Source organism: Mesoplodon densirostris, chromosome 15 (assembly GCF_025265405.1).
Source record: "Mesoplodon densirostris isolate mMesDen1 chromosome 15, mMesDen1 primary haplotype, whole genome shotgun sequence".
Lineage (NCBI taxonomy): Eukaryota > Metazoa > Chordata > Mammalia > Artiodactyla > Ziphiidae > Mesoplodon > Mesoplodon densirostris.
In genome coordinates this window covers 38,193,191-38,298,012 of record NC_082675.1, presented here as the reverse complement: position 1 = coordinate 38,298,012, position 104,822 = coordinate 38,193,191, and the positions used below count along the sequence as shown (strand labels likewise).

The window sequence follows — 104,822 nt, the reverse complement described above, 5'->3', positions numbered from 1 at the left end:
CCAAGTGTTTATAATTTAGTAGAGGGGAAAAGATAGAGGAATATTAAAATTATAGATGCTATAAGAAAGTGTACTGCATATTTGCTGGTTTTCTTCTTGGGGTGGGGGAAGCTTGTGGTAGACAGTGTAATGCTCCCCCAAAGATGTCTGTGTCCTAATTTCCTAAACCTGTGAATATGTTACTATATATGCCAAAAGGGACTTTGCAGATATGATTACTCTAGGGATGTTAAATGAAATTATCCTGGGTTAGCCAGGTGAGGCCAATGTAACCACAAGGGTCTTTATAAAGAGGGAGGCAGAGGGTCCAAGTCAGAAGAGTTGCTGGGAGGATGGAAGCTGAGGTCGGAGTGATGCCTTTGCTGGAGCGGGGCCATGAGACAAGGAATGCAGGCAGCCTCTAGAATCTGGGAAAGGTAAGGAATGGATTCTTCCCTAGAGCCTCCAGAAAGAGTGCAGTCTTGCCAATAGCATAAGGTTAGGACCGTTCTTGGTCTTCTTCTGTCTGCCAGAACTGTTAAGATGATAAATCTGTGTTCTGGGGTTTTCTTGGTTTTTTTGTTTGTTTTTGGTTTTTTGTTGTTTTGTTTGTTTTGTTTTAAGCAACTAAATATGTGGTAATTTGTTACAGCAGCAATAGGAAATAAATACATAGCTCTTTGGTTTTGGGCAGCCCATGCCCCACACCCTGATGTGTCTGGGAGGTGGAGCCAGGCATTCTTTTCCTCATCCTTGGTCAATTATACGTTCTTGCTCAGGACATGGAATTTTGAGAGAGTGAGGTAGACTTGGAATTAGAAATTAGTTATGGAGGTGGTGGTAGCAGTGGCCAGACTGTTTCTGTGACATGACCTGGCCTATGTTTCCCACTGCCCATGTCACTGGGTTCCTATCCATTATCTAGACCTGTTTCACAGGTTTTCCTATTGATTGTGTCAGTTTACCCTGTCTTACCAATTAACTCCTTCTCTCAGGTTTCTATTGTTTACAGCCAAGAGCTCTGATGAATTCAGAGAAGCATATAGTTAATGTGTGCATATTTCAATATTCCTAGTAGATTCTCAGTCTTAGGAGGGGAGAGCCTTTGTTTCATTCATCTTTGTACCCACGGCTTCTACAGTGAGTGTCTTGCACCCAATACATACTTGTTGAATAAAAGGAGCAAACAACTACGATGCTGCTACTTGAAAGAAAGGGATAATTATAGAGGTAGGCTTGAAGTTTATATGAAGGAGTTAGCATTAAATAGAGACTTGAAAGATGCATAGGATTTCTGTTGGCCAGATAAGGAGGGGGCATTCTAAGCAATAAACCATAGGTGGTTCACCAGCTAAAAACCTTTCTGGTATTTGGCCACCTTTTGGAGACCTTGTTTATTTATTTATAAACATGCAGGTTAAGATATTACCAATATATTCATTATTTAAAGAAGTCAATCTTAAGCAGAAGATTCTCTCCATTAGACACCTGTAGACCAGGGCTTAGCAATGTATGAGACATGGGGCAAGGTTGCTGCTATCTACAACTCTTGCTGACATCCAGGGAGACCAGCCATGCAAATTTCCTTTTATGCTTCCTTTCAGTGCTAGCTAGCCCTGTTCCACATCCTCACTGTGCCCCATTTGTCTTAAATTCAAATTCCCAGATCCCCCAATGAGGCAAGAAGTTAGTTGTACCAAAAGTTGGGGGTGTGTGTGTTGAAAACAAAGTTAGTGTAGAAGACTCCCTGGTCAAGTATATAATGAGTAAGCTCAAAATAGTTTTCTCTCACATTCCAGTTCTCACAGCATCAAATAATTCCAGAGTACCTGCCAGATAGCCACAATTCCTGTTTATAGTTTGGTCGGGGGAATACAGACGTTAAAGAAATAGGCATATGATGAAAGTTACTAGAGGGAAAGCACAGGGTGCAATGAGAGACAGTATATGATAAGCACTGGCATCCTTCCATCTTTAGGCCTCCCTTACTGTCAACTTCACAGGGCAGCAAAGAGTTTCCCACTGAGGACCTATCCAGTATATTTTTAAAGATATATTTTATAGAACTACATTACTGAACATTTGGAAAATAGAGAACAAAGCTACCCATAGTCCTCTACTCGAGCCACACCCTACAAAATCCCTCTCAAGTTTTTATTGTGTAATCTGTAATAGCTACCATTTATTGTACACTATGTGCAATGCACTGTGCTAAGTATCTTCTATACAGGATCTTATTTCATCCTCGCAACAATCCTATAATGTAGACATTTTATCTCCATTTTATAGATCAGGAAACTGAGGCTCAGAGGTTACACAGCTAGTAATAATGAGATTCAAAACAAGTCTGAATCGCAAACCAAATCCAACAACACATGGAAAGGATCATACCCCCAATCAAGCTGGATTCATCCCAGGGTCACAGGGATGGTTCAGTATACACAAATCAATCAATGAGTTACGGCACATCAACAAAAGAAAATACAAAAACCACATGATCATCTCAATAGATGCAGAAAAAACATTTGATAAAAATTCAACATCCATTCATGATTAAAAACTCACCAAATTTGGTATAGAGGGAACAAATCTCAGCATAATAAAAGCTATTTATGACAAACTCACAGCCAACAAAATACTCAACGGTGAAAAGCTGAAAGCCCTCCTGCTAAATTCTGGGACAAGACAAGGATGCCTACTCTCACCACTTCTATTCAACATAGTATTGGAAATCCTAGCCACAGCAAACTGAAGAAAAAGAAACAAAAGGCATCCAATAGAAAGAGAGAGGTAAAAATGGCTTCCCTGGTGGCGCAGTGGTTGAGTCCACCTGCCGATGCAGGGAACACTGGTTCGTGCCCCGGTCCGGGAGGATCCCACATGCTGCGGAGCGGCTGGGCCTGTGAGCCATGGCTGCTGAGCCTGCGCGTCCAGAGCCTGTGCTCCCCAACGGGAGAGGCCACAACAGTGAGAGGCCCGCGTACCGCAAAAACAAAACAAAACTGTAGTATTGCACAAAAACAGACAGATGGATCAATGGAACAGAACAGAGAGCCCAGAAATAAACCCACACACCTACGGTCAGTTAACCTTTGACAGAGGAGGCAAGAATATACAATGGAGAAAAGATATCCTCTTCAAGAAGTGGTGCTCGGAAAGCTGGATAGCTACATGTAAAAGAATAAAATTAGAACATTCTCTAGCACCATACACAAAAATAAACTTAAAATGGGGCTTCACTGCCGGCGCAGTGGTTAAGAATCCGCCTGCCGATGCTGGGGACACAGGTTTGAGCCCTGGTCCGGGAAGATCCCACATGCCGTGGAGCAACAAAGCCTGTGCACCACAACTACTGAGCCTGCGTTCTAGAGCCTGCGAGCCACAACTGCTGGAGCCTGCACACCTAAAGCCCGTGCTCTGCAACAAGAGAAGCCACCTCAGTAAGAAGCCTGCGTACCACAACGAAGAGTAGCCCCCACTCGCCACAACTAAAGAAAGCCCGCGTGCAGCAACGAAGACCCAACGCAGCCAAAAATAAATATAAATAAATAAATAAATAAACTTAAAATGGATTAAAGACCTAAATGTAAGACCAGATACTATAAAACTCCTAAAGGAAAGCATAGGCAGAATGCTCTTTGACATAAATCGCAGCAATAGTTTTTTAGATCTGTCTCCTAGAGTAATGGAAATAAATGAGACCTAATTAAACGTAAAAGTTTTTGCACAGCCAAGGAAACCACAAACAAACCACAAAGAAAACCTACAGAATGGGAGAAAATATTTGCAAATGATGTTACCGACAAGGGATTAATTTCCAAAATACACAAAGAGCTCATACAGCTCAATATCAAAAATACAACTCAATCAAAAAATGGGCAAAAGACCTAAATAGACATTTCTCCAAAGAAGACATGCAGATGGCCAACAGGCACATGAAAAGATGCTCAACATCACTAATTATTAGAGAAATGCAAATCAAAACTACAATGAGGTATTCCCTCATGATGGTCAGAATGACCATCATCAAAAATTCTACAAATAATAAATGCTAAAGAGGGTGTAAAGAAAAGAGAACCCTCCTGCACTGTTTGTGGGAGTGTAAATTGGTGCAGTCTATGGAGAACAGTATGGAGGTTCCTTAAAAAGCTAAAAATAGACTTACTGTATGATCATGCAATCCCACTTCTGGGCATATATCTGGAGAAAAAAGATAATACATGCACCATGTTCATAGCAGCACTATTTACAATAGCCAAGATATGGTAGCAACCTATATATCCATCAACGGATGAGTGGATAAAGAAGATGTGGCATACATATACAATGGAATACTACTCAGCCATAACATAGAATGAAATAATGCCTTTTGCAGCAACATGGATGAACCTAGAGATTATTATACTAAGTGAAGTAAGAGAAAGACAAATATCATATGATATCACTTATAAGTGGAATCTTTAAAAATGACACAAGTGAACATATTTACAAAACAGAAATAGACTCAGACATAGAAAACAAAGATATGGTTACCAAAGGGGAAAGTAGGGGGAGGGAAAAATTAGGAGTTTGAGATCAACAGATACTACTATTCATAAAATAAACAACAAGGCCTCAATGTATAGTACAGAGAAGTATATTCAATACCTTGTAATCTACACTGGAAAAGAATCTGAAAAAGTATATATATATATATTCTGAATATATATATATAATATAGAATACTTATAGAATCACTTTTCTGTACACCTGAAACTAACACAACTTTTATTTTTTAATATTATTTATTTTTGGCTGCATTGGGTCTTCGCTGCTGCACGTGGTCTTTCTCTAGTTGCGGCGAGCGGGGGCTACTCTTTGTTGCAGTGCCCAGGCTTCTCACTGCAGTGGCTTCTCTTTGTTGCAGAGCACAGGCTCTAGGCATGTGGGCTCAGTAGTTGTGGCACGCAGGCTCTAGAGCGCAGACTCAGTAGTTGTGGCACACTGGCTTAGTTGCTCTGCGGCATGTGGGATCTTCCCAGAACAGGGATCGAACCCATGTTCCCTGCATTGTCAGGCAGATTCTTAACCACTGCGCCACCAGGGAAGTCCCTAACACAATTTTTAAATCAACTATACTTCAATAAAAAAAGTCTGGGGTGGGATACGGAGGGTGGGAGGGAGGGAGATGCAAGAGGGAAGAGGTATGGGGACGTGTATATGTATAACTGATTCACTTTGTTATAAAGTAGAAACTGACACACCATTGTAAAGCAATTATACTCTAATAAAGATGTTAAAAAAGTTTTTTAAAAAGTCTGAATCTATGAACAATGGTTTTATGTACTGCATAAATCCGATATACTCAATAAATCCGATATACTTTTTCCACTTAATATTACACATATTACTTTAACCTTCTGTGTATCTTTGTGTTACTTTGGTCACATTTTGGATCATATTTTTATGATAGGCCTTGAATAATGAAGTAGTGAAGGGTGAGTAAGACTCCTGATGTAGACTGATAAAACTCACTCTCCTATGGGCTGTACTGTTTTAAAATATGGACAATTTAATTTTGAAATACGGACAGTTTCAACTCCTCTTTTGCAGTATAGGTGATCATTATAAAACCTCTATATTAGGCAAGAAAGCACCTCAATTTTAATTTCCACGTTTTCGGAATTCCTTCGTTTATTTACAGGTTCTATTTCCTTTCTAACTCATCTAGAAAGTTTTAAACTGATCTCAGCCGTGACAATTTAGAGTTTGAAAAAGGCCTCAGAAACCTTCCAGTCTAGCTTCCTCATTTACCAGGCTGAGGAAACAGGTCCAAAACAATTAAGTGGAGGGCTGCACGTAACTTCCACGGGGCAGTCAAGGGCGCTGTATCTACTCCTTTACTAGAGCCAACCTAGGGTCCGAACAGGTGTTAGAAACAGCAGTAATACAACCAAGACAGACCTATCTCTGAAATATTCAGATCATTTTGATGTTTATTTTTGTTGCAAAATCCTGAATGGGAGGGCTAGACATTTTCATTAATAAGTAGACCAAGTTGAGGGGCGGAGCAAGGCTTTTCTCCAGCCTACATTAACAGAGAGAATAAAGCTGCCCCACTGTTTGGAAACAGTGGTGAACGACCTCCTAAAAGGATGCCGCTGGGACACTAGGTTCCCACTATGTCTGCAGCCGGGCGGGGCGGGGCGGGGCGGGGCGGGGCGGGGCGGGGCTGGGAGCCGGTGGGCGCAGACGGGGTGCAGTGCGCAGGCGCGCACCTGTGAGGCGCAGGGGCCCCGGGCGCCCCGCCTCTCCCGGCCGCTCCCACCTCCCTTGTCTCTCCACCCGCAGGCCCCGCCTCGCCTCCTCCCCACAGTCGCCCCGTGGCTCGGGCGGACGGCGTGTTGCTGCGTCATCGCCAGTGGCCGGTTTGAATGAGGCTCTCGTCGCACCGTGTCTGCCGCCAGCACCGCGCCTCCGCCTCGGCCGCCGCCACAGCTTCTTCACGGCCCTTTCCTTTCGCCGCCCTTGCCAGGCCCAGCCTTCCTGCGCCGCCGCAGCCTCCTAGCGCGCCCTGCCATGCCGCTCTACTCTGGTGAGCGCCCTCCTCGTCCCGTGCTCCACAGTCCCGCCCGGGGCTAGGCCTCTGTGTAGGCCTGGCCTGCAGGGCGGGCGCCCTACTGAGCATGGGGCGGGGATTCCGCGGCGTGGAGGGGACCCTGGCCCCTTTCTCTCTCCCTGCGAGTTCCGGGCCCTGCTACGCGAGGGAGCCGTGCCCTTCCTGGGCCGCCGGGTGGGTGGGGTGGGAGCCGGAGGGGAGGTGGGGAAGCAGCGAGCGTCCGCCCCTCCGAGTGATGACTTTGCAGAATAGTTCTGTCTCTGTCCTTGGGTGCGGGGTAGGGTGAGGTTGTGTCCTGGGGCAGCAGGGACCAGGCTGGAGGTGCAGTGGCATTTCCTGGGCCTCTTCAGTGGTAGCCGTAGCCGTGGAAGGGAGCGGCCAGGAGGGAATCCTCGGTAACGGAGTGATGGAGGGACCAGGGATGTGAGGTTAAGCCTTCCTTCCTTCGTCGTTCTGGGGGTTTCCCTCCATAGTCTCCCTTCGCTTACCCCTTGGTGCCACCACCCCGTTTGTACCAGTTTCAGTTTTATCCCGAGGCAGATTGCGAGCTTTTTGCTTCATTTTCATTTCATCAAACACTGTTTTGTGTTTCTGTGTCCGAAGCACAGTGGTAGCTTTGAGAGGTAAAGGAATACAAATGTCCGCGGGTATCATTTCCTTTTGATTGGCGTTTGACAGGGTTTTTTTTTTGCGTGATGGCATTCCAAGGTGTTGGCCAGGGATCATGTTTTTACTGAGTTAATGGACCTTGCTGTCTCCTAGTGTAATTCAAAATGGCCCCTAAAGTGTATGTGGTGGCTCCAGTTGGCTATGGATGTGTGATTCATTGGCCATCCTTGACACTCTATCATAATTCCTTTATTGAAGATTCAGCGTTTTCAAAGAATGACATCAAACAAAAGAATAATGTTTAAACTTGACATGGATTCTTGATGTTCTAGAATCTTGAATGCTTTAATAATGATTTTTTGTTTGTTTTTTGGTGAAGTATAAAAGAATAGCTTTATTGCTTTGCCAGGCCACAGCAGGCTAATGCCCTCAAAACTGTGTGTCCCCAAATGCTTTAATAATGATTGCTCAACCTCTTTTTCTAAGGCCACAACAATGGAACAGTAGAATAGTACTTGAAATCTTATGTTTATGCAATATAGAATTTAAGTGGCATTAATTAAGTAATGGCGGTAAATACCTGTGTATGCGAATACTTAACCACACACAGGTAGTTTGTTCCCCTCAAAAAATGCCTGTACTCACCAAACTTTCTATCTTAGAAATTGAGTTCCATCTTAAATATTTAATCAGATCTTTTCCTCATTTCCAAAATGAGGGAATTGAAGTAGATTTCGAAGGTTTCTTCCTTTGACATCTCCATATTGAGAATCTGTATTTTCAGATTCTGTAAAAAGCCCTATATTAAAACAAGGACATCTTAAGTACTGTCATAAGTTTTGATAGAAAATTAAACGTCCAGACACTTATGTGTTTAAGCGCTGTAAAAATTAGCGAACACTTTTTTGTCTGGTACAAAGCTAATGTTTTTTATACATGTTGCTTTGTTTTAATTTTCAGCATAGTCCCGTGGTACTAGTATAATTCTCTTTTATGGCAGCGGTCCTCAACCTTTTTGGCACCAGAGACCAGTCGTGGAAGACAGTTTTTCCACAGTCCCGGGGTGGGGGGTTGAGGGGAATGGTTTCGGGATGATTCAAGCACATTACATTTATTGTGCACTTTATTTCTATTATTACTACATTGTAATATATAATGAAATAATTATACAACTCACCATAATGCACAATCATTGGGAGCCCTGAGCATGTTTTCACTTCCCACTCACTGATAGGGTTTTGATATGAGTCTGCAAGCAATTGATTTATTATGGTCTCTGTGCAGTCAGATCTGTCTGCTAATGATAATCTGTATTTGCAGCCGCTCCCCAGCGCTAGCATCACTGCCTCAGCTCCACCTCAGATCATCAGGCATTAGATTCTCATAAGGAGCAAGCAACCTAGATCCCTGCTTGCGCAGTTCACGCAGTTCACTGTAGGGTTCGTGCTCCAATGAGAATCTAATGCTGCTGATGATCTAACAGGAGGCGGAGCTCAGGCGGTAACGCAAGACATGGGGAGCGGCTGTAAATACAGATGAAGCTTCTTTCCCTCACCTGCTGCTCACCTCCTGCTGTGCGGCCCAGTTCCTAACAGGCCATGGTCTGGTATGGTCCGTGGCCCCGGGGTTGGGAACTCCTGGTTTATGGGTAAGCAAAAAGTTTAACTTGCCCATGGTGACACAGCTAAATAAATTTCAGATAGATGCGTCTTCATTATTTCTAATACTGTTTTGATTTAGTTCTCTCTCTTTTGTTTGTACTATTGTTATATGTTTCTGGTTTGTCTCAATGATTGTAGTCGTTCCCCCTTCAAACCAATATTTTCTCTGCTGCTGCTAGAGTGTTCTAATGTTCAAACCAGACCAAAGTGGCCTTTATGAAAACCTTTCAGGGGCTGCACATATTGTACAACCTGAAACCTGTATGTTTTTTTTTTTTTTGTGTGTGTGTGGTATGCTGGCCTCTCACTGCTGTGGCCTCCCCCATCGCGGAGCACAGGCTCCGGACGCACAGGCTCAGCGGCCACGGCTCACGGGCCCAGCCACCCCGCGGCACATGGGATCCTCCCAGACCGGGGCACGAACCCGCATCCCCTGCATCGGCAGGCGGACTCCCAACCACTTGCGCCACCAGGGAGGCCCAGAAACCTGTATGTTTTAACGTGACTTATGTTATCTTCCCTGACTTGATCTTTGGTCAGTTTCTTCTTTTTCAGCTGCTTCCCCTTCACCCTGGGAATTACTTGTATCTCAGAGGACACCATGCTGCTTTATGCTTTTGAGTGTCTTTTCCAGGAATGCTTTTATTCTTATTCTCTGGCTAACACCTGATTTTTTTCTTTGAGACTCAAAGTTGATAGTGGTAACTCACAGTTAACACTTTCTCCAGAGAATCCTTCCTCCCTCATGAAGCATTCCACTGTGCTCCTCTAGCATTTGTAATATTTATATTGTATTGTTAATTATTTTAACCTTTTTCCTCTCTCCTTTATTAAACTGTGAGTTCGCAGAGAATCTCCCTAATCCTTGTTACTGGGCTTATCATTGAATGAACGCTAACACATTAATTGAACTAGTGAAAGAATAGGGATTTGGAGTCAGGGTCACTTTTTTATATTCTGATTTTAGTAATCAGAGAAATTAGACAACTATTAATTATGGGATTCTCATTTTGCGTAGGTATGAATTTTTCAGTGGAAAATACTATGTACATCCTTGAATGAGTGAGTTTGTTTGTTTATTTATTTATTTTTGGCTGTGCTGTATGGCTTGTGGGATCTTAGTTCCCTGACCAGGGATTGAAACCAGGCCCTGGGCAGTGAAAGCATGGAGTCCTAACCACTGGACCGCCAGGGAATTCCCTAGTTTATTTATGTTAACAGATTGAAATTTTTTATTGTGGTAAAATATATGTAACATAAAGTGTAGTTTTAAACATTTTAAGTGCACAGTTTTTAACATTGAGTACATTCACATCGTTGTGCAGCCGTCATCACCACCCACCTCTGGAAATTCTTCCCGTTCCTAAACTGAAACTCTGTACCCCTGTTTGCATTTCCCCCAGCCTCCTGGCAACCCCCATTCTTCTTTCTGTCTCTAGGAATTTGACCACTCACATAAGTAGAATCATACAGTATTTGTCCTTTTGTGACTGGCTTATGTCACTTAGCATAATGTCTCCAGGGTTCATCCATGTGGTAGAATGTCAGAATTTCATTATTTTTTTAAGGCTGATTAATATCCATTGCGTGTGTATAGCACTGTTGATGGGCACTTGGGTTGCTCCCATTTCTAGGCTATTGTGAAATAATGCTGCTAGGAACATGAGTATACAAATATCAGTTTGATTCCCTGGTTGCCATACTTTTGGGTATATACCTAGAAATGGAATTGCTGGATCACATAGTAGTAATTCTATGCCTGATTTTTGAGGAACCACCATACGTTCTGTCACAGTGGTGGTACCATTTTTATATTCCCAGAGCAATGCACAAGCGTTCCAGTTTCCCCACATCCCTGCCAACACTTGTTATTTTCTGTGGTTTTGTTGTTGTAGCCATCTGAATGGCTGTGAAGTAGGATTTCTATAATTTTTAATGATTTAGCTATATTTTTGGATTCTTCGTAATATTTGACCACCTCTTGCTCAGGAGGCAGACCTTTCAGTTCTTCCACACCTTTCTTCCTATAATCCAGGATCTATATTCCTTAACCTGTTTTCAGTGTGCTTTATTTTCCCAAGAATATTTTTTCTTTTCAAAATATTCTAGCCTTTCTTTCTCCTCTCTACTTCAGCAGTATGTAATATTCAACTGATTTTAATGATTGTTTAAATAAACACATTCTGAAGTCTGTGAACTTTATTCTGGGAAGTGTTTCAGTGTGGTCATATTTTGCAGATATTATTGGAGTAGGATTCAGAAGCCCTGAATATTTACTGACTAGTTTTGTGACATTAATCAATCAGCTTCTTTTAAGTCTCAATTTCCTTATTTATCAAATGAGAAGTTGGATTAGATCCGGTTAAATTTTATCCAAGATCTATTGCATTCACTTCACTCCTGATTTGGTAGGCATTAAGTGTGTAAAAAGATTAATGACATAGTTTGGCTTTTAAGAACTAGCCTAATAGTTCCCTAAGGATCTTCTAAATCTTAAGTCTTGTTATTTTGTAAAAAAAAAAAAAAAAAAAAAATTATGGTTTGTTTGCAGTTACTGTGAAATGGGGAAAGGAGAAATTTGAAGGTGTAGAACTGAATACTGATGAACCTCCGATGGTGTTCAAGGCTCAGCTTTTTGCACTGACTGGAGTCCAGCCGGCCAGACAGAAGGTTATGGTGAAAGGAGGAACATTGAAGGTAAAATTTAGTCCAGATTTTCATTATGTACTAGTGAAAATAACTAGAACCAGAAAATGTAGCATTTAAGGTATTTTTTATTTGGTGAGAGTGTATAGTCTGTGGTATTAAAATTCTTATTCATGTTAGTTTAAGGAAGGAACATTGTAGCCATTTCAAAACACTATATTATAAAGCATCATTAAAATTTTTATTTTAAAATGCATTTTATCAGTGATTATCTCTGGGGGTCAGGGGACTGGGGCACTTTCCATTTATCTGTGTTTGAATTTTTTTCTTATGAGTGTGTGTTAAAAGTATTTCATTTTGTATAGACTAAAAAAGTCTATGTGTATTTCCTTAGTAATTTTCAGTTATGGGGTTAGAAATTTTATCTCTGTTAAAACTATGGAACAGTATGGTAAATTTATTTTTTAAAGGCTACTACACAATGTGTTTTTGTATATACATACGAATGTACCAAATTTACTAAGGCCCTGGTTCTGGAATACTGGAAAACTTAATTTTTCCTTTGGCCTTTCTTGCATCCTACCATTAAAAAGAGCCCCTTTCTCTTAGAAGTAATCACTATCTAACACCTGCCTGGAGATGGGAGGAAAGAAGTTTTTGTTTAAAAGAGAGGGAATTTAAGTTTTCCATTAGTTCCCTTGGAATGATCACATTGATTACAGTTAAGAGTCCAAGCTTACCAGTATCATTGATGAAGGGCCACAGAAAAGATGTGAAGGTATTTTCTTTATTATTGTTTGTAATACTATATAAGTGTAGCTTTTAAAATACACTTTCTTCAAGAGTTAGATGTGAAATGCTAAAGAGCTCTAATTAACTTTAGAGATAAAGATTGGCTACCCTTGTTAGCTGGGCCGTAAAACAGATATTGGTGAAGAAACATTGTTTCCCCTCAAGTTGCAGTACGAGCTTTTGGTCATTAGTGAACTTGGTAACGTAATTTGTGCTGAGCTGTGTACTGGTGGTATACTGTGGAGGATTACAGAAAAATGCTAATTAAATGAAACTATGACTAATAGCTACCACTTACTGAATACTTATTCTGTGCCAGGCTTTTGTTTTCTTTAATTTTCAACTGTATGTATATTAAAAATGAGGAAAGTAAATGTATTTTACATATTTTACTGAGCATCAGAGAGGCTTAAGTAACATACAGGAAGACACCAAAAGAACATATGATTTACAAGTCAAGCAGATCTGGGTTCATTTCCCAACTTTCTGTGACCTTGGATAAGTAGGAGGAGGCATTATTTGAGGAGACATTTATGGTTATCATTCCTTATGATTAGCAGTAATAGCCCTTAAACTAAGAAGGGCATTTAGAAACTTACTGTTCTACTTTGAAGCAGGATGCCCAAAAAGAAATAGTGGCACCACCAAAGGGAGGTGTATTGAGTGCCTGGTACCTTCGGTAAAAAGGAAGGAGTGATATGGAACTGACTATCCTCTGAAGGGAAGGGCTTTTAGCTGCCAAAATATCTGTGGACCAATCGTGGCATTTCAAAAAAAACTTGATTTATATTGAACATACTGAAGTCAAAGTATTTGTTAATTGATTCATAGATGTGAAATGTAGGACTTGAGAAACATTTGTGGACGCAGCAAATACTGTTAAGGGTTAGTTTGCCTTGGGTAGTCTTGTTTACTCTCCTGATACAATTTTTAGTAGCACTTTCATTCTCAAGAGTCTCTTGATTTGGGTGATTAATTATATAATCACCCTAATTATGTAGACCTTATTTCATTTCTGAAGTTATTCTTTATTCTTGTCAAACATATGCTAGTTATTAGCTCTGCTGGTTCCAAATATGCAAAAAATTAGCATCTGTCATTTGTCATCAGTCAAGTGTTTAAGTACTTTTGGTGCTGCCAAGTTTACTGTCTTTTAGATTGTATCTTACGTAGTTTGAACAATTGTTAGACTCACTAGTTTTAGGACTGCATTTGTTTTTTGTTTTTTAAAAAATACTTTTGATTATAGTAATTTTAAGTAAAATCTGCATATAGACAATTTCTATTTTGAAGTAGAAATCTAAAATTAGTTGATTTTTAGATTATGTTTGGATTATATGGGGGTGGTTAAATGTTTATTATTTGTCTTTAAAACAGGATGATGATTGGGGAAACATCAAAATAAAAAATGTAAGTATTATCTTAAGAACACTAGTTACAATGCAGTTCCCTAATTATTACACAAAATGTATTCCAAAGGCCTTTTTTTCTATCTGTATATCCAGTTGTTCCAGCACTACCTGTTGAAAATATTTTCCTTTTCTCGTTGATTTAAGTCAGAGTCTTTCTTGAAAATCAGTTTTTGGTCTATTTTTGGACTCTTGTTTCATTGATATATTTGATTAACCTTATACTAGTACCACATGGTCTTGATTACCAAAGCTTTATAATAAGTCTTGAAATAAGATAATGTAAGTTCTCCAACTTTTTCTGTTTCCTCACGAATATTTTAACTCCTTTGCATTTCCTTATAATTTTAGAATTAGTCAACTCCTGCAAATGGACTCCTGGAATTTTGTTTAGGTTGCATTGAATCTGTAGTTCAGTTTGGGGAGAATGAACATCTTAAACGTATTGAGTACTGAAATCCTTAAATAAGGTGTACTTCTCCATTTCTCTTAGCTCAGTTTTATAATTTTTCACTATAGAGAGCTTGCACGGTTTTTGTTAGATTCTGGAACTTAACATTTCTTGGCTATTTAATGATACTTTAAAAAAATTTGTTTTCCAGTGTTCATGGCTAGATTATAAAATACAGTTTATTTTTATTTTTTTTTATTATTTTTTTTTTTAAATACAGTTTATTTTTAACCTGTGACCTTGCCAAATTCACTTTCTAGTTCCAGTAGTTTTTTTGTAGATTCCATTGGGTTTTCTATGTACATAAGCATGCTCTTTGCAAATAGAGGCAGTTTTACTTTTCCCTTTCCAGTCTTTATGGCTGCTATTTCTTTTTTTGCCTTATTTTACTGGCTAGGACTTCTAATACAGTGTTGAATAGAAAGTGGTGGGAGCGGACATCTTTGTCATTTCCTAGTTCACTAAGACCTTTTAAGTTATGAATGGCTGTTGAATTTTAAGTGCTTTTCTGCTTCTTATTAAAAGGATCATATGATTTTTCTCTTTTATTCTGGTAATCTGGCTAGTCTCATTGATTTTTAACTATTAAACCTTGCATTTTTGGCATGTGCAGTTCTCAGATTTCTTGGTCTTTGTGACCTTTACACTCTCAGAAATTATTTTTTAACCCCAAAGAATTTCATATATATGGGTTACGTCGATATTTATTGTATTAGAAATTAAGGCTGAGAAATTAAACATATTATTCATTTAAAAGTAGCAATAGCAAACCCATTACCTTCTTTTTTTTTTGAATTATCTTATTTATTTATTTTTGGCTGTGTTGGGTCTTCGTTGCTGGGTGCGGGCTTTCTCTAGTTGCGGTGAGCAGAGGCTACTCTTTGTTGCGGTGCGTGGGCTTCTCATTGTGGTGGCTTCTCTTGTTGCGGAGCACAGGCTCTAGGCACGTGGGCTTCAGTAGTCGTGGCTCACAGGCTCTAGAGCACAGGCTCAGTAGTTGTGACGCACGGGCTTAGTTGCTCTGCTGCATGTGGGATCTTCCCGGAACAGGGCTCGAACCCGTGTCCCCTGCATTGGCAGGCGGATTCTTAACCACCACGCCACCAGGGAAGCCCTATCTACTTCTTTTGTCAAGCGTGTCGTAATCTCCAACTATTATTGTGGATTTGATTATATCTCCTTTCAGTTGTATCAGTTTTGTTTTGTGTATTTTGAAGTTCTGTTATTAGGTGCATGCATATATAGGATCGTTAAATCTTGGTGAATTGACCTTTCATCACAAGGAACTGTTCCTCTTTATCCTTGGTAATATTCTTTGCTCTCAGTTTTACTTTGATTTTAATAAAGCTACGCCATATTTCTTTTAATTATTGTTTGCATTTCATGTATTTTCCCATCCTTTTGCTTTTAACACATCTGTGTCTTTGAGATGGATTTTCTTAGGTTAGCATATACTTGGGTCTTGCTTTTTTATCCAGTCTTACAATCTCTACTTTGTAATTGGAACCTTTAGACCACTTATGTTCAATGTTATTATCCACATGTTTGGGTTTAATTTACCATCTTGCTGTTTGTTTTCTGTCTCATTTGTTCTTTTGCTGCCTTCTTTTCGATTATTTTTAATTTTGTGTTTATCTCTGCTTTGCTTTATCTCTGTTTTGTTATTTATGCTTTTATAGTAAGTTTTCTGAGAAAATTCACTGACTATGAAATTCAGCACTCTAAAATGTTCATTTCAGTGTGTTCTGCTATATACATAGAGTTGTGCAACCATCAACACTGTCTAGTTTTAAAGCATATCATTATCCAAAAAGAAACCCTGTGTTCATTAACAGTCATTTTCCATTCTCCCTTCCATCCCCAGAGTTTTAATGATTTCTCTAGGGTAGCAGTTCTCTAAGTGTATCCCGGAAACTCCAGGCAGTACCCAGGGCTCTTTCAAGGGATCCTTGAGATCAAAACTGTTTTCATATTTAAAAAACGTATTTTCATGTTGACATTAAGATTTTATTTGCCTTTTCTATTGTTGATTATGTACGTACAGTACTTTTTCAGAGGTTGTGGGACATGTGATACTGCAGCAGATTGAATACAGAAACAAATATGAAAATACACTGTTTTCTCTTAAGCCAAACATTAAAGACATTTGAAAAAAATGTAAAACAATATCAGTCTTCACTAGTTTTGTTTTGAGAATATAATTATCTTTCATAAAAATGTTAATTACCTTAACATTAAGTGGGTTTATTGTTTTTGAATGAATATTATTAAAATTTCTCAGTTTTAATTTCTAATACGGTAAATATTCATGGCTAAGACCTACATAACAGAAGTTCTCAATTTTTAAAAATGTGAAGCAGGAACTCTAAGCCAAATCTGGCCTGCAGCCTGTTTTTGTAAGGCATGCAAGTTAGGAATGATATTTATATTTTTAAAGGGGTGGGGTTGAAAACAACGAAGAATATGCAACAAAGATGGTATGTGGCCCAGAAATTCTAAAATATTTATTATATGGCCTTTAATAGGAAAAGTTTGCCAACTGTTGGTATAAAGGGTCCTATGATGATGTTTGATGTTTCTGAATTGCTGTTGTAGAGTTTATATTATGTATCTATAACGAGTGATTTCAGGCATAGTATAAGACTATTACAACAGTGTATTTCCATTTCCCTGCTTTGTGCTGTTGTCATACATAGATATAGTTTACTTCTACCTGTTAGAAACTCCATACTACATTGCTATTATTTTTACTTTCTACATTGCTACTTTTGCTTTAAATAGTCATTTATCCTTTAAAGAGATTAAAAAAGGTAGAAAACCCATATTTACCATTTCTGGTGCTCTTCCTTTGGATCCAGATCCAAATTGCCATCTGATACCATTTTCTTCTGCCTGAAGAACTTTTTACATTTTTCGCAGAGCCTATCTATGCGTTTTCTCTGCTTTTGTTTTTCTGAAAAGCTCTTGGTTTCATTTCATTTTTGAAAAACATTTTTGATTGGTATTAAATTCTAGATTAACACTCTTTCAATACTTGAAAGGTATCTTCTCATTTGTACAGTTGCTGTCATTCTTATCATTGTTCCTCTGCATGTAATGTGTCCTTTTTTCCCTGGGTGCTTTTGAGGTTTTTCTCATTATTGGTTTTCAGCAGTTTGTTTTGGTCAGGTTTTCTTTATGTTTATTCTGCTTAAACCTCTTGGATCTGTGTGTTTATAGTTTTTATTAAATTTAGAAAATCTTTAGCTATTTCTTTAGATATTTTTTCTGTCTGTCCTTCTCTTTCCTCTTTTTTGAGACTACAGTTACACATATATATAGCGTAGTTTTGCCCATTGTAGAATTTTGGTCCCTTTTTTACAGGTGTTTTACAGGTTTTTTACAGATGTTCATCAGATTGAGGAAAGTTCTCTTCTATTTCTAGTTTGCTGAGAGTTATGAATGGGAGTTGAGTTTTGGCAAATACTTTTTCTATATATATTGAAATGATTTTTCTTTTTAAATCCTTTAATCTCGATGTGATGAACTACACTGCTTTTTTCGAAATAGTAAACCACTTATATATTTTCCTTTTTATATAATGTGGATTCTATTGGTAGTACTTTGTTAAGTATTTTTGTGTCTCTTTTTGTGAGAGAGATGGTTTGTAGTTTTCTTGAACTGTCTTTATTTGATTTTTGCTATCAGTGTAATGCTGACTGTATAAAATGAGTTATGAAGCATTCATACCTCTCCTCTTTTCTGAAAGAGTTTATACACACACACACACACACACACACACACACATTAGTGTCTCATAGAATTCTCTAGTGAAGTTCTCTGGGCTTGGAGCTTTCTTGGTGGAAAGACTTTTTTAATTCAGAATTTAGAGTCTTTAATAAATGTAGGATTATTCAGATGTTATATTTTCTTTACACCGGTTTTGGTAGTGTCTTTTAAGGAATTGGTCTGTTTAGTTTAAATTGTTGGATTGATTGTCATACTACACTCTTACAGGATGTCCTACAGGTTCTAGAATCTGTAGTTCTGTCGTTCCACCCCTCCCCCAGCCCCCGTATTGGCAAATTGTGATTTCTTGCTTATTGTCTTTATCATCTAGGCAGAGGTTGTAAAGTTTCATTGATTTTTTTTCTCCCCAGTCCAAAGAATTAACTTTTGCTTGTTCATTTATTATTTTATTGATTTCCCCTCTTTGCTTCATTTCCTCCTTTTACTTTGATTTTAATATATACTTCTGCTAGCTTCTTAAGGTGGAAGCATATTTAATTTAATTTTAAGCCTTTTTTGTTGACTTTCTACTTATCTCTATTGCCCATTTTTCTATTGTGCTTATATATAGCGATTTTTCTTTAAGTTTGTCCTTTAAAATTTTGATTGTGGTAATAGGCAAGTTTTTAAGATTTATATAGTTAGAGACTAGAGACATGAGTCCTTTCACCTTTTATGTCAATTTTAGAAAATCTTCCAAAAACAGTAAGATTTTTTAGAAAATAAACTTAAATGTTTTATAATTATTTGTTTCATTTTATTTACATTTAAATCTTCAGTTTGTAATTCATTTTGGGTGTGGCATGTCATGAGGTGGAGAACTCAGAGTATTTTTTTTCTAAATTATTGTCCTCAACATTCTTCATTTTGTAATCTATTTTCTTAATAATTTTAAAGATATTGTTTTTAGTCTTCTTTTTCAGAAATTTCTTAGCTGTTGTCATGGGTATGAATTTGCTACATGAATGAAACATTTTGTAAAGTTTCAGAAAGGAGTTTAGTTAAATTTATATGATAGTTTGGAATCACATCTTTACATAATTTTTCTATTCCAGAAATCTTTCATGTCCTTCAGTTTCTTTAGGTGTTTTTTAATATCCCTAAGTAAAGCTTTATAGTTTTCTTATTAAAGTATTACATATTTCTTGTTATGTTTACTCTTAGATATTTGTTGGTATTCTTTCTTTTCCATTGTATTTTCTAACTGACTGTTGCTAGTATATTCCTCAGATATTTGGTTTTCCTGAGACAGTTGTCTTTTTTTTTAATAAATGTATTTATTTTATTTATTTTATCTTTGGCTGTGTTGGGTTTTCGTTGCTGCGTGTGGGCTTTTATGTAGTTGTGGTAAGTGGGGGCTACTCTTCGTTGTGGTGCGCGGGCTTCTCACTGCGGTGGCTTCTCGTTGCGGAGCACAGACTCTAGGCACACGGGCTTCATTAGTTGTGACACACGGGCTCAGTAGTTGTGGCTTACAGGCTCTAGAGCACAGGCTCAGTAGTTGTGGCACACAGTGTTGGTTGCTCCGGGGCATGTGGGATCTTCCCAGACTGGGGCTCGAATCCTTGTCCCCTGCATTGGCAGGCAGATTCTTAACCACTGCGCCACCAGGGAAGCCCGACAGTTGTCTTTTAAAAAAGATTCTTAGTGATAGCTTAGTACTGCTTTGCTATTATCTTATAGAAAGTTTAAGTAAAAATAATAGGTGATAGAATGAAGATTGTTGGATTTGAACATAGGTATTCATAAGACTATGAGTTTGGTGACTTTATTAATTTACTAATTTTAACCTTTGTCTAGATATTTATATTTTATTTTCCTTTTTTTTAAAAAAAACTCTCCGTCTGGCCTTTTTTTTTTTCTTTTAAACCTCTCTACCCTCTGTCTTTGTCTCAGATGTTTGTGTCTTCCAGAAAGATATTGAATAAGATGTTCACATTTCAGGATTATGAGACTTAGGGTGACAGTGTCTCCATTGTTCTTCTATTGTATGGAATGGTGTATCTGTACTGAATATAAGTATTCCCTTAAGTTAATAATGTGTAGAATTATAAAATTAGATATTTTGAACTAATTTATATGTTTGGTTTGATATTTTCTAATAATGGAGATTTCAATGCTTTCAAAATATTTCTATTCAAATGTAAATAATGGTTACATTTCACAATAGACTTTCATAGAAAGAATCTTATCAGTGCTTAGTGTGTTATGGGGAGAAATGATGCCACTAAATATTAATGATCATTTGAAGAGTTCTCTCCTTTCCAATATTGAAAACATTCTCAGCTTTCTTTGTGACCCTGTTTTTTCCATTAGCTTTATTGACGTATAGTATATAGAGAGTAAGATTCACCTACTTTAGTGTAAGAGTTTGATGGATTTGTTTAACTTTATACAGTCATGAAACCACCACCACAGTCAAGATAAAGAAGTTCCACTATTCTAAGAAGTTTCCTTATACCCCTTTTCAGATAAGCAGGTGACCTGTGGCCTGAGGCAGCCACCCTAGTACTTTTTTTTTTTTTTTTTTAACAGTTCAGTGATCTTTAATGTATTTACAGAGTTGTGTAACCTTCACCACAGTCTCATTTTGGAATATTTTCATCACCCCAGAAAGAAATGAGTTCCCATTTAAAGACACTCCCTATTCCCACCTTCAGTTCTAGCAACCACTAATCTACTTTGTGTCTCTCTAGATTTACCTTTTGTAGCAAGTAGAAGCATGCAACATGTGTTTTTCTGTGTCTGGCTTCTTTCATTGCACATAAATGTGATCAACTTTTTAGCATTTTCATGAAGTTAATTTTTTTTAAACAGGGAATGACTTTACTAATGATGGGGTCAGCAGATGCTCTTCCTGAGGAACCCTCAGCTAAAACCGTCTTCGTAGAAGACATGACAGAAGAACAGTTAGCATCTGCTGTAAGACATACCACATTTTATATATTTGATCACTACTTTTAAGAAGTACAGTTAGTAAGATGCCTTTCAGAAAGCATCTACATGTTTTAAAGATTTAATCAATATTAAGATGTATGTTATTAGCAGTAAATAAAAGTTTTATCTTTGAAATTGGCTCAAGGAATCCTTTTTTAATTGAATATTTCATTATAAAGTCAGTGAATATCTGTAATAAATATGTGTCTGGCAGATAGTGCTATTTAAATGTTTACTATTATTTTATGGGAAAACAGGCTCAAAGAAGTTAAATAGTTTAAATGCTGGGATATTTAAATTCTTAAAACCTTCCATGTTGAAAATATACAATTTATCCTTAATTTAAATGCAGTGTTGGTTTAGAAACTGGTCAACACACACTTGTCAAATATTATTATTATTTTTACTACCCAGCATTTATATAGTACCATTCATTTTTTTGAAGTGTTTCTGTATATATTTTGTTACCCTCTTCCAGTGATAAACCTGCAGATGAGGCAGAACTGATATGATTGTTTTCTTATTATTTTTAAGAAGGGAATTAAAACAGGATGATTGTCCGCATGATGCAAGTAAAATTTTTTGTTAGGGAAATAAAACATTGTTAAGGTAGAATAAATTGGTATGAGTTGGTAAATTGTATTTGCTTCAATGTGTTTAGTGATTTATATATGCTGTATCGTCTTATAAAAATGATTTAATCCTTTTCCTTATCAGATGGAATTACCATGTGGATTGACAAACCTTGGTAACACTTGTTACATGAATGCTACAGTTCAGTGTATTCGTTCTGTACCTGAACTCAAAGATGCCCTTAAAAGGTAAGACAGAAGAGAGATTGTTTTATGTCTTTTTTGGGTAACGGAGGTTTGGATGAATAGTGTTGTTTTACGTATATGTGTGTGTGTGTGTGTGTATGTGTGTGTATACATATATATATATATTTAGCAGCTTTATCGTGATATAATCCATTTATCATACAATTCACCCTTTTAACGTGTTCAATTAGATGGTCTTTATTATATTCATGAGGTTGTGCAACCATCACCACGATCTAATTTCAGAATATTCCCCTGCCCCCGCCAGAAGAAACCTCATACTCATTAGCAGTCACTCCTTATACCTTTCCCACCTCCAGCCCTAGGCAACCATTAATCTACTTTTTGTCTTACAGATTTGCCTATTCTGGACATTTCATATTAATGGGATCATACAGTACGTGGTCTTTTTGTTGACTGGCTTCTTTTACTTAGCATAATGTTTTCTAGGTTCATCCATGTTGTAGCATGATTCAATACTTCATTCCTTCGTATGGATGAATAATATTCCATTGTATGGATATACTATGTTTTGTTTATCCATTCATCAGTTGATGGACATTTGGATTGTTTCCACACTTTAGCTATTATGAATAATGCTGCTATGAACACTCAAGCACAAGTTTTTGCGCAGATGAGTTGTTTTCATTTCTCTTGATTATGAGTGGATTGCTTGGTCACATGGTAACCTGTGTTGAGCAACATTTTAAAAGTATTGTAAAATGTTTAGCCTTCTCTTGCTTCAAGGTTTATGTTGTTCTCCAACTTTGCATATAACTGAACTTCCACATCTGCTAACACCTGCTGAATTGATTCCACTCTGGATTCTAAGGTATCAATTTCTTTTTGGAAATTTTTCTTTGCTTCTAACATTTCTTGATGTTTCTTCTTGAGAATGGCTAATGAAAACATCACTAATCTGATGAGATATCATTAAGCAGTTGTCATCTGCAAGTGTGATATCCTCACAAGCATCTCCTAAATTTCGGAGCTGTTTCTTTTTTAATTCTGTTTCTTCCTTTAACTGTGAGATTCTACTTGTATTCTGTGCAAATTTATCTTTTGTTGATCTTCAGATGTAACATTGACATCTATGCAGTCATCTTCACGGTGGCTGCCATCTTGGGACTCTGTCTTTGATTAAATCAGCCATCCTAAGGGTGAAATGGTATCTCATTATGGCTCTCATTTGTATTTACCTAGTGACTAATGATGTTGAGCATCTTTTCATGTGCTTATTGGCCATTTGTATATCTTTGTAGAAATGTCTGATCAGCACATCCTTTTCCTATGCTTTAAATGGTTTGTCTTTTTATTATTCAGTTGTAAGTGTTCTTCATATATTCTGGGTACAAGTCCTTTTTCAGGTAATTTGCGAATATTTTCTTCCATTTTGTGAGTTGTCTTTTCACTTTCTTGACTGCATTCTTGTAGCACAGAAATTTCAAATTTTGATGTAGTTGAATTTTTTTTTTCTTTTTTTTGGTGTCATATGTAAGAAACCATTGCCTAATTTTTAGGTCATAAATTTTTTTTAAGAGTTATATAGTTTTAGCTCTTAAATTTAGGTCTATGATCCATTTTTAGGTGATTTTTTTTGTATGGTGGGAGGTAGTTTTCCCCATTCTTTTGCATGCAGATGTCTAGTTCTTTCAGTACCATTTGTTGAGAAGACTAGTCTTTCCTGTTGAAGTGTCTTAGCACCTTTTTTGAAAATTAATTGACCATAATGTATGTAATAATAAGTAAGATTGGATTCTCAATTAGAGTCTAGAAACACATATGTTGTATGTTTATCCTTATACCAGTGAGTAATGGTTTTTAAAAGAAATAGAACTTTGTTTTTATACTATTGTATTTACAAAAGTAAACAGTAAACAGTTATCCATGTTTTGAGAACATATCAAATAGTCTATAAACTGAGGGTCCCTTCTCTTCAGTGAGTATAAATGTGTAACTTTTAAAAATATGTAATTTAATTCTGACTAAATTTATTACATCTATTTTGATTCATACATTGCCAGTTATTAATATGTGGTGGAATTCTGAACTGCAGTTTGGATTCTTAGACAGCTTTATGAATGCTGTGTATTTTTTTCTCCCCTACTTGCTTATGAAATGCTTTGATAAAATTGAGCAGTAGAGAGGAGAGAGAAGGGACATGCAGAAACCTGAGAGTAACTGAAGGTTTTCTGAATTTTTCTGAAGTGAACACTTGTCAGGTATTTACATGAAGTTGCCTAGATTGCCACTAATATACTGCCAGTGCACAAGACAGAGCACCTGTCTTCAAGGTACCGACGGTCTGATGGAGGAAGACTACCAAGTAAATGGGTACTGTTTCAGAACAGCTTTGCTGGGAAATGTTAAAGTCATTTATTTTTCCTCAGAGATTCATAGTTATTTCCCCACTGTTTTAGGGTGCCCATGGTTACTGATGAGAGGTCTAATATCAATCTCTATTCTTAATCTTTTCTGTCAGTAACTTTTAGGGTTTTCTCTTTATTTTTGTTTTCAACGTTTTCCAACAGTCCTAAGGTGTGGGTTTTCTTTTATTTATCTCATTTAGCCCTCAGTGGGTGCTTTCAGTCTGAGGACTGTTGTCCTAAACTCTGGGACATTCTTAGCCATTATTTCTTCAGATATTGCTTCTCTTCTATTTTACCTTCCTCTTACATTCTAAATATTGGAGTTTTTGGATCTGTTGCTAATGTCTTTTTTTCCTTTGCACTTTTATTTTTATGTGCTGTGTTTTGGGAGAATGCCTCACTTCTGTTTTACTTTTCACTGATTTGTATGTTAGCTTTGTTTCACAACTGCTCATTTATCGCAACTTCTTTTTTTTTTTTTTTTTTTTTTTTGTGGTACGCGGGCCTCTCACTGTTGTGGCCTCTCCCATTGTGGAGCACAGGCTCCGGACACGCAGGCTCAGAGGCCATGGCTCACGGGCCCAGCTGCTCCGCGGCATGTGGGATCTTCCCGGACCGGGGCATGAACCTGTGTCCCCTGCAACGGCAGGCGGACTCTCAACCACTGCGCCACCAGGGAAGCCCACAACCTTCTTTTTAATAAAATCTCCCTTTCTTAACTTTTGGATATGATTCCTGCTTTTATTTCTCTGAGGCTCCAAAGTACTCTTACTTAAAGGTATTTTTCCTGTTTGGTCCTTTAACTTTGTTCTCTTTGGATATATAGATTGATCTTCATTTCTTTGAAGATGGTGTACTTATTATATGCAGTGTATTCTTTTGTGTCCCAAGTGCAAATTACCTGAATGAATAGCTTGCTGGGGCAGCTCCCTGTCATAGAGAGTGGCTAGTTGGGACAGATATGCCTTATTTCCAAGACTTCCTCTTTACTTTTTTCATCTGGGATTCCTTATTATAGTCTCTACTTCAAGGAGAGCTCTCTTTCATGTTTTGGAGTTAACTTCTCTGAGTTTTATATAAGCAGGGAGATTTCATCTTGTTGCTTCCATTTTCTTGAAACCAAGTAAACTATTTTGAATTCTAAGTTGTTGCAAGAGGGTGGAAGCCCCTGTACTTACTAACTTAATCGATACAGAATGACGTGGATGGGGTTGTATGTCTTTGGGAAAATGACACTAACTGATAAAATAGGAATGAAAGAAAAGAGGACAATTCCATGAAAGATGCTTTACTGCTGGAGATGCTGAAGTTCATCCTTAAATGTATGGCAGGTTCTGGAGAGTGGGATGTATACCGATGAAGAGTAGAAGGAAAACGCATTGAAGAGAAACAGGCTGGATTAGCTGAAGAGAGGCAGTGAGGGCCAAGAACAATACCTGCGGATAAAATCTGGTTTGCTTGATGCTGCCCAACAGTGGAACCTCATCTTAATATGGGAGTTCTAAATTTAGAAACTAAAGTGAAATGTGTATATAATAAAAATTACTTTTGAAAATTCTATAAGTTACTTGTAAAAGACAGTATCACATGACAATCTTTTTGTCTTATTGGAGACTGGCAAGCCAACTCTTAGGTACAAAATAGTCTTTTCATTAGCAATTACTAGACTGCTATTTTACTTTCATTTTCAAATTTGTAGAGGAATGATCTATTTTTGATAGAAAATACCAATAAAATTGGCTGGACCCAACTTTTGGGGGCATTTTGTTTATTTTTATAAATTATTTATTTTTGGCTGTGTTGGGTCTTCATTGCTGCGCATGGGCTTTTCTCTAGTTGTGGCAAGCGGGAGCTACTCTTCATTGCGGTGCGCGGGCTTCTCATTGTGGTGGCTTCTCTTGCTGCAGAGCATGGACTCTAGGCCTGCAGGCTTCAGTAGTTGTAGCACATGGGCTCAGTAGCTGTGGCTCGCAGGCTCTACAGGGCAGGGTCAGTAGTTGTGGCGTATGGGCTTAGTTGCTCTGTGGCTTGTGGGATCCTCCTGGACCAGGGCTCGAACCCATGTCCCCTGCATTGACAGGTGGATTCTCAACTGCGCCACCAGGGAAGCCCTTTCTGGGGCATTTTAAATGTCCATTTTCTGTGTCTTTTTGAGTCAGTTTTGGTAATTTATTTTTTCCTACGAATTTGTCCCTATGTCTTTAAACTATTTTAGCATATGAGTTACTCTGTTTTGGGATCTGTATTTTTTTCTCCATTTTTATTTCGTATTAGTTATTTTTTCTGTTTTGATTACCTTGCCAGAGGTTTGTGTATTTTTCACAGAATCAGCTATTAGATTTATTCACTCAGTTCTTTCAGTTGTCTGATTTGTTCTACTTTTGTTTGTATTAATGTTTTTTTTCTGTTTTCCTTAGGCTTGTTTTATTATTTTTTAAGTTGCATGCTTGGATCATTAATTTATTCTCGTGTAGGAATGAAAGTATTTAATTCTGAGGTTTTGCTTGTTTTCTATTCATTCGATGAGATTGCTCAGATTTTTTTTAAAAATGTTATAAAAGGGACTTCCCTGGTGGTCCAGTGGGTAAAACTTTGTGCTCCCAATGCAGGGGGCCGGGTTTCGATCCCTGGTTGGGAAACTAGATCCCACATGCATGCCGCAAGTAAGAGTTTGCATGCTGCAATTAAGTAGTCCACTTGCCGCAACTAAGCAGCCCGCATGCCACAACTAAAGATCACGTACGCCACAACTAAGACCCGGCGCAGTCTGTCTAAATAAATAAATAAATAGATAGATAAATAGATAAATAGATAAATAGATAAATAAATATTTAAAAAATAAGTTATAAATTCTTATCTTTTCCTTTTGCCCCAGAGTTTTTTGTTTTCTGCTTTTTTTATTGAAGTGTAGTTGATTTACAGTGTTGTGTTAATTACTGCTGTCCAGCCAAGGGATTTGGTTATACATATATATATATTCTGTTTTTTTAATATTCTTTTCCGTTATGGTTTATCACAGGATATTGAATATAGTTCTCTGTTCTCTATAGGACCTCGTTTTATCCATTCTGTATATAAAAGCTTACATCTGATAACCACAACCTCCTACTCCCTCCCTCCTCCAACCCCCGCCCCCTTGGCAACCACCACTCTGTTCTCTGTGTCTGTGATTCTGTTTCTGGGATAGGTTCATTTGTGTCATATTTTAGATTTTAGATTCCACATATAAGTGATATTATATGGTATTTGGCTTTCTCTTTCTGACTTACTTCACTTAGTATGATAATCTCTAGTTGTATCCATGTTGCTGCAAATGGCATTATTTCTTTCTTTTTTATGACTGAGTAGTGCTCCATTGTATGTATGTACCACATCTTCTTTATCCATTCAGCTGTCGATGAACATTTAGGTTGTTTCCATGTCTTGGCTGTTGTGAACAGTGCTGCTATGAACATAGGGGTGCATGTATCTTTTTGAATTATAGTTTTGTCCAGATATATGTCCAGGAGTAGAATTGCTGGATCATATGGTAATTCTATTTTTAGTTTTCTGAGGAACATCCATACTGTTTTCCACAGTGGCTGCACCAGCTTACATTCCCACCAACAGTGTAGGAGGTTTCCCTTTTCTCCATACCCTCTCCAGCATTTGTTATTTGTAGACTTTTTTTAAAGGTATTATTATTTTTTTTAAATTTATTATTATTATTTATTTATACTATTTATTTTTGGCTGCATCGGGTCTTAGTTGCAGCATGCAGGATCTTTGTTGCGGCATGCGGGCTCCTTAGTTGTGGCATCTGGACTTCCTAGTTGCTGCACGCAGGCTTCTTAGTTGCAGCATGTGGACTGTTTAGTTGTGGCATGCATATGGGATCTAGTTCCCCGATCAGGGATCGAACCCAGGCCTCCTGCATTGGGAGTGTGCAGTCTTACCCACTGGACCACCAGGGAAGTCCCTGCCCATTTTTGGATTGGGTTGTTTGTTTTTTTCGTTGTTGAGCTGTTATGAGCTGTTCATATATTTTGGAAATTAAGCCCTTGCCTGTTGCATCATTTGCAAATATTTTCTCCTGTTGTCTTTTCATTTTGTTTATGATTTCCTTTGCTGTGCAAAACCAAAGTTTGCTTTTAATTATTGAATTATATAGAAACACATACAAATGAATTATCCCAGAGTGAACACATCCCTGTAACCGATGGGGATCAACAGAACTCTGTTAGCACTCCAAAAATCCCCTCCCCAATCCCTTCCTATCCACTGCCCCCACCCTTCTTTGCAAAGTTGTTATACTCACCTGACTTCTAATTTTGAGTAATTTTGCTTATTTTGAACTCTTCATGAACAGAAACGTACAGATTATGTTCATTTGAGTCAGGCTCATTATATTTGGCTTTTCCATGTTGTGTGTGTGTTCATTCACGTTCATGCTGTAGGGTAGCAGTCCCCAGCGTTTTGGCAACGGGGACTGGTTTCATGGAAGACAGTGTTTTCACGGACCAGTGTGGGGGTGGGGGGGGGAATAGTTTCGGGATGATTCAGAGCATTATATTTATTGTGCACTTTATTTCTATTATTATTACATTGTAATATATAATGAAATAATTATACAACTCACCATAATGCAAAATCAGTGGGAGCCCTGAGCTGGTTTTCACTTGCCACTCACTGATAGGGTTTTGATATGAGTCTGCAAGCAATTGGTTTATTATGGTCTCTGTGCAGTCAAACCTCTCTGCTAATGATAATCTGTATTTGCAGCCGCTCCCCAGTGCTAGCATCATTGCCTCAGCTCCACCTCAGATCATTAGGCATTAAATTCTCATAAGGAGCAAGCAACCTAGATCCCTCACATGTGCAGTTCACAGTAGAGTTTGCACTCCTATGAGAATCTAATGAGGCCGATGATCTGACAGGAAGCAGAGCTCAGGCAGTGACGCGAGAGATGGGGAGCGGCTGTAAATACAGATGAAGCTGCTTTCCCTCGCCCACTGCTCACCTCCTGCTGTGCAGCCGGGTTCCTAAGAGGCTACATACTAGTACCATTTAGTGTCCCGGGGGTTGGGGACCCCTGCTGTAGGGTACACCATTGTATGTATATACTACCAAGTAATTATTCATTTTTCTGTTAATGAATGTTTGGGTTGATCTGATCTATGACAGTGTTGTGAATATTTCACAGATGATAGAAAAGTCAAGACATCCTCTTTTTGTAGGTGATAAAGTATAATAGGCATTAAGTTTATTAATTACATTCAGATTTTCTATATCATTATTTAATTTTTATTTATTTGCAAAGATTAGGAAAGGTACTCTATTGGTTCTTTTGTCTGAAAAACCTCTCAGTATTTTTATCTGTTAAAACTCTTAGTACTCCTGTCAGTTCCTTCTTTTTTCTAGCAGTTTTTTCTTTGTAAAGTTCATTATGAATGTTTGGCTTATTGGATAGTTTTATCTTAATTAGGAATTATAAGTTTTCTTGGTATAATATTGAGAGTTTTAGGGGGATGGTATTAAATTAGCTATGATTTTTCTGTTCTCAGATAATTAAAAAAAGATTGATAATTCATTAATGCAGCTTTTGTCATAAACATAGAAATAGTTACATACGTAACTAGATGTAAATTCATAACAGTGGCAGTTATGTAATTACATACTTCAGTGATATTATGGGATGCATCTACTTTATGAGTACTTCGTTTTAACTTAAGAAGTGCCCTTTAAAAAGTTGCTAAACTGTCTGACAGGGAAACTATTATGATTTTTATTTTTTAAATGAACATATATAATTTAGACAACATGCATTATTGTATATTGAAAAATTAAGAATTTTTTAGTTGCAAGAGTTTGCAAAAGATCTAAACAAGTGAAAAAAAGAAAATTATTCCATTGAATATAATTTAACATAATATTTTCTGTGACCTCTTTCATTCACTTACATAAGCGCAGAGTTGTTTTTTTTTTCTTGGCTGCATTGAGTCTTCGTTGCTGCGCAGGCTTTCTCTAGTGGTGAGCGGGGGCTACTCTTCATTGCAGTACGTGGGCTTCTCATTGCAGTGGCTTGTTTTGTTGCAGAGCACGGGCTCAGTAGTCACAGCGCAAGGCTCAGTAGTTGTGGCACATGGGCTTAGTTGCTCTGCAGCATGTGGGATCTTCCTGGACCAGGGATCGAATCCATGTCCCCTGAATTGGCAGGCAGATTCTTAACCACTGCACCACCAGGGAAGTCCCCTTTTTTAAAAAAAATTGGAATATAATTTACATCTAGTGAAATGTATGTGTCTTATGTGTTTGGTGTGATCAGTTTGGACAAATGCAAATTCTCTGTAACTCATTTTACAATCAGATTTATAGAACATTTTCATCATCCCAGGAAGTTTTATTGTACCTTTTCCCAGTCAACTGCCCAGCTCCCCTAAGTAACCACTGATCTCATATTAGTTTTGTGGGATCTCTCCCATTGCCCGGTGTTTAATACCTGAATGATAATTTTTGATCCTTTGTCATAAAACATTGTATAAGTAACTACAGTGGTTTGAATATTTCCTTTGGGTGGCCAGTCCTTTGTAGTGCTATAAATTAACTGAGAATCATAAAAGTGAATTTAGAAATCATTTAATAGGAAACCTTCATTTTATAGGTGAGAAAACTGACTTGAAATTTAAGTGACTTATTTAGTGTTGTGTAGGAAGTTAGTGCTGAATGTAGATTCATTGATTTTGATTTAATGTTTTTGATCTAATGATCTTTTCTTCATTTCTGAAATTACATTTTATTTTCTTTGTAATAATGGACATTAAATATGTGCTTTTTAATTTTATTTTTTTAACATCTTTATTGGAGTGTAATTGCTTTACAATGTTGTGTTAGTTTCTGGTGTATAACAAAGTGAGTCGGCTATATGTACTTTTTTGTTTACACAATTTTTAGAAAATGTTGTAGATGAGTTAGACAAGAGGAAAGAATTTAAAGTAGGCTTCATTCATCTAATTTCCGTTTTTTCTTAGCAGTCGTTTTTTGCCCATATAATTCTTAAAGGAACCAGACCAGAAGAGAAGAAGAAAAAATGGTGGGAACAACTCAGAGAAACTTGTAGTTGAGGGTTTCATAATAAGTCCTTGGAACTAATTTCTTCCCATTTGAGTTTCAGAATAAAGTGAATATTTAATTCTGTCTTAATGTTCCTAGGTATGCAGGTGCCTTGAGAGCTTCAGGGGAAATGGCTTCAGCACAGTATATTACTGCAGGTCAGTATCTTAAATATACTAGTTTTCAAGAGGGAGTATGGTATTCAATAAACATCATTTTTCACTCACAGTTTTTTTAGTATCTTTCTGTTTTCAAAATGTATTTTTAAAACATCACCTCATTAAAATTAGAGTACTTACACTTACATTAAACAACTTGGGACTTTTTTTTTTTTTTTTTTTGCGGTACGCGGGCCTCTCACTGTTGCGGCCTCTCCCTCTGCGGAGCACAGGCTCCGGACGCGCAGGCTCAGCGGCCATGGCTCACGGGCCCAGCCCCTGCGCAGCATGTGGGATCTTCCCAGACAGGACATGAACCCGTGTCCCCTGCATCGACAGGCGAACTCTCAACCACTGTGCCACCAGGGAAGCCCCATGGGACTTATTTTATTAACCACATTATAAACCAGTGATGTCTGTCCTATTTGAAAAAATCTTTGGATTAGTGGGTATTCATGTAAGGAAGTTGGATATGAAGTATGAGGAGAAATAGAAATTCTAGAAATATCTTGTTTCTTTATTACATGAGACAGTGTATTCTGCCCCCACTGCCCCATTTTGGACAGTTTTACAAATGAATACTCTCTTAAATCCTTGGGCTGGGTTGATAGGGTTTTTAACAGCCCTGCCTTTTTTGGGGGGTGGGCAGGGATGGTTTGTAACAGCTTTATTGAGAGACAGTTCACATACCGTACTACCCACCCATTTAAATGATACAATTCACTGTTTTTTAGTTTACTCATAGAGTTATGCAGTCATCACCACTAGAAAAGAAACCCTGTAACATTCAGCAGTCACCCCGTTTCCTGTCACCACTACCAGCCCTGTGCAACCAGTAATCTACTGTCAGTCTATAGATTTGCCTCTTCTAGAATATTCATATAAGTGGAATTGTACAATATATGGTCTTTTCTGATGGCTTCTTTCACTTAGAATGTTTTTGAGTTTCAGCCACATCATAAACATGTATCAGTACTTCATTCCTTTTTATTGCTGAGTAAGATTCCATTGTATTGGATATATCACATTTCATTTATCCTTTCATCATTGATGAGACATTTGGGTAGTTTCCACTTTTTGACCAATATAAATATTGCTAAACATTTGTGTACAAGTCTGTATGGACATATGTTTTCATTTCTCTTGGGTATATATCTAGGAGAGGAATCATTGGGTCACATGGTAACTATGTGAGGAACTGCCAGACTGTTTTCCAAAGCAGCTGCATCATCTTATATTCCTCCCAGCATGTATGAGGATTCTGATTTCTTTGTATCCTCACTGACACTAGGTATTGAATGTCTCTGATTATAGCCATTCTAGGGGTGTGAAATGGTATCTCATTGTGGTCAGTCATTAATCTGTAATACTATAAACAGTAGGTTCTTTGCATCATTTGGAATTAGTGAGATTTTCCTCTAACCTTTTTCCCTGAAAGTAGATTCATTTGTTGAAATGAAGTTTTTTTTTTTTTTTTGAAGATGTTGGGGGTAGGAGTTTAATAATTAATTTATTTAATTTTGCTGTGTTGGGTCTTCGTTTCTGTGCGAGGGCTTTCTCTAGTTGTGGCAAGTGGGGGCCACTCTTCATCGCGGTGCGCGGGCCTCTCACTATCACAGCCTCTCTTGTTGTGGAGCACAGGCTCCAGATGCGCAGGCTCAGTAGTTGTGGCTCACGGGCCTAGTTGCCCCGCGGCATGTGGGATCCTCCCAGACCAGGGCTCGAACCCATGTCCCCTGCATTAGCAGGCAGATTCTCAACCACTGCGCCACCAGGGAAGCCCCCTGAAATGAAGTTTTTACTGGGAAAATGTGATCACATATCTAGTTCATCTGGTAACTTATGTATCTAAGAGTTGCTCAGAATTTCAAAAGCTTCTCCAGAGTCTTATAGGAGGCTTGCAATATTGATGGGATGAAAAATACCGTTCTTTACTTCTTGCTTCTTGATTTTTTAAGTTTTTTATTTTGAAATAAATTTAAATTCACAGAAAAGTTGCAAGAATTCACCAATTACTGACTTTTTGTCACATCTGGTTTATCAGTCATTGTAATGCATGTTCTTTTTTTCTAAACCATTTGAGAGTAAGTTGCAGATATCCTGTTTTTTGTTCCTGAATACTTCAGTATGTATTTCCTGAGAATAAGGACATTCATAACCACAAGATGGTTATTTTTCGAAGTCTGGGAGTTTAACACTGATGTTAACTCATAATACTGACTTGATTAAATTTTGCCAGTTAACCCTGTATTGCCCATTGCTTCAGGAGCCAATTTAGGATCACACATTGCACTTAGTTATGTTGTTATGTCTCATTAGTTTCTTAATGTATAGTGTGTCTTTTGACCTTTTTCTTTCAAACTAATGAAATATTTGAGATGCTCCGTTCATGGTATATATTAAATTAAATCACTGGGTTTTTTTCTTGTTTTTTTTTTTTTAGTGAGAAGTGTATCCTTTAAAGTGTTATTACAATTTAGGCATTTTTTATTTTAAAAATTATTAGCTGAGTAGGGACGCATAATTTCAGCTCTGCCTCCTAAAATATTTTTTAAACATTGTGTTTAGTAGTTTTATTCAGGAACATTTCATTGAGTACTTACTTTGTGCTGAGATGTTGTATTTTAGTATTTGCTATGCTAAATAGTCTGTATACTAATGATAACATTTCACATTTTAGTTAACAAAACAATGCAAGATAAGCTAGATTAGAGTTTTGCTATACGTGAAGTAAGGGCAAGGTGTGATAGCTAGGGAGTCAACAGAGAAAAAGTATTCTGAACTCAAGAGCAGGGCTGAGTTTATGACCATGGGATTTATGATGGTGAGAGAGGATAAGCAGAGGAAAGATTTTGAAGAAGGCAAATTAGTTTTGGTTCTTAGCTGTTCAGTACAGTCAGGAAGTTTGTTTAAGGATTTAAACATATTTATTTAAACATACTCCAGATTTCAATACTCAGGAGTTCAGTACACGGGAGCCAAGTATGGGCTTAAAGGGAGGAGGGCTGGGAGTGGTTACCTGACGTCCTGATAACGGCGGAACTGTAACATCATGCCTCTGTGATTCCTAGACAGAAGTTATGTGTTGTCTGTATTAAATGAATATACCCTGCTTTGTTAGGGAAGACAAAGGCTGTCAAGGAGAGAGAGACATTGTTTATAGCTAGTGATTGTGTTATTAAAGTCTTCTGGTGAGTTAAGATTTAAAAACAAATTATTTTCTTATTAGGGATCCAGCAATTGCAAAAGGAATAGGTATACTTAAAAATAATTAATAAGCATCTCTTGGTATTGAGAATTAATTTACAGTAGCATGTATTAAATATGTCACTATTTTACTAAGGAAGTATTTGCTTTGTTTTTAAGCCCTTAGAGATTTGTTTGATTCCATGGATAAAACTTCTTCTAGTATTCCACCTATTATTCTACTGCAGTTTTTGCACATGGCTTTTCCACAGTTTGCAGAGAAGGGCGAACAAGGACAATATCTTCAACAGGTAATCAGGGCAAGGTTCTGTGGTTTTCATTTTGTAAATGTAAAACTTGGGCGTCCTACACTTACTGGAGTATATTTGGAAATACAAATAATCAGTCCTCTCTAGTTCACACCACCATTATCTCTTGCCTGGAGAGGTGCAGTAGTCTGTTAACTGATCATCTTGCTTCTGCCTTTTGTGGTGTTTCTCTACACAGCCCCCAGAGTCCTTTTAAAAATGTAAATAAGATAATGTTGGTTTCCTTGTTCAGTATCTCCTAGTGACTTTCTGTCTCAGTCCTAAACAGTCTAGCTCCTGGCTACCTCTCTGAGCTTATCATGTGCCACTCTTCCCCTTGCTCAATTCTCTCCAGATACACTGACTTCCTTGTTATTTTTTAAAAACCCTCCAAGTATCCTGTTTCTATAGGGCCTTTGCTCTTGTTCCTTTGGCTCCCAGGTGCATGGCTTGCTTCCTCAACTCATTCAGGTATCATGACTCAAATGTTAAGGCATCAAAGAGGCTTTCCTTGACAGTCCTATTGAAATAGCACACTTCCCTTCCCCTAATCACTTTTTTTTTAATCACTTTTTTTTAACATCTTTATTGGAGTATAATTGCTTTACAGTGGTGTATTAGTTTCTGCTTTATAACAACGTGAATACATATACATATATCCCCATATCTCCTCTCTCTTGCATCTCCCTCCCATCCTCCCTATCCCACCCCTCTAGGTGGTCACAAAACACCTAGCTGATCTCCCTGTGCTATGCAGCTGCTTCCCACTAGCTATCTGTTTTACATTTAGTAGTGTATATATGTCCATGCCACTCTCTCACTTTGTCCCAGCTTACCCATCCCCTTCCCCTTGTCCTCAAGTCCATTCTCTATGTCTGCATCTTTATTCCTGTCCTGCCCCTAGGTTCTTCGGAACCATTTTTTTTTTTTTTTTTTTAGATTCCATGTATATGTGTTAGCATACGGTATTTGTTTTTCTCTTTCTGACTTACTTCACTCTGTATGACAGATTCTAGGTCCATCCACCTCACTACAAATAACTCAGTTTTGTTTCTTTTTATGGCTGAGTAATATTCCATTGGATATATGTGCCACATCTTCTTTATCCATTCATCTGTTGATGGACACTTAGGTTGCTTCCATGTCCTGGCTACTGTAAATAGAGCTGCAGTGAACATTGTGGTACATGTCTCTTTTTGAATTATGGTTTTCTCAGGGTATATGCCCAGTAGTGAGATTGCTGGGTCGTATGGTAGTTCTATTTGTAGTTTTTTAAGGAACCTCCATACTGTTCTCCATAGTGGCTGTATCAATTTACATTCCCACCAACAGTGCAAGAGGTTTCCCTTTTCTCCACACCCTCTCCAGCATTTATTGTTTGTAGATTTTTTGATGGTGGCCATTCTGACCAGTGTGAAGTGATAACTCATTGTAGTTTTGGTTTTCATTTCTCTAATGATTAGTGGTGTTGAGTATCCTTTCATGTGTTTGTTGGCAATCCCCTAATCACTTTCTGCTCCCATATTGCTTTTTTTTCCTTCATAACCCTCTCTTTACTTGAATTTGTTATATTTTGATTATGTTCCCCATCAGGACTTTTTCTGTTTTGTTGACTGCTGTGTATTCCTAGTGTCTAGAATAGTGTTTAGCATAATAATGAATTCACGAAACATCTCTTGAATGAATGAATAAACTATTCTGGAATTCTTCATTGTTTTGAAGATCATATAATATTTAATTTGGCTTAATATTTTTAAAGAAAAAAACTTCCTTCCCCTTCTCTAAGGAAACAGTAATTACTTTGGAAGGATTTTATAGATCAAACACTGTAATAGCCAGGATTACTTACTGTGTCACTTTTTAAATTACAGGATGCTAATGAATGTTGGATACAAATGATGCGAGTATTACAACAGAAATTGGAAGCTATAGAGGATGATACTGTTAAAGAGGTAATTGAAATATATTTATGAATATGACTGATTCTCTATCCCACCCCCACCCTAAAGTCTTAGTTCATCTTAATAGGTAGACATGTACTTGAATACTTTAGATGCTGGATCTGTAGTTGGAACTTGACAGCTTGCATTTGATGCTTGAATTCAATGCATTATTTGCTAAATATAATCAATTGAGATTATTGAGCATCTGTAATTTTTTGGCAATATTTTTTGATCAGTAGAAGGATTTTACAGAAAGGGATTACATTTTATTTTATTTTGTTTTATTTTTTTTTTGCGGTACACGGGCCTCTCACTGTTGTGGCCTCTCCCATTGCGGAGCACAGGCTCCGGACGCGCAAGCTTAGCTGCCATGGCTCATGGGTCCAGCCGCTCTGCAGCATGTGGGATCTTCCCGGACTGGGGCACGAACCCGTGTCCCCTGCATCGGCAGGCGGACTCTCAACCACTGCGCCACCAGGGAGGCCCGGGATTACATTTTAAAAAGCTTAAATGTGTGTTACTAAACTGGATTGTGTGGGAGCCAATGTACATTAATATCCATGTGAAGTAAAGTTGGAATTTTTATTTCATCTTAACTTTTGCAGACAGATTCTTCATCTGCACCAGCAGTGACACCTTCTAAAAAGAAAAGTTTAATTGATCAGTTCTTCGGAGTTGAATTTGAAACTACGTATCCTTATGAGCCAAGATTAGTATGACTGTAATCATAACTTATTAGAAGTGAATTGGTATGAATAGCGTTGTTGCCTGGAGTGGTGGGTGGGATATGAAGGAAAATTCTTCAGAGGTTTTTATGCTTAAAAAATATGGAAATTAGGAATTTGGAAAAATACACCCTTTGGAGTGCTCTTGAAGTTTAGATAAATGTACTCTTTAAGGACATTCATATTTTTTCCTAAGAACATCTTTAGCAGAATACCTCATTAATTCACCTCATAGAGAATTAATTTTTAATTATGAAATGGGATAAATCAGCTAAATTATATACATGAGATTGATATAATTAATAAAACATGAATTTAGGAGAATACTATTTTCTACATCATGGGTGGAAACTTAGAAAATGATTTGTTTATCTATCTTTGGGTTGTTAAGACCATCTTAAGACTATAAATACCAACTTATATTTGTTGAGAGTTTATCCTTTTACACGCATTCGTTAATCCGTGTTGTTGGTAAGTGAATGAGCATTTTTAAGTATATTAAAATGAATCTCTATTGGAAGACTGAAATGTTTTAAATGCCAGTGAATGCTATTAATTTTAATAGCATTAGGATAACTTATTCAAGATTATATAACAAATTGAATGCCTATTGGCAAATTCCTTATCTTATTTTTCAAAGCATGAAATGTACAGAATCTGAAGAAGAAGAAGTCAGTAAAGGAAAGGAAAGTCAGCTTCAGCTTAGCTGTTTTATCAATCAAGAAGTCAAGTATCTTTTTACAGGACTTAAGTTGGTAAGGACAATTGCAGTTCATCCCCATTGTTCGTAGATTCTGTGTTTACAAATACACCTTCTTGCTAAAATGTATTTGTAACCCCAACATCAGTACTCATGGTGCTTTCATGGTCATTTGTAGATATGCACAGGATGAAAAAAATTTTGAGTCGCCTGACTCACACTGTTTCACCTGAGGTCCCCAAAGGTGATGCTCTGCCTTCTTGTTTCAGCGCTCATACTATAAACAAGTACCCTTTTTGCGGTAATTTTAATGCCACATTTCTTGCATTTTTGTGCTTTTTGTTGGTGATCTTGCTGTTTATAATGGCCTTCAGGCATAATGGTGCAGTGCTGTCTGGTGTTCTAAGTGCAAGAAGGCTGTGATGTGCCTTAAGAAGAAAATAACATTTGTTAGATAAGCTTCATTCAGGGATGAGTTATAGTGTACTTGGCTGTGAGTCCATTGTATGTTAAGGTGTCGTTAAATAGCAGAAACACACATAAAACAAGGTTGTGTATTGACTGGTTGACAAAAATGTGTGGCCAGAGGCTTGAAGGAGGCCTCTGAGGGTATTATAATGAGGATATATTAATAATTGTGAGGTATCAACTGGGGTTGTACTGTGCAAATGAGGGCATGTAGTCATTCTGCCATTGCACTAGTATTAAAGTTGAGGCCCTAGAATTTAAGTGACTTAATTGGTTTGTGGCAGAGCCAGAATTAAAACTTGTCTGTCTTATTATTCAGTTAGTACTGTTTCCCCAGTGCCATACTAAAGAATCCACTCTAATGAGCAGATTGATAAAATAGAACAATTTTGCTTGCCTAACATCTACTTGATATGGTTTGGGGGAATATGTACATCTCTTGAATGATGGGCAGTGAATTGGGGCAGGGATTACATTGAAAACAAGACTATTTGTTGTCAGGGAGCTCCCATTTACAGTTTGGGGTAAGATTGGTTAGGGGATGTATTGGTGAATGTTTCTATAAGAAACAGATAGATAAATAGTGCTATTCTTTGCCCTGTGATACTGAGGGGAGAGTTGTGGTGAGGCATAATGGCGTTTAAGAGAAGTTCACTTGAAAAGCATATGTAAATATATGCAAATCAATCAATGTGATAAACCATATTAACAAATTGAAAGAGAAAAACCATATGATCATCTCTCTAGATGCAGAAAAAGCTTTCGCCAAAATTCAGTACCCATTTATGATATAAACCCTCCAGAAAGTAGGCATAGAGGGAACTTACCTCAACATAATAAAGGCCATATATGACAAACTCACAGCCAACATCGTTCTCAGTGGTGAAAAACTGAAACCATTTCCTCTAAGATCAGGAACAAGACAAGGTTGTCTACTCTCACTGCTGTTATTCAACATAGTTTTGGAAGTTTTAGCCACAGCAATCAGAGAAGAAAAAGAAATAAGAGGAATCTAAATCGGAAAAGAAGAAGTAAAGCTGCCACTGTTTACAGATGACATGATACTATACATAGAGAATCCTAAAGATGCTACCAGAAAACTACTAGAACTAATCAATGAATTTGGTAAAGTAGCAGGATACAAGATTAATGCACAGAAATCTCTTGCATTCCTATACACTCATGATGAAAAATCTGAAAGAGAAATTAAGGAAACACTCCCATTTACCACTGCAACAAAAAGAATAAAATACCTTGGAATAAACCTACCTAAGGAGACAAAACAACTGTATGCAGAAAACTATAAGACACTGATGAAAGAAATTAAAGAAGATACCAACAGATGGAGAGATATACCATGTTCTTGGATTGGAAGAATCAACATTGTGAAAATGACTCTACTACCCAAAGCAATCTACAGATTCAGTGCAATCCCTATCAAACTGCCAATGGCATTTTTCACAGAAATAGAACAAAAAGTTTCACAATTTGTATGGAAACACAAAAGACGCTAAATAGCCAAAGCAATCTTGAGAAAGAAAAACGGAGCTGGAGGAATCAGGCTTCTGGACTTCAGACTATACTACATAGCTACAGTAATCAAGACAGTATGGTACTGGCACAAAAACAGAAATAGAGATCAATGGAACAGGATAGAAAGCCCAGAGTTAAACCCATGCACCTATGGTCACCTTATCTTTGATAAAAGGGACAAGAATATACAAGGGAGAAAAGACAGCCTCTTCAATAAGTGGTGCTGGGAAAACTGGACAGCTTCATGTAAAAGAATGAAATTAGAACACTCCCTAACACCATACACAACAATAAACTCAAAATGGATTAAAGACCTAAATGTAAGGCTAGACACTATAAAACTCTTAGAGGAAAACATAGGAAGAACACTTTTTTTTTTTTTTTTTTTTTTTTGCGGTATACGGGCCTCCCACTGTCGCGGCCTCTCCCGCTGCGGAGCACAGGCTCCGGACGCGCAGGCCCAGCGGCCATGGCTCACAGGTCCAGCCGCTGAGCGGCACGTGGGATCCTCCCGGACCGGGGCACGAACCCGCGCCCCCCGCATCGGCAGGCAGACCCTCAACCACTGTGCCACCAGGGAAGCCCGGAAGAACACTTTTTTGACATAAATCACAGCAAGATCCTTTCTGACCCACCTCCTAGAGAAATGGGAATAAAAACAAAAACAAATGGGACCTAATGAAACTTAAAAGCTTTTGCACAGCAAAAGGAAACATAAACAAGATGAAAAGACAACCCTCAGAATGGGAGAAAATATGTGCAAATGAAGCAACTGACAAAGGATTAATCTCCAAAATTTACAAGCAGCTCATGCAGCTCAATATCAAAAAAACAACCCAATTCAAAAATGGGCAGAAGACCTAAATAGACATTTCTCCAAAGAAGATGTACAGATTGCCAACAAACACATGAAGGGATGCTCAACATCACTAATCATTAGAGAAATGCAAATTACAACTACAATGAGGTATCAGCTCATTATAAGTCAGAATGCCCATCATCAAAAAATCTACAAACAATAAATGCTGGAGAGGGTGTGGAGGAAAGGGAGCCCTCTTGCACTGTTGGTGGGAATGTAAATGATACAGCCACTACGGAGAACAGTATGGAGGTTCCTTACAAAACTAAAAACAGACCTACCATACCACCTAGCAATCTCACTACTGGGCATATACCCTGAGAAAACCATAATTCAAAAAGAGATGTGTACCACAATGTTCATTGCAGCTCTATTTACAGTAGCCAGGACATGGAAGCAACCTAAGTGTCCATCGACAGATGAATGGATAAAGAAGATGTGGCATATGTATACAATGGAATATTACTCAGCCATAAAAAGAAACGAAATTGAGTTATTTGTAGTGAGGTGGATGGACCTAGAATCTGTCATACAGAGTGAAGTGAGTCAGAGAAAAACAAATACCATATGCTAACACATATATATGGAATCTAAGAAAAAAAATGGTTCTGAAGAACCTAGGGGCAGGACAGGAATAAAGATGCAGACGTAGAGAATGGACTTGAGGACAAGGGGAGGGGGAAGGGTAAGCTGGGATGAAGTGAGAGTGGCATGGACATATATACACTACCAAACATAAAATAGATAGCTAGTGGGAAGCAGCCACACGGCACAGGGAGATCAGCTAGGTGCTTTGTGACCACCTAGTGGGGTGGCATAGGGAGGATGGGAGGGAGATGCAAGAGGGAGGAAATATGGAGATTATATGTATAACTGATTCACTTTATTATAAAGCAGAAACTAACACACCATTGTATACTCCAATAAAGATGTTAAAAAAAAAGGGAAAAGTAAAAATAAATTAATAAAAATAAAAGCATACAGATACTAGCTTACCACCCGAAGTCCTATAACAAATTATGATGCAAATAGCGGGGCATCAAAACGTGATGTAAATGTTAATTGGAGAGCGTGGGATAGAATATTTCGGCAGGGACTCTCCAGGGTGTATTTTTCATAATTTTATAAAATTCTGGGAAAACTAAGTATACCTGGAACTTCTAGATGATAATGGATTGATGAAAATAATATGTAGCTTACCTGATGAGTAACATTGTACCATATATCCTTTCTTTAAAAATATGTATTAATGAGATGTTGTATTTGTTGTCTTGGTAATTTTTTAGATTCCTTATCATCATTCGTTCTTTTTTGAGTAATTTTGCTCCACATTTCTTTACCTCTTTGTTGCCAGATAAACTTGGTTAAATGTTAAAAGGCTGCTCCATGGTGCTTCCTTTTCTAATTAGTAATTTTAAAAAATCAAACCTGAAACAATTTTTATACAAGTGTAACATGCTTGTTGAACATAGAATATATACCAAATAGTTCTCCAAGTTTTCTCCATGTACTAACTCATGTAATTCTAACAGCAGCACTGTCACGTTAAGTGCTGTTAGCACCATTTACAGATGATGCCCAGAGGGATAACTGTCTTGCTCAATGTCACACAGGCTATAAGGAGTAGAATGGCAGACATGATGGTTATAAGATATAATGGCTAAGGGCTTTCCCACATTTATTAGATTAACAGAGGTTTTCTGTGTTATGACTTTTCTCAGATTTAAGAATAACTGATTTGTTCTGGAAGGCTTTGCTAAATAAAGCGTAAAGAACAAGGGTTATCTGCATTCTCTTAATTTTCTTCTAATATGAATATTCTGATGATCCATAAGTAGAGGAATACCACGATAGGCTTCCTTAGGTTGTATAAAATACAGTATAAACTCTCAGAATCTGAGCATTTGGATCATAATTAAAAGACTTCAAGTATTATTTACATTCTGAGGAGTGCATGCCAGTAAAAATTGATGCCTTTTAAGAACTGAGCCATATCTAAAAGCCTTCCCACATTGTCTTCATTCAAATTATTTCTCAGGGATATAAATCCGTTGACATACTATATGTTGTCTATTGATTAGTACTGTTGATAATTTTTAAAAGAATTAAAGATATAACTGTATTGCAGAAGAAAATTCTTTAATGTTTGGACTTCTGTTATGTTCTTTTTTAGCGACTTCAGGAAGAAATCACCAAACAGTCTCCAACATTGCAAAGAAATGCTTTGTACATCAAATCTGTAAGTTTTGGAATCCAATTCCACTTACTAGAAAGGTTTCCAGCTAATTAATGTTTTTACCAAACTGAGGAATTAAAAACTTGTGTGGTATTTGTATGTTACAGAATTTCTTTCCACTTTGTCTCCTCAGTCCAAGATCAGCCGGTTGCCTGCTTACTTGACTATTCAGATGGTTCGATTTTTTTATAAAGAGAAGGAATCTGTGAATGCCAAAGTTCTTAAGGTTAGTAATGAACTTTAGTATAATAAATTATTGTAATTCTTTGAAGGTAATTCCTAACTTACAATAGGTTTCTTTATTCTTTTAGGGATAAACTCACTTGAAAATACTATAAATAGGGAAGTTATTAACATTAGACAAGTGGTTCTTAATCAAGAATATGCATTGGAATTATCTATTGTCCTTTTTGTTTTAAATCATACACACGCCTGCCCCTCATCCGCCACCAAGCATCTGATTAAGTGGGGCCTTAGGTCTTACATTTTTCAAAAGATTCCCAGGTAATTCTGATGGATGCCCTCCATTCCCCAGAAATATTGACCTAGACCAGATCCTCAATTCCAGAGATACTGGTCCAGTAGGTTTGGGGACGGGAGTGGGGTAAGGAGCAATATAACACACTGTTCTAGGCGGTTCCTTTCTTCCAGGTGAAAGGAGAGTGTTAAATTACCGGTGCCCAAGGAATACTTAAATTGTAATCGTTTGATGTCAGAGCCAACCTTATGATTTATCTGTTTTGTTGAACTGTAGCTCTGCTGTGTATCCATAGAGTCTGATCCTTGGGAGAGGTATATATAATTTTAGCCTCTTGAGCTGAAATTTATAATACATTTTCAGATATACTTAGGGTCATATGAACAGGTTAAATGTAGTTGAAGTATCTGCTAGTCTAGTATTTCTGAAATGCTTCTTTTATTGTTTAAATTAAAAAAGAAACATATTTGGCTGCGTTGGGTCTTAGTTGCAGCACAAGGGATCTTCATTGCGGCATGCGGGATCTTTTGTTGTGGCACGTGGGCTCTTTGCAGTGTGCAGGCTTCTCTCTAGTGGCACGCGGGCCCTAGAGCGTGTGGGCTCAGTAGTTGCAGCACTCAGGCTCTCTAGTTGTGGCGCATGGGCTGCAGAGTGCACGGGCTCAGTAGTTGTGGCACATGGGCTCTCTAGTTGTGCGTGGGCTCTAGAGCATGCAGGCTTAGTTGCTCTGCGGCATATGGGATCTTAGTTCCCTGACCAAGGATCGAACCCGTGTCCCCTGTATTGGGAGGTGGATTCTTAACCACTGGACCACCAGGGAAGTCCCTGTTGTTTAAATTTTTGGTAGCTCCTCTGCGGTCAGTTTCATGGGTTAAAATGTTTAATGGAAAAATTAAAAATTTTTTTATCTTAAAGTTAGGACCACGGGCTTCCCTGGTGGTGCAGTGGTTGAGAGTCCGCCTGCTGGTGCGGGGGACACGGGTTCATGCCCCGGTCCGGGAGGATCCCACATGCCGCGGAGCAGCTGGGCCCGTGAGCCATGGCCGCTGAGCCTGCGTGTCCAGAGCCTGTGCTCTGCAACGGGAGAGGCCACACACACAAAAAAAGTTAGGACCAGATTGAAAATAAGCACTGATATTTTCAAATGCACAGATTTCCACGTGATTTTTACAGTGCTTATTTTCAACTTTATTTGAATATGAAAGCAGTACTTAAAAAGTGTGATGAATATTTTAAATAACTACCTTTATAAGTCTGTTTACACTTTTTCTTTTTGGTTTGTATATAGGATGTTAAATTTCCTCTTATGTTGGATGTGTATGAACTATGTACACCAGAACTTCAAGAGAAAATGGTTTCTTTTCGATCAAAATTCAAGGATCTGGAAGATAAAAAAGTAAATCAGCAGCCAAAGACAGTAGGTTCTTATTGGTCATTTTCTAATCTTAATATGTTTATCTTTAATCCGTGTCCAGTATTCATTTTATATTGTTAACCTATTAGTAAAAATGGATGAACCTGTGTTTAGCATATATACAAATCTTGCAGGTATTGGTGCAAGCCCTTAAAGTTTTAGGTGTGTTTTAGCATAAAAAAAAGAACTCTAGCTATGCTAAATGGGTCCTTTATGGTAGAATAAACTTAATATTTTCTTTTCCCATAAAAATCTGCAGCTTTTATTCCTTTTATATCAGTATTTATTTCCTCAAAGCACTTCACGTAAAATCTTGCCTTGTAAAATTCAGAGTATTTTATTATTTTCCTCGTAAGGCATCTCCATTTTTTAAAATGGCGTTAGTGTTATCAAATATTGCTTCATTATGCCCACTGTGACAACTTAAATCATATCTTTTAACAAGCACCTATAACTGTTAAAATTATAACCTTAGCAACTTTATATTTAATAAATTGTATATTTTAAATTTAGAGAAGGGACAGGTGAATTATATGTTGGATTGTTTTCTTCAAAAGGAAAAAGATATTTCCTGGTAACTAGGAATATTTCCAGTGTGATATTATATACCAAATGTTAAAATTAAATTCTTCTGCAGGTTACTGTGTGTGTGTGTGTTAAAAGCAGTTTTTAAAAAATTAAATTTTATTTTGAGATAATTGTAGAATCACATGCAGTTATAAGAAATAATAGAGTTCCTGAGTACTTTTTACCCAGTTTCTCCTAGTGGTAACATCTTGCAAAGCTGTAATACAATATCACAACCAGGATACTGACTTTGATGTAGTCTAGATGCAATACATTTCCCTTTACCACAACGATCCCTCATGCTGCCCCTTTGTAGCCAAATCCACTTTCCTTTCCCCCTACCCCCTTCTTTTTTAAAAAAATAATTAATTAATTAATTTTGGGCTGTGTTGGGTATTTGTTGCTGGTGCAGGGTTTCTCTGGTCGCACGCGGTGACTAGGGGCTTCTCGTTGTGGTGGCTTTTCTTGTTGCGGAGCACGGGCTCTAGGCATGCAGGCTTCAGCAGTTGTGGCTCACAGGCTCAGTAGTTGTGGCGTGCGGGCTTCAGAGTGCAGTCTCAGTAGTTGTGGCGCACGGGCCTAGTTGCTCCGCGGCATGTGAGATCTTCCCAGACCAGGGCTCGAATCCGTGTCCCCTGCATTGGCAGGCAGATTCTTAACTACTGCGCCACCAGGAAAGTCCATTTCTTGTACTTCGGTTAAATTTATTTGTAACTGTTTTATTCTTTTTGATGTTTTTGTAAATGGCATAGTTTTTTTAAATTTCATTTTAGCATTCATTGCAGTTGATTTTTGTATATTGATCTTACATCCTCTACTCTCCTGAATTGATTTATTAGCTGTTTTTTTCTCATTTTTTTGGTAAGAGATTGTGTAGAATTGGTGTTAGTTCTCTTTTAAACGTTTGGTAGAATTGTCTTGGTCAGACAGTCTTGGCCTGCAGAGTTCTTTTTCAGGAGTTTTTTTTGTTTTGTTTTGTTTTGTGGTACGCGGGCCTCTCACTGTTGTGGCCTCTCCCGTTGCGGAGCACAGGCTCCGGACACGCAGGCTCAGCGGCCATGGCTCACGGGCCCAGCCGCTCTGCAGCATGTGGGATCCTCCCGGACTGGGGCACGAACCTGTGTCCCCTGTATCAGCAGGCGGACTCTCAACCACTGTGCCACCAGGGAAGCCCTTTTTCAGGAGTTTTTAAATTAAAAATTCAACTTTATAGTTATGGGCTATTCAAATTTATTTCATATTGGGTATGTTTTGGTAGTTTGTAGTTTTGTGGAATTGATCCATTTCATCTAGCTTGTCAATTTTATGTGTGCAGAGTTGTTCCTAGGATGATTATTCTGATGTTTGCAGGGTGTGTAGCGATATTTGTCCCCTGTTTCATTCCTGATATTGTAAATTTGTGTCTATTTTTTTTCTCTTTGTCAGTATTTTTTTTTTTTTTTTTTTTTTTTTGCGTTACGTGGGCCTCTCACTGTTGTGGCCTCTCCCATTGCGGAGCACAGGCTCCGGACGCGCAGGCTCAGTGGCCATGGCTCACGGGCCCAGCTGCTCCGTGGCATGTGGGATCTTCCCGGACCAGGGCACGAACCCGTGTCCCCTGCATTGGCAGGCGGACTCTCAACCACTGCGCCGCCAGGGAAGCCCCTCTTTGTCAGTCTTGCTAGAGGATTGTCAATTTTATTGCTCTTTTCAGAGAATTAGCATTTTGTTTCATTGATTTTTCTCTGTTTTTCTGCATCTCGTTTTATTGATTTTTACTCTTATTATTTCCTGTTTTCTGCTTGCTTTGGGTTTATTTTCCTCCTCTCTTTCTAGGTCTTTATGGTGTGGGAACTTAGATCTTTTATTTCAGACTTCCTGTTTTCTGATGTGTGCATTTAGTGTTGTAAATTTCCTCTTAGCAGTGCTTTCAGATTGTGTCCTACAAATTGTTGTATTGCATTTCCATTTTCATTGTTTCTTGTATTTTTTTAAAAACTGAGACTTCTCTTTGACCTTGGATCATTTAGAAGTGTCTTGTTTAATTTAAAAGTGTTCGGAAAATTTCCTGTTATCTTTTTGTTACTGATTCTAGTTTGAGTCAATTGTGGTGAGAAAACACACTCGTGTGATTTAAATTCCTTTAAATTTGTTGAGGTTTGCTTTATGGCTCAGGATGTTATCTATCTTGGTAAGTGTTCCATGGGCACTTGATAAGAATGTGTATTTTACTGTTGTTGAGTGGAGTATTATGTGATGTTGATTAGATCCAGTTGGTTGATGGTGTTGTTGCTTTTTCCTGTAACCTTGCTGTTTTTCTGTCTAGTTCTGTCAGTTGTTGAAAGAGGAGTGGTGAAGTCTTCAACTAAAATTGTGGATTTGTATGTTTCCCCATTCATTCAGTTCTGTTAGCTTTTTGCTTTTCATGGTTTGTAACTGTTATTTGGTGCATACACATTTAGGATTGCTCTGTCTTGGTGGAGTGATTATTATGATTATTACTGATTATGATTATTATGATTATTACTGATTATGATTATTATGGAGTGTCCCTCTTGGTTCGTGGTCATTTTCTTTGTTCTGTAGTCTACTTTATCTGATATTAATATTGCCACTGCTGCTTTCTTTCTGTTAATGTTTGCATGATACATCTTTTTCCATTCTTTTACTTTAAATTTGCCCATGCTATATTTGAAGGTAGTTTCTTACAGACAGTATATAGTTGGGTCATGTTTTTTAATCCTGTGTTAACCTCTGTCTTTTTATTGGTACATTTAGACCATTTACATTTCATGTAATTCTTAATATGTTAGTGTTTGAATCTATTTTATATTTTGCTATTTGTTCTGATTTTTGTTTCTGTTTTCCCTTCTTGTAGGTTACATGAACATTTTTTAGAATTCTAGTTTATGTATAATTTTTTTGAAGAATTTGATTTTTAAAAAATTTATCTATTTTATTTTATTTTTGGCTGCATTGGGTCTTTGTTGCTGCATACAGGCTCCCCCTAGTTGCGGCAAGCAGGGGCCACTCCTCGCTATGGTGCGCGGGCTTCTCATTGCAGTGGCCTCTCTTGTCGTGGAGCATGGGCTCTAGGGCTTTCGCACTTCAGTAGTTGTGCATGGGCTCAGCAGTTGTGGCTTGCAGGCTCTAGAGCATAGGCTCAGTAGTTGTGGCACATGGGCTTAGTTGCTCCGCATCATGTGGGATCCTTGCCGACCAGGGCTCAAAACCATGTCCCCTGCATTGGCAGGTGGATTCCCAACCACTGCACCACGAGGGAAACCCATGTGTAATGTTTTTTAATGTGTTTCTTTGTATAGCCTTTTTGGGGTTGCTCTAGGTGTTAAAAAATATATAAAGGAATGGTTGACCTAATTGCCTTTCTTTGTTGTAAGATCCTTTGGCTTCTTGTCACTTTAGCTGTCTTCTAAACTGCTTGCATTGTCTTCATTATTATTATAGTCTTCAAGAACTTTGTGTCCATATGCCTAAGTAAGTTGTTTTTGTTTTTTTTTTAATTTTTATTTATTTATTTTTGGCTGTGTTGGGTCTTTGTTGCTGCACGTGGGCTTTCTATAGTTGTGGCGAGCAGGGGCTACTCCTCCCTGCAGTGCACGGACTTCTCATTGCGGTGGCTTCTCTTGCTGCGGAGCACGGGCTCTAGGCATGTGGGCTTCAGTAGTTGTGGATCGTGGACTCTAGAGCGCAGGCTCAGTAGTTGTGGCTCACGGGCTTAGTTGCTCCGCGGCATGTGGGATCTTCTTGGACCAGGGCTCGAACCCGTGTCCCCTGCATCGGCAGGCAGATTGTTAACCACTGCATGACCAGGGATGCCCCTGCTTAGTTGTTTTTACATTACACACTGAAATGGGTTGAGGCAAGAGAGTTCCCACTGAAGATCCTTGTCTAAATCACACCTCTTTTAATTTAGGTAAATATTTGCTGAATTAAATATTTCAGTTCATTTGGGCTGAAGTGGCAGGTGGCCATTGCAGTAATTCGACTTCTGTTTTTTTGAGGCAGGTTTTCTTTTGTTTTGTCTTCACCTATGTGGTTTGATAGTGTTCTGGAAAAGTTGCAGAATTGGGTTTTCTTTTTCTACCTTAGAGCAGTGTTTATCTGTACTCTGTATTCACTGGTGTGCTCTAGGTTTAGTGGTTTGAAGTTGGTTCTGTAATCAGGATTTCCTACTATACATATGAGACTGTATGTTGTTAAAGAGTAGGACTTTTGGGTTTACAGTTTTATGTTAACTGTAGCTGTATCATTTGAGCAATTTGTAAGGCAGATCATATTTTTTCTTTGTCTTGCCTTGGTGATTTGCATTATAGACAGTAAATATTTGTGGAGATGGATACTCATTGAGAATATAAATTTTATTTCCAATATCATGAACACTTAAAATTAAAATTTTTTTCCCCTCAGAATGACAAAAAGAGTAGCCCCCCAAAAGAAGTTAAGTATGAACCCTTTTCTTTTGCTGATGGTAAGTGAAATCTTCATTTGAGTTTTACTGTGTGTAGGTTTTTTTTTTTTTTTAGGTAAAATTACTGTCTTTCCACATATTTTTTTTTCAGATACTGTTCTTTAAAAAAAAGTTGTTTCTTATAATTTACCTTAGTATGACATAGTAAAAAAAATCACTTTTTAGTGAATATATGTTCTATGAATGATAGCATACTTCTTAAAACATCTTTCATGAACCTTTAATTGGACAGTAGTATCTTATTGGATTTTAACAATAATAGTACTTCTCTAGGCTAAACTTGAGTTGTTCTTGCTTGTTACTTAGCTTGAGAAAGCACATATCTGTTCATTTCTAATATTATTGGGTTTACATCTTTCTTTAGACATTGGCTCCAATAATTGTGGATACTATGACTTACAAGCAGTGCTAACACATCAGGGAAGATCTAGCTCTTCAGGTCATTATGTATCATGGGTGAAAAGGAAACAAGGTAAAGATTCTGTTTTTTTAAATTGTTCCATACTAGTTTGATAAGTTGTTTAGATTTTTACATTTGTTCTCAAACTTTTTGATCTCAGAACTCCTTTTGCATTCTTAAATTAATGAGGATCCCAAAGAGCTTCTATTTATGAGGATTATCTCTCTTAATATTTACTATAATAGAAATTAAAACTGAGAAGTTAATTCTTTTAAAACTGACAGTAATGAAGTCATTACATATTAAAATAAATAACACTTTCAAAATAAAAATTGCGATCTTTTCCAAAACAAAAAAAGGCAAAAAATGATATTGATTTACATTTTTCTAAGTCTGCTTTGTTAGGCTTAATAGGAGACAGCTGGATTCTCCTGTTTCTGCCTTCAGTCTGCTGCTTTATCACACATTGTGTAACCTCTGGAGAATTCCAAAGCACACTTCACAGTATGAGGGGGGAAAGGGAAATGCTTTAGGAGTGTTATGAAAATTGTTGTAACCTTCATGGAACCCCTGAAAAGATCTTGAACCTGAGTAGTCCCTGGACCACACTTTGAGAACTGTTGGTATGGCAGATGGAATACTACTGTACATAAAATTACTCAGTACCTTTTTTGCAATGGAAGTCTGAAAAAATCATATATGAGATTAATTTCATTCTTCTCTTTTGCACTGTAGATGAGTGGATTAAGTTTGATGATGATAAGGTCAGCATCGTGACACCAGAGGATATCTTGAGGCTTTCTGGTGGTGGAGACTGGCATATAGCTTATGTTCTACTCTATGGGCCTCGCAGAATTGAAATAATGGAAGAGGAAAGTGAACAGTAATCTTCATTTTAGCTATTTATGCTTAGGTGTGAAATAAATGTTGTTTGTTGATCATTTCTATAACCCAGAGCTTTAAAGGAAGATTTTTAGGTGGTTTTACATGTTTCCCCTCATGTGGAACAAAAGAGGGCAGAAGCAGACCACTCTGTGTTATCGACCTAAAAAATAACAGAAAAGAGAAAATTGCCTTTGGACTGTGCTGCCCTATATAAAGGTGACAGGAAGACATTTTTAAAAAGCTTATTTCTTGGATTAATTTTTAAAAATTATGAGTTGAAATGCCTTTCAACCATTACCTTCTGTGATAATTTTTCTTCCTGTCTTTTTCAGCCCAAGATTCAGCAATCAGATGTTTATTGCACACCTATTACTCTATTACTTGTTGTTTTTGCATGGTTCAAACCACCAGTGATTCAGTAGCTGCCCCTCCTTTGCATTATCTAACAAAAATTTTGCCAGGACGGTGGAAAGGAAGTTAAGTGTTGATCTCATTGTGTAACTCAGTGCTGCTGTCCCCATCCCATGGAAACATGGATACAATCAAGTATTTGTCCAGCCTGTTGCTGGCTGTTCATGACTTTAAAATAAATTGTGATCAATAATAGTACATTTGATTATACATTTATTACTGTGTCTCTGACGTACTAGGTTTGTACATTTAACTTTGCAATGGTTTTGTAGTAATCAACCTTAAAAATAATGTTGACAAGCTCCAGTTGCTTATTTTTAGAAAATTAGGATATTTAATAAAAAAACAAAACAAAGAGGGACTAACAGCGTTTGACCTCAAGTCTTTTGTCTGTTGAGTGTTGGAGCTTAGCTGAAGTTCAGATATGTTTACTACCATTACAGTTTCTGCAGATGGTTAGTTTAACTATGCTCTTAAGCATCCATTTAAAAATACTGTCGTCTTTGCCTGTAGCATAATATTGTTTAAAAAAGGAATAGAGTTGTAAAAGTAATGGAGTTCTTTGGATGCTGAATGCAACCATGTTATCAGATCTGTTCCTTGGCTCAGTTGGGTGTTTCTTTCTACTCCCCTGTCAACTCCCAAATTCTTAATATCTATCAAAATTTAATACCAATGATTTTTAAAGTGATGGCAGAAATACCAGAGTATGAGATATCTCAATATTGGTAGGTTTCTTCCATTTTAATACTCTAGTTAATTCATTTTTGTTTTAGGAGCCTTGCTTGGTTGTGAAAGGATAGAGTATCAGCTGACTTGTCTGATTTCCTTTGAGTTAGATATTTATAATAAAGTTTTTGGGGATTATCATGAAATCTCATCTTTGCTTATGCTGTTTTAATGCTCTGCAGAGCATAGTAGTGATAACTATTAGATTCTTAGAGAATAATGGCCATTTCCTCTCAAGTTTGAACAATGTAATCTAAGAACACTAGGGGATAAAATAAGCATTTCAGGAAAATTTATTTGTAAATAGCTTCAGCTAAGCTTTAATAATTGGCAATCAGTACTCTTTTGCCTTGGAGGGGGTGTAGAATAGAATAGGGAGGATGAGACCATAAGAATTGTAATGATTCTTTTATATATTGGTGTGATGCTTGTAAATTTGTGAAATTTTTTTATTCACTAATTTTCTGAATTTTGAGGACACCAATTTAGGAATTAGAATTCAGATTTTACGATTTGGAGGATGCTGTAGCTACTAGATCAGGTAGGGTTAGAACAAAGTATATAAGCCTTTTACGGAATTAGCATTTTAAATTATAATTCCTTAATTGTCATTACAAAACACTTGACTTCATTTTATTTGATCCAGAAAAGCATTATATAAAGTATAAGAAATAGGACTTATACTAGTGTTGTTTTATACTAGTGTTGTTTTAAACTATTAAGGCTATTTTAGAATTCAGCCTTTCATGTAAGATCTTTGAAAAGAGAATAAGCAAGAAAATGTCTTGATTGATTCCTGAGCGTGCCTTATGTGCTGTGCCCCTCGCACTGAGGCCCTTTTGATATAGAGCTGTGCTGGATCACTGTTGGACTAGCGAGTGAGGTGAAGCCCCAGCAAGAATATTTTTAGTGACAGGCACTTAGCCCTCCTTCCGGATTCAAAACAATGACCTTAGCGCCCTAAAGGGTAACTTACGTGGGAATGGAAACTGTCTCCAGCCATGACTATAGTGCTTTGCTGTTTGTAGGATGCTCTCACATACATCTCATTTGAACTTCACAACAATCCCTGAGGTATGTATCCCTATTTTAATGACTTGAGAGCTTAAAATAAGTTCTGTAAGGCTAAAAGAACTACGTTTTAGACTTCACCCCATTTCTTTTAAAGTTGGGGGTTGGAGAATATTTTCTGCCATGGGCCAGGTATTTTAAATATGTTTTAAGCTTTGCAGGTCACAAGTCTTTGTTGCAACTATGTAACTTTGCTGTTGTAGCATGAAAGGAGCCATAGACAGTACTTAAAAGAATCAGCATGGCTGTGTACCATTAAAATTTTACTTACAAAAAGAGGTGACAAACAGCCCATTGCTTGCTGATCATCTGCTTTAAAGCACAGATGAGACTAGAGCAGTCATATGGTTTCAGAAAGTATTACTGTGGGATGTTCAGGATAGCAAGTTAAATTCTGTAACAATGGAATGCAGGAAACCAGTTTGGCATAGTGTATCTTAGGAAACACCATGCCCCTAAATATTGTTTACTGACTTTATAAATGTTTAGTTAACAAAAATATTATGTGACCTTGAGGTCACTTTACTTTGGCCATTTCCCCAACCTACCCCCTTGTCCCCCCAGACCCTGAGGTCAGTCATCAAGAGCCACCATGCATTCTGTTGTTCTTGGAGCACCAGCCAACTGTACAACTGTTATAAAAATGTTTGTTTATTGTTTACCAAAACCAGTGAACCTCTTATCAAATGCTGCTTGGTAACAAAAGCTTATCACAGTTTTAATAATAAAAAAAAAAAAGCTAACTATTTGTCTCATTGTCATTAGTTAGACTTTCTGCAAGGTCACTTAACCCAGACTTGTTGAGTGCATTGATCAGGTTCTCAGGTGTAGCATGCACTCCCTCCTGATCCTGCCAGGCGACTAGCAGCTGCTTAGCTCTCATCTTCATGTCTTCAATGTCACACTCAATCTGTCTAATTTCTGAGTCTTTCATTTCCAAGTAGGGGGCCAGAATCTTCCATTGTTCACCCAGTTTGTTGGCAAATACCTCTATTTGGTCCCCTGTTACAGGTTTGTCTCGCCGAACATCAGGACCTAGAAAACACAGGAAACATAAATTATGAACAAAGTACGAGGATGTGTACGATTCAAAATATAAAATGGAATATGGGGCCACTGAGATATCAGTCACCTTTAATAAGCTTTATTTTAAAAGTAAAACAGTTCCTTTTTATACTTTCCACGTGTTGAATTACCATTCTTATGATCATTAGGGACTCAATCAGCTAAAGCTGTTGCCTTTATCATAATTAGGAAGGCTTCTGAAACCAGCGGCCCCCAATCTAAACCCCAAGAATTTAACAGGTATGAGTTGTCTTCAAGTGTAAGTACTTTTCTTCCCAACACTTCCAAATTTTACTGTATAAAAGGTACTATTTTAAAAGTTATTATCAAGCAATGTTTTAGATTCCTCACTATAAGAAACAGCTGAGAAAAATAGAAGTTGAGAAGTAGATCAAATAACGTACCTCTCAACAAAGAACCCCAATCTTTTCCAATTTTGTAAAATAGCCAAGAAAATTCAATTCTTACTTTCATTTTCCTTCAGTAAAGCATCATTATCTTCCTCATCTTCATCCTCACCTGTTTTTATTTCTTCAGAAGGAGGCTAAAATGAGTAAAAGAATGTTTTAAAAGAATGCCAACTTCTAAAATCAGGTAACTGGAGATACTTTCTATTTAGTTATGAGATCCAATTACAGGACCCAGAACTTTCCCCTTGAGAGTGTTAAATGTGAATGTCAGGTAAGGATCACAGTGGGACAGTGTTAACCTGGAGAAGGAGGGGTGGGGAAGACTGAAGGTTGGAAAGACTCTTACTCCAACCTGGGAAGAAGGGAGCCAGTAAGAAGTATGGTAAGATGACTTGCAAGTACTCAGAATATGGTAATAATGGTCTAGGGAAGACTGGGGGAGCAACCATGTCCTTAACATTTTTTTTTTGAGTAATTTTATTCAGATTTATGCATACAGTATAGTTACTACCATATTGTATTGGAAAAGAGAAAAGAGTAGAAAGATAGGCCAAGCTGCCTACCACTACCCCATGGGCCCTACCTTTGATAAAATATAATGCATTGGCAAACAAAAAATAAGTTAAATCAAAGTATAATAATTACGTTAATAATTTTTTATATAAAGTTACTTTATTTATGTACTTCCTATATAAATGTATACTCAAATGCATTTTCTTCCTCATTCTAGAACAAGGGGGTTTATGGATTTTTTTTTTCCACGTGATAAAGGCTAAATTCAGCTCTTAGCTCAAACAGCAATAGCAGTTTAAAAAAAGAAGGTAACGCAAACTAAAGGATGTAAAAATTGATCTGTGTTACTTACTGGTAATTCCTTGGCTAGCTTTATTACCATGTTTTCGAGATATTCTGGCAAACTTTTAAACTGCTGGTTGGTTGGCTGAAAGAAGTGAGGGCTTCTCCGTGCTAATAGTCTCAGGGCTCTCCAACCATAATTAGAATTGTTCACAGCCCTACAAAAAGAGATGTCAGTCTTGTAATTTATACTTCTTTATTTCTATATTCCCTTCCAGTTAATGTAGTTCACCAGGCAAAATTCTATACTCCCCAGGTCAGTAGCTGAAGGCACCATTCTTCTCATTCTGATCATAGCCCTAAAGGATCTCTCAGTGTGCAGTTCACTTATAAATGGAAACCGAGTCCAAAGAGGCAGGTTCATATGCAGCAGTTTTTAAATTTAAAAAGTTTACATACATTTTAAGTTAAAAGTCAATTAGTATGTGTCCAGGACTGGCTAGATGCCGTGTGTGCAGGACTGATCATCCCCCTGGTCATTTAGAGAGAAAAATACTCATAGGTTCACTATGTTCCGTTGACTTGATATCCAAACGGGCAATGCCATCTGCACGTGTGAGTTTCAGAATATTTTATAAACCCAACAGTTTTCATCATGTTAATTTAATATGTTTTTTAAAAATTTATATAACATTTAAACTTTAATTTGCTGAATATCAACCTCAGTGAATAAAAATTACTCCAAAACTAAAAGGGACACATTCAGTAGCCAACACCATAAGCAGTGATACCAAGAACAGAATCCACGAACTGTTCCTTAATATAGGTGGTACATAGTAAGGTAAGAAAAACCTGAGAAACTCTAAAGATAATGTTTTGGAAACAGGCAAGCTACAGAGAATCCAGAGCACAGACTTGTTCCACTTAAAGAGTTTTTGTAAGTGACTTGGAAGTCCCCACGAGTTCTTAAGAGTAGCAATCTAGTTTATTGGTCACTGCTCAGAAATGAGCCTCATTACCTCTGAGACAGTCTTGGCACCTGAAAAACTACCGCTAGGCAGTGCCTGGTTCAACGTGAACCATCTTAGTGAATGCTCCGGATAACCCTGTAAGATGGATACTATTACTATTTAACAGATAACGAAACAAAGCAAAGAAGGGTTTAAATTAGCCCTTAGAAGCCTAGCCAGTAAGTGGTAGAGTCCCAGGACTGACCTAGGCAGGCTGATGAGAGGGCCCTTGCCCTCGGATCACGATGCCATAATGCCTGTTTAAAACCATGGGGCTGTGTGGTGTCACCTGGAAGATACAGCTAAGACTGACTCCTGAAGTTACTACAAAATTTGAGTTAGATGGAGAGCCAGCAATGGAGACAGACGGTGAGGCAAAGGGAAAAACAGGAGGAGAGTGCATGTCAAGCGAAGAAAACATTATCTAAGCAGGGAGAGATCAACTGGAGAATGCTGCTGAGAGGTCAAAAAATGATCAGAGCTATTTCAGTGGAGTGATGGGGAGACAGGCATGGGCTGACCAGAGAACAGGAGCTGAGGAAATGAAGGCAGTAATTATCAACCACTGTTGGACATACTGTGATTTGAAGGGGAACAGAGAAAAGAGGTGATAGAGGTGGGCTCAAGGGGGATTTTTCTACTTTTCTGACACAAGCGTGACTCTAAGTCACGCTTAGATGGGAATGGGAATGGTCACTGAAATCAAGACGTGCAGTAATGTGAAGCTGGCACATAAACCCAGCTAAAAGGAAAAGTACTATGCTCTCAACTGTCTGCCTTGATAAGCATTCTAGTATACATACAGTTCTTAAGAGGTATTAGGGAAATTAGTTCATGAGAAACATTACTTACTTGTATTCATTTTCAACCATGTTTTCAGGGTCTGCCTGTTCAATGGCTTCTTCAAAGAATTCCTCCAAAGTTGGCATATATTCCCTGGGCATTAAAAAAAATAACGAGTGAGGATCATGTGTGTTCTTAATGCTCATACAATGGTGGCAATAAAGATTCCAGCATTACCCACACTGATTTTTCAGTTAGATTACTTAGGAACTCAGATTTTTAAGGAGGTGACTCAAATTCTCAAAGGGGACAATAAAGAGGGCAGTGTGGTACTACACCATTTTATATACTATAGTCTAATGTAACACACACTGCGCTATATACTGTCACATACGACAGCGCTGCTGGTCACAGAGGGTAGCCAGGGGTTTAAGAGCATTTAAATTTTACCAGCAAGCAGGAAATGTTCATGCCATGCCCACATCCGTGGATATTTATTTTTAAAACCAGAATTGAACCAAAACTAATAACCAGACCATATGAATTTAACATTTAGTTTAGATTGTTACCATGGTAGCATGATTGGTTTTTAATTGCATCTTTCTTGCATTTGTATGTAGAGATAAAATTTGATGTAGCCAAGCAAGTAAGACCCAAGAATCTTATCAGAAGACATCTTCGACTAAAATGAGAAAAATGGGCTCTCTAAAGAGAGCCTATTAAATTTTGTAATTTCAATGACTATGTATTTTTTTAAACATTTTATCACATCTTTACAAAAATTTTATATACAATTTTAAAGATTATTTTCCATTTACAGTTATTACAGAATATTGGCTATATTCCCTGTGTTGTACAAAATGGCTCTATTTTCTTATTGCTACAAGAAGTACTTGTCTTTTCTAATTTGCCTGGTCCTTTTTGAGAGTGCCATGTTCCTTTTAGTTGCTTCTTCTGTCTGCTGATTCTTAGTCATGGTAGCTTGTTTTCTTAAGTTTGGATGGTGAGTTGATCTTCAGACTTACCTGTAGAATCCTTGTGTGGCTTAGGTTGAAGGTGTGGCCGCCCTACCCTGCCACAAGCTTTCTATCATCAGCCTGGGACTTTTTAGTTCACCCTCTTAGCTTGAGGGTCATTCCTTTATACTGCTGGTAGTATAAATATAAACTCTTAAGACCGTATGACAGCAGACCTGTGGTTATAATTTCTCAGGGAATACTTTTTCCTTTTCACCCACATCTCAGGTGGAAATGGATGAGCTCCTTGCTTCCTGTGCCAGTGAGCAAGTCCCTCCTCCTCCTGCCGTGCCCTTCTTTTACAGATAGTGTGCCCTGAGGGCCTCAGCTTTACTTAGGGGAAACTCAGTTACATATTTGTGCAGCCCTAAGGCTTTACTTTCTGTCCTTTTGTGGCCGTTAAAACCCAAGTTCTCTGGTTCCCCAATGTGGGAATCACCTGCACTGCTCCCCAGCTAGAAGCAACCGCAGCATTAGTTCTTACTTTGGTTTTTAGTTCCCCCTTCTTTTGCGAATCTTTATTTCTTGTGGTTTCTACAATTATTTTATCAGTACTTCTAGGTGTTTTATGGAAAGCTATATTCTACTGGGCCAAAGTCAACCACAGTAAACTTTAAAATTTCTTTTGAGCTCTGCTTATAGCTGACAAAATTCTACTCTAGTTAACATTTGAGAAAAGCAATACTTTATATGAAACATTTTAAACCTGCCTTGTCTCTGATTTACAGGCTTCCATATTATCAGGACAGAGATTCCAAAGCCTTGTTAACTCCTCACTGCAAAATAGACAGACACAAAAATAAATACATTTTTTATGGACACCATTCTCTTCTACCTTAAAACTATAAAAATACTTAAATAGTGGATTTTGGGGTGGTGATGAGTTTTAATCATTTTTGGTATTTAGCAAATTTTCTATATGAGGATATATTTAATGATTTTTTTTCCTTTTCATTATTGGCGTAAAATTGCTTTACAATGTTGTTAGTTTCTGCTGTACAATGAAGTGAATCATATATGTATACCTATATCCCCTCCCTCTTGGCTCTCCCTCCCATCCCCCCCCGCCCAATCCCACCCATCTAGGTCATCACAATGAGCTGAGCTCCCTTTAATGATAGTGATCACCATTACTTTTTTCTAAAAATATTCAAATGCAGTATAATGCAATGAATAGTTAACTAGAAGGTAAAAGAAATGAAAGGATTATAGTACTATGCAACAACTAGAAGTAAGCTGGATCAATCTAACAGCAATTGTATTGTCTGTGACATGGAAAAAATGGCAGAACCTAGAGCCATGGATTTTGGAAACAGGAGACAAAAAACGTAAGTTTTGTCTCAATGCATGAATCCATGATGGACCCTACAGATTGATAGGGTGTGGTTTGCTTTAGTCATCCGTGTACATACCAAACACACACAAAACTGGAAGAACACAAAACCTTGGGAGTTCTTACAGTAATATTTTCACAATATAAAAGCCTCTATGATAACATCCCACCTAGGAGACAGGTTAACCTACTTTCCCATCAGAATTTTTTTGTTGGGTCCTTTCCCTAGGAAGTCCTCTGGGGCCGTTCTCTTCCGTAGTACTCTTGTCGGCTTGGTATCTGATGTTCTGTGGTGAACAAAACATACTGGAATTTCAAATGTTTAATGTAAAAGAAAATTTAGTTATTGTTTTCTTCCTAAAAAAGCTTCATATGAAAGCTTCACATTATTACACTCATCAGAGAGAGGACAAAAATGCCACACCAGGGGACAAATTACAAGGAGTGGGTACACAGCATTTTTTTTCCCCAATAATTAATAACAGTTCAGTTTGTTCTGAGAAGTTAATGACAAGAAATTTGAGATAAAAATGTCAAATAGTATATCAAAGTGGTTGTAATTTTTATGGAATACAATTTACATTTTTTATATGAAATACATTTACACATATCTGTACATAATGTAAAATAATCATACTAAACTGTATTCTGAAAGCCTTTCTCAATTTACCTTTCTTTCACAAAACTTGGGCAGCCTTCATTTTTCCATGAGTTCCAGTTTTCTTCAGTGTTTAATATATGCTGGGAAAAACAAAGAAATTACAATTCCATAATGAAGACTTTGAAACTATTGGGTGCTAAGAAGACTATATAAATATAAGACACATACCTCTACCATCTTTGAAAATCTTTCTCCATCAGGGGGGTTTTCAGATAGTAGCTGTGATTAGAAAGAATATACTAAGCTTTCAACAACTTTCTGCATCATAGGAGTGGTTTGTAGGCAGAGAACCAAGAAGTGTTTGTGGTCTTGTACCTGAGCTTAACTTTATCCTTATTTTCCTATTTGGGGCTGAAACAAAGAAAATTCTAAATTTTCATTTTGTTCAATCATGGGTTTGTTGCATGATGAACTTACTTGATAAACTGATTTTGTAGTATCTTCAATCCAGAGTGATTGCTCATCAGTTAAAACATAGTTTGAACTAGGAAACAAAGCAATAAAAGCATGCTTGAGTTACAAGAATGTATATTCAATTTTAAGGTTTATGTACTGTCTTGAAGAAACACTGAACAAAGCAATGAATGCTTCCTAAAATAAGTTCAATGTGGGATAATAGCCTCAGAGAAAATGTTAACATACTCCTCTCCAAGATGCACATTCAAATAAGTCACACTATGTTCCTTTAAAATGCATTCAAGATACAATGAATAAAACCCCCAAAACTCTAGAGAAGGCTGAAGGCAGACCCAAATTGTTAACAGCTGCCATTAGTTCAGCTCTCACTATGTACTAGGTGCTCTATAGTTTATAGCCATCCAACAAATACTGATAGACTGCCATGTGCCAGGATCTAAGGACTTTACATACATTATTCATTTAATTCTCTAAACAAGGACATGTGCATATATTAAACAGACTACAGAGGCTCAAGCCATAAAGCTTGCACTCAAACCCAGGTCTGCCTCCTATTTCTACAATGCTATACCAAACCTCCACAACAGACAGAAGGATAACAACATTTTTGAGTGCTTGCTATGTGTTATCTTGAAATTACAAGTCTGAAAGCTGAACTGCAGCTAGTGGGTGATGAAAGTGGGATTCAAAACCAGAAGGTAGAAAGCCACATTCTTCACAACTAATACAACACTGCTGTGCAAACTTCCGATACCAGCAGGGAGCTCTGCTTCAGTTTTGGGTGGGACAAGAGGGACTAGTCCGCCCTACAGGTGGATGTATTCAGACTGACAGTGGAGGTCCTGATTAGGTTTTCTGAAACCCCAAAGAAACTAGAACTCCTCCGTGCTTCAAAGCTTTACTTAATTTTTTTTCAGTTCTAACGTCCTTGATAGTCCCACACCTGGAGAAAGAAGTATTATTGGCTGAGTTTGCAAATCAGGTTTGGAGGTCTGAGTGAGGTGAGGAATGATGGAAATCAGGAGCAGAGACCTCCACCCACCAAGACAACTGAGAACTCCCAGGATGCCGGGCTCTCAGCAAGAAAGACACTGGCAGCAGATACAGTCAATGCCTTTTCTCTAAAACAAATACCTTAGCATCTTGTTAAGCTAACAAAAGCCCCTGATTATCTAATATTGCTGCAAATGAAATGTTTCAGGGAGGTGAGCCTTCCACACAAAATGAGCCCGCTACATAAAGATATACATCAGTAAGCAATCATTCTCTTTGCTGCTGTTTATATAAACCATTTACTACCCATATTAACTTACCTTTTAAATTTGACCTGCCCCTTGAGATACTGGAATAAAATGAGATACTGCAACAGGATGTGTCGACGAAAGTTACTGTCGCTCAGTTGTAAATCCATCAGCTACTCGAAAAACAAGCACACACACAAAACACCACATTAAATTCAAGTTCTACCTAAAGGTGCAGGTGATGCTATTACAGAAATGGAAGATTTCAATTCAAAAAACACATGCTGAGAATTCACTGCATGTGAGGCGTTACTGCACAAGCCCCAGGACAGTAGCAAAGCTTCATTTAGCTTTCTTAACCATTTCATGCCATGAGGTATTGATGTTGGTGGATAGCAATGTTATATCTGTGGTCCTGAGGTCAGGATAAAAGCAGAAATATAAAAAAGTAAAAGTATGGCTGTCACTTTCCCACATATAAAGAAATAATGGCTAAAGAGGTCCCTGTGGATAAACAATACAATACTGAGGGATGTCGCTCTTTTCTGTAGTCCTAGGAAGTGCCTGCAACAGGGTGGGTGCTCAATAACAAGCAAATGAGAAGAATCAGAGGTGAAAAATCATCCATGAATTAAATGGATTGTTTTTATATTTTAGAGAAAATTGTGTCATACCTGTATTATCACAGAATTTGGATTAGAAAGGACTTGAAGGTCATTTATGAGGAAGCTCTTCAACAACACTGCCACCTAGCTGGTCTTGCTGTAAGAATGACCTCAGTGATGAAGGCGTCATTCTGATTCTGTCCCACGTGCTGAGGGAAAGCTACGGTCTATGTCCACAAACCCTGTTTGTGCTGTTCTGCCTTCCAGACCTAAAGCAACAATGGAGGCCTCCTTCTAAATGAATAAGCAGTGAGACACCTGACAGCCCTAGGAACGAATTTCCAGTTCCAGATCCCAAGTTCCTTGGGCAACGCATCACACGCTATGCTTTCATCTACTAACACAGCAGTTGGGCTGCACCCCACAGGCCTGCAAGCCCTGTACTTGCCCAGCCTCAAGACAGCAGAGCCAGAGTCAGCAACAGAGACATCAATGGTTTAATGGACGTGGAAGCTTACACGTTTGAAAGCGAGGCCTGGAGTGACACCCCACCATGTGTGGCAGACGGTGGGCAGGACGAGGCAGCAGTCTTCGCTCCCGGGGTGGGGGGGGGGAGGTTACCAGTTACAGTGGGAATTGATGTCATCGGTTACCAGGGAAACTAGCAGAGGCGCATGCCCCTCACTGCCCCTTAGGTAAGCTCTCCTGGTGGAGATCTTCTGACCTAAAGATTAGAACAATCACCAGCTGGGGCCTGGGGCAGGTGTGTAGAAGGGCAGTCATGTGAGCAGGGTGAAGGTGAAGCAGGCACTGGTCGGCAGGGGATGTACAGAGAGGAAGAGAACAGCCATCCTGGGTGACCTGGTCATGCAGCAGCCTAACATTCATTAGCCATTTACTCACCAGCCACTTCTTCCACAAGGCTGGTTCTTGTTCAAGCAAACGCCATGCCCTTTTTTCTTTTAATTTTAAACATACGATTGGCCGTCCAGTGGGGGTTCCCTCGCCTTTAGAGATGTGATTTAAGGATCTGATTCTGTTGCTGTATTAACCATCCCAAATTGGCAGGCTGGATGGCATGCTCCCAGTCTCCCTTTCCTCCACTCCTGGATGGCTTTATATCTCCGCTTGGGCTCTCAGTTCCCTGACCTGAACTCCACTGATAGTCACAGCTCCTCTACTACCATGGCCACAGCTGGACCTGGTTGTCACCTGCAGCTGCCCCAGCTCTGAAATCTAACTCACAAGACACTCACTTCAACCTCCTATCCTTCCCACTCAGTTGTCCCATTGTACCTAATATTTGGACTTTACTGAGACCTTAAGTTCCTTGGACCCTCTTATTTTCTGCCTATCTGTAAGTCCCATCCTGTTTTTACTATAATCCTGTTTTAGTCTAGGTAAAGGTCAGGAAACGTTTTCTTAGAGGGCCAGAGTAAATATTTCAGGCTATGTGAGCCAAGAGGCATATTATGGACATTATGTAAGTACTTATGTAAACATTTAAAATGTATAAAAACAACACAAGACAGGCAGTGGGCCACATCTGGCCTGTAGTCAGCCGACCCCTGTTCTACACTACGTGGTCTATCTCTTCAACGACTTTCTTGCCAACTTCCTTAACACCCTCGTCCCATACTTCTGTCACATCTACTGAGCAAAAGGGCAACTTGGAGCAAACCAACTGCTGGTCACCTTCTCTATCCTAACACTAAGGCTTCCCATCTAGCCGCAGGTGGAGCTGCTTGAAAAAAAATACAAATCAGGGCTTCCCTGGTGGCGCAGTGGTTGAGAGTCCGCCTGCCGATGCAGGGGACATGGGTTCGTGTCCCGGTCCGGGAAGATCCCACATGCCGCGGAGCGGCTGGGCCCGTGAGCCATGGCCACTGCGCCTGCACGTCCGGAGCCTGTGCTCCGCAACGGGGGAGGCCACAACAGTGAGAGGCCCACGTACCGCAAAAAAAAAAAAAAAAAACCAAATCACACAGCTACGCAGATGGTACCACTGCTATGTTACTGTCTCCAACTTAGAATTCTCCCTTGTCTCTAATCAGCAATCTTTATCTTCCAAGGCTGTTCTCCCTCCTATTCTCCACAGCAACTATTTCAAATACCTTGTACTTACCAGAACACTACTTACTACCCCTCTCGCTCTCAGTAGATACTTCCCTCTACCTTCAAGGAGGAGAAAAACTCATTAAAATGGAAGTTTCAGCTGCACCCACATCCTCGTTCGCCTCATTTCCTCTGCCACAACATCTTCAGGATCTTCGCTGAAGGTGATCCTTCTATCTGGACATCCCATCAGTTAACCACCCTGGTGCCTTATCTTCAACCCTTTCTTCTTTCCAGGCTCCTTTTCATTAGCATTTAATAACTTCTCTCAAAAAGATCCTACGGCCTCACCTTATCCTTCCTGAACAGCAAAGCTTCTTGTAAGAACTGGCTACATTCACTGTTTCCAATCCTCCCCTCAACATGCCTCAACCAGTGGTGTTCTGGGTCACCGATCCACGGAAAGTATTTTGCCAAGACCACCGATGACTTATTTGTTGTTAAATCCAATGAGCACTCTTCATAGTCCTCATCCTACTCGATATGCTTGGCTTCCATGGGGTCATATTTTTCTAGTGCTCCTCCAATCTTACTGGCTACTCTTCTATCTTCTTCTTCTCTCCTTCTCTTTTCCTTCTCCCTCAAATGCTGATTTTCTTCAGGATTTGGTTTGATGCTTTCTTCTCTTTCCAGTCTACACTCTCCTCTTTAATTACCACGTATAAGCTAATAACCAAACTATACACCAAATCTATACTCTCAACCTAGATCTCGCTCCTAATCTCCAGATCTGTGTGCTCAAGAAGCTACTACATATCTCTATATGAATGTTCCACTGACACTTGATCAGATTTCCTGTCCAAAATAAAACACACCAATTTCCTCAAAAAAGTCTGCTTTTCTCTGGTGTTGGCTAATTCACCGAGAGGCTCCACCATCCATTTGCCTAAACTACTCCAGGAACACTTCCTAAAAAAGCAGCAACCATGAGCCACAGGAGCAAACCTAAAGTTGGAGCGTATAGAAGAAAGAAACAGGAGGTACAAAGACTGAGGCAAGTAAAAGACTGGCCTCTTTGAAGACCCTGAGGCGTTCAGCTTAGAGTGAAGACAGGAACTCCTGGCTTGAAGAAATAGGTGCTGTTTATGAACTTTTCATCTACCTTGAGCTTTAAGTCCCCTATTCCACATTTATTTTTTATGTTGGATAATTTTTTTTGACAGAAACAATGGATTGAAAATAGGAGTCAACAAGACATTGAATCACAGGTGGGAGGGGACTAGTTTGATCATCTAAACTAACTGCATCACACTATCCTTAAGAAAATGAGGCCCTGACAAGTTAAAATGACCCCTGCAAGGTTACACAGCTAGTTAGTAAGAGGTGGGACTATCAACTGTATTCTTTCTTCGATAATATATATTTTCTAGTCCTGCTTTTCTTCAGTTATTTTTAAAATTACACCATTTACATCATGCATTGGGTCAAAAATTTCTTTGTTGTCTTTCTTTTGTGAACAAAGGGCCTTTTATTGTCCTTAGCTTTTACTACACCTCTTAGCTCAGGCCTCAGCCTTCCTGATTATTATTCTAAACCTAAAAAGGCTCAGGCTACTCTTCTTATTCTTATGTGCCTTTCTGTCAATAAATCGTACATACAAACAATATTCCTTTCTGCACATTTGAAACTTTTCATAATAAAAAAATTTTAAAGCAAAACAATGCTCTGGAAAAATTAAAGTAAAAAATTAAAGTATGAAGTATGAAATCTTCCATTTCTGTTACTTTAACACAAAATGCTTAAAAAATCTTTGCTAAAAAACAAAATATTAAGAGCATTCTCATTAATTAAATTCTTACTAATTTGTGATTATTAACACATCAGATCAAAATATCCAATTTTCAAATTGTGGAGTATTTTTTAAAGTTCAAAAAGGTACAGTTAATACAACATTCATGTCTCACGATCCACTTACTTATCAAATCCTAACATTTTTACTTGTTCCACATTTCTTAAAGAAATAGAATATTACCAAAACTGTTGAAGCCCCTCTATAAGCTCCCTCCACTATGGAAAGCACTACCATGTATTCGGTGTTGCTGATTCTAATGCATATTTTACACTATTATATATATAGAGGCATCTATAAATATCAAGGTATTTTGCATGTTTTCAAACTCTATACTACACACATTATTCTGCAATAAGCTATCTTTCATATATTATGTTTGACATTTACACAACTTGATACATGTAGCTCTAGTTTAGGGGTTGGCAAATTTCTGTTAAGGATCAGTAAATTATTTTAGGCTTTGTGGTCATACAGTCCTCGTCCCAACTACTTATCTCTGCTGTTGCCATGCAGAAGCAGCCACAGATGACACGTAAAGGAGTGAGCATGGCTGTGAGCCAATAAACTCATTTACAGAAATAGGCAGTAAGTAATGTGCCAACCCCCATCCTAAGTCATCCATTTTCAGTGCTTTATAGAACTCGATGGTATAAATTTACCATAATTTACCACCCAGCCAGTCTCCTGCTTATGAACATTTGGGTCGTTTCCTCACTTTCACTTGCAAACACCTAAGTTACAATGAGTCATCTATTTCCTTGTGCATATGTGTGATTCTCTAGGGCCCACATCTTAGAAGTTTTAACTTTGCTCTTTATTATAAAATTACTCTGCAAAGTGGCTGTATCAATTTATACTTCAGCGGTGTGTTAAAGTTCTCCTTTCCCCACACTTTTGCCAATACATTTCATTTATTGTTAGGATATTTAATTTTGGTCAATTTGACAAATGTGAAGTGATTATCTCATTTTAATTTCTTTGGCTACTAGTGACATTTAGCATCTTTTATAAGCTCATTAGCTATTTCAGGTTTCTACATTTGTAAATTACCTGTTCATACCATCTTTCCAGTTTTCCATTTGGTTGTCTTTTTGTCAACGGTATATTCAAAATACTAATCTTCCTCAGTTCTGGAGGTAGTGAATATCTTCTCCTACTTTGTGGCTTGTCTTTTCACTTTGTCTAGTCCTAGTTCTTTTTTCTTCTTTATACCTGTACTAATACTTACTGTTTTAATTATTAGAGCTTTATAGGTCTTAGTATCTATATCTGATAGGGCAACTGTTCCTTCTTAGGAGGAAGTAGTTACTCTTGGCTTAGTTACTCCTGGTTTTTTGCTTTTCCATAAAAACTTTAAGATCAACTATTCAAGTTCCCTCAAAAAGCCTGTTTGGATTTGATTTAAAATACACTGAATTTATGGACACATTTGGGGAGAAGTTGCACTGGGTCTTCCTATCTATAAATGTAGTCGTATCTCTTTATTTTTATAATTTTCTCCATGAAGATTACTCATAGGTATTAGTTTTCATTGCGATTTTAAATAACATTTTGTAACCAGTTACTTATAGGAACACTATTGATGTTTCTTTTGTAACTTTGCTGAAGCCTCCTTAATTCAAAGTTTGTTGGTTCTCTTGGATTTTCTCTGTAGACAATTATATTGCCTTCAATTAGAGACAGTTCAGTCTTTTCTCTCCAATACATGTAACTCTCATTTCTGTTTTGTTTTCTCTTATTGAAATGTAGGTCCTCCACTACAGCGCTGAACAGAAATATGGTTGGTAGATATCCGTGTCTTGCTCTTGAAATGACTGAGAATACTTTTGAAAGTTTGATCATTACATATGATGCTTGCTATAGGGTTTTTGTCAACCCCCTTAATCAAGTTAGAGAAAATTCCCTTCTACTTCTGATTTGGTTTTGTAATGAGTATTAGATTGTATTGAAATAATTTTCTTGGTATCTGAGATGATCATAGTTTTTATTTAAAAACTGTTAATCTATTAATTTCATATTAATCTTTCTGGTATTGAATCATACTTACAATCCTGGGATTATTAAAATATGAATAAATATTAAGTCTATTATTTAGAGACTTAAATAATAAATATTATTAAATATTATTATATTATTTAGTCTCTATTTTTTATTTATTTTATTAAATTTATTTATTTATTTATTGGCTGCATTGGGTCTTCGTTGCTGTGCGCAGGCTTCTCACTGTGGTGGCTTCTGTTTGTTGCGGAGCACAGGCTCTAGGCGTGCAGGCTACAGTTGTGGCACATGGGCTCAGTAGTTGTGGCGCATGGGCTCAGTAGTTCTGGCTCACGGGCTCTAGAGCGCAGGCTCAGTAGTTGTGGCGCATGGGCTTTGTTGCTCCACGGCATGTGGGATCTTCCCAGACCAGGGCTCGAACCCGTGTCCCCTGCGCTGACAGGTGGATGCTTAACCACTGTGCCACCAGGGAAGCCCCTAGTCTCTATTTTTTAAAAATAGCTACTATCAATTTAAAAAATTGATTTGTGAGTTTTTACAATATATTTTTCATCTCTATTCATAAGTGAAATTGATATATATACTTTTTTTCTTGGTCTGTCCTTATTGGGATTTTATTTAAAAGTTACATTAATCTCATATAAGGACCTGGGTTGCTTTTCCTCTATTCCTTGAAGTGCTGATAATACGTACCTAAAAAAATCTGGGCCTGGGCTTCCCTGGTGGCGCGGTGGTTGGGGGTCCGCCTGCCGATGCAGGGGACGCGGGTTCATGCCCCAGTCCGGGAGGATCCCACGTGCCGCGGAGCGGCTGGGCCCGTGGGTCGTGGCCGCTGGGACTGCATGTCCGGAGCCTGTGCTCCGCGGCAGGAGGGGCCCGCGTACCGGAAAAAAAAAAAAAAAAATCTGGGCCTGATGTCATTTGAAAGGTGTCACTTTGTTGACTATTTCTTTAATAGTTATATATTTATTCAGGCTTTTAATTTCTTTGTGAATCCATTTTGGTAATTAAGTTTTTCTACATAATTACTATTTCATTAGATTTGAATATAGTCTCCTACACATTTTACTGTCTCTGTATTTCCAATTACTCCTATTTTGTTTATTGGTACGTTTTCACTTTTTTCCTTAGTCAGGCCCGTTCTACAAGAACTTCTACAAAAATTCTTTTTATAAAATTTTTCTTTTCAAAGCCTTGGTTTTCCTGATATGTTCTATAGTTTCGTTGTTCTATTTCATTAATTTGTGCTATTATTATTACCTCTCTCTTGAGGTTTATTCCATATCTTTTTTGGCTTCCTGAATTCTCAATTTGTCACTCATAAATTTTTCATTAATGCATTTAAAGTGGTAATTTTTATCTCTCACTTTATTTGTGACCTACACACGTGACATAAAATACTTTGTCCTTCTTCAGAACTAGGCTCCAAATCCAGTCTACACTGGCAGGGTATTTTTTTTAACCCTATCTTTAGTCTTTCCTAAATGGCTGCTTGGCAGCACCAAAGAATTTACTCTTATCTTGCTTGCATAACTATGGACTGACTCACACACAGAAGGGATTCTAAAAATAATAAAAAGAATGATGAGTATGCTCTAAATTTTCCAATATGTTCAATGGTATTTATGGAGCTGCCCTGTGTCAGGCCCACAGAGTATAGGAGTGTCACAATAAAGAGGGCGGCTCATGCCTCCCACCTTGCGGACCATTTCAGATTGATTTTATGCATGTAAAACTTTAGTAATTGTGTTTACCTTTTCAGATGAGTGGAAGTACACCCATATGTTAAAACTGACATGAGTGTCAGCAAAAGTCTTCAAACAAACTGCAGTTTGTAAAACCCTAATGATTCATCAATGCCTTCATGCCATAGAACTGGAATTCAGCAGAGAAAGTCAAACATCAAAAGAGAATTCTGAAAAATAAACTAACCCAAGAGTTTGTATATATTTCAACTATAGTGGTTAGACACATTGCCTACAGCTCATATGACAATGAGATCTATAGTAAACAGAAGATTTGGTTTCTCTCCTTATGAAATATTAATAGTAGGCCAACTAAATTTCTGATACTTCCCCAGTGGCCACCCAAGGGCCAACACTGATGTGCTAGATAATGTTGTGTTAGATTACTTCATAGCCTGAATCAAGTGTGTCAAATATATTCTAATCACAGTTGTGAGAAGCCCAACCAGTCAACTCAGATGGATGGTGTCAAGACGTAAAGTCTAACAACTGATTTACATCAAGGTTCATCAGTGGAAAACATTGCTCTGTTCTTATTGAGAACTGCTGAGTGCTTATATGATTTTTAAAGTGTAAGGCCTTCCATCTTGGACCTATAAGAAAATGTCAGTGCCACCCATTTAACAGCTTTTTGCTATAACTTTTTTTTTCTCTGGGGGCACAGGGATCAATGATCTAGTTTCTACTTAAATTTCTGACAAATCCAGGAACCTCATGGTACACTCCTGGAACTATTTGGAGGGCTGGCTCTATCTCTGGTTGCAGACAAGGAAAACTCAAGCGGTGTTCCAGAGTTGTCCAAAAACCTCCCAGTCCTGTTTAAAAGGAGCCCCATATGAAACAACTGATGAAACTAAAGGAAATTATAGGAAAGTGGTTAGCCTGCCTGTCTGTCTATAGGAGGGTCTTACTTCTGAGGTCATTTCCTAACTAGGTTGTAGTTAGGAGGTCTCATAAAAGATGAGACCTGTCTTTGCCTTCACTACATAAACACTCAGCCTTGGCTATCTCTCAAATGGACAGAGAAAGTATGAAAAATTTAAGGCGGTAACTGATAGCTTCTTTCTGTCAGGAACTTTTTTTTTTTAAGTGACTAAAAGTTCTTATTTGAGAGCTCTTCATACAATGCAGAGTCTGGGAAGAATTGTTACTTCTCTTACCTCCAAGAACAAGAATGGCCTAATGACCACACTAGTGTGTGACTGTGGGGCAACCACTCTGGTAACTGATAGCTCTGGAGTATTCCCCCGGATCTTTTTCATTAGGTCACTGAGTCTCAACTGTAAAGGGAAGAGGAGTCGGTATTCTGAAGAACTGGGTAACCCTGAAGCTCATACCTAGTTACTGGCTGGCCTTTTTTCTGTAAGAACTCAAAGATACAAACATACATTCCTTTAACCATCATGCTAACACTCATGATACTTGGAATTTTGTTTTAAAATGTTGGTTCTACTTTTACATGCTACACAGTACTGAGGGAGAAATTCCTATAATAATACAGTGCCCTTCACACAGTATGATAAACTGGACAATTAGAGGTGAAATCCTCCCTTAAAATTTCTGAGTATGACTCTGGACTAAACTTAAGGAACTGGTAGTTCTCCACTAAAAATAATAATCCAGGGATTATTTTGCTACGTTAACAAGGGAACTATATTGTTGGAAATTAGTGTTTACAATCATACCCTAGGCATGAGTTTCTAGTGGAAACTTCACCTTTAAGAAAGAAGGTACGGTAAGTTAGAAACGAATCTATTTTATCTGTAAAATCTGTGCCTACCTGAAGCTGCTACATGATCGGCCTGTCTCTAACTAGAAAGGTTATATCATCCTTCCTAAGGATGATATAAGGAAAACTCTCCTAAGAAAGTTTGACCACATTCATGTAAGCAAAACACAAGAGTTCTGGGTAATAACACGGCCATCAAATGAGGCTATATGCTCTATTTGAGTGATGAAAGACCTAACCTTGTAACGACAAGACCACTCTCCCAAACCTGCTCACCACTGAAACGATGGGCTATAGAATTATACTCCAAATAATTAAATGGCGTTTGATTTCACTTAAGCTAGCTCTCACTGGCAAGAAATATATCCCTGAAAAATCAAGAGTGTTTCTGTCATTTACCAAAACTACAACCAGAAGAAAGTTGAGAAGTAACATTAGATTGGCACATACTTAGGTGGGATGGCCTTTTCAGAAATCCTGGGATATAAAACGTCATGTAAGGTGTTATAGAAATGCTAGAAGGCTTCTTTTAGTGAAGCAGTAAAACATCAAATGGTGCTATAGGTGGTGCATTACAAATATTTTCACTTGGATGCTGAGTAATAAACATTGGAAATACATAGGAAAAATACGAAGATTGCACAGGAAGGGTTCTTTTATAGGTTGAAATTTAAGATAAAGTTACTGCTTAAGAGGCAACAAATGGAAGTGAAGATGCAAAACATCACATGCCTTACAGTCTTTGTTGCAATTCTCTGTGCCTTTTTTCTTTCCCATATTGTAAAGTTTTAAGCTTCTAAAACCTGCTTTTCCCTCTATCAAAACGTTACCTAATGGAATTCCAGTGCTTAACCCTGAAAGCTCATGCTGTCTGCACTGCTGGTGAAACAAAGCTCACTCACAAAGAGTCAGTAAGGGAGACACACTATTCAGGGACCAGTTCTGACAAAGTGGTGAATGGAGATCGATACAAAAGCACTGATTTTACATTCCAATGTGGAGATGTCTCTGAAAATGTATAAATCCTGCTGCTTTCTAAAATGTCATTGGAAATGTCAACTGTCCAAAAAAAAAAAAAATCTTTTAAGATATCCAGGGTTTTGAAATAGTTGTCATGTCCTGAGAAATGTGACCTTTAACTGCTAAAGGCATATAACTCTTACTGGTTGTTGTATGTTTTAACTGTTTTGCCCTGATAATATTATTTAAATTGATATCTCAAGCTTTCTGAAAGGTATATATCTTTGGGAAGCTTCTTTGTTAAGTTAGAGGAGGCTTTGGCATTTTCTTTCCTTTCTAAATATGGTAAAATAAAATTTTGAATTCTTTATTCAACCAAAGAGTTTTATATGTCTGTTTCATTTAAATGAATAAATATACCTGGATTAAAAAAAAATCCAATGTGATAATCTCTCTTATTAGGTAAATTAAATCAGTTTATACAGTCATTACTGATATATTTGGACTTACCTAACCTTCTCTCTTTTTTTCCTCCCTTCCTGCCATCTGTTGGATTTATAAAGTAGTCTATATTCCTTCTTGTCCCCTTTTTAACCCCTTGCCATTTGAGAGCTACAGGCTGTTTTTCCTTTTGTGGTTTCCCTTTTAATATAATAATATCTAAAGTTATTCAGCATTCCTTTTCTCCTCCTGAGGATTACAAGGACTGTAGCATACGCTTAAATTACTCACTAAACATCTGTTTTACCCTCCCTGATTCTTATTGTTATCTAGTTTACATACTACATTAAATTTTTTTTAAAAATCAGTTATTATGACTTTTGATTTTAATCAATAGTAAACTGAAATATTTTTCAATTTCTGTGCTCACAATTGCTTTCTGTATTCCACTCCTTTCTTATGGATTCACTTTCCTTCTTCCTGAAGATCATCCTTTAGTAGTTTTTCACAATGATGGTCTTAGAGTAGTATGCTTTCCTGGTCTTAGAATGAAAATGTCTTTATTTCATCTACAGCCTTGAGTGCATTTAGCTGGGTAGGAAATTCTGGACTGATAGTTTTTTCTCAGAAATATTTCTCCACTGTTTTCTGGTATCTATTATTGATAATTGTTAGAAATCTGTTCCTTTCCAGTAGATTTGTGTTTTCTTCCTCCCCTCTTTGGTGGCTTTTAAGGTTTTCTCTCTATACCTGCAGTTACAGCATAATGTACTGAAGTATGGATTCATCTTTCTTTATCCTGCTTGGTAGTTGTAGCACACTTTTAATCTGAGAACTTGGGACTTCCTTCAGTCCTTTAGTTTCTCCAATATTCTCTCCATTTTGTTCTTTGGCAATCCTAAATATATGCTAGAATTTCTCAGTCTATCTTCCATGGCTCTTAACTGCTTTCAGGTTAACAAAAAAATCTGTCTCTGTGCTGTGTTCTGGGTGAACTTCTCATCATTAGTACTCTTGTCATCTATGTCCAAACTACAGTTTAATTCTATGTGCTGTGCTTTGGTTTCAGTGATATTTTTTCATTTTCAAGAATCCCAATTAGTTGTCATATTAAACTTTCCTATTTCATTTCAACTGAAATGTTTCAGTTTCACAATTTCTTACGCTCCACGGATGCTGTACTATCAATTATCTCTTTGATTATCCAAAACATATATATTTTAAAGTCTTGGTCATGTATCTAAAATAAACAAACATACATCCCAATAGTTGATTTTGTTGGTGATCTTTCTTAGCACTGGATTTCGGAATTTTAATTTATCAGAGAGTTTTGAATGGAAGGCTTTTGTTTTGCGATTGTTGCTTATTTCTTCTTCTTTATCTCTGTGTATAGCTTTTCCTATCTAGTAGTTTTGCACTTTCTTTTACCAGGTCCATGGGCCCAAGTCTGGAAAACAGTCTCATGATGACTTTTTGGAACAGCTGTTTCATGAGTATACTGGGGATATCTCATATCTGGTCATAGAGCAAGCAGAGGACACAAAGTTGTGCCTTTGTTATCCCTAGACCCACAACTTCCTATGAAACCACAGCCTTTGGCAGAAGACTGGTAATATCTACCTTAGCTTCTTTTCAAAAGTGGGTTAAGTTCTACCCCAGTCTCTGGCTTCAAGCAGTGAATATGGCTCTGGCTCCTGGTCCCACATGGATCTGGTCTCACTTGTAGCCAAGCTCCTGGTTGCCACAACCTGCTTGGAATATATAGTCAGCAGGCCCAAGGCTTCATTTTCACTTATTACTTGGCAGTTCTGGTCTGTGAGGATATTTATCTTGTCTCTGGAAGCCCAGCTTTGTCTTTTTGGTTTTCTCTTTTTATATTTTACCTGTCATTGCTATGTGTTTGGAGCAAAGGGAGTGAATCAAAACACAAACTCAATGTGCCATCTTGACTAGAAACTTACATAATGCCTTAGCACTGTATTTGAACAAAATTTACTTATTACTTATTAAACTGTGTAAATAAGATTAACAGGGAATTTTAAAACCCCTTATTTGTACCTAAATGGCAAACTATACAAAATACTTTCATAAATGCAAATGAAATCCTAACTTGAGGTTCAGAATATATGTACTTGAAAGTAACTAAAATGTATTTAATCCAAAATAAATCTACAAAACAGACAATGCAGAACTTTTCACCTTTGAAATTAAGTTAGTCTTACTTCTACAAGAAGAAATAGGACTCTCAAACTAACATTTATCAGTTTTAACCAAAAATAAACTAAGAAACTTTTCTACTGTATTTAACTTAAAAGGATATCAGCTAAATAGAGAAAACAAAAATAAAAACATTTCTTACTATGCTTAGCGAAAAAGAAAGATTTATACCTTTTCACTTGTTAAAAACTTTGCAAAATATACATGCTCTCCTCCTGTTTTCAATTCTTCCATCTTTTTCCTTGAGGCCTGAGTATCATCTAATTTATAACTCTTAAAAACAGCTAGAACTTCTTCAGAATACTGCAAAGTAAAAATATCAATTAGTTTTATTTGGCATTGTTGCCCAATCATTTGTTTAGTGCTTTTCTTTATCAAAATAATGTACAATTTATTCCCAGTTAACCATATATTCATCCTTAAGGCACACTAAACAAGAAAAATTATGATAGCAAAATGAGGGTAAAACTATTGTTTGTGAGATATCATGGTTACTGTAAAAGTAGGAATAAACTCTCTACTTCTGGAAAAATGTGATTTCTTATGCAGTTTGTGTAAGGGGCAAACAGAGAAAGGAATGCTTTGAAAGTATACAGAAATTTACCAGTAAAAGTGTTTAATCAGCAATGGAACTCTCAAGCATTGCTTGTGCTAAACACTGTGACCAAATTAAAAAATGATGTCAAAGCCTATCCAGTTGAGGAACAATTCCAGATGATTTCTCACTTACCACTTAATCTGAATTTGGATAGGTATGGGGAAAAAAAAGATACTGCATATAAAATAAAAACTTTAAAAAGTAACACAGAAAACACACCATGCTACTTTTAAGAGCTACCTATTAACTTTAGATTTTGATTACAACAAAAAGGACAAACTGACCTTGAAGGAGCCAAGAAAAAGAAATACAGAGAATTATAAGAATACAGAGAATTCTTATAAAAAAGAGGTTAGTAAACTTTTCCTGTAAACAGTCAGATAGCAAATATTTTAGACTATATGGCTCAAATGGTCTCAATCACAACTACTCAAGTCAGCCATTATAGCACAAAAACAACCACAGATAACACGTAAATGATTGGTGTCACTGTGTGACAAAATTAACTTTGTCGGCAAAAGTAGGCAGTAGGCTGGATGTGGTCCAAAGCCATAGTATGCAGAGTCCTATTCTTAGAGGATAGCTGAAATAATTTTGTGCAAAGACAGGATGTATTCTGCAAAAGTTCATCAATTCATGTTGACAATACTATGTAAAAAAAAAAAAAAAAACCAAGGCAGTAATTACTAAATTTTAAATCCTCAAGTCATTTATAAACTACTCTCAAAATCAACTGTTTATATATTAATTTACAATTTAGCTTCTATATTATGAAATAGGTATAAAAACATAAGAGGTAGAACTATATAGTGAAAAGTATGCTGGACAAGAGTCAAGTTCTGACTCTGCCATTAGCTATAAAATATTGGGCTTTTGGTAGTCTGTAATTGGCAACTCACCTTGAGAAAGGTTTTCCATGAAATTTTCTCATAGCATTGCACAGGGTTCCTAAAGTAATCCTGAAGTGACCAAAATTTTCGGTACAGGTTGTAATCAATTGGAATGGAGCTGATAAAATAAATGTTACATTAAATAAATCATTTAAGTTCTTTTAGAAATATCTAAATGCTTTAACTTTTCTTGGGTCACAAATCCTCTGAAAAAGGTAATGAAAGCCATGGCCTCTTTCCCCAGAAAAGTACACAAATTCAGGAATATTTATATAAAGGTCTATAAATAATTTCAGGGGGTACATAGACCCCTATTCCCTCTTTACCTTCAGTGGTGGAACCCCTGAATTTTGGCTGGATACATTCAGAATTTAAGGCTCTCTTTCCCAACCTCTCCTGCACTAGGTGTGGCCATGTGATTAAATTCTGGCCAGTCAGTGGGGAGCGGAAGTCATATGTCTTATATGGGCCATGTTTTACCATTTTCCCTTTTTGCTGGCTAGAATGCAGATATGATGATGAACCATCCTGGACTATATGAAAAAGAGCAAATACCAAGGCATGGTGGAACAAGAAGTTAGAAGGAACATGGGTCCCTAGACAATCTCCCTGAAGAGTGCTACTGCATCAGCCCTGAACACCTGTCTTCAGACTTTCACATGAGAAAGAAATCAATTTCTATGTTGTTTAAGCTAATGTTAATTTGACTCTAATAGTAAAAGCCCTAGGCATTATATCCTAACCAACACACAAAGACCTAGTATGAAACAAACACATTAGGTACATATCAACTTAGTATTACAAAAATGGCGTTACAATTCAATTTCTAATTCGGCTATGTTACAAATCTTCAGTGTCAATACATATTTTTTTAAACATCTTTATTGGAGTATAATTGCTTTACAGTGTTGTGTTAGTTTCTGCTGTATAACAAAGTGAATCAGCTATATGTATACGTATATCCCCATATCCCCTCCCTCTTGCGTCTCCCTCCCACCCTCCTTATCCCACCCCTCTAGGTAGTCACAAAGCACCAACCTAATCTCCCTGTGCTATGCAGCTGCTTCCCACTAGCTATCTATTTTATATTTGGTAGTGCATATGTCAGTGTTACTCTCTCACTTCGTCCCAGCTTACCCTTCCCCCTCCCCATGTCCTCAAGTCCATTCTCTATGTCTGTGTCTTTATTCCTATCTCGCCCCTAGGTTCATCAGAACCATTTTTTTTAGATTCCATATATATGTGTTAGCATATGGCTCAAGACATGTTTTAATTTTTAATTTTACAAGCAATCATTACACTACAAAATGTTTCAATTTTTGATTTTAAAACAGATGTTTCAGGGTTTATATTAGCAAAATCCTCTATATTACTAAAAACAGCCAATAAAGTCTTTTAAGTAGTAACCATATGTCAAAAATGCTTGAGGTTATCAACTGTTTCATATGTCCTCAAATGTCCACAAAAATTTTCAACATCACCTCTGTAAAATTAATTTTGCCTGTAAACACTATTGTATACTATCTTACTCCATTCTTTCCAAATAAACCTTAACAAGTTGAACCTATGGATTACAGTTAGCATCTGTGCTAAGCTTCATGCCCATACAGATATTCCATGTAAGACTGTCATTTTATATGGGAAACAGGAAGTAGGTTTAGTGATCCACACAGCACCATGATCTCAAAATGAAATGGAAGGGAGAAGGGAAGGAGTGCGTAGGTTGCCTGTGGTTGGCTTTTCAAACGTTATGAATATAGATAAGGTAGGTTACACCTAAACAATGGACTGCCTGCACACAATTTAAAAACCAACTGATACAGCCCATTAGTGATTTTGGAGTTGTAATTTTAAGTGATATACATTAAAGTTACAAACAAAAGAAATCTATAAGCATGATCTCCTTCCTCCCTGTCTACATTCTCACCTTAGTACCTGATAAGTCATAAGGTATTCTCTTTGTAAATCAAGAAATCTGAACTTCTAAACACTCACCAAGTTGTTGGAGCTTCATCATCCCCCATTTCACCTTCTTCCACATCCACTCCTTCTTCTCTGTCCTCCATGTGCTAAATTAAAAGAATGTACATCCTGTCATGAAGCAGTTGTCAGGCAGAGGAGAATTCTATATGACAGGGATCCGAGAACTCAAGAGCAGTATAACAATAATATAAGCTAGTCATGAAGACATGGTGCAGGGACCTCCCTGGTGGTCCAGTGGGTAAGACTCTGTGCTCCTAATGCAGAGGGCCTGGGTTCGATCCCTGGTCAGGAAACCAGATCCCACATGCATGTCACAACTAAGAGTCTGCATGCTGCAACTAAGATCCCACGTGCCGCAACTAAGAACAGTTGCAGCCAAAATAAATAAATAAATATTAAATGAACAAAAATTAAATATTTATATAAATAAATAATAATAAAAGAATATAAATACCTATTCATTAAAAAAAAAACAACAACAAAAAACATAGTGCAAAGTTTTAAACCAGTACTTTTCCAAACACAGTCAGTACATTCTCTCTGGGAATAGAGAATCTATGGCAAAATATGATTTGGAAACACAGTATACAATGACTTGTTGGAAAAGTGAGAAGATCATTAGTACAATAAGGATTCCAAGAACCACAGTAAATAACTCAAAGTGATTTAAGTAGTTTTTGTCCCCAACTTTAATTTGACCTTGAAAATCTTCCCCCACCTGTACACGTAACACTTATTATCTGGGAACACTTTAGGATATGCTGGGTGTACAGCTCCATATTGAAAAAAATTTTTTTAATAATTAATTTTTATTGGAGTATAGTTGCTTTACGATGTTGTGTTAGTTTCTACCGTAAAGCAAAATGAATCAGCTATACGTATACATATATCCCCTCGTTTTTGGATTTCCTCCCCTTTTAGGTTACCACAGAGCATTGAGTAGAGTTCGCTGTGCTATACAGTAGGTTCTCATTAGTTATCTCTTTTATACACAGTATCAATAGTGTATACATGTCAATCCCAAGCTTCCTATTCATCCCACCACCCGACTTTAAAATAACAAGTCTACATAGAATAGTCCAAGAAATACCTAAAAGATACATAAAAGGGAAAGGCAGATTTTGAAAAATCTTAAAGTCAGTATCATTTCCAAATTGACAATGATTACAATTTAAGGGATAAATTAAGGTACTCTGATTAATTTACAGTGAAATATTAGTTACACCTAATTAATAATTTTTTAAACTTTATAACTTGCTCCTAAATGAAGAGCAGGTGCTGAATGTCCAAAAATTTGCCAGCTCTGGACTGTCTTCTGGACACATCAAAAATAATCTTTAGGGGGTGTCCCTGGTGGTGCAGTGATTAAGAATCTGCCTGCCAATGCAGGGGAACATGGGTTCGAGCCTTGGCCTGGGAAGATCCCACATGCTGCGGAGAAACTTAAGCCCGTGCACCACAACTACTGAGCCTGTGCTCTAGAGCCCGCGAGCCACAACTACTGAGCCCACGTGCCACAACTACTGAAGCCTGCGTGGCTAGAACCCATGCTCTGCAACAAGAGAAGCCACCGCAATGAGAAGCCCGCACACCGCAATGAAGAGTGGCCCCGGCTCACTGCAACTAGAGAAAGCCCATGCACAGCAACGAAGACCCAATGCACCAATAAATAAATAAATAAATAGGTAGGTAATAGATAGATAAATAAATAAATAATCTTTAAAAACAAAGTTGATCTTGCTGATGTCCTTTTGAAAAAATCAGTGGGCAAATGATGGATTATTTAACAAATGGTTCTGAAATAACTGGCTCACCATTTAGAAAAAATTAAATTATAACTCAACTTACTCCAAACTCCAACCTTCCTGCTGGGTAAAAGATTTAAAAGAAAAAATAAAATCATAAAAGCACCAGAAGAAAACAAAGAATTACATACTCCTGTGTAGTGGAAGCCTTCAGTATGACACAAGGCTAGAAACACTAAAACAAAAGACCAACAAATGTTAATATTACTATATCCAAATTTAATAGCTCCATATAGAAAACTATAAAGTTACAAGAAAAACCATAAACTGAGGAAAAAATGTATCAACACACAGTAGGAATGAATTAATAACATTCTATATAATGGGTTTCTACACATCAATAGAAAAAGATGTTTCAGCAGTAAAATGGGCAAATGTCATGAATAGGCAATTCTCTTCCTCATTGTTTCTAATCAGCACAGAAGAAAAATAAATTCCAATAAACATACAGTAAGTTCCTCGACCTCATTAATAACCAAAGAAGTGTAAGTTAAAACAAAGACGACTTACCTTTCAAGTATGTATTAATTAAGCAAAAATTTTTTAAAACTGGTAATTCCCCACGTTGGCGTGAGGCTGTGGGGAAATGGGAAGGCATTCTCTATGTGCCACTGGGGGTGGTATAAATGGGTACAACTATTTTGAGAAGTACCCGGGCAACAGTTATCAAAATTTGATATATGCATTTATTTTGACACAGAAATTTCACTTATCGAAATTTATCCTAAGGAGACACCTACATAATTTAGCAATGATATACAAAATACTATTTACTATAATGTTGTTAACAAGTTTTCACTATTAGAGATTATCTAAATGCTCAGTGACAGGAGACTGATATATCCAAAGACTTATCATGAGTCATTAAAACACAGAGACAAATCTAAATGTACTGATGCAGAAATGCAACCATTTCATACTGTTAAAAGAAGAAAGTGAATTTCAGAACAGTATGTATTGTATGACCTCAATTTTGGAATAAAACTACATACACACAAAAAGTCTTGTAAGGACAAAAAAAAGAATGTTAAGAGTGGTTATCTTTGGGATTATGGGGTTATCTTTGGATTATGGGGTAGCTGCACTTTTTATTTTAAATATTTCTATTTTGTTTGCATTTTTTTTCTACACAGAATACATATTATTTCTATAGATTGAAAATAAAGGTTTTCAAAATTTTTGATTTAGAAGACCTATTCATCTGAGTTATCTCAATAACAAACTTAAAATATGTTATGTTAGATTTCATATCAGCCTCACCTTTTGACCCAATGTGCTTTCCTGCTCATTGGTATTGAAAACAGTGACATTTTCCAGATTAAACTGACTCTGCAAGTTAAGACCTATTAAAAAAAAAAAAAAAAGATTTTCAAAGCAAATCCATCAAACACCTAAACTTGTTTAAGAGTATAACTTTGTTGTCATATAACCAAAATACATAAAATGATAAATCCATAATTGAGCAAAAGATCAAGTCAGAATAACATCACACTTGATTTTCAAATTCTTTCTAAAATTCATTTTTTTAAGGTGCCTTTAGAGTATGCCGAATTCTGTATACACTGTAACAGATATATTGATCCTTGTTATTTGTGAATATTCTAGAACAATTTTACAGAATGCAATATGTAGTAATTTATAATTTTGCTGAAGCACAAATAGAAATTGTATTATTCAAAAAGTATGAATGTATAACAATATTTATAGGAAATACAGTTAGTGAGGGCCAGGTTTCTCGCTGTCAGGGAAAGAAGTTATAAATAAGCAGATCTATTGGTGTTAGATTAGACTCACAAGTTATCAGTCACTATGATAGCATTGTTTTCGTTGCTGGTCATTAAAAAAAATGTAGACAGATACAGAAATACAGATGCTTACATATACATGTTAGTATACATATGTATCTTTCCAAGCTCTGTCCACTGAGAGGGCTCAGAAGCAGTGATATTCTAGTAACAATTAGCATTATCTAGGTCCCAGATCTTGTCTTCTAAATACCATTTTTAAGTAAAACAAATCAGGCTCTTTGGAGAAGTGGCTGATTCCAGGGGTTGGGCAGGGAAAATACAAGATGTGCCTGGACTATCCTCACCTACATGAAAGAGCTCCCGATGGGGAAAACTATAAAAATTTGAGCAACAAAGTAAATAATGATATTATGAGATTATAACCCATATAAAATAAATATCCATGAGTTCATACTGAAATAGATGACTGAATTACAAGTAAACAAAGGAGAAGAGACAACTCTTCTTTTCTTTTTTCTTTTTTTTTGGCTGCACTGTGAGGCTTGTAGGATCTTAGTTCCCCGACCAGGGATCAAACCCAGGCCCCCTGCATTGGAAACACGGAGTCTTAACCACTGCACCGCCTGGGAATTCCCAAGACAACTTGTCTTTAGAGAAGAATCCCAATTCATAAACGTAGAAGGAATGAAAGAAATAGAAAATCACCACCAGGACAACCTAATAATAATCACTGCAGGCAAGATCCACTGATGAACAGTACTAAACTCAGCCGGCAAAGGTCTAAGGAAAAAAAGTATCTGCATAGCCTCAAAGTATCTCCCTCCAAATATTTATTAATTACAAAGGGGAAAATAGTAACTTTGTAGTAGAGAAATATGGTGATCAAGGATAATATCTTAAATAAGTGATGAAAGATAACACCCCCAGTAAAAAGACACATCAATACCATGTTGAAACGATGCACTGAGAAGGGCCCATCACCTCTGTGGTCTTCTTCCCCAAATCCATAACCTCAATCTAATTATGAAAAACATCACACAAACATGAATTGAAGGGCATTCTACGAATTATCTGACCAGTGCTCTTCAAAACTGTCAAGGTCATGAAAAAATAGCAAAGACTGAGGCACTGTCACTGACTGGGGAGATTGGGGAGATTAAAGTGACATCACAACTTAGTAATACAGGATCCCAGATTAGATCCTTAAAAAAGAAAGCACTGATAAAACTGGTAAAATCCAAATAAAGTCTGTAGCTAACAGTGCTGCACCAATGTTGATTTCTTAGTTTTGATAACTGTACCATGGCATGTACGAGGTTAACATTAGGTGATGCTATTCAGGTACTCTATACTATCTTTGCAATTCTTCACGTCTAAAGTTATTTTAAAACAAGTTTTTTTAAAAAGCTAGTATGCTAGATGACGTCATTAAGCTAGTGAATGAACCTGGCTGACCATTTAGCATTGACTACTTAAAATATTTTTGTCCATTTTCTGTTTATTACTCAACAAAGCACATGCCATAATTCTCAGGTTAAAAATCTCAGTCATACTTTACTAAACTTAATGGGTAAATTACATGTTAAGACAGCTTTCTGAAGGTCTTGGGATATACTCTAGTGAATCTTACGCATTTACAAATGTAAAAAAAGAAGGAAAAATACTGCAAGAAGATATCCCCAAATGCCAATCTAGCTTATGTTAGGGTGACAGGATTGATTATGAATTTTTTTTCCCTTCATTTTCCAAATTTTCTGAAATAAGGTTGGGTAATTTTATAATTTAAAAATTAAATTTAAAAATATAATTTATTAAAAGATATATATATATAGTTTAAAGCTACCTTTAGCAACATAGTCTTTCAACTAGTTAATAAGAAAAAAGTGATTTCTCTATGTCTTGTCAATTTAGGAATGTAGCATATTGAAAAAGAGGTTAAAATGTTTTTTAAAAAACGAGAGTGGAGGCTGGAGATAAACAGGAAGGACTAAAGAATGGCTGAGAATTGAAACCTTGTTCTTATGTTTTCTGTAAATTCCAGAAAAAGAAATCACAAATCAGTACTTATGAAGGGGCACTTCATTTCACAAAGAGATAGAGTTTCATTCATCAAATATTTAAATAGTGACTAGATATCTGGTATTAGAAGTTACTAGGCACAGAAAATACAGAGGTGAACAACACAAACACACTGAAAATGCCAGGTGGTGCTAAATTCTAAGAAGAGATTTGAAATCAGGTGGTGATAATGGGTAACTGTGGTGGCAGGTTTAGATTAGATGCTCAAAGACAGCCTCTCTAAGGTAGTAAAATTTAAACTGAGATTGAGTGACAGCAAAAGTCAGTAATGTGACAATAACGAACAAAAGGATTACAGACAGCAGAAAGAGTGCCAAGGTCCTAAGGTTCAATTGATCTTGATATTTTGAAGGTAAAAAGAAGGCAAGATGCCAGTTCAGTGGGAAAAGAATAGTTTTTTCAATAAATGGTGCTGCGACAACTGGGTACCCACATATAAAAAGAATGAAATTGGAACCCCACCTCACACCACATACAACAATTAACTCAAAATGGATCATATACCTAAATGTAAGAGCTAAGACTCTTAGAAGAAAACGTAGATGTAAATCTTTGTGACTCTGGGTTAGGCCAGGGGTCCCCAACCCCCAGGCCGTGGACCAGTAGCGGTCTGCGGCCTGTTAGGAACTGGGCTGCACAGCAGGAGGTGAGCAGCAGGCGAGTGATCGAAGCTTCACTTGCTGCTCCCCATCGCTAGAATCATCACCTGAACCATGCCCCCCACTAACCCCAGTCTGTGGAAAAACTGTCTTTCACGAAACCAGTCCCTGGTGCCAAAAAGGTCAGGGACTGCTGGGTTAGGCAACAGTTTCTTAGAGATGACACCAAGAGCACCAGCAACAAAAGAAAAAATAGATATATTAAACTTCATCAAAATTTGAAACTTTTTTGCTGAGAACAACACTATCAAGAAAGTGAAAAGGAAATCCACAGAATGGGAGAAAATATTTACAAATTATATATCTGATAAGGGTCTAGTATCCAGAATATTATAAGAACTTGTACAACTAAGTAATAAAAAGACAAATAACCCCATTTTTAAAATGGGCAAAGAATCTTAATAAACTATTTCTTTAAGGAAGACATGCAAATGACCAGTAAGCACATGAAAAGATGCTTAACATCTTTAGTCATTACAAAAATGCAAACCAAAACCACGAGATACCACTTTACACTCACTAGGATGGCTATAATAAAAAAGACAATAAACAGTCAGTGTCAGCAAGGATGTGGGGAAACTGGAACGCACTTGCATCAATGATAAAATGATGCAGCCTCTTTGGGAAACAGTTTGGTAGTTCCTCAAGAACTTAAGTACATCATTTGTAGAGACATGGATGGACCCAGAGACTGTCATACAGAGTGAAGTTAAGTCAGAAAGAGAAAAACAACTATCGTATGTGAACACATATATGTGGAATCTAGAAAAATGGTACAGATGAACCAGTTTGCAAGGCAGAAATAGAGACACAGATGTAGAGAACAAATGTATAGACACCGAGTGGGGAAAAGGTTGGGTGGGATGAATTGGGAGATTGGGATTGACATATATACACTAACACGTATAAAACAGATAACTAATGAAAACCTGCTGTATAGCACAGGGAACTCTACTTCACTTTGCTGTACAGTAGAAACTAAAACAACATTGTAAAACAACTATACCCCAATTAAAAAAAAAAAAGAACTTAAATACAGAGTTACCATATGACCCAGTAATTCTACTCTTAGATATCTATCCAGGAGAAATTAAAACAGTTACCATATGACCCATCAATTCCATCCTATGTATATAGCCAAGAGAAGTGAAAACATACATCCACATAAAACTTGTACACAAATGTTCACAGCAGCATTATTTTTTTTTTCTTTTTTTTTTTTCTTTTTGCGGTATGCGGGCCTCTCACTGTTGTGGCCTCTCCCGTTGCGGAGCACAGGCTCCGGATGCGCAGGCCCAGCGGCCATGGCTCACGGGCCCAGCCGCTCCGCGGCATATGGGATCCTCCCAGACCGGGGCACGAACCCGTATCCCCTGCATCGGCAGGCGGACTCTCAACCACTGCGCCACCAGGGAGGCCCCCACAGCAGCATTATTTACAATAGCCAAAAAGCAGAAACAACTCAAATGTCCATTAACTGGTGAATGGACAAAATGTGGTATATCCATATAGAGAATATCATTCAGCCACAAAAAGGAATGAACTACTGATACATACAACACAGATGAACCTTGAAAGTATTAAGCTAAGTTTAAAAAGCCAGTCACATGAAGTGAGAGAGTAGCACTGACATATATACACTATCAAATGTAAAATGGACAGCTAGTGCGAAGCAGCTGTGTAGCATGGGGAGATCAGCTCAGTGCTTTGTGACCACCTAGAGGGGTGGGATAGGGAGGGTGGGAGGGAGACGCAAGAGGGAGGGGACATGGGGATATATGTATACGTATAGCTGATTCACTTTGTTATACAGCAGAAACTAACAACATTGTAAAGCAATTATACTCCAATAAAGGTGTTAAAAAAAAAAAGCCAGTCACAAAAGACCACATATTTTATTATTCCATTTTTAAAATGTCCAGAATAGGGAAGTCCATAGAGACCAATAAGTAGATTAATGGTTGTTTAGGGCCTGGGAGACAGGGTAAGGATGGAGGTAAGTGGAGAGTGACAGTTAATGGGTGCAGGGTTCCTTTTGTAAGTTAAAATATTCTAAAATTAGACTGCAATGATGACTGCACAACCCTGTGAATATACTAAAAAACAGTAAACTGTACATTTTCAATGGTGAATTGTATGGTATGTGAATTTACATCTCAATAAAGCTGTTAAAAATATAAAAGGCTGAGCTTCCAGTAACGGAAGGCTAATTAATTAGCTAATTAATTAATTCAGATTAACCCTCTAAGGACAACTGAAAACTTGGATAAATTACATTAATTCTATGAATACTTACAGAGCATAAACCATGTTCACAGCACTGTTTTAGGCAATGAAACAGAAAATTGTTTTCTTAAAAATAGTAAAGAGCTGACATTCAGTGAGGAATATATGGCAAAAATCAAGAAGGCAAGAAAGATAAGCAATGCATCATCAGCACTCAAAGCCACTTTTGCCTTGAGGATATCTGCCAAACAGGAAGAATCGGCTGCAAAACTGAGCTACTCTTTTAGCAGCTTCCTGAAGTGAGGATGATAAAAATAAATCTCTGAGTCCAAGGGAGGTGGGGAATCTAATAAGTCCTACCCCAACCTTCTTCTAGACTGGGACCTACGTCCTCAGGTAAGGATGAACCAAACTGCAGTCCGGTGCCAAGTCTTCTCGATTATCTAAGGAATCACAGGCCTTGAGCTGGGCTAGATTAAGGTAATCTTGGACTAGTAGTAGCACCCTTCTAAGGGTGCCTGGCAGGAGTAATGAAAACTCTTATCTGGAGAAAGGTATCTAACCTAGGCCTCAAAATTATTCCCTCAAATATCTTCTCAAATATAACATCAAACACTAACCAGAAACACAAAGGGGTAAGATACAATGAGTGAGAAACAGTAGAAACAGACACTAGAGACATACCCACAAAGACTTAAGACACTGGAATTATCAGACACATAAAAATAACAATGCTTACCCTGGTTAGAAAATTAAAAAACAAGTTTGAGAATATCAGCAGGGAATAAGAAACTAAAAAAGTGATACAGCAGACTTAAAAAAGACTTTCTAGAAATGAAAAAATACAATTACTGAAATTAAGAACTCATTTAGCAGCAGATTATTCATAGCTGAAGAGAGAAGTAGTGAACTGGAAAACATTTCTAAAGAAATTATGCAGAATGTGATGGAGAGTAACAAAGAGATGAAAAATGTAGAAAGTGTAAGAGACAGAGGATACAGTGAGAAGATATAGGATGTCTACTAGAGTTCCATAAAGAGAAAAAGAGAAAGCAGCATATATAATATTTGAAGAAATAACAGCTTAAATTTTTACAAACTGGATGAAGGACAATCAATCCATAAATTCGAGATGCCCACAAATCCAAAGAATGATGTTTTAAAAATCCATGCTTAGATACATCATATAAAGCTGAAAAACAAACAAAAAACCCAAAGAAAAATAAAACCTTAAGAGCAGATAAAGAGAAAAAAAAACCTAGATTATCTTCAAAGGAGTTAGACTGACATTTGCCTTATCTATAGAAGCTAGAAGGCAAAGTAATGATTATCTCCTACTAAATGAAATCCTATATCCAGTGCCAACCTACAATCTTCTACTGAAACCATTCTTCAAGAGTAAAGAAATAAAGATTTTGAAAGGAAACACAAATCTGCACTAAAGTAAAGTCTAAAGGGGGAAACAGACAGAAGGTCAGAAATACAAGTAGTAAATACACTGATAAATCAAAATTAATCCTGACCACATTAAATAAGAGGAAAGAAAAAAAACAGATCTAGCAGGACAAAAAGAAAGCCACATGTAAAACAACTGCTAACATATACTATAGGTCTTACCATATGCAGGCACTGTTGTAAGCTCTTCACATATTTTAATTCATTTAATCCTTACTACAACATATGAAGTAGGTGGTATATTAGCCTGATATTAAGGAAGGGAAGACTGAAGCAAAGAGATATTAAAATCTGGCATATTTGAACAGATTGTGGTGGGCTCTAGAGAGCCTTTTGGTGGGCAATGTTCCACTTCTGGACCTGGACAGTGGTTACACAAGTATTTGCTTCATAATTATTATACTATATTTACTTTATGCCCTTTTCACATTACCATTATATTTCACAATAATAAATGATAAAAGAAAGGAACAAAGTCAATGTGGCTGAACAGTAGTGACTGAAGGAAAAAATGGAAACAGAAAAATAGGCATACATTAGGAAATGAAATAAAAACATGATTCACAGCTACATATTTCAGTGTGATTCAACTGTACATTATTATTAATAAACTTTGAACTTAAAGAATCAATAACTTTAGGGACTTCCCTGGTGGTCCAGTGAGTAAGACTCTGCGCTCCCAATGCAGGGGGCCCAGGTTCGATCCCTGGTTGGGGAACTAGATCCGGCATGCATGCCGCAACTGGGAGTTGCATGCTGCAACTAAGAGTCCGCATGCTGCAACTAAGAAGTCCGCATGCTGCAACTAAAGATCCTGCATGCCATAATGAAGATCCTGTGTGCTGCAACTAAGACCTGGCACAGCCAACAAACATACATACATACATACATACATACATACATACATACATACATAATAAAAAAAGAGAAACAAACAGGCTTGCAGGAATCAATGACTTTATTTAAGGGTTACCTGTATCATACACTGGGACACGTATAACTACTTGTAAGTAAAATAAAGTGGCAATTTCCTATGTTTTCAACTTTTTAGAACCATTTTTCTTTTTTATCATCATGGTAGATTCTAATCTGGTAAAGATTTTCCTGCAAAGCATTTTATGTACAAAAGCTTACCTGACTTCTCAGATAAAGGGAAAAGTCTGGCCAAAAAGAGCTGAATTCGTCCACAGAAGACTGTATTCTGGGATTTTGATAATCTTCGTAAGAGATCTAACAACACATGGAAACGAAGGTTACACAGGTGAGATCATTCTATGTTTATTACAACCATACCCAAGTTTCTTAACCAGTTTGTCAAAAGTATTTTCCTAAAGCAGTAGTTCTCAAAATGGGGGTAGAAACTATTTTTGTCACAAAAAAGCTCTAGAAAATTAGGAATAAAACTAAACAAGTTTAGCATGGGTAAGACAAGCTTTACTAAATTTTTCTGGTTTTTCATTAAGTTTATACCCAGAACAGGAATAGTTTAACTTACAGCAAATGATCAGTTTTAATAAGTCAGACGGCTATTTAAAAATGAAGATACAATCTACTTTAAAAATTTTACCACTTATGTTTAATTCCACCACCTGTTTTCCTGGCCACATTTACTTTTTAAAAAACAATCATTTACTGTTGAATTACTTACCATTGCACATACGTAGTAAATAATTTTTGCCAGCAGAATAGAATGTATTCTGAAATTAAGACAGAAATTATTACTATTGTTCTGAAGTTGCTGCACATTCTTCAATAATAAGTCACAGGAAGTAAAATTTTAAAGAACACTACTATGCACTGAGAATCTACTATGCCACTTTCACTTTTTGCAAGCAAATAACATTTTTAATGAAATAAAAATATTTTCAAATATATAACAAAACACGATTCTAAGTAACTTTTAAACATGTAAAAGTGTGTGTTTTCAAGTTAATTGTATCTACTCAAATTTTGTACTTCCATTTTTTTCTCCATATGACTTTTACTTGGCTTTTCCAAGAGAGCAGAATATATAATTCTCATAGGGACAAACTTTTTGGCAATCAGCAATATTAGAAATATAAACAAAAACCAACAACAACAAAAACTACCCTCAGAACTCTGGATCTATAGAAAGATAATATTAGCAGAAAAAGAAACAAAAGCACTTACTGATTTCCAAGTAGCAACATTTTTTTCCACAAAAGTGAATATTGTGTCACACTGATCCAAAGGAAGGCAATCCAAAACATCTCCCAACAATACAAAAGGTGTAGATGCTGTACAAATACCTTCAAGTGGAGCACAAGCCAATTAAAAAGTTTAAAATACTGTTGAGTAAAACAGCCCATGCAAAATAATTTTGTAGAAAATATTAAAGGTATACTTTGTCAATCCTAACAAGGCTGTGAAAGACAAGAAACAGAAGCAACCTAAAGTCCCCAAACAGGATATACTTAAGTAAGTGTTGGTATGTGATGATGATAATCATTCTTGATAACACATCTAGAGCATTTACTATATGTCAGGCACACTAAAGTGCTTTACATGTACTAACACATGTAATCCTTATAACCCTATGAGGTAGATAACATTATCTCCAGTTTATAGAATGGGAAAACTGAGACACAGAAGTTAAATAATTTGCCCAAGATCATAGAGCCAGTAAGTGGTAGAGCTGGGATACGAACCCAGGCAGTCTGGCTCCACAGTCTGTTTTCTTCACCACTAAGCTATTCAAAAGAATATAATGCAGCCAATTAAAAACGATGGTTATGACGACTATAATAACTTGGAAAATGTTTATGATATAATGTCAAGTGAAAAAGGCAGGGTTCAAAACTGTATGGGTATTATGGTTATCACAATAAAATCTTTTAAAAAGACCAGAGAAACTAAAACCATATACCAAAATAAATGGTAGTTTTTTTTTAAAGTAGAAGAATTAGGACTAGTATGTTCCCTTCTTATTTCCAAATGTTCTGTACTATTGCTAAAATTTAAGTTGTCTGTGATTTGAAAGAACTACTTCAAAAAAGATAACAAAACATCATTGTAAAGCAATTATACTCCAATAAAGATGTTAAAAAAAAAGGGTAAATGAACTTCAAATTGAAAATTCTGTTCTTCCACTCTTCCTAAAGCTTTCAAAGCCTTCTGAAGTGGCAAAATAAATATCTGTCTCTAAAAAAAAAAAAAAAGATTTGATACTGATTTCAACTCATTAAACTTTTACAATACCATTGTTTCAAGGGAAAAAAGGGTAAAATAAAAAGTTGTTTATTTCTAAATTCAATCTTACTAAAGTAAAGCAATAAATTAAAGACTTTAAGGTCATCTAGGCTAGCTAAAAATACTTTTACCTCCCTGCTCATTCTTCCTTCTATTTTTATGTAATAGATACTAACACTTGTTAAGTGTTTAGGAAAAGTAGACACTTCAGCATGATATGTAAAAAAAAAAAAAAAGTACTGAGGGTGTACTATTAGCCCAAAATACTGCATTAACACAGTATGTTCAGAAACAGGAAGTAGTATTTCCAGCTCTGCTCTGCACTGGTAAGATCATATCTGGAATGTGATGTGAGGGATACTGCCTAGAACCAGGGAGGCATAAGGCAGCAAATTTCAACTCAATACAAAGGGGAAATTGCACTATAAGAACTATCTAACAGAAATCAAATCGTGAGCTCCATCAATGGGAGTAGAGGCTGGATGACCACCCGCCAAGGACTTTACTGAGGGGAGACAGGATAGGCCAGAGACAAGAACGGACCATATGACCTCTAAAGTCCTTTAACACTTAGATTTGTGATACTTTTATGTCCTGTATATCCAAGAGATTTGAGAGGCATACTCCCTGCCCTTAGCAGAAGTATAGTCTGGCAAAAGTTAATTCACATTAATAACTATAGAAAATTACCTAAATTCCACTCTCAAAGATTCGGATTCAGTAAAACAAAGCTAAAGCCTGGCAATCTCATTTGAGGGGCTTCCCTGGTGGCGCAGTGGTTAATAATCCACCTGCCAATGCAGGGGACATGGGTTCGAGTCCTGGTCCAGAAGATCCCACATGCCGCACAGCAACTAAGCCCGTGTGCCACAACTACTGAAGCCTGCGTGCCTGGAGCCCGGGCTCTGCAACAAGAGAAGCCACTGCAATGAGAAGCCTGTGCACTGCAACGAAGAGTAGCCCCCGCTCTCCACAACTAGAGAAAAGCCCACGCGTAGCAACGAAGACCCAACGCAGCCAAAAATAACTAAAAATAAATAAATAAAAAAAAGAAAAGTCTCTTGAAACTATCCCCTACTGTCACTGCCCCATTTTAATTGTCCTCTACCTAGTTTTCCTGCCAGCAGTTTCTCCCAATTCAATGGCTCTTCCATAGGTCCTCTTTAGCATGGCACACAAAGCCCTTTACAAATGGCCCTAACCTACCCCTCCTGCTTATTTTCTTCACCATTCTCATCATCCTCTCACCATTCTGCTCCACATTTTTTTTAGTCATGGTGAACTAGGTCTTTATATAGCTATATCCTTCTGTTTCTGCCTGACAAATTACTCATCCCTCACATCCCAGCTCTTATGTTACAGTTTCCTTTCTAAGACCATCCTGATTCCTTCAGACTCTGAAGTTTAGAGAATCACTTCAACCATACTTCATTCCTACTTTGCCCCCCACCCCAGTAAGACATTTAGACGTGTTTCCTCCATTAGCCACTAGGCTCCTTACAGGCAGCGAATACGTTTTATTTACCACTGAATCTCCCAAGTCCTAGCTCAGTACCAGGCACATAGTAGATGCTCAATAAATATTTACCTGATGAACAGAACAAGTGGAGAACAAAGAAAGTGCCAAAGTGTGCACTGTATACACTAGTGACAAGAAATACCTGTGAGCTAATTTCCATGGGATTTCTTGGCAAAGGGGGTAGGCAGAATTTTTAAAATGAACAAAATCAATTAGGTAGAGAGGTATGGGGAGAATAAGTTTTAAATAAAACATGTCATGCCCAAGATTACTTAAAAAAAAACAAAACAAACCCATACTTACCTTCAGTAACTCCCCCAATAGCAAGAGAAATAATAGCTAAAAAGCTTTCACATGATGAATGATTTATCTACCAACAAAAGAGAAAACAGCTTAATTCAGGAGCCAGACTTTAGACTAATTTGATAATAAGAAAACATATCCTCTGACATTAAATTGATTATCACAAACCCTGGATAAAGATATTTCTCACAGAAGATAAGATTACTTTCTAAGATGAAAATTTTAAAAATGAACAGCAATAACCCTAACTGTACAAGTATATCAAACAATTAAACAGCAGGTGATTCACTTAAAATCCAAGTCTTAGGAAGATCGTTACATTAGCATGATTAAGGCTGTAAGCTAATCAACTACACATGTGCTGAGGCCATAACTCACTCAATGGCACAGGACAAAGGCAGGGCCAGGGGAATTAATTGTACTGGTGCATCAATATGTCTGAAGGAGGGTTTTAATAGAAGAGAGGTGGTGCTTAGGTTTGATAACATCATAAAATCCAGCATTTACTGAGTGTACATTAAGTGCCGTTTCACACAACCACCATGAAAAAATGGTATTTCCCCTCTTACAAATGAAATTGAGGCTCAGAAAAGCAAAGTAACTTGCCCAATACCTGACAACAGGTAAGTGACTAGGTCTGAAGGAGAGGAAAGAATGAATTTGACATAGAATTGTCCAAAAGAAAGGGACACTGTTTTATGGACACGGGAAAAGGGTCTAGCTTCTTGAGATCTAAGCTTTGCTAAACCAAGAATAAACTATTGAAACTTTTCCTTTCATTTGGGTGCTCCACTAATGGTAAATAAATTCAGATTTTTCATGTTTAGATTAAATTTCTCTACTGAAGTTGGATAGGCTATTGTTATTTTTGCAGGCGAACTGATAAGGGGATGCCCTAGGAAAATGAGGGCATGGAATCCCAGCTCCCATGCTGAACACCCTTGGACTAGACCTTTTATGCCACTACAAGATGTGTCACTGTTTGTTTATACAGCAAAGCAAGAGGGTTCACCTTCAAATTATAGTTTTTGCTCAGGAAGACCTCTTATCAACTTTTCTTATACATATTCACTTGCAGAGGGCTCTACTCATTTAGTAAACCAAACCCTTAAACAAGTCAAACTGTGCTATTAAAACCCTTAATCCTTACACAACTCCTATATTAACTACGACCAAGTTAGGTTTCACAAAGTAACAAGTTCACTCTAGAAAAAATAGTCATGTTTAAATATCTATTCTAAGGATAAAAGCAAATTTAAAAATAATATTAATTTGCCAGCAAAATTCTAACGATAAATAAAGGAAAAACATACTTACAATTTCTTCTTCTAGAACACCTCTAAAAGCTTGGTCAAGGGTACATTTTTTTTCATTTTCACTATTAAAAACAAAAAACACCTGCATTTTTAAAGCAGCTCAGGGTAAGTATAAAGATTTCAGCGAGCCTATTTCATGGATATCAATGCCTTACCTTCCAGGCAACTGGCTGAAGGTATTCAACAAGGGCTTGATATTTTTGTTGTTCAGGGCCTCTCTGGTAGATTTCTAGAAAAATAAAAATAGCAAATAAGTAGAAAGATTTCTGCTTATTATTTACTGAAAAACATATCACTCATCAATAGTATGTCTAACTAAAAAATGTTTATACCTGGGAAAAATTACCTATGAGTCATTCTATCAGTAATTCTTATTCAAATACCACTTACTGATATAGACTCATCACTTTAAGCCTTGCAAGAGCTCCCCAGCTAGACTTTCTCATTCCAGGTTTTCCCTCCTCCTTTCTTTTTAAATATCCCATTCATGAGAGTATCCTGCTTTAAAAAAAAAAATCTCTAAGTGGCTCCTTATTTCGTAGCTTCCTCTAAACGCCCTTGATAATGTTATCCCACCCAAGCTATGCAACCTCATTTCCCAGTACCCCCTAACACATACGCTCTACTAGGGTCTAGCCATTTTCCCATCATTTTCTATCAAGCTCACTCTAGTGTATTCATTCCCATTATTCCTCCCACGTGCTCACGCAAATTCTATCCATTCTTCAAGACCCATCAAAAGTCCTACCTCGAAAAAAAAAAAAAAGTCCTACCTCGTCTACGTAGCTTGCCCAGCACAGTCCCTAACACCAAGTAAACACTGATTGTCTTAAAGTAGTAAACCTGCTGGTTGTCTTAAAGTAGTCATAATTGAAAGACAAAAATATTGCCAAGTCATTCATTCTGTGAAAATTCACATACACTTGGAAAATCAATGTTACCTCACAGGAGTTACATTTATACTGGAAAAGTCCATTCCTGACTCTGCCTGTGAATAGGCTGTGTAATCTTGGGCATACCCCCTTACCTCTGTGCTTCATTTTCCTCACGAGTTAAATATGAGGGTTGTTGTAGATCCTTACTACCAACAGCAGCAGTGGCATCACCTGAGAACTTGTTAGAAATGCAGAATCTCTGGCCCCATTCCAGACCTACTGAACCAGAATCTACATTTAACAAGATCTCCAGGAGATCCCACCCGATGCTCAAGCTTGAGAAGCACTGGGCTAGATGAGCTCCCATTAAATGGTCCCCTCCAGGACTAATATAACCTTGGATATTCCTAACAGTTACTCCAGGCAGAATTTCAGAGCACTAGGGAGAAATACAGTCAAACAATTTAGTGATGGGCAACATAAAAAGAATACTGGGTTTGAAGTCAGAGAAAACAGTAAAGTAAATCATTTAACTTTTGGAGTGGGGGGAGGCTGTCTCAGTTTCTATCTCATCTACCAGGGATAATAAAACAGCCTCCTGACAGTGCTATTCTAAGAGTTAAACAAGCTAACATGAAAACGCTCTGTAAAGTGTTTCCCAAATGCTTAAACTACTGTTCCCCAATGTGTAAGAATAAAATGACAGCTGACAACCCTTCCCAAGCTGACCTGTTTGTCCTGTCCCACTTAGGACCTTCCTCTTCTTTCTCTTAGGAATGAAATACGGAGAATTAAAGGGTGGTGAATAAGCGGCCAGAACCACCACCTGGCAGCTTAGGAGGCGGGGCGGGAGCCGGTTCTCTGGGCTAAAGTCAGTCCCGCCCTCCCCCTTCAGCAGACCCCTTCCAGTTCTGGAGACACCTGCCCAGCTGAGAGAGCACTGCAGAGGAGCTGGACCCGAAGAGAGGTAGTCTGCGGGTGACCCCTCCACGCAGGGCGCAGACACGCCCAGAACGCGGGGTCCTGGGACCCGCCGGCGGGAAGGTGGAGGCGGACCGCAGAGGACGCGCGGAAGAGACAGGTAATGCGCCTTTGCCACTTCCCAGCCCACGACGAGGCCGGGAGCCCGTCGCCGCGGCGCACACGCCTCTGTCCCTGCTTTACCCTAGAGAAAAATTCGAGTAATTTCAGGGAGAGGAGGGCAAAAAATAGCGCTGAGCCAGGGCCGAACCCACCCGCCTTCCGCTCACCGTAAACCGCGTCCGCGCTTCAGGCAAACTGAAGAGCGGCGGCGTAGGAGACATCTTCTCGGCCGCGCGTGCCCGCCACCGCGCCGCGGCGCCCGCCGATGACGTCAGGGCGGGAGCGAAGAGATTGCCGGCTCCGTGCGCGGCTAGAGCGGCATGTGAGCGCAGGGGCGGGCCCGGTGGGGGATGGGAGCTTCTATGGTGACCGAGGACGGTTGGGCTCTGGGAGCCGGAGTCAGCCGCTCAATGCCCGATTCGGGCTCGTGGGTAACCCTTGAGGTGACGGTAGATGTGTGGCCTTGTCCTGTAAGCGCTGCGGGTTGCAGGCCGGGACGCGCACTTTGGCTGTGGTTTTCCTGTTTTGGGGAAGCCTGGTGAAAGGCGGCTGGTTACGGCTCAATGGGCCGCGAGGGAAGGTAACCGCCGCCCGAGAATCCAAGGCAGGTGGGTTATCCGGGAAAGCTCCAGGCTGGGGAAGTGTTGGCAGTGGCCGTGCACCGCCGGACCAAAGTCCTTTTCGAGGAGTGGTCCCAGCTCCGGATTTGCGTTTCTGCCCTACAGTTCATGGGCCCTGTAGCTCAGGAGCAGCCTCCTCTTCTGAGGAATAGACATAACGCTTATATCTTGGGCTGTGGAGGAACGTCAATGAAATCATGAATGCGCGTGTGACTTGTATAGCAATGCAAGTATTATGAATGTTTGGGGATTCGTTAACTTTGCTGGCACATAGAGGGCTATACTGAAAGAGGAAGATCTTGGAGGAATGCAGTACTCGGCGCTGATTGGATAGCGCGTGGCGCCGCGTCAAGGGTTGGAGGCACCTCCTGCAAAACCTTGTCTCAGCAGTTTCCTCCCTTGGCCAATGAGAAGCCAAGTGGCAGTAACTTTTCAGTTGGAATTATGCTGTGGGAGAAGAAGCACTGACCCAAACACTTCCTACCAGCTCTTATTCACCTCCATGTGAACCTAAATGAAGAAAGCTAGGCGCGCTTTATCTTGTTCCCTTCGTTGATATCCGGCGAGAATACAGGACACTAACAAAAAGACAGCTTTGCATAGTCTTGTCCCTAAGTGGGAATTGTGAACAGTGCTGGCTACCTGGAGCGTTGCAGGTTTTTTAGAATCAACAGAATCATTCAGGTTTGATTGTGCAATGTAAATTTCCAAATTGCCAAAATAAACAGGTTTTAACTGATTTAATAGGTAGCTGATGTATTAGGATTATTATTATACTATAGATGATTATTAACTGTGTGGAGCACAACTAAGACCCAAGAGGTAAATAAAATTATTTTTTACAAAATCCAAACAGAAGAAGAGCTTGAGTTTATTGACTCATCCATCAAAGCCTAGTGACTTAGAATTGTGTTTATTCACACATTTGCTGGGCACTTTGTACACAGTGGACAGTATTTGTTGAATGAGTAATAAATATATGGACATATGATTGAATGAACAAAATAATATAGCTTAATTGCTGTTTTGAGGAGCTCAGGTCGACATAAATGAAACAACTGCAGTGTACAGTTTTGATCACGAGTAATTTGCATCATAGCTGCTGTAAGAGATCAAAGGAGAGAGGGACCATATGAGGTGGTCAAGGAGCCTTTGTGGAAAAGAGAGAATACGAGCTGGACCCTGAAGGATTCCAATAGACAGGTCAGAGTGTGAAGGGGTGAATAGGAAAGACATTCCAAAGGGTGAGGAAGGTGTGAGCAGAGGTGTGGAAAGAAGAAAGCACAGTGAAAGGTAGCTGTTGACTTTGACTTAAACTTTGGATTCTGAATAGAACTAGAGTTGAAAAACTGGGTTGGAACCAGATTGTATTCGTGTTTCAGGCCAAAGAATGTTACTGGTTTAAAAATGGCATTTGCAGTTCCTCCCAAGTTATAGCCAGCAATATATTTTGTGGGAAGGAGAGAAATGAGCTGTTGTTGCTAATGAGTGAACAAATGCCAGATAAACAGTAGGGGAAAAAAAGCAAACATCAGGGGATAATGGGGAGTTACTGTTTAATGTGTACAGACTTCAGATTGGGATGATGAAAAAGTTCAGGAGATGGATATGGGTGGCGTTTGCACAGCACTGTTAAGTGTACTTAATGACACTGAATTGTACACTTAAAAATGGTTAAAATACTAAATTTTGTTTATACTTTTCCACAAGTTAAGAAAAAATCTATGTAAAAACAGCAGTCTGATGCCAGATAACTTAAAAAGGGCAAAAACGTCACAGCCATCAGTATGATCTTGAGATCTCAAGGTGAAGTGATATTCAATAAGGCAAGGAAGTAGGTGATGCATTTTAAAAAGTTGTCCATCAAAACTCACTACCATAGAAATGTGTTAGCATTTAGATCATGTTAATAAATGCCTTATAATTCCCAAAGCACTTAACGTGTAGTAAGACATTTGATCCTTTAAATGATATTTTGATATGAGTAACACAGCGATTATGCTCACTTTACACATGAGGAAGCAAACTCAAAGAGATGGGGTTCTTGATAGAGGTAACTGGCAACATGAAATTACCCATGGGTTTTGATTTCAATTTTTTAGCTCTACACTGTCATACTGTCGTAAGTAATAGTCAAGTTTTATTGAGTACCTCCTATGAGCCAGACACTTTTCTTGTATTATTCCTACTCCTTACAACAACATTGTACGTAGTTATACACATCAGTGAGGAAACAGGCTCATCTGTCCTAGGTCACATGGCTAAAGGAAGCTAGGTTTGGGATTTGAACCCCTAGCTGTAATGCCAAAGCCTATATTTTTCTCGAGTCTTAACTCATGAATCTTTACAAAGCCATGGGCCTAGATAATGGCTCATAAATTATTTCCTTATAATTAGATAAGGGTGAGGATCATATTGTCATTCATAACATAAGTGTTTAAAGAAGTATGTGATAATAACATTCCAAGGGCAGACATCCAATAATATATAAATTCCTCACTTACGTTTATTGAGCACCTCTTCTTCCTTCTATGCTAGTGAGGTAAGATGGATCAGGGAATGCCTCTCTGTTAGGAAACACCTCCATGGGAAATTCTAGGATGGATGGTTTGGATGGATTCTAAGTATTCACATCTTTATTCCTCTTCTTTTTCTTGATATGTCTCATTTGGATTCAAGTTATCATTGGTGAGGTGAGATCTAGGAGAAAAGGACCAGGGAGGCAGCTTAGTCTGCTTTCGTTCTGGTCTTTATCCTCTAGCCCAGGCCAAGGAAACTTTGTTCCATGCGAACAAGTCAACCGTGTTAGCATGTTGGATTGCGGCCTTTGCCGGTTTGGGTTCTAGGCCCTAGCCCTCTTTCCTTTCCTCTCCCTAGGGAATTTAAGTGGATTGAAAGAACTATATTGACAGGGAACTGATGTTTGAGAGGCAAAGTTGAGCAAAAAGAATGAGACTCCTGCATTGGGAGAGGAATGTCGCTGAGAAGAAGAATGGAAGAGGTTTGGCACTTTGTATATATTTTGGGAGTTACATTTTTGTGGAAAAAGAGAAATTGCATGAAAACTGTGTGGGTGCTGTCTTTTTTATAGGGTGGTGGCAATTTTCAAGCGTTTTATATTGTAAATATTGTGCTATTCATTCAATATTTATTGAGTGCCTACTATTTGCTAGGCACAAGAACAATATTATTGGATTATATATGCAGTATTATTATTTTATTTTATTGTAAGTAGTGTATATATCATTATCTAGTATACGTTGTGAAATCCTATTTGGTGAGCTTGATTGGACCGCATAGATGAACATAATTTAAGGTCAGAAATTGAATAGTGGGTGATTCTTACCCTGGTGAGCCCAGCTTCCCTGAAAGGTTAGGCAGAGATTTTGACTGAAATTGACCCATCACTTGGCTTGTATCCCTTTCCTATCCTGTTTCTCTCCCTTACTGGTTTCTCCTGAGAGCACCTTAATCATTTATTCACAAATTCTCCCCTCGGGGTTTGCTTCTGCAAGTCCTGATTGTGTTAGTTTGGGTCTACCAAGAAGCAGATGCCAACATTTGATTAGATGTGCAAGAGATTTATTAGGGAGGGAGCAAGAGCCAGGAGCAGGCAGTGAGAGCTTGCAGACCACAGTGCAGGGCTGCCACCTGTGGAAAGAGAGAGGGAGGGAAGAAGAGAAGTGCAGCTCCAGGAAAGGTTTGACTTTGCCAGTGGGGAGATGTCAGGCAAAACTTCTTGTAGGAAGGGTCTGGCAGTTTGCCAGAATGGACCTGCCCTGGTTACCTCTGCCATGCTCAGTCATTGATCTAGAGCCACCCTCAGAAAGCCTGGCCTCGGTACAAGCGTGGTGGACCCAGCAGGCAGCAGTGGGGCTGTCAGTCAATTATGTTTCCCACAGCAAATGGTCTGAGGGGAGCGTTTTCATGGCCACCACACTCTCCTAAGTTTTTGATATAATATTTTCTTCATTTGTTTATTCTCAACTAAGATGTATATTAGTTGTGTATGTGTGTGTGTGTGTGTGTGTATGTGTATATATGGATGAACCTGGCACTTTGAACAAAACAGAAGAGTTAACTATCCTCATGGAGTTTTTATTCTATATGGGAGAAAAGATTTTTTTAAAAGTAAAGAAAAACAGGGGCCTCCCTGGTGGCGCAGTGGTTGAGAGTCCGCCTGCCGATGCGGGGGATACGGGTTCGTGCCCCGGTCTGGGAGGATCCCATATGCCGCGGAGCGGCTGGGCCCGTGAGCCATGGCCGCTGGGCCTGCGCGTCCGGAGCCTGTGCTCCGCGACGGGAGAGGCCACAACAGTGAGAGGCCCGCATACCGAAAAAAAAAAAAAAAAAAAAGTAAAGAAAAACATAAAAGAATTTCACTGTGAAAAATGCTATGAAGGAAACAACAGCATATATTGAGTGCCCTTGTGTGCTTGAATTCTTAGTGCTTTACATGTATGAACTATTTAGCCTTCCCAGCAACCTTGTGAGGTAGGTACTCTTTATTATTCCTGGTTTACAGAAGAACCTGAGATGAAGAGTGCTTAAGTAACGTAGCCCCAAGGTCCCTCAAAACCAAAGGAATGAGAGACTGAGGCAGGGGATGCTCCGGCAGTCTTTAACTTTTGAGTTGCCAGAAAAGACCTCTCTGAAGAAATGATATTTAAGCTAAAGCTTAAAGAATGGAAAGGAATGAGCTGTATATTTGTGAGGGTGGGATTTGGCAGAGGAAGGCAAGAACGACATTCATATGACTGGTGATTTTTCATTCTGTATGTTTACAAATGTTTATAAATGAAGGTCAAGATTGTTCAGTCCTAATCACTGTTGCAGGGCTGCGCAGCACGTTTCCCACTCCTCGCTTGCCATTCCCACCACCTTTGCCCCATTCTTGTAACAGACAAACAGTTGTGGGCATAGGACCAGGCCTGGCCAGCAGTAAGTCTTTGACATTTTTCTCCTGCAGCTGGACAATATGGCTGTTGTACTAGTCAGAGTTTCTCTTTTATAAAACAATAGAAACCTGCTCTGGTTAGTATTTTGAGAAGTAAGTTATTGGGAGGGTATCGGGAAGCTCATACAAATAAAAGGCTGGAGATAAAGCTTGGGCAGGCCTCAGTGGAAGCAAGACATAGCTTCAGTCTTGAGGTGCCCCACCAACACCATTTCTATGGCTTGGCTCTGCTCCTGGATTCAGCAGCCCCTGGGCACTTGTCACCGCGTCACTGAACATTGACCACCACACCATGCTGCTGCAGCTGTCCTGCATCATCTCCAGCTCTCAGACCTTTGCACGTCTTCCTCGAGATTCAAGTTCGTGGCTGACAGTATCTGATTGGCTATACTCAGGTCTCGTGCTTGTGCTCTAGCTTCCAGGGAACAGGAAGAGTTATACCTGTCCCTCCTCGCTTTCAGCTTCTGAAGTGAGCTGCAGAGCCCTATTTTGGGATTTCCCTTCAACTGGAAAGAGTATTTGGATGCTGAACAGCAAGTAGGATGATATCCACTGGTGATGCTGGCTGCCTAGCCTGATTCTCTGTTACCACAGGAGCCGTGGTGAATATTGAGCTAATGCTGCCGTCTTCCTTATCACTTGGAGAAAGCCCATCTTCAGAAAGAGAAAATGAGGCCAACACACAGACACAGAGCTAACAGATGGACTATAGGAAATGAAAAGAGAAGGGGAGGATCTAATGTACAGCTCAGTGACTATAGTTAATAATACTGTATTTTACACTTGACATTTGCTAAGAGAATAGATCTTAGGTGTTCTTATCAATCACAAAAAAGGTAACTAGGTGAGGTGACAGGTATGTTAATTAGCTTGATTGTGGTAATCATTTATCAAAACCATGTTGTACACCTTAAAATACACAATTTTTATTTGTCAATTATACCTCAATAACACTGGAAAAAATTAAAACTTGCCCTACTAGATATATGCTTATTAGAATCATAACAATTAAGATGCCATACGAATGGTTAAGGGAAAGAAAAATTGCCTAATGAAAGAAAATAAGGAGCCCGCAAACAGACCCACACATATGAAGAAATTTTATCTATGTTTCATTGTATCACATTTGAAGACATTGTGACTAAGAGTCAAGAAGAAAATGGGAGATTATATGATAAATCATTCTAGGACAATTGGTTATCCACACATGGGGAAAAGATCCCTCATATCACACAAAAAAACTTCAGGTGGATTAATGACACAGTCTGAAATACAAAATTAAATTATTTAGAGCATATCCAATTACCATGGAGTCAAACAAAATACAAAAAGCATAAAACATAAAGGAAAAATGGATAATTTTGTCTACATTAAAATTAACTTCAGCTCATTAAGAAGACAAGATAGTAAAAATGGAAAGACGGGGCTTAGAGTGGTGGAAGATATTTGCGACTCTTATAACCAGTGATTAGTGTCTAGAATATATTAAAAACGTTTA

The 104,822-nt window shown here is 37.8% G+C and overlaps 2 protein-coding genes, 1 non-coding gene and 1 pseudogene across 3 annotated transcripts; 2 read left to right on the top strand and 2 right to left on the bottom strand.

The window, feature by feature from the left end:
• The first annotated feature begins 6,326 nt into the window (after positions 1 to 6,326).
• Positions 6,327 to 52,060, top strand: USP14 (ubiquitin specific peptidase 14). Its single transcript, XM_060118181.1, has 16 exons — positions 6,327 to 6,553; positions 11,399 to 11,544; positions 13,663 to 13,695; positions 20,731 to 20,835; positions 21,568 to 21,671; positions 31,226 to 31,284; positions 34,651 to 34,781; positions 36,650 to 36,730; positions 37,327 to 37,412; positions 38,087 to 38,201; positions 43,180 to 43,245; positions 43,376 to 43,468; positions 45,009 to 45,137; positions 50,109 to 50,169; positions 50,534 to 50,641; positions 51,305 to 52,060. The coding sequence occupies exons 1-16, from the start codon at positions 6,538 to 6,540 to the stop codon at positions 51,454 to 51,456; spliced, it is 1,485 nt and encodes a 494-aa protein (XP_059974164.1). The 5' UTR covers positions 6,327 to 6,537; the 3' UTR covers positions 51,457 to 52,060.
• Positions 22,395 to 22,789, bottom strand: LOC132503203 (prefoldin subunit 4-like; annotated as a pseudogene).
• Positions 52,061 to 54,298: 2,238 nt separating the features above from the next.
• Positions 54,299 to 97,998, bottom strand: THOC1 (THO complex subunit 1). Its single transcript, XM_060118180.1, has 21 exons — positions 97,915 to 97,998; positions 95,945 to 96,018; positions 95,791 to 95,851; positions 94,474 to 94,540; positions 91,593 to 91,711; positions 91,090 to 91,138; positions 90,576 to 90,671; positions 82,535 to 82,617; positions 79,482 to 79,555; positions 77,496 to 77,604; positions 76,170 to 76,301; positions 62,469 to 62,569; positions 61,156 to 61,222; positions 60,907 to 60,957; positions 60,748 to 60,818; positions 60,269 to 60,364; positions 59,455 to 59,520; positions 57,798 to 57,881; positions 56,006 to 56,153; positions 55,199 to 55,274; positions 54,299 to 54,700 (listed from the first exon to the last, which is right to left on the bottom strand). Exons 1-21 carry the CDS (start codon positions 97,966 to 97,968, stop codon positions 54,405 to 54,407), a joined length of 1,974 nt encoding a protein of 657 aa, XP_059974163.1. The 5' UTR covers positions 97,969 to 97,998; the 3' UTR covers positions 54,299 to 54,404.
• On the top strand, positions 79,690 to 79,762 carry TRNAR-CCU (transfer RNA arginine (anticodon CCU)). Its single transcript has one exon. It is a non-coding gene; the product is annotated as a tRNA-Arg (tRNA).
• Positions 97,999 to 104,822: the final 6,824 nt, after the last annotated feature.

Excerpts from the sequence above, each read along its gene's own strand:
- USP14 (XM_060118181.1), top strand. Across the intron at positions 38,202-43,179 it reads TTTTTACAGGACTTAAGTTG|CGACTTCAGGAAGAAATCAC; the intron begins GTAAGGACAATT and ends GTTCTTTTTTAG. Across the intron at positions 43,469-45,008 it reads TGAATGCCAAAGTTCTTAAG|GATGTTAAATTTCCTCTTAT; the intron begins GTTAGTAATGAA and ends GTTTGTATATAG.
- THOC1 (XM_060118180.1), bottom strand. The coding sequence starts at position 97,968 with ATGTCTCCTACGCCGCCGCTCTTCAGTTTGCCTGAAGCGCGGACGCGG. Across the intron at positions 82,618-90,575 it reads CCCTTTATCTGAGAAGTCAG|GTCTTAACTTGCAGAGTCAG; the intron begins GTAAGCTTTTGT and ends TTTTTTTAATAG. Across the intron at positions 60,365-60,747 it reads CCAAGTTTTGTGAAAGAAAG|AACATCAGATACCAAGCCGA; the intron begins GTAAATTGAGAA and ends TGTTCACCACAG.